General features: G+C 34.6%; 9 protein-coding genes across 10 annotated transcripts in view; 5 read left to right on the top strand and 4 right to left on the bottom strand.

The window, feature by feature from the left end:
• The window catches only part of LOC140772513 (uncharacterized), a 12,419-nt gene extending 9,572 nt beyond the window's left edge, over positions 1-2,847 (top strand). The window contains exons 12-15 of the mRNA XM_073114615.1: positions 1,078-1,170; positions 1,249-1,317; positions 2,348-2,390; positions 2,513-2,847. Of these exons, the coding sequence (XP_072970716.1) occupies positions 1,078-1,170; positions 1,249-1,317; positions 2,348-2,390; positions 2,513-2,613 (306 nt within the window). The 3' untranslated portion in view covers positions 2,614-2,847. The remainder of the gene's footprint in view (positions 1-1,077; positions 1,171-1,248; positions 1,318-2,347; positions 2,391-2,512) is intronic.
• A 2,009-nt stretch (positions 2,848-4,856) lies between these two features.
• On the top strand, positions 4,857-15,205 carry LOC140772129 (protein transport protein SEC23 E-like). Its single transcript, XM_073114039.1, has 12 exons — positions 4,857-5,683; positions 5,763-5,936; positions 6,221-6,382; positions 9,201-9,343; positions 11,197-11,272; positions 11,388-11,560; positions 11,672-11,750; positions 12,462-12,539; positions 12,772-12,933; positions 13,017-13,280; positions 14,313-14,417; positions 14,857-15,205. The coding sequence occupies exons 1-12, from the start codon at positions 4,922-4,924 to the stop codon at positions 15,001-15,003; spliced, it is 2,325 nt and encodes a 774-aa protein (XP_072970140.1). The 5' UTR covers positions 4,857-4,921; the 3' UTR covers positions 15,004-15,205.
• Positions 15,206-16,167: 962 nt separating this feature from the next.
• Positions 16,168-19,386, bottom strand: LOC140772729 (small ribosomal subunit protein uS7-like). The gene is made up of 4 exons (XM_073114938.1): positions 19,230-19,386; positions 18,328-18,599; positions 16,674-16,877; positions 16,168-16,420 (listed from the first exon to the last, which is right to left on the bottom strand). Exons 1-4 carry the CDS (start codon positions 19,284-19,286, stop codon positions 16,366-16,368), a joined length of 588 nt encoding a protein of 195 aa, XP_072971039.1. The 5' UTR covers positions 19,287-19,386; the 3' UTR covers positions 16,168-16,365.
• A 24,865-nt stretch (positions 19,387-44,251) lies between these two features.
• On the bottom strand, positions 44,252-52,899 carry LOC140772085 (protein PEP-RELATED DEVELOPMENT ARRESTED 1 homolog, chloroplastic). The gene is made up of 9 exons (XM_073113973.1): positions 52,506-52,899; positions 52,262-52,417; positions 50,314-50,382; positions 50,042-50,212; positions 48,511-48,654; positions 45,192-45,353; positions 45,023-45,088; positions 44,765-44,824; positions 44,252-44,665 (listed from the first exon to the last, which is right to left on the bottom strand). Exons 1-9 carry the CDS (start codon positions 52,821-52,823, stop codon positions 44,621-44,623), a joined length of 1,191 nt encoding a protein of 396 aa, XP_072970074.1. The 5' UTR covers positions 52,824-52,899; the 3' UTR covers positions 44,252-44,620.
• Positions 52,900-68,914: 16,015 nt separating this feature from the next.
• Positions 68,915-70,515, top strand: LOC140772745 (uncharacterized). The gene is made up of 3 exons (XM_073114960.1): positions 68,915-69,051; positions 69,164-69,262; positions 69,382-70,515. Exons 1-3 carry the CDS (start codon positions 69,028-69,030, stop codon positions 70,327-70,329), a joined length of 1,071 nt encoding a protein of 356 aa, XP_072971061.1. The 5' UTR covers positions 68,915-69,027; the 3' UTR covers positions 70,330-70,515.
• Positions 70,516-70,792: 277 nt separating this feature from the next.
• On the bottom strand, positions 70,793-86,528 carry LOC140772744 (sphingosine-1-phosphate lyase). Its single transcript, XM_073114959.1, has 15 exons — positions 86,259-86,528; positions 86,121-86,166; positions 85,088-85,239; positions 84,912-84,971; positions 83,787-84,011; positions 83,548-83,689; positions 82,545-82,595; positions 82,322-82,413; positions 77,159-77,285; positions 73,355-73,370; positions 72,086-72,193; positions 71,958-72,012; positions 71,735-71,881; positions 71,208-71,286; positions 70,793-71,120 (listed from the first exon to the last, which is right to left on the bottom strand). Exons 1-15 carry the CDS (start codon positions 86,450-86,452, stop codon positions 70,998-71,000), a joined length of 1,617 nt encoding a protein of 538 aa, XP_072971060.1. The 5' UTR covers positions 86,453-86,528; the 3' UTR covers positions 70,793-70,997.
• Positions 86,529-87,832: 1,304 nt separating this feature from the next.
• LOC140772746 (uncharacterized) lies at positions 87,833-91,510 on the bottom strand. 2 transcript variants are annotated; one of them, XM_073114962.1, is made up of 4 exons: positions 91,281-91,510; positions 91,153-91,201; positions 90,769-91,045; positions 87,833-87,987 (listed from the first exon to the last, which is right to left on the bottom strand). In XM_073114962.1, the coding sequence occupies exons 1-3, from the start codon at positions 91,436-91,438 to the stop codon at positions 90,785-90,787; spliced, it is 468 nt and encodes a 155-aa protein (XP_072971063.1). In that variant the 5' UTR covers positions 91,439-91,510; the 3' UTR covers positions 87,833-87,987; positions 90,769-90,784. The 2 variants fall into 2 exon arrangements, with proteins under 2 accessions (XP_072971063.1, XP_072971062.1); XM_073114961.1 differs by lacking the exon at positions 87,833-87,987 and having other exon boundaries at positions 90,542-91,045; positions 91,281-91,509.
• Positions 91,511-99,129: 7,619 nt separating this feature from the next.
• On the top strand, positions 99,130-112,223 carry LOC140771866 (uncharacterized). The gene is made up of 14 exons (XM_073113644.1): positions 99,130-99,323; positions 100,640-100,713; positions 100,841-100,921; positions 102,771-102,846; positions 104,003-104,073; positions 106,645-106,746; positions 109,409-109,498; positions 109,582-109,656; positions 109,758-109,790; positions 109,885-109,965; positions 110,457-110,513; positions 110,599-110,676; positions 110,748-110,789; positions 111,662-112,223. The coding sequence occupies exons 1-14, from the start codon at positions 99,287-99,289 to the stop codon at positions 111,863-111,865; spliced, it is 1,101 nt and encodes a 366-aa protein (XP_072969745.1). The 5' UTR covers positions 99,130-99,286; the 3' UTR covers positions 111,866-112,223.
• An 18,348-nt stretch (positions 112,224-130,571) lies between these two features.
• On the top strand, positions 130,572-134,911 carry LOC140772630 (squamosa promoter-binding-like protein 16). The gene is made up of 3 exons (XM_073114789.1): positions 130,572-131,734; positions 133,082-133,212; positions 134,257-134,911. The coding sequence occupies exons 1-3, from the start codon at positions 131,343-131,345 to the stop codon at positions 134,877-134,879; spliced, it is 1,146 nt and encodes a 381-aa protein (XP_072970890.1). The 5' UTR covers positions 130,572-131,342; the 3' UTR covers positions 134,880-134,911.
• The last annotated feature ends 9,268 nt before the right edge of the window (positions 134,912-144,179 follow it).

Here is a 144,179-nt window from a genome sequence, read left to right as displayed (position 1 = left end):
TTACATACGTATATACATGTTATGCATAGTACATATTATAAAGTATATATATGCATGCCATGTATGTATTACGTGTATAAATTTATAATTTCGTGTAAATTTCTAGGACATTGTCCGTAAAGCAGATATCAAAAATGTTCTTGTATTCAAGTGTGTAAGTATAAACTTAAATAAGGAATATGCTCAGCACTATAGAAATGTTATACTTTAAGAGATATTAAGTTTGAAAGTCATTTCTTTTGCATCACCTAATCCCTAATTACTTAATTAGTAGCCTTCCCTAATTAGTAGCCTTACACTCTTCTAGTTGCCTTGTAGAATTTTCAGTAGATAGATGAGAAGGTTCCAATTTTTCAATCTAGGATTTTAGACCTTAAAGATCAAATATCCATTATATAGGTTTCAATGCAAAATCTCAAAATTTTAAATTTTAAATTCATATGCTCAATTAAAAGGGTGAGGCAAGTATTCCAACTTGGCAGAATTGAACTCTACTAGTTATTGCCTTAGAATTTACTTCACTTTCCTTCTCTTTTTCTTATTCTTTTTTGTTAAATAACAAATACGACATATTTCATCTTCTCGAAAGGCTTCTTTCCTTGCATTGTTTTGAAAAATGATTGCATAAGCGGTGGTTGTGGGCCAACTGCCTGGACTGCGTATGCATATGCACTTTCATATTTACCACCAATGACTGTATTTTGACCTCGTATGTATATGCATATGCATCCTCATATCCATATGAAAGCGCTATGCCATAATATTGAGATAATTTATAGTGCTTCATAATAATTTTTTATTGATTTATTTTGTTTGGTGCAACTTATCATACTTAAAAATACTTATTAAGTAATTATATGATTAGATAGTAGCTTCCTTAGTGGATAGAATAATATAAAAATGATTGTGTATATATTACTTTGCAACTTGTACCTAGTTATTAGCTTGTTATGCTAAAATATTCAATACACTAGATATGTAAATTATATATAATTTATTATAAATATTTGCATTGATAGACCGTATATGCACCTGCATACTGTGGGCGCTTTTCACAACATTGTTTCCTTGGAACAGATCGGCCCCAATGTCTCAATATCAGCAAATGCTCGTATTGGAGCTGGTGCGAGGCTCATCAGCTGCATCATTCTAGATGATGTTGAAATTAAGGTGTTATATTTTTTTGACATGAATGTGAGAATGAAAATGTTTCTGGAGATATGGTATTAATGACTCCATTCATGACAGGAAAATGCAGTTGTTATACATTCTATTGTTGGGTGGAAGTCATCTATAGGAAAATGGTCACGTGCACAGGCAAGCCTCCCTCCACTCTTCCCCTTTTTCTTCCTTTTGCTCTGAGAATTCTGGAATGTTCTCTTTGATAGATACTTTATGCTCAATTTTTTTTTTTAAGAGAAGTGGGAACTTAATGGTGTTCCAATTAAATCGGTGTTGTTCGAATTTAAACCTAGGTGTACTTATCCAACATGAGCCACTTTAATCATTTTAAGCATCATCCATTGGCTACTTTATTCTCAATTGTTTTTCATGAAAAATAATTTATTATGTGAGAATGAAGGACCTTTAATGCAATTAAACGTGGAGCATGATCACTGAATTGACTGAGAATTTGCTTATAAAAAACCACACATGACGGTGAAGCTGCACTCTAGTAAGTAGTGTAAGGAAATGCCTTATACCAGGTTATTTACTGTTTAGTGTCCACGGGAGAAAGTTATTGCATTTTTGCAGTTTCTCCTATGAGGTTGTCAATGCTTAAATATGCTACTTGCAAGCAACCATGAAGTTTCCAAGCTTTAAAAAAGTAGATAATTGATTTCCCCAAATTGTCTTCTCCAAAAAAAAAGGAAAACTTATAAATAATAGTGCTACAGTCAGAAAGAATATAAGTTGGTATCAGATCTGCTTTATTGATCGGAATTTATATTTGATGCAACAATTTTACTTTTTTATTGTAATATAGAGTGGGCTAGGCCCAGTTCTGATGAAATACTGGTACCAAGTGACCTTAAGTGTTCCACACAACCTATTTGCCTCCATTTTGTCTCGGAATCTCTTTCATGACTAAGGTCTCAATTGCATTTCCTTTTGAAATTCTCCATTCCTAGCCGAATATAATTGAATCATCAACCTTTCTTTGCCTACAGAAATATGCTCCAAGAACAATAATCACATGAATAAATCTTCATTTATCGCTCTATATATCAAAAATTTTAATCCTTATTTATCCGTTAATGCCAAATCACATAATCAATTATAATGTAAGTTTTAGATGCATATTTTTGGTTCAATGTTGCTTTAAATGTTTGACGACACATTTCAGGGTGAGGGAGACTGCAATGCGAAACTTGGGATTACAATCCTCGGTACGCTCTTACTTTTCTATAACTTTTCCGACTCTTTTGCATCTATAAAAGAAAAGAAAAGAAAATATTCCATGAGATACATACATGTTTGTGTTAGTAAATTATATTTTTTAATCACTCAGGTGAAGCTGTGTCAGTTGAAGATGAAGTTGTGGTGATTAACTGCATAGTTCTCCCAAATAAAACCCTCGGTGTCAGCGTGCAAGAGGAGATCATCCTGTAATCTGTTTAGTTGATAATAGAATCGTTCTCCATGCCTTAAGACTGTTGGCCTTTATATCTTTTTGCTAGATCTGAGACATTGCTTTCATTTTGATATGTTGGTACCCAGAAATGAAAATTGTAATATTTGTTGTTTATTAACGTTTTTTTAGTATCATTTAGCAAACAATAAAGTTATGTTTGTCAGGTGGGTATCAAACCTTGGTGAAAGTTTTCTAGTTCTGTGAATTTATCCTATTACTTTTGCTTCTACCGTCTCAAAAGATTGTATTTTGTTCTTCCATCACCTGGATCTCATGGATTCAGATTGAAAAAGATTGAATTCCTTTTTCTTTAGATGAAGTTCACCGATATTGTTCGAAGGGAACAAGGATTCCCATTTTCTCCATTAACAAACCACTTCGTGGAATGAAACCTGTAGTCAGATATGATCATTGGGCGGGCTAAGCTGGTTTCGAGCCAATCTGGCTTAAATATTTATTCATGACCTGATCACCAATCACTTGAGTCGGGTTGGGTTCGGGCCAGGTTATAATAGTTTGCTTATTATCACTCGTCGGTCCGTGAGAAATCAGGCCAGCAGGATGGCCCAACTCACTTTTTAGCTATTTAAAAAAAATTTATTGTTAGCTTATTTTTTTAAAAAAATATTTTTGTTCCTCCATTTTAAAAAAATAATAAATTAAAAAATTTTAAAGGTGTGCTTAAAAAAAATATAAAAGCGAGTCTAGTTGTGGGTTGAATGGGTAGGCCAAACGGGCGAGCCAAACGAGCGAGCTTTCGGGTCGGGTCGGGTGAGCAAAGGGTTGGCCCATGTCGTCCATGTGTAGTTCAGACCGGGTCGGGTCTAAATCAGGTCTGAGTTGGGCTTAGCTCGGTCTAAACTGGGCCGGGTCGGGCTAGGAATGGGCAGGCTGGATCGTTTGATTAAGTCTACCTATAGTATTTTGTTACTGTATCATGTCGAGCAGCAAGAAATTGGGAGCTCCGGGAATCTCCAAGTTGTCCAGGATTCTTTCTATCCATGAATTAATGGGGAGATATGAGAAGTGAACAGGCTAATGGATTTCTTGGTATTGCATGAAGTGCAATATGAAGGTCCAACAATTTTGTTCTTAAGTCTAGTTTGTTTGTGGAATAAGACTAATACTACTAATATAGTTATTATAATTTTTTATATTGGCATATAACAGTTTATAATAGTATATGTTATTTGTTTAGTTGTATATTAGTATGTAATAATTATATTTGATATGATATAAAATTGAAATGATAGTTCGACAAATAAGAGAGATGTGGAGAAAATAGAGATGAGAAAAAGGAAAGAGAGAGAGAGAGAGAGAGAGGTAAGCTTTTAAGATAAGGGATGTTATCGTCTGTTGTCGCCGGCCAACCAATTTCTCTGACACAAAGCATGATGATGAGGAGCTCCAATGAAGATGGCAATGAAAATTGAGTGAGAGCTCATGAAGACAAGGAAAGAGGAAGTGTGGGTGCATGGCTAACCTATGCACTAGTAGGAGAAAAGGAAGGGTGACATATGTATGTGAGGAGAGAATGGCAGCTCACATTAAAATTTAATGGACTTAGATAATGAGAGTTAAAATATGCAGTTGTTGATCCTTAGGGTACTAATTCCTTTGCCAAATACCTCTGTTAGATGATTGTGCAATACTACTAAGAAGCTTAAGGATGACATCTTACATTTTCTTCATAAGATTTTTATTTTTCCCCTTCACCTCAAACCAATTCAATGAACCCTTTTGGGTTACAAAATTTAAGCTCATTTTCCTCCAATTTTAGCTTTTTAGGCTTTAGTTAAGCAACCGAATTAGTCTTATTTCTTAGTCTTAATTTTTAAAAAAATAAACTTGATTAGATATAAAAAATAATAAAAAGATGTTTGATTACTGAACCAATTCAGGAAGTTCCTATACTCAATCTAAATTCTAATATCTCTGGCCTTTCCTCTAAACTATTAAAAATGGTACAGATGAGATATGTCCTACTTACCTACTCTCAGAAAAGATATGAATCAAATCTTATGTATTACCCTCAAGTGTGAGTATATTTCATCTTTTATATTTTGATAACATCTTTTACATTTTAATGGATGCTGATAACTTTGGTTAACAGCTCTTCTCATTAAATAAATAAATTTTAAAAAAAATTAAAAATAAAGGTAGGGGGTTTTTTGTAAACTTGTTAAATAAATATAATAAGAATGCAACCAAACTCTTTGATTTCGATCCAATTCAATCCCCCTGAAAAATTAAAACTCTGTCCTCCTCGGCCAAACCGAACAACGCATGGCTGCTGAGCTCGCCGGCGCCGGAGCCGGCGTATCGCCGGATCCAGATGGCCCAGATGCGATCCGCATGACGTGGAATTCATGGCCGCGGTCCAAGGTGGAAGCCAGCAAATGCGTGATCCCCCTCGCCGCTTCCATCTCTCCTCTCCGTGCCTCAACTTCCCTCCTCGTCCTTCCTTACCCGCCTCTCCGGTGCAAGACCCCGTGCTCCGCCGCCCTTAACCCGTTCGCCCGCGTCGACTTCGCTGCCAAGATCTGGATCTGCCCCCTCTGCTTCACCCGCAACCCCTTTCCCCCTCACTACGCTGGCATCTCTGAGTCCAACGTCCCCGGTGAGCTCTACTCCCAGTGCTCCACTGTCGAATACTCTCCTCTCCCCTTGGATTCCTCCACTCCCCCGCCGCCGCCCGTGTTCTTCTTCGTGATCGATACTTGCGTAATCGAGGAGGAACTCGGGTACGTCAAATCGGAGATGCGGAGGGCGATCGGGCTCTTGCCGGATCACGCGCTTGTTGGGCTCGTCACGTTCGGGACACAGGTGCATTTGCATGAGTTGGGGTTTTCTGATCTGACCAAGATTTACGTTTTCCGGGGGACGAAGGAGATCTCGAAAGATCAAATCTTAGACCAGCTTGGGCTGTCGGCGACTGGGGGGATGCGACCCAAGGGGATCGGCCAGGCGAACGGGTTACATCACCCAGCAGCGTCAGTTAGGAGGTTCTTGCTTCCGGCGTCGGAGTGCGAGTATACGCTCAATTCGGTGAGGTTCTTGGAAATGGGTCTCTTTCTGGAAGATCGAATCGGGGGCTCAAAGTTATGATATTTGTTTTTATTCGCAGCTGTTGGATGAGTTGCAGTCTGACCAGTGGCCGGTGGAGGCAGGGAACCGAGCGCGACGGTGCACAGGGGTTGCTCTTAGTGTTGCGGCTGGCTTGTTGGGTGCATGTGTGCCGGGTACTGGTGCTCGAATCATAGCTTTGGTTGGTGGACCTTGTACCGAAGGCCCCGGGATGGTAAAGATGCCTGTTTTACACAATGCGTTTCTTTCTTGAATATGGATATATGAAGATTCAGTGTGTTCTTATATTTGATTGTTTGCTAAACATTGCTCATTTGGAAGTCTGGCTGAGTGCTGTCTAATTCAATTAAAATTATCTGGTTGCTTGTGTCCTCTATGCTTTCTTTCAGCTTTTATATGCATTTTCTTTTTTTATCTATTCACCTCCTTTAATACTTCTTGTTGATTATCTTTAAGTTTCCATTATGTAATATTGGGAATTCATGTTGGAGTCTGCAGATCGTATCAAAGGATTTGTCAGAGCCAGTGCGGTCACATAAAGATCTTGCCAAGGATGCAGCTCCACATTTCCACAAAGCAGTCAAGTTTTATGACAATCTTGCTAAACAGTTGGTTAACCAGGGCCATGTACTTGATCTCTTTGCATCCGCACTTGACCAGGTTTCTGCCATTTTTATTTTTTTCATCAAATTTTATAAGTATCTTTTATGAAACTTAACTATATTAGATTCATTTGTTTCGAGTTTGTATAATGGTGAGTCTTTTCTCATTGTAATAGACAAACTATTGCATATTGAAGGCCCGTTTATTTAGCATTGACACATGCTCATTAAAATTTACATATCTTCTTAAAGCGTGATAATTTCAATTGTTATGCGGAACCAACAAAATCTTTTTTTTTTTTAATGTGAAATGGAAATTTAGAAACTCCTTGATAAGATTCTTGAGATAACATACTACTAAGTAGGGGTGTAAACGAGCATGGCAACGGATGGTAGGTAAATGGGAAATAGTGAGAGAAGTAATAGGATGGGTGTTGGGAAGCATGATGCAAAGTTTCAGTTTTGACCCCTAGAAATTAATATTTTAGGCCAAAATGTAATGGTTTTAGTCTATTGTTGTTCAAAATAAATGTCAAAGCCATAAATTTTGATACTCTTAACATTAACCAATAAGTGTCAGCTATTATTGTTCCATCTCTGGTGGAACTTCAAACCATGGTTGGAAGCTTTTTTAAGCATTAGAATAGTATAGTAATTCACTCGTTACTATTATTGGCATATTGATAAAGCATAAGATAGTTTCATTGATCTGGAAAGAGTGGTCTAACAATATTGCAAATATTTGTAGAAGATACTTTTGTGATGTAAAGGATAATTTACTTTAAGCTAGGTTTAGATCATGGATCCTAGTTTCGGCCGATACCTAATCTGTTTTGGGTCGGGATCGGTTGTATCAGTCGATCCCGCCCAAGACAAGTACGGATAGGAGAAAAAGAGAGAGAGGATGAAAGAGAAAGAGAGGGAGGAAGAGAGGGAGAGAGTTGCGACAGTAAGAGGGAGTAGGAAGAAGAGAGAGACGTGGAGAAAAAAATAAGAGATAGAAAGAGGTGGTAGTCGGTGAGGGAGTTAATAAAAAAGAGTTGGTGGGAGAGAGAGAGGTAGTGGAAGAGAAAGTTAGTGGGGGAAAGAGTTTGATAAGAGTGAGAGGGAAAATTTGATAAGAGAGAGAGTTGGTGGTAGAGAGAGTGTGAGTGGTAGGAGGAAAGAGAGATAGAGATTAAAAAATATATATATTTTTTAGTTTTTAGACTTTATATATGAATAATTTATATTTGTATCTTATTTTTATTTTTTAATTTAGAATTTTCTATTTTTCAAAAATTATTTTAAAATACAGGCCGATATTATTGATACGGTCAATATGCATCATTTGTTCGGACGGCCAATCTCGATTTCGACACTTAAAACCAGCATCGAAGAAGCAAATTGTTTGGAAAATGATGAGCTGTTCTTTTGGATGGGAAATTCGTGTGTAACTGCTCAAGTTAGGAACTATGATGCTGGCACGAAGAACTAGGCATCATTTGAAAAAAAAAATGAGGATTTTGGAATGGGATGAAATAATAGGTAATGAAAGATTCACCTCCTTCCTACTTCAATGGGAAATATGGTTAAGAAATAAATGGTTGTATGGATTTTATTGGCCTGAAGTGTATATCAAGAATTAGCCATGGTGCCTTAAGGAAGAAGGACCAAGCAATAAGCCTGTTAAAACTTAATATCCATTTATCTCAGCAGATGAAGGGAACATCTTCTTTGCTTTTCACTTTTTAGTGAAAGATGTTTCAATCAAGTACAAATTAGAAGGATAGTTCAATATAAGGTAATTATCTGTCTAGCTAATTCCATTATTAACCAAATTCGTGTCTGCATAAATGTCCTTGTTAGCTGGTTAGTGGGGAGGTTGCATCTATCTTCTATTTCTCATTATTTCCACTGCATGCTTAGCCAGCATGATCAAGAAGATAACAACATGTGCTCTTCTTTCCCGTCTTACTCTAAGATATAATTTTTATTGTCTTGATTTACTCAGCTCTCTTCTGTATATTTGCCTATAACCTAATCTCCAGGAAGGAAAAGGTGCTTCATAACATCTTGGACAATTGATTAGGATCCTATTGTTTGACAACCTCAATGTTGATTCAACATCCATGCTCCATTGCTTAGCCTTCTCGATCACTTGAAAACAGAATAGTTTACTTGCGCACCCGCACCCTTCTACCTCAAATTTTTAATATCTATTTCCCGTGGTCTTCCAGTTGACCCCTAGTTGTAGGTACACACGAAGGAAATATACGTACAAAAGATACTGACAAGGATGTTGAAGGCTAGAAGTAAATATTTCTGATGGTACTCATAGGTACATTCTTATGGACTTAATATCTTAACAGAGAATAGTCGAAAGTCTAGTCTTTGAAAACCTAATTTCAAGCAAAATGCACTCATTTGAGGTCTCCGTGTTGTCAGTCTTCATTGATGTTGTACTTTTTAGTTCAATGGTTGCAAGATGATTCTGGGTTGGAGCTTAATGCTGATTTATAGTTCTGATTGATTCAGATGCCATCAAAAAATAAAGTTGGAAATGCTTCTTGATAGCTTTTTCATCTGTTTCACTCTTACTCTATGGAACACAAAATATAAGGTTAGAAATTTTTTTCTTTTTGTGAGCCTTTTAATCGCTCTGCTCTTGCTTTATGGAGAACAGGTGCATATCGAATCATGGACAAAATTCTATCATCAAAGTTTATGTCTTTCACCTTTTGAAAAAAGAAAATATTAGCGGTTCTCCTCATCTTTTTCTTCATTAATTTTTTGTTGGAACTCGAAACACATTTGTAATCTTGATGAGTAGTCAGGATTCCATGTGTCTTATGTGCTAAAAAGAATCTATGTTTACCCTTTTTATTTATATCCAGGTTGGAGTTGCAGAGATGAAAGTTGTGGTTGAAAGAACAGGTGGCCTTGTTGTTCTAGCTGAAAGTTTTGGACATTCCGTTTTTAAAGATTCTTTCAAACGAATTTTTGAAGACGGCGAACAGTCTCTAGGCCTTTCTTTTAAGTGAGTTTTCTTTTTTGTGTTTTATGATTTCTAAGGGTTAGACTCTCAATGTATCAGCAATTTACTTAGATATTCTACACTGGATCTGATGGTCAGTAACTTCATATATATTAAGTATGATCTTCAGCATAAGCCTTACTGCAACATTGTCTTTGTACCTTACTTTCTGTTGAAATCAGGATTAAATTCTGCAGAATTGAAATTTCTCATCTATCTGCTGGACTTCTAGCCTACTTTTGGTGTATGCCCTGAACATGTTTTGGCCTATGTTTTGTATGTCAAACTAAATAAACTGGTTATTATTAGTGCTTTTTTGAGCCTTATTATGGTACTTGGACTCTCTCTCTCTCTCTCTCTCTCTCTCTCTCTCTCTCATCTAGATATAGTCATTTTTGGGGATTGAATTGACTTAGATTTATAGCAACACATAGTTATCAACATAAAGGAACAACTTTTTTTTAAATATAATTCTTGAAGAATAAAGGTAGTGAATCTAAAATGGAATATCAGAAGAATTGATTCCAATAGACAACAAAAGAAGTAGAAGGAAAAATAAGTGAGTAGAAAGAATGCACCTACTGCTTATGTTTGATCATCTGAATAATCTTGAAGATCTTTTGTAATCTTAATCATAAGGAAAATGGACTTTTTAAAGTGCCCTAACTAGACCTAGAGAAGGTACAAAGGAGATTTATTGTGCGATAATTCTCTGCCTGTCAGCATCATGAATTGCTTTGGTGGTGATGTAGCTATAGACCTATAGTTGATGTACAGGTGGAAAACAGAGGGGAAATGGGGTATGTATGCTTACGTGGTGGCATCCATTGTTGGCCCTTGGCAAGTTAAGCTCTGATAGTTTGGAAGTATGCTTTGGGAGTTTATCACTTAATTGTTTTAGAAGAACATAGGTGCATGAGGGGATCACTAGTTCACTACTGCAGTGGAGGGAAAAGCTTTGAGCTACAGGTTAGTAGCAGTATGATCATGAGTGATGGTAGTGATGCTCTTGAACATGGAGAACTTGAATGGGTGGATAGCTCTTGATGTGGAGGATAAAGTGGGAAAAAAGGGTTCTGAAGATTGAGAACTCTGGTCTTTCTTCTGGGTTTGAGTTTACGTTGAACCTTGGAACAGAGTTATGTCTTTTCATGATGTTGGGTAAGATTGATGAGAACCTGGTTTTGATCAGCTATCCATGTTATTAAAAATGTGGTTTTTCTTGTTCTAATAAAATATTAAAGGAGGATCATTTTGCAAATAGTTACATAGTGCTTCCCAAAAAGTGGTCATATATGCTGTATGGTATTATATACAATGACAATTTTATATCACAAATTCACAACTCACAATAAACATTCCAACAAATGTTGATGTGGATTTAGTTTCACGAAAAACAGAACCTTATAATCCACATTAGCTTATCCTTATAATAACTTTTTACTGCAGGATGTTGTGGTTTCTTGATAAAGTTGCAACTTGCAAGGAATCTTGCTTCTTAGACCTTTGTAACTGATGGTATATCAAAACAAGCACAACTACTTCCCAATTTTTCTCATACATAACATAAAAATGCACCACTGCTGGGAAATTTTGTTTGTTATATCTTTTCTCTGCTTGACAGATTTTTTGTTTGATAAGATTCATTGCCATGTTTATTACTTTCTATGTACATGTTTAATGGTATATGAATATTTTAAGTTATCTTTGTAGATATCCTTTAATTATGTATGTAAATGTTTGCACTCAGCATTATTCTGTTAGAGGTTTCCTGTTCTTTACCATTTCTCCTACCCTCATATTTCTCAGGTAACTTAAGCAATGTACTAATGTTCATTGTTACTCTTGTGTTATAGCGGTACACTTGAAATCAACTGCTCAAAGGACATAAAAGTTCAGGGAATTATTGGTCCATGTACATCTTTGGAGAAGGTTGTCCTCTTTAAAATCTTACATGCAAATATTGATATTTTCTGTAAAAATAAGGTTATTAATTCCAGTATCGACAAGTTTAACTGCCCTAATGCTCATATTGCAACTCTTGCAGAAAGGAGCTCTTTGTTCTGATTCAGTTGTAGGTCAAGGAAACACAACTTCATGGAGAATGTGTGGTCTTGATCAGACTACTTCTTTGACCGTCTTTTTTGATATATCACCAAGTGAACGGTCAAACCAACCAGGCTACCAGAATCCCAATTTGTACATACAGTTCATAACAAAGTATATTCTGGTCACCTTGGTGTATTTTTTTCTAGATGACCATCTCTTGTACTTTCACTGTCATTGAGGATGTCACAGTTAAAGATACTATGATTGTCATTTTTCTTGCAGCTATCAGAACCCTGAAGGTCAAATGAGAATGAGAGTTACAACAATTGCTAGACAATGGGTGGATGGTGCCAACACAGAGGTTAGTTATGAAAATCTGGACATTTTATCCAGTGTTTGTCAAGTTATTTTATAATTTGCTATGGTTGGACATGAAGTGCTGCATGTGGTTTCAATTCTCTGTAATAAGCTCACAGAAAAGTTGAAGCTTGAAGAGATGATTATAATATTAAAGCATACTCTATAAGATAATATCTTTTTAATCTCGCAGCCTGCCCTTTTTTTTGTTTTTTATAATTCACTTATTGTTTTATCGATCCTTTGCTTTTGTTCCAATTGTTGAATTTTTTTTTCAATTTTCAACTCTTTACCTGCTGAAGTTTGTACTAACTCTGGAAATAGACTAGGTGTTCAGGTTATTTTTGTTGATTTTGAGCTGCCCTTTTTTTTCATCAATAATTTTTTTTTTGGTTTTTTCTTGCAATGTCTCATGTTACTGTGTAGGTTCAACTTGTATATGATTACTATGCTAAGGAGTAAAGTTATTTGATATATTATTGAAAATTATTGTTGAAAATAAACTAGATTGGCAGATATGGAAAAGAAATTTAAGTCAAGATAATAAGAAAATTGCTGTGGTATTTGTCAGTTGATGTTCTCTCTTCTTTTGTTCACCTTTATATGTATATGCATGGAAAAGGGGGATCTCAGATGCAACTTTTTGTGCTTATCACAATGCTTATATCTTTTATAATCACTTAGATGCTTATTTAAAACTACATCTTTTATGCAGGAATTGGTTGGAGGGTTTGACCAAGAAACTGCAGCTGTTGTTTTAGCAAGATATATCTCCTTAAAAATGGAGATGGAGGTAAGATGCTGATTTCATGAAACCTTAGCTTTTAGTGACCATGAGACTGAAAACAGTTTTGTGCATGAATTATGAAAGGAGCTCATCTTAGTCACTGGTGTTAGTTGTGGCAGATTTTTACATTATATGGACTCTTAATTTTGCATTATTTGCCAGTTTAGACACTACAAGTCTGAATTTCCCCTATTTCTGTTGAACTTTTCTGCCGATTATAGTGACTCCAAATTTGCAGGAAGAGTTTGATGCTACTCGATGGCTGGACCGGACCCTCATACGACTTTGTTCACGATTTGGTGATTATCGTAAAGATGATCCTGCTTCATTTACATTAAATCCTAACTTCTCAATATTCCCACAATTTATGTTCAATCTGCGGCGCTCCCAATTCGTGCAGGTGATTTAGTACATTTTTATGATAAATATATTTTGCAGCTGTATTTTCATATTCTGAGGTTTTGCATGATTTTTCTGATGCAGGTTTTCAATAATAGTCCAGATGAGACTGCTTATTTCAGAATTTTGTTGAACCGCGAAAGTATCACCAACTCTGTTGTCATGATCCAGCCTTCTCTTCTTTCATACTCTTTTAATTCACCACCAACTCCTGCATTGCTTGACGTAGCATCTATCGCAGCAGATCGCATTCTCTTGCTTGATGCATATTTCAGTGTTGTTATATTCCATGGTATGACTATTGCTCAGTGGCGGAATATGGGATACCAAAATCAACCAGAGCATCAGGTAGCTTTTCCAGAATGTATTTGTTGTCTATTGCGCTGCAATTTCAATCTGTATATTATATCCTATTGTTAGGATAGGATTGTCTTAGGCCATTAGCTGCTTCCTGATACTATTGTTAACTGTTAACGTCTTAGACCAATTTAAATTTGTTGGCTTGAAAAAAGTTGAATTTGCATTCAGTAGGTTCATATTAACATTTCTTATTATTTATCTATAGCTGATGAACCCTTGTCAAATTGTATTCCTATACATGTTTTCAGTTTAAAGCTCACTGTGTCGCGGAGGTGCATGAATAATCTAGTAAAGCCTACATGTCATAGTAACATGACATGTATTAATTCATTTAGTAAATCAGAGAAGATGAATGTAATTTTTATGATTGTAGAGCATAGCTTTATATGGCAGAAATGTCACGCCTAGATTTGGGAGCATGATGGCTATAAATATCTAGAATAAGGCCTGAAGAAACATGAAAGTTGAAACGAGAATTAGACCTAAGTGAAAAGTGACATAATGGAAATGTATTCAATCTTCAAAGTCCCCTTTGATAGGCTTCTTAATTTTTTGAAAGATAAATCATAATAAGTTAATTCCAGCAAGTAAACCCACTCTATAATATGTTTAATGACAAAAATCAACTTATGATATATATAATAGAAGAATATAAATCATAATAGCAAAAATAAGTCGTCTCAAAAAATAAATAAAATTTATATCTCTTCATTTCAAAATACAATATATGCTAAATTGATTTATAAATTATTCATAATATCTCATTATTGTGTTGGTGGGTGGACCCACTCTATATAGATAATAGCAAGTAAAAACTATAATTCATAAAGCATGTTTGAAAGTTCAATTGTAACAATTTAAATGCACAGATATAACACCACGCGTGCTCATATAGTAATTAGTACTTCTCCCATTTGAGGGCCTGTGGACATGCAACTATGAATCATTTGTTTGGTGCGTCAAAGTAATCAAAGTAAGAGCAAGATAGCATAATTCTTATTTAGTATTTAACAACTGCAGGCTTTCGCACAACTATTGGAAGCTCCTCATGATGATGCCAAGATGATTATAAAGGATCGCTTCCCAGTCCCAAGATTAGTTGTTTGTGATCAACATGGCTCACAGGTCTGTACTTCAACGTACTATCTATCTATCTATTGACATTGCTGATGATTAATTTTACCATGTAATGTTCACTTGGACTATCATGCTTTCTTTGACATCTCTAGTTCTTAAATTGATAGACTTCCATAAAAGTTTCAACTGCAAAATATTGATAACTTGAAACTATAGGTTTAGGCATTAAATGAAAGTGGTAAAACAATTTTCCTTTTTGAAGTAAACCTGTGTGGTCCTGAGCACAGTTAAAGTGGATATGAAATTAGATAGCAAGTCTGAGGAGATTATCATACCAAGGAACATAAGAATTTAAGGAAAAATAAATAGGAACATAAGAATTTCTAAACAGCTAGTCTGCAATACATCCATCTTGGCGGAAAAAGGAAATAGAACCTTAGGCATGGCCTCATCGGTTTCGTCTCACTTCTGATTGTTCTTTGTGCAGGCAAGATTTTTGTTGGCAAAATTGAACCCATCGGCCACATATAACTCGGCTCACGAAGTAGCGCCAGGCTCTGACATCATCTTCACGGATGATGTTAGCCTTCAAGTATTCTGTGAACACCTTCAAAGATTGGCTGTTCAGTCATGAGGACATAATTGAGGGCTTTTTTTTTCTTTCTATTTGTTCCGAGTTAATTTATTTGGGCTTAAGATGTTATTTCAAGGTGTGAGTTTTTCCTCTCTACTTTTTTTTTTCTTCCTTGTATCTTTCTGTTATGTTATAGTGCCACCTCATATTTTCTCGATAGACTGCTTCTCACATTTGGGAATAAGCTTGAATGTCCATCACTTATCTGTGATTCTAGATTAGCTCGTCCTGCTCTCTTGGGTATAAGAAATCTTTCTCACAATGCTTGATTTAATTCAATAGATATTCGATGATTTCTTCTCCCTTCTCTTCTTGTAACCTTTTCCATCCTTTCCCTGTACAGCCTTGTTATCATTTTGATCAATACCCACTTATCTCAAACAAGAAGATGAAAAGAAAAAGGAAAATGAAGTTCAGATTGGTATTCTGTTGTCTGATCATCTTCCAGTGCAGTTGTGCACTCTTCATAAAATATTGAGGATTTCATGCGACCTGTTGCCAAAGTTTCTCGAGTTTTACTTTATTAACACTTCCGAATCTAGATCTCCAACTCAGTGAGATCCTAAAGATTAATCACCTTATTAGATATTTTGGAATATTGCTGATAGGTCTTAACCGTGATAGGTATTATCAGCTCTGGTAGTTGCTTGTGCTTATTTTGTTGACGAATTTTTAAAAAAGTAAACAAAATTAACAGCACTAGTAGTTTGCTTGTGCTTAGTATACTCCCTACCCGCTTAAGCGAGAATGCTTGAACTTTGTGACAAACTCTTCTCACCGTCTAGTGCAGTGTCAAAGAGGTCTTTGAACTTTTTATAAAATTCTAACAATAATAATAATAGTGGACCTAGACCGACAGAGATTGAGCAGAGATTGTGGTCAGATGATTGATTATTAAGAAGAAATGTTCTGAGTGTTGTATCAACAGATTCGAATCCTGTTAAACCATTATTTTACTTGTCACGGGGTCACCGTGAAAAGGTCATAGTCCTGTTCTATCGGACAAGAAGATAAGGAGGTGTCATCCATGTTTCCTAGCAGCACATTGCAGTGAAAAGAGTTAAACTTTTGCTGGACGGACGGTGGATTAGCAATAAAAGGAGCTAATGTAAACATGATATAGAAAATGTAATTGAAAACAGAAAATAAAATTAAAAAAAATAGTGAAGGAAATTTTAGTTTATCTCTAGAAACCATGAGATGAGAACAAAAATCTCTTGGAGGGTCGACTACATAATTTGCTCAATTTGAAGAAAACAGAACATGACTGTGTCTGATCGAAACTAATTTTAACACAAACAGAAGAGAAAAATCTGCCAATATCCTCCACTCCACATCTCGATCTTGTGTATCAAACTCTGCTCAACGGTTGGCCTTGGCAACACGTTCAATCTCATCCTTCTTCTTAATTGCATAGCTATATACAGCATAAAATAGATTGTATTAATCATATGAACTATAGCAGCAAGTAGTGTGAATCTGTTTAATTTCTCAAAACATAATTTTAATTCCAATTACGTAGAATAGAAAATATATATATATATATATCATGCAGGCCTTGCATAATAACATGAAAATTACTACCACATATAAAAAGTAACTAGTAGAATTGTAATCACTAAAGAAGGAAACTAAAGATATAATGAATATTAAAGGATAAAAAGATATACCTATTGGAAGAACCCTTGGCTGCATTAATAAGTTCATCAGCAAGGCATTCAGCAATGGTCTTGATGTTTCTGAAAGCACTTTCCCTAGCTCCTGTGGTGAGGAGGTATATTGCCTGGTTGACACGCCTCAGAGGAGAAATATCAACTGCCTGTCTTCTAACGACACCAGCCGAACCAATCCTAGTAGCATCTTCTCTTGGCCCACTGAAATTAAATTAAATTCCCAGTACCGTCAGACAATAGAACAAGTGCCTATAAAAACATAACATAGCAAACAAACTAAACAAAAAGGATCTTCAGTTCCGCACATTAAAACCTCAAGAGAGATTCCCTGTGCTGGAAAAGCATGCAGCTCTAGTGGAATGAAGAATGATAGTTAGGAACACAGCATAAATATACAGATAGAAAACATACAATCTAATTACAAGATAGGGTATGAAAACAGTTATTTTTAATAGACATTATGAACTATTGACTCGGCAAATATTTTGAAATTGAGGGATAATAACTATTGATTGGCAAATAATTGGACTTGGCAGTACTCCTGTCCAAAAGAAGAAACAAGAAAGCTCAAAGCACATGAGGAAACTGGACACAAGGTGTGCCAGACTTGATGCCAACAGTCTTGACGAGGCATTTCTAGGCATCACCTTATTAAAATCCCTAGACTGAAATAGGTTGAGGAGCTTCCCTAGAGTGTCTCAGATAACCAGCGGATCTAGACCTTCCTTGTAATCAACCACAGACATCTTTTTTCTTTTTAAGACATTCAATGTCACGGATATCTATTTCAGCAATGCAAAAGATTGCTGCCATTAGGAACATTAACTTGACTGTCATAATAGGCACTTATAAATTATTTAAACTGTCAGTCTGTTCCTACATATTATTTTACCAAATTCTAATATCGAAAGTCAAAATTATGCAATGGTCTATCCTCAAGAGAAAAACAAATCCCGTGCTCTAGTAAGAGAAACATTTTCAGCAGTAGCACAACCTTGTAAAACTAAAATGCCATACACCAAGCCCTCTTAATCATCCTGTTTGCTTAAAAAAAACCAAATAAAAGGATTTCATATCTGTAACAGATCCTGTGTCTACAAAATCAGAAAAATATTTTTGGAAACCCATTCAATTCGTTATTAAAGGTAATTTCCATACAATCCTTTCCAATATAAATAGCTAAACTATCAATTCTATATACATTTTATCACTCCACTTCACTAACTCATTCTCACAATAAGTTGTTTAAGACCAGCCAAAGATGTTTTGGGTCCTCAAGGGAAGCCTAAACAAATGCAAAACATGCAGATCAATGCCATCTAAATGTTTGTTATGCCAATATTATAAAAAAAGTCTGCTAGAACATACTGATCCAATTCCTGACTAACTGAAACATAAGTAGAAGAATAAACTGTTCTGTTCCTATTACTGTGGTACAAGATATAATAGACATTCTACATACAGTCTCGTCACATGTGAGATTAACAATATAAATGCTGCTCTATTTAGAAGAATGATATACTTAATAACTACGGTAAAAAGTATTCTCCACATCAATTTCCCCTGGTGAGTAATAATAGAATTCATGAAACAATGACCTTGGACATGATCAATAAGCCTTGAATGAAACATATAGTTGGTCAAGTCTTACCTGTTAATGACTGCATCAACAATGACTTGAATTGGGTTCGCATCCGTCAGCAGATGAATGATCTCCATTGCGTGCTTAATAATGCGAACAGCCATCAGTTTCTTCCCATTGTTACGGCCATGCATCATGAGAGAATTGGTCAGTCTCTCAATAATTGGGCATTGAGCCTTGCGAAACCTCTTGACTGAGTATCGTCCAGCTGTATGGGGAAGGAAGGTAGCATGCTTCGCAGGAGTCACGGCAATGTAATCAGCCAGTGAAATGTCACTAACCTACAATAAGAGACTTGATATGAGTACAACTTTAAAGACTCCTAAATTCAACTATAAAACAGTTAAGCATAATAATACCAACAACGATAAAAATTGAAAAAAAAATTGAGGAAAAGACTACATAAGAAACTGAAAGGTCACTCTTGAGATGCAAATTTGCTTTTCATTTCGTTCAAATGCTCTTAAATTTCGTCGAGAAACCTCCAGACTCCAGAAAATACAATAGAAAGCTAAAAACTGCATGACCACTATTTACAGAGAACCAAACAGCAAAAAGGAAAATAACCTCTAAATAATCATCCATAAGAGGATGAAAATAAATAAGAATCGAGAATTTCTCGCCTCAAAATTTTAGAATAGCATTTAACTGTTCCTTACATTATCAAAACATCTTACTTTTACTGAATTAAATGAGATAAGACATAAATCTACTAAATCCTTCTCCAGAAAACTACCAAAAGCTAGGAAAAAGTTTAATTTTGCAATCTTATCACGATATAATCCACACCCGTTCTATCTTTTGAGCCCTAACAAGCCCTAGACAAAGGATCCAGCTAAAACCTAAGCATTTTATAAGAGAATAGATCGAAGCCTTATCGAATCGATCTAAGGGGAAGGAGATCGAGAGACCTGGACATCCTCAAAGGACCAGCGATTGAAGAGCTTGACATCTTCCACCGCCGCCATTGCCTTCGCCTTCGCCTTCGACGCCGGACGAGAGAGACACACAGAGAGAGGGGAAGAGAGAGCGAAGGGAAACGAGGCGGCTCAAAAACCCTAGCTAAAGCGTATATATAGGAGGGGATTAAAGCTTTGAGGAGCGTGGGGGCAGGCAAAGGATTTGATCGACGGCTGGTGATCAAATAAATCAACCTAGGAAAATATTAAAAAAAAGAAGGGAGGATTACATTTGACACCCTATATTTCACAAATGTAACATTCACACCCCTATCTTTTCAACTTTTTCATTCCGATCCAATATTTTTGGCTTCATTAGAAGCTTGAAGTCGAGTTTAGAGGTGGATTAGTCTTATTCTTTACAAATTTGATGTCAATATATACAAACTCCTATGGAGTGAAACAAAATTCTATCTTCTGAAAACATATGCTATCTTTGTATCATGTTTTAGTGATTAAAAATTAATTTAGTATATAGAATTGACTTAAGGTTTCATCAAATTAACTATAAAAAGATATAAATACATTTTTTTAGTTAAGGGTATCTATATCCTCTTGTTTGTTAAATTACTAAAATTTTAATTTATAGTAGCAAAAAGGAAAAAAAAACTTAATAGTATGCTTACAAAAACTTATGGCAAAATGCATGGAGTAATGATGCGGATGCAAAAAATTGATAAGCTTGTTGTTGATAGTAAGATTCGGTGTGTTCAGATCAGGAGTTGGTGTCTATTTTAACCTAAGTAGGGTGGCTCGCAAAGACACTCATGAAAGATAGGTCGTGTGGAGAAAAAACTAATTTTTTACGTCACACAACCAGAACATCTGCGCATTCGATTAGGAGAATGACACACCACCCTATCAAAAGTTTGCTCGAAATCCAAGTGCAGAAGATATCCAAGCCCTAAACTATATTTCTAACTAAGCTAAACTTGATGGACATCACGATAATTAGGTGAGACATAATCTTGCTATCATTGCTAGACTGATATTGCCCTAAACTATATTTCTTTTAATTTTTGAGTTCATATATTTTATTCATGTACTTTTCATTATCAAATATATGAAGTAGAATTGTAGTCAATGAAGTGAAACCTTATAACATCAAGTAGATATATAAGCCCTAGCGAAATACGAGAATGTAGTACAAATAAAATTTTCAAGCTAAAATGAAGGATATAAGTTTTTTTCTAATATTTATGCTAAATAAAAATAATTTAGTAAAAGAAAATATAACATAAACTAGAACTTTATTTATTTGGTAATTAAGTGAATAGAACAATTTTTTATTTGTGTTGATAGATTTTTATAAAGAGCATGATATAATAAAAAAGCTTAAAGTCTCTGATATAGTATTCTAGTGTTTAGGCATTTGAACGGCCTTTGGAGACGTTCAACACATGTATGAGTCTAATACTTTGTTCCAGCATTCTTGATTGCAAAATCCCGAGTGGAGAAACACTAAATTGGTGCTCAGATGGGTTTAGATGCGTTTGAACGCATTTTATCGAAAGTATTGGATTTTAACAAGAATTCGAACGGCCTCAGTTGTTTAGACTATTTTTGTAAGTGCGTTTGAATGGCTCTTCATGCATTCGAACACCCTAACAAAGTTAATCAATTCTTGGCCTACTTAAATTAGGTTTCTCATCTACCTTTAGAATCTGTGCAAGGTATCAGTCTTGTCATAAAGAATCTCACTTGACTGTGGTTAAATGTATCATCAAATATGTGAATTGAACAACATATTTTGGAATTTGGAACACTTTAGATACCAGCTCTTCTATTATTGGTTATTCAAATGCAGATTGAGTCGATTCTTTAGATGATAGAAAAAGCACTTCTAGTGAGTGTTTTAATGCCGAAAATAATTTAGTTACTTAGCACAATAAAAAAAATGTTATTTCATTATCCATTGTAGAGGCCAAGTGCATAGCCGCCGGTAATTGTTGTACATAGTTATAATGGATAAAATAAATATTCAAATATTATGTGATTGACCAAGGAACTATGACTTTGTTTTGTGATAACATGAATGCAATTAATTTCTCTAAGAATCTAATCCAGCACTCCATAACAAAACATCAGTATTAGGCATTTTTTTATTCGTGAATTGGTAGAGAAGAAAGTTATTACCTTAGAATAAATTCAAACAAAATTACAACTCAGTGATATTTTTACCAAACCTCTAGATGTCCAAAGATTTGAATATTTAGGAAATCTCTAGGAGTTTGCATATTTTAATGATTTCTAATTGCACATTTTATTTATTTATTTATTTTGATTTATTTAAAAAAATAAAAAATATGGTCGGCTTTTAGATTTTGACAAATCTTCTTTTTCGTTGATTGTATTTTTTTGTTAATTTGTGACCTTGAACAATTATTGAATTAATGTCGAACAAGATTTCATTTATACACTCTTTTTATCCATGATAGACTATACAAAATTTGTAGTTGTTTACTGGATACTTAGATCTACTCATATTTGTTCATTGATTTAAGCATAATAGACATGAGTTATCTTGGCAAGTCATATATTATGTACTCTCTTAAACCTCTAATTTAGTTTAATTAAAAAATATATATATATATATATATATATTGTCTAATTTGACAATGTAGATCAATAGAAATAGCTACTTAGTGAAGAGTGTGAAAGCCGTCTTGTTTATCATATGTCTAGTTTGATATTCTATTTCAAAATAATGACAAAATAATGATGCATTAGAGGGGATGAATTAACCTCTATTATTCTAACAAGAAGGGCTACCTCTCACGTAGAGCGAAAGCCGCTATTAGTTTTAAAAAAAATCTAATCTTAGAGCTTGAGGGGTATTTTTTTTTTTTTTTGACTTATCTTAATATGAATTATGTTTTAAGCACAAAATATTACTTTTGGATTAAATCTTACTCTTGCCTTACATTAACTTTTTAAATGTTCTTTGTGTCAAATTCTTGAAAATGTAAATTTACATTGATTTATATTAGAACAAAAAAAAATTGAAATTGAGTTGACAAACCATCTCAGGGTTAAAATGAAAATCTAGTGATTTCTTTTACTTTAGTTTTTCACTTCATCTTTTCCAAAGGTTTTCACTTTTCCTCTTTCTTTCCTGCATTTTCATTTCTTGTTGATTTAGAAAAAAAAATTTGCACTAGTCCTTGGCTATTTAACATTTTGAACTCTTGGGAAGGTAAGATCTCTTCTATTTCTTTTTCAATTGCATTATTTTTTTTAAGGGGGAAGGAGGATTATCATTTTAATTTACTACATATTAGGTTTGTGAGTCATTGTTTTGTTGTTCACATGTTTTTTGAGTTTTTTTTTGGTTCATCATTTTAAAAAAAATTGATTTGTATGATAATACTTAATTGTTTGTATTCTCTAGTATCTTATTCTCTACCATTTGATTCATTTATTTTTAGAATCTTGCATAAAACATAGATGTTAGCTTCAAAGCATTCTTGTAAGAGTGCTCGGACCGGGTCTTCATCCAAAAAACCCAGGTTTTCCTCTCATGAAAAGTAGAAAGATTTTAAAAATACTTTGCAAATCGCCCAATTCTTGCTAAACAACCTATCCAAATTTGTGTCGAGATTGTTTGGGAATTGGATGAATATTTTGAAAGGTTTTAAAACTACTTGTGTCAAGATTGTTCGGGAATTTTCTTCAAATGTAGTGGTGTTAGAAAGAATTCAGACAGTTGTTCATTGGGTAGAATTTATACTTCATTCATAAGAAATTGCAGATTTTTTTTCTCTCTCCCAATATATTGAATCCAAATCCAAAACATATTTGGATTCGGTCGAAAAAATCGCAACGTCTTTGTCGTGTGCTGACGAGAAAGAGAGAAAAGGGTGCACACGTGCAAAGCACGTGCACTCCAAGAGAGTTCTTTTTTGTTCTTACAATTATTCCTAACAAAAAAAGAAATTTCGTCCTTGATATTAAAAGTTAACGTAAGAAAAGAATATGATACTATTGCAATAATTACTAGGTAGATTGAGAAAATAGCTCTAGATACTTCTCTCTCATTTTATCTTCACGCTCCTAAGTTGTTTTTTTCGACTTTTGGTTTTGCCATAAAATCTTCACGAATGTGATCACCCTATTGCAAAGAATTCTTTGCTGAGTTTCTAGGATTTCTACATATTGCTCCTTATAAGATAGATTTTCTCAGATCTCCAAAGGCTCAAAGTTGATCAAATGATCAGCTCTAGGCACATACTTCTTTAACATAGACACATGGAAGACATTATGTACTAGCTAACCTAGGTGGCAATGCTATTCGGTATGCCACCTCTCTAATGCGTTCTAACACCTCAAAAGGACCAATAAAGTGAGTACTCAATTTGCCTTGCTTTACCAAACCTGATCAATCTTTTCTAAGGTGACACCTTTAGAAAAACCATGTCACCAACCCCAAACTCTAACTTTCTTCTCTGATGATCAACATAACCCTTCTGACAACTCTGAGTTGTTAGAAGTTTTTCTTTGATATTGAGAATTTTCTGAGTAGCATCTTGAACCATATCTGGTCCCAATAGCTATCTCTCACCAACCTTGTATCACAAAGTGGAGATCTGCATTTTCTGCCATACAATGCCTCGTAAGGTGCTAGTCCCAAACTTGAATGGTAGCTATTATTGTAAGATAACTCTATGAGTGGACGATGATCATCCCAATTTTGTTTCCACTCCAAGAAATAAGCCTGCAACATATCCTCAAGGGTTTGGATAGTCCTCTCAGATTATCTATCGGTCTGTGGGTAATAAGCTGAGCTGAATTTCAATCGTGTCCCTATAGCTGAATGAAGACTCCATCAAAATTTAGAAATAAAATGAGGATATTGATTAGACATGATAGACAAGGGTGCGCCATGGAGTCGGACAATCTCTCTAATATAAAGTTGTGCAAGACGATCTAGGGTAAGTCATACAATGACTAGAAAGTGAACAGACTTAGTCAATTTGTCCACTATCACCCAAATTGCATCATGGTTTAATCTAGTACAGGAAAGTCTCGAGACAAAGTCTATAGTTACGTCCTCCCACTTCCATTCTGATAAGGGTAAAGGTTGTAACATTCCTATAGGTTTTTGGTACTCAACCTTAATTTGTTAACAGATGAGACATCTGGCCACAAAGTTAGCTATGTCCTTTATACTATTCCACTAGAAATTTCCTCGCAAATATCTATACATTCTCATGCTGCTTGGGTGGATACTGAATCCTGAACTATGAGCCTCTGACATAATTTCATTCTTTAACTCTTCACTAGCTAGGATGCAGACTCGGTTATGGTACTTGACTAATCCTTCACCTGATCTCGAATAGCCAGGAGCTTCTCCTCTCCCTAGCCTTTCCAAGACCTTCTTGAGGTTGGCATCCTCTAATTGAGCAGTCTAGATGCGATCCAAAAGTGTAAGTTTGACCACTAGTTGACTGCAAATGGCTGCTCTCTTTGGATTTGATGCCACTTCGATCTTCAAGCGTCTGAATTCTTTAATAATACACGGCTGACAAGTTGTAACACCCAGAATTAAAAAAAATTCTCCTCCCCCCTCCCCCCGCACACGCCAAGCGCGTGCGTCATGTGTCCTAGGCCTGTCCCATCCTTTCCTTCTTTTCCTTCTTCTTTCGTGCACGCCACTACTACCACCCTCACCTATTTCCTCCTTCGCCCCACCATCTCTTTCTCCCTCTCCTTCTCTCGTGCTGCTGATGCTAGAGCCAACGAAGCCTCGGACCCAGAGCCGACTCGTGCGAACCCAAGTCCTATAACCCTATTGGTAAGCCCCTAAACCCCTCGATTAATTTCGGTAATCATCTTTCCCCACCTTACCTTCACCGGAATTTCCAGCAACCGGCAACTTTACGTCTAACTATTCGATTTGAGGGCTCCAGTAGGGGGTGGGGAGAAGTAGACACCTAGATGGGCTTCAAGCACTTAGTGAGGGAAAGGGGGGACCTCCATGGCTGCTGACCATAGAGTGTACCTTGCCGCCCCGTCGACCACCCCGGTAGTGGGGTGACCTGCTCTTTCTCCCCCATAGGCGAGGAGGATAGACAACGGCTCCACCGCGGGCTTGGGCTATGCCCCAACTGCCGTCAAGGTTGAGTACTCCTCTTCCTCTTTCCCTTCCTTTCCCTCAAGCAAACCACCCACTTTAGGTGACGTGCACAGGTCGCTGGTCTCGAGGGTGGGCTGTCAGCGACGCCGGTCACCGACAGCAACTTGGTCGTGCCTCCCTCCTCTGTCTCCTTCCTTGGGAAGGAGATGATGAGGGAGGGTGGGGGGTTAACCCCCCACCAACTTCATGGTGGGCTGTGATAAGACCGCAATGCACCAACCAAATCCTTAGTGGGCTGCGATCAGATCGTAGCCCACAAAATATATTCTTGAGTATTCAAGTTGTGATATACATCGATTTTTATCAATATCAAGCTTCAAGTTTGGATTATAAGGAACTCTTAAAATTTTATCAAATAAATGAGAAAATTTATTTAGACTTTTCTTAATATAATGACTTTATGACAATGCAAGAGAGTTTCCAACTCTGTGTATTTTCACACCAAGAATAGTATTTGCAATACCCAAATCTTTCATATCAAAGTAAGATGATAAGAAATTTTTAGTCATATTAATGCATAAGTCACTCTTGCTAAAAGTAAGCATATCCTCCACGTATCAGTATATGATCACAATGTCATTATCAATTATCTTATAATAGATGTATTTGTCCACATCATTTGACTGGAATCCATTAGAAAGCAAAACATTGTCAAATCTCTCATGCCATTGCTTAGGGGCTTGTTTTAGACCATATAATGAGCTAACCAATTTGCATACTTTATTTTCTTGGCCTTATAAAATGAAACCTTCTAGTTGATCCATATAAACTTCTTCATCCAAATAACCATTCAAAAATATTATTTTCACATCTATTTGATGGATTTTGAAGTTATATATTGACGCTAATGAAATCAATATTCCAATCGAAGATATCCTAGCCACGGAGTCATTGGTATCAAAATAATCAATGCCTTTAGATTATCTAAACTCTTTAGCTACCAATCTAGCCTTATACTTATCAATAGATCCATCAAATTTAAGCTTTCGCTTAAATATCCATTTACATCCAATAGGTTTAGATCCTGAAGGTAAGTCTACCAAAGTCCAAGTATTATTAGACAAAATGGACTCCATTTCATCATTGATGGCTTTCTTCCAAAAAATGGCATCTCTTGATTTCATTGCGTCATTAAAACTAGAAGGATCATTCTTCATATTAAGACAAAAATAAAATTCATTCAAAATAGAATTTGAAGTCCCTTCCATAAGGTAAGTCACAAAATCAGGACCAAAATTCGATTCTTTTCTAATTCTTTTGGATTTTCTAATTTCCACATCTTCAAAAGAATTTTCAGAAGAATCATGATCTAGAGATTTTTCTTAATTATTAAAATCAATTTCTAGAGATTTAGATTCTTTAAAGGTTTTATCCTCAAAGAATTCGGCATCCCTAGATTCAATCACAACATTTGTATTTATCTCTAGAAAATGATATGCTTTACTATTAGAAGCATAACCAATAAAAGCATATTTAGTGGTTCTTGGCCCCAACTTTGATTATTTTATATTGGATAATCGAACATAAGCTAGACACCCCCACAATTATAAATATCCTAAGTTAGGTTTTCGATTAAATCATAATTCATAAGGAGATACATTCCTTTTAGAAGGTATTCTATTAAGAATATGTGCAGCCGTTAGAATTGCTTCACCCCAAAGATTGTTTGGAAGACAAGAATGGTCAAGTATCGTATTAACCATATCCAATAGTGTTTTATTTTTTCCTTTCAGCCACACCATTTTGTTGTGGTATATATGGAGCAATTCTTTGATGCACTATACTATTATTTCACAAAATGCATCAAAATCATTGTTAAAATATTCACCTCCCCTATCATTTCTAAGCATTTTTATTTTACCACCAATGAGATTCTCAACTTCAGATTTATATAATTTAAACTTACTAAGTGTTTCATCTTTTGTCCTTAATAAATAAACATATGCAAACTTAGAAAGGTCATCAATGAAGGTATACCACCTCTCGTGAGTTTATGATTCAAGTTACAAACATCAGAATGTATCAATTCAAGTTGATTTGTAGAAACTCTATTTACACTATAAAATGGTTTTCTAGTTAACTTGATTTTAACACAAGTTTCACATTTATTTCTATCATTTTGTAAATTTGAAGGAAGTAAATCTAATTTAACCATTATTTTAACTAAATCAAAATTTACATGACTTAATCTAGCATGCCACAAAGAGTCAACAAAATAAACAGAAGCACCATTCTTTACTAAATTTAGTTTAAACATACAATCTTCGGCATATCCCTTACCAACAAATAAGCTTTTCTTAGTTAGTACAAATTTATCCAATTCAAACACAAGCTTATAACCATGCTTAGAAAGCAAACCATCTGAAATAAGATTCTTTCGAATCTCGGGAGTATGGTATACAACAAGTAGAGTAAAAGTTTTTCCCGATGTGAACTTTAGTTCCACTGAACCCTTTCCAATTACTTTAGTAAAGGAAGAGCTACCCATATAAAGCGAGACATCGTCATTTACAAGTTCATATTTTTTGAAAAGATTCTTTCTTCACAAATATGATGAGTCGCACCTATGTCCACCCACCAATTAGTTTTAAATACTACCAAATTTGCCTCAGATATAACATCAATAAGATTTTCTTCAACTTTGTTGGATTGCTGTTGCTTTTTCTTAAGAATGTGACACTCATTTTTGTAGTATCCCTTTTTCTTACAGTAATGACATATTATATTTTTTTGTTGCCGTTCTTTATCTTACTAGAAAGATTATATAATCGGGATTTTTTCCCTTTCTTATTGTCTATTTCAACAATATAGGCAACTTTTGTCATTTCTGCTATTTCCTCAGTATTATCTCAAAGTCTTGACTCTTCCTCAATTCTGAGTTGTCGTTGAAGAGCCTCAAGAATGAAATTATCACCCTTTCTCTTAAGAGACTTACAATAGTCTTTGCAACTTGGAGGTAATTTGGCGATGATAGCACCAACTTGAAGTTTCTCCTCTACAGAAATGCCTTCAAAAAGCATTTGTTGTACAATAAACTGTAAATCATGGACTTGAGAAAAAATAGGCTTATTGTCAACCATTTTAAAATCAAAGTAATTGGAGGTAAGATAGCTTTTGTTACTAGAATCTTCTATTTTGTACTTATTCTCCAAGGCTATCCAAATCTCCTTCGCGATCTTCATATGAGAGTACATATTAAATAGATAGTTGGTGAGGAACCCAAGAATAGTACCACGGCACAAAATATTATCATCATTCCATTTTTGCTTTGCAACTTTTTCTTCTACAGTAGACTTCTCAGTCAAGACTGGACACTCATTTTCCCATTATATAACGAGTCTTCATCACCATAAGGAGAAACTCAATTTTCTCCTTCCATCGCTTATAGTTATTTCCATCAAAGCGATCAAATTTGTCATGCAACAATATAGATGAAAGTGCAACATTTGAAGCAGCCATTTGAAATCACTTAGTCAGACAAATTTTGTTTAAGAATTGTTGGAGGAAATTAAAAGTGGAGATTAATGAAATCAAATGGCTAGGCACTTGTAACAGTCAGGCGAAGGTAAATCTATCTCTTGAACAAATTTGCCGTCCACTTGTTGCGATTGGAAATTACGAAGGCAATTTGTTCTCGGAATACAAGATCGTCACGAATCAAGGTGCAACTCGTAAAATTGAACCATGATTTGAACTAGAGTTAATTGTAACAAAGTAAGCGCTTAGGTCTATGGAATTGTCCAAAATAATAACACCATCTTCTATTTATAGAAAATGAAAGGACACCAACTAAAAGGTGCTAGTAGTTGGATAACTAAAAGCAGTTATATAACTAAAAAGTAGTTAGATAACTAAAAAATAGTTATGGTAGTTAAATAATTAGAAAGTACTTAGATCACTAAAAAAGTAGTTATGGTAGTTAAATAACTAACAAATAGTTATAATTATGAAAATGTGTCTAATCTAAATATTTATTCACAAAATTATTTATTTTAAAATAACACCATAGAAATATTAATATTTCTAACATTGGGTTGGGCTCAAGCCTAACCCAATAGGGCAAAGGAGGCCTTGGTGTGCTGCAACCCAACTACAACCCACAAGGTTGGCTGAGGTGGGCTAGGTGTCCAACCACAACCCACCATGGTTTGATTAGTGTCTTTGGGTTAGTGGGCTGCGGTCAGACCGCAGCCCACTAAAGGCTTGGGTTGGTGGGCTGCGGCCTGCAGCCCACTCAGAATCAGGGTTGGTGGGCTGTGGTCTACAGCCCACCAACGCTTATCTCCCCCCCATCTCCAAAGGAGGGAGACAGAGGGGAAGAGAAGAAAGGGCCCGACGCTATCGGTGGCCCACGCCGCTGGTAGCCTGCCCTCAAGGTCGGTGGCCTGTGACCCTCACCAGGGGGAGAGGATGGCTAGTTGGAGGGTAGGGAAGGGAAGGAGGAGGGCTCAGCTCAGCTCGACAGCGGTAGGAGTAACCCAAGCTGCGGTGGAGTCATCGCCCGTCCTCCCCACCTACAAAGGAGCGGGAGTAGCTCACCCCGCGGCCGAGGTGGCCGATGAGGAAGCGAGGCATACCCCATGGTCGGCGGCCATGGAGGTCCCTCCTCCCAACACTATGGCCCGAAGCCGATTAGAGAGCCCCCCTTCCATCGGAGCTCTCGGACCAGCGACTAGACGCGGAGTCGTCGGTCGCCGAGGACTTTGACGACGGTGAGAGGGAAAGGTATATTACCGGAATTAATAGCAAGGTAGAGGCTTATCGACGGGGAGGGGGGGATCGTGCGATTGGCTTCGTCGGCTCCAGCGTCGGCAATCCGAGAGAAGGTGAGGGAGGGAGAGATGGTGTGGTGGGGGGAGGGGGAGCAAATAGGGGAAGGTTGTGATCGTGGCATGCACGCCAAGAGAAGAAGAAGAAGAAGAAGAAAGGGAGGAGGATGGGCCGGACGGGGGATGGTAGGGGCACGTGCGTCGGGTTTTTTTTTAATTTTTAGGGTGTTACAAAAAGAGTATGAGGCTCTAGAGTATATAAGGAATTTAGCTGGTATAGAAGAAATATGTAATGTACCTTGCACCATAGATGGTGAGTGCTCAGCCTCTTCTTGAGTCAAAGTATAAACTCTTCCTTTATTCTCTAGCCTTGATCCTTGACCTCTGCTACTTAAGAGGCTGAATGCCATCCTTCATAAGGTGCTCTGCAATCTCTCGCCAAGTGGCCGAGTCTCCCACAGTTGTAGCAATTTCAAGGTACTCCATTGCACCCCACACTAGATAAATGGGAGAGTCCACACCTCGAACAATTTTTGAGCTAACCCAATTTGTGACCTCTCCTAGAAGTGTTTGGTCAGTTGTCGACCCTCAAAGGCTATCTAGATGACTGACCACTTCCTCTGTTATGTTCTTAGTATCTCCACTACTTCTTCTGTGGATGCTATTGTTCTCATTTTTGATGTACCTCTCCAATATTTATCTCAGCGAGGAGTGCCTTAGACACCATTTCTAGAAGTGTCTGGCACTAGAAAAGTGATATCCTATCTCTGATGTCTGGCCACAACTTACCCTCAAAGAAGCTAACTTTCTCATCCTCGCTTGCTACTATATGTGGAATAAATCGTAACAACTCAGTGAACCTCGTCTCAAAATCCACCATGGACATGCCTCCCTATCTCAACATGAAGAACTCATCATATTTCTTCTTCTTTACGGCCCGAGGATAGTACTTCTCGAAGAAGATCTTCTTAAAGTTTTCCCAAGTCAGCTCCTTCTCCTGTCTAATGTACTAGCGCTTGGTCATCTGCTACCAATGCTCTACCCGATCCTGAAACATGTAGGTTGTCAAAGCAACCCTCTGATCCTCTGAATAGTCCAATACTCAAAATATCTTCTCGATCCGAAGTAGCCATGCCTCTGCTTCGATTGGATCAGTAGTCCCCCTAAAGACGGGTGGAGATGCCTTCAAAAATTTCTCAAATACTGTACCCATATCTAGACTAAGGAGCCTTGACTCTGATCTAGCCAGAGTCTACGATGACTGTCCTCCAATGACCTAAAGAAGGGTCTGTAACACTAAAATCACTATATTAGTAGTAGGAACTAGGGCAAAAGTAAGAATTTGGGCAGAAGTAGGAATCTGGGTAGGAGTAGGATTCGGGGCAGAAGTAGAAAACGGGGCAAAAGTAGGAACTAGGGTAGAAGTAGGGATTTGGGCAGGAGTAGAAATCTGGGCAGGAGTAGTTCTTAGTCCCAGCTCAAGAATAATAGTTAGTGCAAGAGCTGGCGCTTAAGTAGGAGCCAACTCTCCCTACTCCTATCATGAGATGAACTCTAGGCCACAGCTTCTCATCAACAACGACGCGTATACATATTGCCCCTTTAAGATTTATAAAAGAGAAAAAAATAACTTCACTAAATATAACAAATAATTTCATAAAAAACCTAACCTTATGTAACCGGACCTCCACATAACTCTAAGGGTGACTTAGGATGACTAAAATTTAGGCTCTGATACCAACATTGTCACGACCCAAAATTAAAATCATGACTAACCATGTACCTTAATACGCCTGAGATACATAAAGCCTTATTAATACTTTATAAATATACAATGGCAAGAATAAATAAAAGAAGAAAATTTACTTTATTTGATTTAAACTAATTATAATGAAAATAAAGTAATATCATTATTACTAAGTCTCTAAATGAAATTAAATTAACAAATAATCTAAAATATAATACCAAAAGAACGAAAAGGTAGATGGGTAGGTCTGAAGTAGAGGTAGGGTCCCGATGCATTTCGCTCAGTCGCCACACTAACCATTACCTGAAATATTAGAAGAAAAAAAAAAGAATCCATAAGCCAACTACTATGGCTCAATGAGTGGAATCCACTCAAAAATTAATTAATTCTAAAATTTTATAGTGTTAAATAAAACTCAAATTCAGTGATATAAAATAACAATTTCAACTAATCATGCTCTTAAAATAATGACAATAACAATAATAATAATAATAATAAGTCATAACTCATAACGTTTCTCAATTTCAACATATTAAAATAATGTCATTTGTCTCAATAGGTCTATACCATGTGGATCTACATCAAGTAGAAGTTGTTTCTAGATAACGCTCGGGACTTTTTCTCATAGTTGATCCGGTTAGGGTTATCAGAGAGTGTTACTATATGATAAAGACACACTGTCTTTTCTACTAATTGGTGTGAGAGATTAGAGTTACCTCATAAAGTCTTTCTATCTATTCTGGGACTGTTCCCTAACCCCACGAAAGTTACCTAAGAAAGTCATCATAGTGATTTGAATTAGGACTTTCCCCCTAGACTTTTAGTTATACTTGAGTCATCACGGAAAGTCACAAGCAATCTATACCGGAACTGTTCTCTAAGTAATACTAATATTAGTTATATTTTTTCCCACTAAAATTTGCGATTTGCATGAAGTATAGTGATGCACTGAATTACAATAATTAAATTACATAGAATAAAATGTAATAAATATATTTGTATATAGAAAATAAAATAAATAAATTTGCACACAAAGAATTACATGGTTTGAAAAAAAAAGTATGAAATATAATATAAATAAATATGTGAGTAAACCAACTCACCTGAATCTAGGCAAGACAACTAAAATTTCTAATCTCTAGCTCATGTGCTAAAAATCACCACCTTTAATAATAAATAACAATAAATTTTTTAAATTAAATAATATGAAGATTTCTATAATTTAAAACCAAAAATTATCTATTTGGGCCAAAACAAGCATAATCGGTTGGGCTAGGCTGCAATTGGCTGGCAGACCACCCAACCATACACTTAAATGTATTGGGCTAAAGGTCCAATCCAATTAAGTTAACTGAATCGGGTCAGGTCCTTTGGATTCAAATCTAGCTTGACACGAATCCAAGGGATGAAGGCGAGACTCGGGTTGCTCGAGTCTACCTCCATCCCAAATGGACCGACAAGAGAGAAAGAGAGAGAGAGAGAAACACAAGGGTCTCTATCATCAGTAGTCTGCAGGCCGTGAGTGCGTCTTCCTTGCGCCCTCGATGACTCGAAAGAGGATAGGGAGATTGACAATGGTAACCAATGGTAGGAGGCCTTCCACCCACGGTCGATAGCGATCGGAGCCACGAGAGCTCTAAAGGTGAACATCTACGAAATGAGGCCAACGATGGAAAACTTTCAGTTGTGGAGTGACAGCGACCCGAAGCCGTCGGTCGGCGTGATCAGTCGACAAAGCCGCGATCCTCTAAATTAGGGTGTTTCTATTTTAACCTATTAAACTTAAATTAAATTTGAGGGGTGGGAGAGGGCTTAACAAGGAGTCACATGGTGGTCTTCTATTGCTCCAGCGGCACTCTAGTAGTTTGATTTGGCAACGACTTCGATGGTAAGGAAGAAAGAAGAATAAGATAGGGAAGAAAAAAGAGGGGGCGAAGGTAAATTCAACAAAGAGGGCTTTGGAGTCTAATTTATAGAGAAGAATCCAAATCCAAAATTGATTTGGACTCGGCCAAAAAAATCACGGCTCCGTTGCGTGCCAATGAGGGAGAGAGAGAAAAGGGCGTGCACGTGCGCTCTAAGAGAATAGGATGAATATTTTGAAAGATACTAGAACTACTTGTGTCGAGATTGTTCGAGAATTTTATTCAAATGTTGTGGTGTTAGGAAGAATTGAGACAGTTGTTCGTAGGGTAGAATTTATACTTAATTCATAAGACTTTGTAGATTTTTTTCTCTCCCAATACTTCGGGTTTGTTTTCTTATGAAAATAACTTAGAACTAGATATTCAGAACATTGTGAAGGAAGTTGTGGGGCCAAACATGAAATGGGATAAAAATATAATTAGCCAAGGCATACTGAATGAGAAGTACATAATTCTAAATTTGATCTTTGCTTTTAACATTACTCCTAAGGCACGAAAAACTCAACTTGACAAGCAACATGCATATCTCATACATGCTATTAGTATTGGCATTCCTATTGACTTGTCTCATGTGATGTACTACTATATTGTAGCTATGGCAAAGTCCTTGTCTCCTATGGAGGGTTTACCTTTTAGCATTTTCATTACAAAATTGTGTATCCAACACGGAGTTTCTTTTTATTCCTCTGAGGTTGTGGTTCGTCCCTTGGGTCATCGAGACATGCTACACTTATCAGGAGCATAGTCCACACTGTACACTTATTTCTCATGACTTTGTGAGTGCCGATGACCTCCCCACTAAGCATGAATTTTGGGAGATCGGAAAGTCTTCTGCCATTAGTACTTGGTTGGACATGACAACTCAAATACAATATATTCGAGCTGAGCAAGAACATCAGTTTGCGTATCTTCAGACCTTCTGAACCGACATGTGTTGATAATTTTCCTCCTCAGCGATGACCAGTTTTTGGCATTTTGTAACAAAAAAGGGAAGACATGTGCGTTTCTTACTTCTTTGTTTATGTACTTTTCACTTAAGTACTTTTGCTGATATGGATGTTATGTGCTTATAAAAAGTGATTGTTTGGATGTTGAGTACTGTTACTTCTGCTCCTTTAGACTTTGTTTTTAATTTGAGTGGATGTTATTTATTATTTTATCCACGCATTTGTTTCGAGTGGTATCTTGTGTTTTTGATCTAAAAAGTGCAGGTTCATTGAAAAATATTTATCTTGAATCTTTTGTATCATCCTCTATAGGCTATTGTGTTTTAGACATTTGTTTTTAGGTTATAGGTTTTTGATACTAAATTGCCAAAGGGGAAGATTGTAAATTTATTCTATTAGCAATTAAGTGAACAGAACCATATTTTATCTATGTTGATAGATTTTTGTAAAAAGCATAATATAATAGAAAAGTCACTAATACAATGTTCTAGTGTTCAAGCGTTTGAACAGCCTTTGGAGGTGTTTGAACGCATTTGCAAGTTTGTACTTTGTTCTAGCGTTTTAGCGCTCAAACAGCCTTTGGAGGCATTCGAACGCAAAATCCCGAGAGAACACTTAATTAGCATTCAAACGGGCCCATATGCGTTCGAAGGTATTTTTCCGAGAGCAGTGGGCTTTAACAGGCATTAAAATGGGGCCTCAAATATGGTCAAACTTATTTTTTCGAGAAAAGAAAATAATAGGTGTTCGAACGGCCTTGGCTGTTTAGACTATTTCTACTAGGTGCGTTCGAACGCCCCGACGAAGTTAATCAATTTAGGACTGAATTAAACTAAGTTTCTCATATCTTTGGAAACCTATATAAGTCTTTAAAGCCTAGAAGATAGGAGGTGATTGAAGAACGAGAATTGAAACTTTGTCAAAAATTTGAGTGGAAGTTCTTCATTGATAAAAAAAGATACAAGTTTTGAGTATTCAAAGACTGTTCTTGATTATTGCAACATTATACATCTTGTCTCGAGGGTTACTAAGACAAGATTCATTTGAGTTTGAGCATTTAAAGATTGTTCTTGATCATTGCAACATTGTACATCTTGTCTCGAGGGTTACTAAGACAAGATTCATTTGATCTCAAGAGTCAAAAAAATATGTGCAATCAACTATTAGAATGATGTGATTCAGACCACACTGAGTCATCTCGAGTATGGATATAACCTATGAAGATTTATTCTTATTTTGTTCTAGTTGTTTCCTTCAGAAAAAAATAAAGATTCTGTATGTCGCATTCAAACATGGGGGCGCGTTCGAATGCCTGCATACGTTCACATCGGTAGAGAAGAAGAAATCCGCATTCGAACATGATCGACGAGAATTCATTATTTCTAAAGTTATTATTTGTCATTTTAGCTTATTTGGTTAGCCTCTTAAGATGTGGATGGCAACCAAGCAAATGATGATGAATGAATACTAAGTTCTATCCCCTTTCCTTCCTCTCTATCCTAATCTTCCTCCCTTTCTTTTAAGCTCTAGCCATGCGCCATCTTGACGTCAGCGATCCTCTAATTTTCCTCATCTTTCAAGCTCTCTCTCCTCTTTGGGATCTCAACCCCTTCTCTCCCCTCATCCTTATCTCCTAAACACCACAATCCATCCACCCCATCACCATTATCATCCTTCACCTCATCATCACCACTACCCGTCACTTTCACCATCACCCCCACTTTTATGTATTTTTGTCCCAATTGCAATCAAAATCTGCAAGGGGCATAAATACCAAAAATGTAGATCAGGAAGTTTCAGATTGACCACCATTGGTTTCATAATTTTTTATCTATGATAAAATATTTGGTAAATATTTTCTCTCGACTGCGGGAGGTGTTTTCCTGCATTTAATCCAAATCGAGAAGTGGACGTACAGACCGTAACATAGAAATAACTCATTGCAGGTTCTAGCAAACAAGAGATCTCCAAATATAGCTATGGGTTTCAGCGAGTAACTTGTAACCGATTACTGTACTTGCTTTTGATTAATTGCTAATTTGATCCTAGCAAAAAATGATTTGTAGTTTTTACCCTAGTTAGGAGTTTTTCACATAAATTGTGCGTGTTTGTGTTGCTTGCTTGTTTAGCTTTCATTATTTATTGTCAAATTTACACGTTAAAGATAGTTGATATTAAAGTTTGCCTAGAATTTTTCATAAACCATTATGCAAAGACTGGTATGATATTCTATCTTCATTTTCTTTATTTAAGGGTAATTCTATGAGAGGAAAAGTCATTTAGAATATCATATCTAGCTTGCTATTGAACTTGATTTGGAATTGGTGAATGGTTTGTGCAAAATTTTGGTAACAAACATAATTATAGCTTTGCTAGATCAAAAGTAGTTTCCTTTTTAATGACTTGATCCTAAGATTATTGGTGTTCAAAATTTTGATATTGTTTCCTTAGAAGTAGCAAGATTTCACAAGCACCAAATTGTACAAGTGATTGAACATTGACATGGTCATTCAAAAAATGTTGGGTTTGTGACAAAGGACTATGAACATTATTATTGGACTACTTTCTTTTGTATGTGAGACAAATGAAATCATCGAGTCATTTAAATAGCTACTATTTACATTTTGGACAACAAAGTAATAAAAGATTTTTTAGACAAAACAATGCCAAAACTATAAAAGTCACATTATCCAATATTATTCATTAATTGTGTACATGCCATATTGAACAAAACATTACCCTTCACATACATTTATCACGTGTAAAAACAATTTTAAGTCATTATTATATGACCCAAGCAACCTAGTTTTTTTGAAGCAAAAATAAATAAAAAATTACCTTAAAACAAAAATTTTGAAGATCACAAATGATTGATGTATAAGATCAAGAAGTTACCGACAACAACTTATTTACAAAATAATCTTTTCTTTGTACAAAAATTAACCAACAAAATGGAAGTCTTAATTCTAAATTATATAAACACCTTGAACGTGTGAAATAATATGAATATTATTTACTATGCATGCGAATAAATGAGGTTGAATATGACTAAAGGGTATCTTAAATTAGGGTTATTTGCATCGAAAATCTATTTGATTTTTAATTTGGTAGCCTGGTGTCATTTTTTGTTTCCTTTGCACTTGAGGCTTTTGTCTTGCTTTTCTTCCAACTTTGCCATTTCTGTCATTTAGTGCCTCATTAAATATTGACGGGACACTATCAAAGAGAAAGAAATAACTCGTACTCATCTTCTGCTTAATATGCTACTGGTAATTCTTATTCTTCTTCTTCTTCTTCTTCTTCTTCTTCTTCTTCTTCTTCTTCTTCTCATTTTTTTTATCTCTTAATCATTTTTTTATACAAGTCTCCAATCGCTCTCTAATATCTAATCTTCTTATACAAATCTCTAATCGCTCTTTCTATTTCACTATTGAAGTTGTTAAAAGATAACGAAATGAGTATGGGAAAAAACATGAAAGTTGTTAAAAGACAACGAAATATAAATTCTCACTACTATCTCTAATTAATCTCTTATTTTATTAATTAAAGAACTATTATAAATATTTTTATATAAAAAAAAGAGATAATGATTAATAGAGACTTGTATAGAAAACATATAGAAAAAACAACGAGAGTTGTTATTATATTTGTGAAAGTTGTTATTACATTTACGAAAGTTGTTAATATGTTTCTTCTTATTATTATTTTCTCTTATTGCTCACTCTTCTTAGTCTACTTCACTAGTGAAGTTGTTAAAATACAACAAAATATGTATAGAAAAAAAAAATTAAAGTTGTTAAAAGATAATGAAATATAAATTATCACCACTATCTCTAATTAATATCTTACTTTATTAATTAAAGAGCGATTATAGAGACTTGTATAGAAAAAAAAGAATAACTAATAGAGACTTGTATAGAAAAAATAATGAAAGTTGTTATTATATTTGTGAATGTTATTATTATATTTATGAAAGTTGTTATTATATTTACGAAAGTTGTTAATATGTTTCTTCTTCTTCTTATTTTTTATTCTTACTCATTCTTCTCAATCTACTTCACCACTAAAGTTGTTTAAAGATGATGAAATATATATATAAGAAAAATAAAAAATAAAATTTATTAAAAGACAATAAAATATAAATTTTCATAACTATCTCTAATTAGTCTCTTACTTTATTAATTAAAGAGCGATTAGAAAAACTTGTATAGAAAAAAAAGAATAATTAAGAAATAGAAGATGAAGAAGAAGAATAATAAAAAGAAGAAGATTTGTATAGAAAGCGTATATAAAAAACAATGAAAGTTATTATTATATTTATAAAAATTGTGATTACATTTACGAAAATTATTAATATGTTTCTTTTTTTTATTTTCTGTTGTTGCTCATTTTTCTTAATCTACTTTACTACTGAAGTTGTTAAAATAAAATGAAATATGCATAGAAAAAGAAATGAAAATAAGAAGAAAAAGAAACATATTTAACAACTTTCGTAAACGTAATAACAACTTTTGCAAATATAATAACCATTTTCGTTGTTTTTTCTATACGCTTTCTATACAAGTCTCTATTAATTATTATCTTTTTTTTTTATACAAGTCTCTATAATCACTATTTAATTAATAAAATAAGAGATTAATTAGAGATAGTAGTGAGAATTTACATTTCGTTGTCTTTTAACAACTTGTATTTTTTTTTCCATACATATTTTGTTGTCTTTTAACAACTTCAATGGTGAAGTAAAAAGAGCAATTAGAGACTTGTATAAAAAGAAGATTAGATATTAGAAAGCGATTAGATGCTTGCATAAAAAAAAGAATTAAGAGATAAAAAAATAAGCGGTAGAAGAAGATGATGAATAATAATAATAAGTATTATTATTATTATTATTATTATTATTACTAGCAGCATATGAAGTAAAAGATGAAAAAGATAAAGAAGAAGATGAGTACGGATTAATTTTCTCTCTCTTATAGTGTCCCATTAATATTTAATGAGGCACTGAATGATAGAAAAGACAAACTTGAAAGAAAAGTAAGAAAAAAGCCTTAAGTGCAAGGAAAATTGAAATTGACCCTAGGCTGCCAAATCGAGAACTAAGTAGGTTTTCGGTGCAAATAACCCCTTAAATTATTCTAATCAATTAGGCTGATACGAATAAAATAGAAAAGTTATAGACTAAGATTATGTTGGTGGAGTGCTATAAAGTTATTGATATACTAGTTTCTAATAAGTCCTCAAAATCTAAAATTATAGTTGCTTGTAGAGCACTAAAATTTGCTAGATTCATCAACTAATACTTTTCAATACAAAAAAAAAAAAAAAAAAAAAACCTTGTGTAATTCATCATTTTATTTTATCATCAAAATTATACTAGAAAAATATCACTCATCTTTTTGGAAATGAAATTGGATTTAATATGGATATCTTAGTCATATTTAATTTAGTACTTGTTAAATATCTATATTTGATTTTGATGTAGTTGACCACTTTTTAATCTATATCCTATCCATTTTCACCCCTACAGATGTGGGTTCTAAAAGACTACATTCCATCAACTCTATTTGTCAAATAGAATATTAGGTTCAATTTCTTCAACCTATAGTAGCAATATTTGAATGTAAACATTAACATAAAAAAAAAGAATGACTTTTGCATGTGTAATAAATTTCAATCTCTATATGTGATTAAAAAGTGTCAAGTTATGATAATTTACATATAATTCAAAGTTTAAAACAGATTGAGTACCTTCACCATTGTGCTTGTCCTTGTCACCACAAAAAAGATAAAATTTAATAGAAAATGGTATATAGAAGTTTATACTTTTGATCTAAGCTAATCTAATGCAGGAATGTTATTATATGTAGAAATTTAAATTATCATTTACTAGTCATATTCAATAAGAGTAAAGATTAAAAAGGACAAAGATATGAATATAGTGATAAATGCATTTTGTTTTTCAAATATAGATACTAATATGGATAGTGAATGATAGTAAACTTGTTTAATGTATCTCACACTTGACTACTTAGATATCATGATGGATAAGAAAATAGATCTTGACCTATATCCAATAAAACTTATACATATAGATCATACTACATCATACATATGAGGCAACTCAAATATATAAAAATGATCAATTTTTTTAGAATTTTGGGACACACTATACCATACAACTCAATGGCAATTCTCTATTTACACAAGATGAGTGATATGCTATGTGTATCCAATTGTATGAGTGGATTGATTTTAGCAAGCATACTCAAATCAGAAACTGCTCATAATAAGGTCAAAAAAATCTTTTAAATAGCAAGGTTGAGCTCTTAAAATTGAGTGCGTAAAATTTTATATTAGATAGCATATTTTTCTTTAATTAAATACATATTATTTATGTAAGAGATACAATAATAAAAGCTTAAGATGTCAGTAAAACACTGCACTCATTAATATTGTATCTAGGAAGAGAAATACTAACAAGTTCAACGCTTTCATCTTATATATAATACGCTAGTCTAATCAGCATCTTATGTGTAACAACTATAAGAAACTAATATAGACTTAGTTGAATCTATTATTGTATATCTATATATATATCACTTATAAAATTGATGTTTTATTTCGTTAACTTATATATATAAAAGCTGAACTTACTGACGCTTCTATCTAAAAGTAAAATACTAAGCATTTTACTAATAGCTATAGTAAAATCGACCAATTTTTATATTAAATTTGGAGGGTTAGTCTAAAAATAACTTGAGATAGGACTAGTTTGGTCATGAACTGCATGATGTCTTTGTTAGAATATTAAGCTAGCTTATTTGACTAGTCAATTAGATTAATTGGCTAGTATAGAATTCAAGAAAAATGCTTTGATTTTGAGGTCTCTTAGTGTTTTCTATACCACTTTGTTACAAGAAGGTGATAGTAAACTCAAGAGAAGAAGATTGTTCTCTTAACACAAGAAGACGAAAAGTTTAAAGTTTTTTATCTACTTCATCTTGTGTTAAGAGAACAATCTTCTTCTCTTGAGTTTACAATCACCTTCTCCTAACAGCCTTCACCTCAGCTGTTATCTCTTTTTAGAATAACTTTTGCCTTCTTCTGTAATTCCCTCCCTGTGCAAAACTGCCCTGCAGATAAACACATTCATATTCTTCTGACAGAAAATAATCCTATTGCCACCAATTTTTAGTCTTTCTTCAAACCCAAAGTCCTCTTCACATCATACCTCACTTGTATTATTCCTATTGCCAAATGTAAGTATATCATAGCATTATTAATCCTCCTGGCATACCCACATCTCTCAATAAAACACTCATTTCTTCTTCCCAGTCCACTACCTCTTAATTAGATTATCATTTGTTAAAATTTTATTATCCCACACCAGCCACAAGGAAGCTTTAATCTTCAATGGAATATTGAACTTCCATAAAGGATCATCACTCCATTATTCAAAAGTCTATATAAATCAAACACCCCAAAATCTTGTCTGTGACCACTCTAGTACTTTGAAGGAGGAGGAAATATACCAGAGAGGAGAGGAAATAACACTTACAACCTAAATATCCATTGCCAGTATTCATGTCAACTGCAAAGCTTTTCTTGCTAATCATACAGAGAGAGCATATATTTTCATCGTTCGGCGGATTAAATGCATCCAGGACATCAAATTCAGGAGTTTGGAGAGCTGCAGTTCTGCAAACATACAGAAGAAACCCACACTGCTTTCTTTATTTTGGCAACTACAAGGATAATATTTCATTTCATGCTAGTAGATGATGTTTCATAGTTAACAATATCTACAATTTTTTTCATTATATCTCATGCAGGATACTGGTGCTATCACAAAGAATATAAGATTTAGCAGATGAAATCTTAGAACTCAAAGACTTCACATCCTTCATTGGTATCAGTTGGCTAAGCTTTGATTGTTAATAGTTTTGCTAGCTTAGTTAAGGCAAAGTTATCTCGATGATCCGAAAGTGATCGTCTTCTTTAAATTATGAATGATATTAAAGCTTTGAAGGCATAACCTATTAAATCAGCCCCCAAGTTTATAATTAACTTTTAACTTCGCTACAAAGATCAGATTAAAAGAGAGATTAATAAAAAATTTCAGTACACTTTTTTTTCCAAGAAGAAGAAGAAGACAAAAGAAGTTGAGTTTCAACTAATTATTCTGAAAGAACATATCATCTTGAATCCCAAACTAATGAAAAAATTGAGAGAGAAAATTTATCTAGTTTGTGAGTTCTTCTGTTTCCTTTTCTGCTTCATCTTTATCCAGAGTTTTCTCTTGTGGCCTCTGAGATCATCTCAATCTGTATGAAAAGGCAAAAGGCAGTTTCCGAAAAATGAATGCTTGGCATTGCAACATGCTTAGCAGGGAGTGAAAGAGTGAGTAAATAAGATTTATTAAGGCCGGTAGAGTATCAATTTGATGCTTATTGCAATGGTTATTTGAAATATTGTATTTTAGGAAGTGAAATGTGATGAAAATATGTTCTTCAACATTCATCCAGAAAGTAGTCAGGGACATGAACGATAGGTGTTATCTGTGAACATGTTCTAAATCTGTTACATCAACGCCTATGTGTATTCTAATAGTTTATTACATCAGTGTAGCATAGCTTTCGTAGTTTTTTATCCTTTTCAACTAAGCATTGACTCCTTTTTATATATTATTATTTAAGATCCCGAAGGCTAGCTATAGAGCAGATAAAACATGTACAATCTCTAGATACAAATGTACTTTAGCTTTACCAAGTTTTAGCCAACATATTATATTATGCCACATAATTTAGGCTTTAAGCTGTATACATTATTAAACTATTACTTTAAGCTAAATGATGTCCAAACATTATTTTAAATCACCGCACTATCGAGCTAGTTCTCTAAGCCACCGCACTGTTGACAATCAACCAAGTCGATCCGAGCCGTTGAGCTAAATCATCAAATTATTAAGTAATTTTCCCTTAGAGGAAAAAGAGTATTAGAAAGTTCCAGAGTTTAAGGAGAATGTTCTGATTTAGCCGAAGGAATATCAAGAGAGCCTTAAGGAGATTGTTCACATTTCTGTATAAACAGGTAAAATATTCTTTCCCCATTTTTAACATAACATTTTAGCTACTCGGTAACATTGATAGAATTTTAATTTTCAAAGACCTATGCTTCTAATTGCAAAAATAGATTGGCATTTTAACATCAGATGATAGAATTACTAAAATCACCTAGCTTGTTTTTCTAAGCCAGCCGGTTCAATTTTTCAGCTGAATTAGATCCATCTAAATGCATTTTTATGAATACTTGAGCAACATAAAGTGACCTAATTGTATCATATATACCTCATGATTTCTCTCAATCCCCAATTTATTTGTTTTTTCCTTAAGAATATTCTATCAAAATGATATGCATCTGAGAGTTACCAGATTATGTCCATAAGTGAAAAATAAATAAGGATATCAAACATCCTCTTCATTATTTATATGAAACAGAACATACAAACTTTAGAATTCATTCAATATCCCTATCAAAATTTGTACTTTGTGATGGAACAATGGATACAGATGGTTTCTGAAACCTCATCACCGGATATGTACATGGCAATCAATGAGTTTAGGCATGACGAGATGCTCGTAGCGACCTTCTATTAGTTGACTTCTGACAGCTTTTATATGTTACAAGCCTTATCCATCTAAGATATGTTTCAATTTTGATTCAACACCAGAACCTCTCTATGATGGATAAGCATCTGAAGTAGTTTCTGATTCCAGGAAAACATAAGATGTCATTGGTATACTGTGAGTCTTCACAAAGTCAAAAGGCCATTTCTTGAAGAATTTGAAGTGTCTTCTGGTGAACCTGTAAAAATATTTAAACAGAAAAATTAAAGATGAGTTAGATTCGCTACATATATTATTTGAACATGTCCCAAGAGTGGAGGAGAAGAAAAATAACTACCCATTCTAAATGTTGAGCAGTAATCCCAGATATATTTCCTGCATATATTCCACCCAAGACCTAAAAAGAAAAAATGGTGTTTAATGTATCGCCAAGGATAAGCTTGTCCACCAAACTTGGCGGCATGCCATCTATAAATTAAAAAAAAAAAACATTCCAATAAACGTTTCAAGATTCTAAAACTGTTTTAAGTTGACTGAACAATATACACGAGTAACCATTAGCTATGCAATTATGAAATTGGTATTGCCTTGGTACCTTGGAAACAGTCTCCAGGAACATGCCAGGACGAACTGGGCGCGGGTTACGACCAGTTAGACTTCCCTAAAATAACCAAGGTTCGTCAGAGCACATAACTGCGGAGACTCAACGCGATGCAAATATACCAGCCTATTTTATATCCGAAGCATTGAGCACACAAACTCACCCTTCCGGCTACTCCACTTAGACTCTTTTGCTTGCTAACAGAATCTTCATTAGCAGTGTCCAAGTTGTCTGCACCTTCATCTTTCCCATGCATCACATCACTTATCATTTTTTGAACAGTTGTCCCTGGTCTCAAAGCAACTAGCTTCGTCAAAAAGTTCACCTGCACATCATGAAAGGTGATCTTATGCCACAAAACATGCTATAACAAATCAAGTATACAAACAAAAGAGAAATGCAATAGCAAACAAGAACAATTTGAAGATGAACATATAAAAAGATAATAGGTTAGCTAAAAATATTCCAATAACACTCTTCCTAGGATAATCTGACTTGACAAAGAAGAAACAGAAAATACCGATCCACAAACAAGCTTGAGCCTGCCCCTTTTGTTCCACATCTAAATCTACACTATCAGCTCATACAGATCATGTTGATAGCATTTTAGATGAGCAAGTTGCACCAACTAGAGATGATGGGATCCAGCATTATCTCATTCATTGGGTAGGCTGATCAGAATCAGACTGCACATGGATCAAATGGGAGGAGCTTTAGCACATGGATCAAATGGGAGGAGCTTTAGCACATAAATTCAGATATTCCTGAGCAGTATGGGTCACATCGTGATAACCACTTGATAGGGTCGAGTTTCTCCCACCCAGATGGGGATGTCGGATTTGATCGTTCGCTAGGTTTTTGGGTTTATTTGCACAGTTAAAGGTGCACGACACAACCTATTTCACTTTGGATTGGCGACTTTTGTGTTATTGGGTGTTAGTTTGACTTGAGTCAGTTGTCTATCTCTTTTTCTAATTTTCTCATCCTTTGTAGAATATTCGGGCTATTTTCTTGCCTATTAGTCTTTTTTCTTTTTTGATTAGTTATTGGGTCCATTTTAACTTGTTTTAATCTAGTTAGATTATGGTTCCTTTAGGTGGAGTTTGGATGTAGTTTAACTCCAAAACCTGGTTAGTTACTCTGATTTCTTAGCTTAGAGTAAGGTATCTTGAACCAATTTAGGAAAATTGGGCGATTTATAAACCATTTTAGTGTTATTATTACACTTGATGTGATATAAAAAAAGTAGTGTTAGGAGATATGTATGTCCAATGATCAAAATACATTTATAGTGGATTAATAAGGAGAGGAGAGAAGAGGGAGGGAGGGAGGGAAAGATTAAAATGATTGTTGGCTGAAGTGATATCTTTTCAAGAGCAAAATGATAATTGAATGTTGTTGGTAAATATAAAATAACTGGATAAAGAGGACAGGAGAGAGAAGAATGGGTTTAAGTAACTTGACCTAAATCCATTTTACCTTAAATTTGTCTTTGGAAACAAAACTAGTTTAGTGTTCACTAAACTGGTTTAAAAATAAACCTTAATTCAAACCAAATGAAGTTCAAAGAGTTTTATGTTGGCACTATAAATAGTGTAAAGACATTATATTAAGATAGTTTTTGGATGAATGAAGATAACTTGAAGCTTTTTCCTAGGGTTTCGTAAAGATTCCCTTTCCAGTGTGAAATTAGAAGCCCCAAGAGTGAAGCCAATGGATTTTATATTCGACTCTTGGTACTATCTTTCTTCTCTCTTTCATAAATCGTGGTTTCCAAGTTTTTCCTGCACTTGTACAACTCTGTTCAGATCCCAAATTTTGAGATTCGAAATGCGGACTCCATCAGGTTTTAGATCTGAACTTATGAATCAAATCACATATCTGATTTAGATATTAGATTTCGGAATAGGCAACACATTTCGGATTGAAGTGTCCAGATTGAATCTTCTATGGCTTTTCAGGAAAAAGGTTTGACAGTGCTGCAGTGAAGGATTCATACACAAGTTTGATTAATACTTTATTTACAAGGATTATGATCGGTAATAACATCCTTTATATCTAATTTTCTATCATATTGCTCTCATGATTACTGAATTTACTCCCTTATATCTGTTACGGACTAGATCTGGAACGATCCGTCAATAGAATGATTATGAAAATTTAGGTGGAGATAGCCTCACGAGTTAGGATTCTAATGGCTCTGGTTTCACCTAAATCGGAAGTTGAAATGAAAAGATAAAAATAAAATAGTGAAGATAGGTCAGGGAAGGCAGAACGGTAATTTCCGACGTTGTGGTGGTTGTCGGAGGGTGGTGGACGACCAAGGGTGGTGGTGGACAATCATGTAGTAGGGTGGCTGCTGGAGATAGGAGGTGACTAGAGTTTGGATATTTGAAAGGGATCTACGGTTATGATCTACTCCTATAAAAATAAAGACAATCCAACGATTAATATAAAAAGATAAAGACGAGGATAATAACTAGCTAAACTCAGATTTCTCTCAATTCAATGCTCATTATCAACTCATATCCACCCCTATTTATAGGAGTAAAATTCCTAACAGATCGAATCCATATGCGGATTATTTAATTTATTTAAAATTCAAAACAGAAAGATAAAGCAAAGTAACTAATTTGGCTCGACTCAACTTGATTCGACTTAACCCATGTGGTCGGATCGTAACAATATCCCAAAATCATTCGTATTTTGAATAGTTTCTAGATTAGGATTTTGCTGGAATTTTATTTAATTAGCCTTTTTTTCAAAAGGCAGACACCGTTAAATTGACTCTTAGGTAGGTTTTGATTAAGTAATTGTTTTTACTAGCAGCATAATCCTTATTTTGAGTGAAGGAGCCTAGTCAGAGGAAGTCCCATGCTTCCAACAATCTATTTATTTTCTTGAAAGTGAGGCATCTTGTTGGTGAACACCTTTACCAACACATAATCTTTTATGTTTGTCCTAGGAATTTTAATTTGATTAGCTTGCCTCTATTTGACTTGTTTATTTTCTGTTTTTAGGTTGGTTTATGTTAATTTTTTGACATTCGCAAGTTTATCCCGCATCACTTATGCTCATCACTCCTCAATTCCTTCGTTTGCTCTTGCAGTTAGCAGGATAAGAGAATATGATTTAAGCATGGGAAAATAACAAATGAAAGTGCATATACCTTCATATGAGTTCATAATCGCAGTCCTAATTAATATTTAGCAAACCCACAAAATAAGGAACAGAAATTTGTGACAGAGACAACACCATCATAGATCATAAGGAGCTGAGAACGTAGTTTCTAAAAATCATCTAAATGATGGTAATCACATGTAGGAATTTAAAATTTTGAGATTATCTAACTAAGCTAATTTTTATGTACTAAAGAACAAGTTAGTGGTTGCATGCCAGAGAGGACTTATAAGTCATAGCTCCTAGATATCATTGTAAAAGGAAAAAAGGAAACCAAAAGAGAAAGGAGAGTTGGAACAGACCTCTGCTTCAGGGAGTGTACTAAGACCACGGTCATTTCTTTCATCCAACATGCCTCCCCCCATCATATTGCGAGCTTCCTCTCTGATTAAAACAAGCCTTGCTAGCAACTTCCTATCTGGAATAGTAGGCCTGGATTCCATTGTCTACAAAGATAATTTAAAAATAGTTAGAAGACTGTGGACAAACTAGGCTTATTTCCAGTGATAATCTCTTGATTTGCAAGAGACCGCTTGGGTGACAGAAAGTGATTACAAACACTACTAGAATGCCCACACAAAAGAAAATGCAGCAACCTGGAGTGACTAAGATGTCTTATGATTGCCACATGCTTGTGACCTTGATTACAAGTGCATAAGCATAGCACCATATGTAACTTCTTAATCTGACATAGTATATAGACAATATCTGCTCTAGTTTAAGGATTCATCTATGCCTGGTACTTGAACCCTGTATACAGGACTTAATCCAAGTTTGAACAGCACAAACTCAAAGTAGACAATATCATGCTTGGATCAGGAATTAATTCAAACTTCTTTTTGAGATCTGGGGCCTAGCATGGATATGGACATGACCAATTAACAGCACAAGGATATGCAATTTTTCAAAAACTCTAGCTGAAATTGTAGTAATCAATTGGGAAACTCCCATCTGCGAGGCACCATTAAAAGGGAGATATACACTATCTTCAATTGGTTATGAATTTTACAAATTCCAACAACTTTTCACACAAAATTTTCGTTTGGTTGGGATTTGAGAAAAAAAATCATTTTATCTAATTACTCAAAATGAAATTGTTTGATGAAATTCTGATAAAATCTCACTTCCCCAGATTCTAACCTTGCGTTGCTTGAAATCATCAAAGTTATGATCGTTTGGATTTTTATGTTTGTACGGAAGGAGAAACGTTAAATCGCTTGATTGAACCTACCCGAGTTAAAATGTTAATGAAAAGAAAAGGTAGGGTGTTCTTTTAAAAATTTCTCCAAGTATTTTAATCCATGGATGAATTTTTCCTTGCTTCGCATCATTTGTTTTTTTATGTTTCTACTTACGATTAGACATGTGCTACTGACATAATTTTTGTTTACATAGATATAGTAGTGATGCATGAATAGTGATTTAATTGTTTATTATCATTGTTGTAATTGAGATATTCTATCTTTTTGTTCCTCAAAGAAATGAAATATCTTATCATAATATTGCATCTAAATATGTTTCATTTGTTGAGGATCTTTGATTAAAAAAACTTCATACTTGGATAAAGTAGAGATCCTGTGGGATGATTTTCATTGTTTTCATAAGTTTGTTACAGAATCACAAGTCATACTCATCTTACACATAGCAAATTATACTCATATTTATGAAGTCAATGTCCATTCTTTTTCATCTATTATGCCTATTTGTGATAAGAAGAATAGTGCAAATAAAACTATGCAACTTCAATTGTTGAGCTGCATAGCTTTCAAGGGGAAAACATGGTTGCCAATCAAATTTAGAAGTCAAAACTTTAATTTCCTTTTGATCTGTTACCTCTAATAAGTCATCAGCCTGGTTAGCAATTTCGTTGAGATTTGCCCCTGGAAGTTGAACTTTAAGACCTTTCTCTCCTTTAAATACACCACCACCTGCAGCGACTCGACGTAGCAATTCATGTCTACTTTCTTTTTGTGGAGTTCGGCATAGAAGACCAATCACTTGAACCTGCTCCGGCATAAATCCATATTATTGTAAGTCAACATATTCTATATATTGGAGATCTATTCAGGGTTATTTATGCCTAACATCTGGATAAGGGGACTAACCTGTGGAGGACACTTCTTGGTGAGGTGGTCTAAAACTGTTTGCTTGATCACTTCCAGAATAGACTTGCGCTGTCATCATATTATAAGGCATATGTTAACAATAGAAAGAATAATTAGTGAAAAATATATATCATGATGGTAGGAATAATGATTTTTTTAATTCTCCAGTATGGTTATCGAATGTATGCAAATACATTGATCATGTGTATCCAATGACTAACCGCATCCAAAAGAGAATAAATTAGGCAAAGGATTTAAGCAGGCATGATCAAAGTCTTTGGATATGCATGACTGATGCATTTGTGTATCTGTTGGTGCACCTGAATCGACCATACAGAATTACCCAACACCGAATACCAATTTGGCCTAGTTAAAATGTAACTTACAATTATCCCTATAATCCCACTGTTAATTTACTTCAAATGCAAATATAGAAATATAGTGAACATTATTGTACGCTCCCTGAGAATATAAATGCAAAATATTACATATATGATTGTTTATGTTTTTTTTTTTTTTTGTCTCTGCCTTGTCTTATATTATTTTGGTAAGAAAGATACAGCACATCTGGTAGCACTACTATTTATTAATTTTTCTAAACAAAGATGAAAAAACATATCAGATAGTGGTGATGATCATCAATCAGTATTCAGTCTATTGACTCGTAGGTTCCCTCCCTAGCTCTCCTTAGTAGTTGGATAAATGGAAAGACAAGCAAAAGGGATGGTCAAAGCTCTTTTAGAAAAGGGGTTACTTAGCAGCTATCAAAAATGAAGAGAAAAGATTTCTCTATCTAAAATCCCTTTATATTGATTAATATAATTCTGGAATAAAAAGAATCTGTCCATAACATGCTATTATTTTTCATTTCTTGATGCCATTTTTGACAGTATTTAAAATTAAAAAAGAAAAGATAAAAATTGAATACATGATGAAATAATGGCAGGTGAATTAGTTGATTTTGAAGATCAAAGATAGCATTAATGCATTAGAGTTTTCCTTTATTTCAATTATAAACTTCCCCATTAATACATCTAATAATAAAGAGGTCAAATTTAAAATGCCCGTTATCAGATGTATGCACCGCAGCAAAAGAAATAGAAAAAGAGGAAGAACTACTTAAGCGTTGAGAATGCTAGATTATTAATATACTTAAAAGACAGGAGATCATGAAGGCAGACACCTGCTCAATTACAAAGAATTTTGGGAAGGAGGGCACATATTTTCTCCTATCCACAGAAGGATTAAAGAAATAGCTATTCTAGTTAGAGAATGGAACATAGTTGGATAGGGTTAGAGTGATCTGCGCAAGGTAGGATACATTTTAGAACAAACAAAAATCTCTAAAAAGAAATTCCTTTTCACAAAAATAGCAAAATACAAACTTCAGGACTCAGGAGTACTTTCAACTTTCAAGAACACATAGAATAACATCTTTAACCTTCCAAGCCATTCAATTGTTGCAGTCTTTCTAAGAAACATAATTTACTAATACATTAGTTTTATGGCATGCTAATGACAGAAGACCATAACCTATAAACTCCAATGAGCAAGTAATGGAATATAACAGTAACATGTAATTCAATAGACTGCATTGCAAAATGAGCTGCACAGGACATGGTGATGCAGCACGAAATAGGAAATGCGGTCTCCTTTATCTGACATATTAGAACAAGACAAAGCAAATTAAAGTGCACAAATGTTACATATGCAGAAGTTCCAAAGAGAATCGTATCAAAAAAACAGAAAACAATATGGGCTTTCAGATATATAGGTTTATCAGTGGCCAGTTCTGAGTTAGTAACATGGCACCGTCGCTCTTACAAAGTAGCAGACAAAGACTCAATCTTTCAGTAAGCAGCAAAAGTATCTAATAAGTTCTTTATAGGAAAACGGCTAACTTAGAGTGAATAATATGTGGGACTAAGTCAAGCATTCTATCGAGCACCTGGTCGTCGTTATCCTTGTTGGCCATCTGGATCATATAATCGAGAGCCATCATGAACCCAGACTCCATCTCATCAACCCTCTTCCCGATAACGCCCTGCGCCACTATCTCCACAGCCACCGGCTCCGACGCCTCGTCCATATCCATGTCCTCCAACTTCGGCCCACCAACCATCAAATTACCAACAAAAGACCAGATGGGCCCGCGGGCGCTTCAAATTTACGAAAAAGGAGTGAAAAGTTACCAGTTCGAGCATCTCCTGTAGCACAGAGGTGACTTGCTCCCCGCCCCTGAGGAGTGCCTCGTACTTGGAGGAGTCCCACTTGTCGTCGCCGTTTTCGTGGTCTACTGGGTTAGGGAAGGCATGGCTTGGTTGGTAACTGCAGCAGAGAAAGGAGCCACGTTGGTGGGGATTCTCGGAAGAGGAGAGATGGGTGTTGGAGAGAGGAGTTCGGAAATGGAATGGGAGGAGAGAAGAGAAGGAAATGGGTTTGGTTTTGGGTGAAGAGAATATAGAGAGAGTGGGAGAAGAGGAAGGAGAGAAGCAGAGAGCTCCCACCATCTCCGGAGATTGAGCAGTGATGAATCGAGTATGCTAAAAGCTTGAATTGAAGGTGACGACGAGATAGGAAATACTAAGTAAAATAATTTCCCTTCTCCAAAGATATTCTTTTAATTCTTTTAAAAACAAGCAAAAGATTTTACCCTAATTTTAGCAAAACTTTTAAATTAATATATGGCGTTAGTGATATTGTCTACCGTTTAAAAGACTAAGTAAGTTATGTTGATAATATTAACCAGGACAAGAGATTAGCTTTAATCTAGATACTAGAAATCTTTTTATCTTTTAGGCAGTGCGAAGTGTCACCGTAGCTTCAGCGGTCAGAGTGATGTTGAACATCCGACAATACACTCCTGAAAGAAAAGGCATGCCGTTAGCTTGTCAAACTACGAAGCCCACTTTCCTATCTCACTCTGATTAATAAATGAGTCATTCTTATTTACTTTAACTCACTCATTCTTATTTTCTGCTCGCCATTAAAATTTATATTGTTTCTATACTTCTACACTTGTCAAAGGATAATAACCAATAACACCTATAACTAGATTTTTGGCTTACTAGAGCCCAATTTCCCAGTTAGCCTAAAAATTGAGGTTAATTGAGAGATAGTTTCTCACATACTTCCACAAAGTGGAGGCCACTCTATAATGGAAAAATAAATAGGCAATGGTCTCAGCTTCAAAGGACCAAACAGTGAGACTAGTATAAGCATTTTTAAGATATGCTATACTGAGTTGATGGAGTTTCCAAATCCACAAAGCCTCCATATCTCAAAAGGTAATAGCAAAGTTAATGACCCCTTCACTGAGGTCAAGGCCAAAATAGTTAGTAACAATCATAATTATATTCATCATAGTGATAAGGTCTGAAACCTTAGATAGCAAGGATCTATAACCTTATATTAACAAAGGTCGTGCAGGGTAATGGAGACTATGCATTTACCATTGACAACAAACAAGTTTCATAAGACTTGTCTTAATCTCATTCGCCACAAAAAGAAATTAGAACCAAGACCATAGTAGTGTTTAAGTTTTTTGGTTAAACCAAGGATAAGGGAACCTATACTGAGTTCTAACGACTTTAATCCAAAACTCACTATCATCATTAAGACATGCAAAATAATTTTAGCCACTAAAGAGTAATACACAGTACAAAATCTATATAATACCACTCTCTCTCTCTCTTAGGTCGAGTGGCCTTATCTCAACTAACTCAATGAAGATCTAATTTTGTTAATGGTAAATGCATAAATATTTAAAAAGATACAAGCATTAATCTAACCCACAAAACTACTAGGAAATTATACTAAGCATAGCTTTAGAGATTGCCTTCCAATTCAAATAGTTATATACTTTTTCTAAATCTACTTTAATCATAGTGCATTTAACTCTATAAGAAGGAAAAGTAATATATTGGGTAATCTCATGAGCAAGAGCGATATTATCATGAATATGTCTACCAGTGACAATGTAGTCTACTCAAAACTATCGGTTCATGCAAAAAAAGCTTTATAATATCGGCTAAGAGCTTAGCCAAGATACTATAGTTCAAGTTGCAGAGGGATATAATCATAAAGTCCACGAACTTGACTAAATTCTTTCTATTAGGAATAAAAGAAAGATGGCATGTCACCAAAGTTCACAAAGGGAGGAAGAATATTGAAAATAAACAAGTGGATTTATAATATCAAAACCAACAATACCATAGTATTTTTTATATAAAAATTAGCTTAAAAGCCATTACAATCGAGAGCTTTATTAGTCGATATAGACTGTAAAACATTTTCCACCTCCTTAACATGAAATGCCTTAACAGTTCATTATTACAACACACATGAATAGTATGGAGCTTGCCATTATTCAAGGATGTGGTAATCATTTTTAAGAAGAGATAAATAGTATGGAGCCATCCATTCGTTGAATTATTATAAGCCATGAAATTGCAAAAAAAAGAAATAGTAGAATCATCATGCATAACAATGTCATTTTAAATTAATTTATTGATATTCTTATGCCTTCTAATTTTAGTAGAAAGACAAAATATAAAGTATTCTCATCACTATCTAAAAGCCAACTAACTCAAGATGAGCAATTCCATTTCAAATTAATTTGTCGAAAAATAAAAAGACATTTATAATTAAGCATAAATAGTCTAGAGCTATCGGCACGAGAAGAGGAATTTGATACTTTTGCCTTGTCAGAATAGAGATATCAAGTTTAACCTTATCCAACCGAACCTCAAGGCAACATAATATTCCACCTAGTAACAAATATTTAGACTACGCTAAGATTATCGGGAAAAAAAATTTGTAGATGTGAGAGTGGTCGGTATTAGCTAATTTAAAGATCAGAAATTAATTTTTGAATCTCAAGATACTTGATTGTCCTAAAGCAACCAAAATTGGAGCATGATCTAAACTAATATGCGAAAGATGTACTAAGAAAACTGCAAAAATAAATTCAAAAAAGCTAGACTAAGAAACACACAATCAAGTCTAACTAAATACCTAGCTAATAAGCTAGGTTAGAGAAATAAACCAGTATCGACAATCCCGTAAAAGAGATGTAAACCCTAAGCTCAATTTTCCAAACTTTTGCTTATTGAAAATAATAGTGCAAAATAATAACAACAAATAAGTAAAGATGAACATCAATACTTTTACATTGAAATATTCCAAACCAAATAAAAAAAAAATCATAAATCTAAATTCAAATCAAAACCAATCACTAATCAATATGATAATTTGCAAAACTAACTTACAAACACTCATCGATTCCCACGACTCTATCTAAAACATCTTACTCACTAGATTCAGTGATTGCTTTCCATAAAAGTTTTTTAATCTCAGTAATTTTTGAGATTGATCTTGTCTTAGTAACCTTCGAGACAAATTCCTTCAATCTATGTGAAAGTTGAAGAGCTACAAATCTTCATCTAAAATTGATGATGTTCTTCTCTGAAATCCTCAATAGTAATCTCAGATGGCTACTAGTGTTAAGTTATCTTCACCATTCAATACCTCATCAGAATAAGACCAAAAAATTTGTAGATAGATTTCATGAAATAATCTAGCTTGTAAAAAATTCACAACGTTGTGCTTAGCCTTGCATTCAAACGACTTATCCAATTTTCTCACAGCAAATCTATTTGAACTTTGGAGGATACAAAAATACTGGCTTTGAATTTTCGAATGACTTCCATGGGCATCCCAACGCCCTAACTTAAAAGTTCAACTTAAAACTCTTCAATTTAAACACTTATATATATATGCTCATATTATATATTTTTTAGACAACAAAAGTATAATATTTTGTACATATTTTTGAAACTAATAAACCTTACAAACCCAATTCTTCGAACCAACTCTCAAAAAGTCAAGATAAAATAGAAACAAAGAAGGGGTGACTCATAAACTTATCCTCAGGACTATGCAAAATACAAGGTTCATCATCCAAGTGTTGAAATCCATTTTTCTTGCTCAAAGTTTATTTCAATTAACTACTTGATGATTAGATTACCTATACATCTGCTTCGTAGTATGCCAATACAAATCACACCCTAAATTCTTTAGTGGTCAACGGTGGTACTCTATGTAGACTCAATTTAGCTCCTCTACTGATTTAGAACAATCCTCGATTGAAGCTTAGGATTTGAACATATGAAGAAGCTTTCCACACACTATGTATGAATTTATCTCTACAAGAGAATTAGAAAACTCCTCTAAATTGAGATTATAAATCCGTAGAGGTCACTTAAATAAATGTCTCAACCCTCTTGCTCTCAGTCCCTTACTAAAGGTGAGAAATACTTATCATTCGTGCTAGGATAAGCCACCAAAGAAATCTTCAAAACTATTTATGATTTTGAACTTTTCGTTGATTTCCTAGGCACGTTATTTGGATGACACTTATTATATTCGGGCGTCACTGAAGTTTCTTTAAGTAATTACATTCTGACCCTCCGAACCCTTAGTCCCACCTGGACAAGGTCATAAAACTTGCATATGAAAATTAATTTCTACTTTGATTCACTTGACTTCTTCACATGCATAGATCTTTTGTAAGCTATGTGACTTAACCATGCATGTTAATCTAATTTATACAACTCAATTAATATACTTTTATACATGATGTTAGTATAAAAATATTGTCCTTATAAGACAGAATAGATGAGGGAAAGCAAGTAATTAGAGAAGATAAAAACTGACCAAGATAGGTAGCACCTCCCCTCCTCCTAACCACTATTGTGCTTTGAGGGCAATGCAACACTTAGATCGAAAGAAATCATTCAAAGACAATAGAAAAATTGATAGGAAATTATACTTCATCTCCCGTGGCTTGTCTCAAATTTATAAATCCCCGTTTACTTTTGACTTGAACACTTAACCCACCCGTGGATTTGACTAAACTACAACTATTATTTTTTTATTATACTTTGCTAAACCAGACGTTAAATTTAAATATCTTTATTAGAGACAAAATTGTAGAAAATTAGATAACACATCTAAAATAATACGAAATAGATTTTAAATAAGAAAGATATGATAAATACATAAATAGATATATATTTTTTGTTAAATCTTTATCATTTAAAATTAAATTTTTATTTATTTTAGTTGTATTGAAAAGCACATCCAATCATCAAAAATATTGACTAAATATAATACAAAATAATTATTGTATTTTGGTCAAAATCACATTGGGTAGTCAACTTTTAATCATTTGTCCTTTCCTTTTTGGAAAGTTTGAAAACTTGGGTTTCATTTGCTTTGATCTAAGTCATGTACATGGCTGCCTAATTTCTTAGTCATAACTTAGAGGCTAAGAAAATATGATGATTGATTGTAAACTAAAATATAATTATTATATTTACTATAAATTGTAAAAGAAAAAAATAATTTAGAGGGAAATATATGAAACAGAAAATTAATGAACTAATATACCATTTGATTTTGATGATAAAATTTAAATATATTATTTTTCTAATTAATAAAAAGCTTTTAAATTACTGATTACCAGCTTACTTATTATTTTGTTAACTTCTATATTTTTTTAATATGTAAGGTTAATGTTATTTTTCAAAAATAATAACCTAATTTTACTATTTTTGGTTATAAGTCTATATTATATTTTAATATATTTTAAGATGTTTTTCATATTTCAAATTTATTTTAAAAGTAAATAAAGTGAGTTATTGCAGGCTCAAAACCTCGTAAGCCCTTAATCTCTTGATAATTAATTGTGAATTTAGTAAGTTTTAAGTTTATTTTGGATGAAAATTAGATATAGATGAGAGAAGTCTGAAATAGATGTGTAATTATTAATTGATGGGATATAGAAAAAGTAAATAAATATTTATTTTTTAGAAAAAATGAGTATACAAATAGTACCAAAATATTATTATTAATTTGAAAGTTTTAATTGCAAGCCAACCATCTTAAACCCATATTAAACCTATCAATAAATTATTTAAATAATAAATATTTTTATTTTTTACCTATGTGTACGAATATTTTTTTCCCAAAAAAATATATTTTTTAAAGAAAAATAAGAGAATATTCATATTATATAAAAATGATAGATATAAGTTATTTGAAAGTTAAATTTGAAATCTATTTGGATTAAAATTAATTTTTTTAATTTTATCTCTTTATTGTTGAGTGAACTTCCTTAGAGATAAAAAATATAGTTTCCTTCCTAAAAGAATCCTTCCAATATTATTATTATTATTATTATTATTATTATTATTATTATTATTATTATTTGCATAATTGTCATTGAAAACTTTTCATGCATCTTAATTCTATTTTATGTGCTTTGGTGGGTCAAATTATTTCTTATTTCTAGTATCTCTTTATCCCTTTATACCATCATATTTTCTCTTCAGGACATCACACTAGACAAGAAATTCTACACACATTAATTTTGCCATGTAGTTAGTTGTAAATGTGCCACCATTCTAATCTTGCAATAGCTGCTTGATTGTATGCACAATAATTGCTTAATTAATCTCATCAATACTCAGAAACATGAACACTGATGATTGATTAATTTCTTTTCATACTCATATCTCTGACCCAAATTTTGCTAATAACTATTGATTTCTCTCCATGTAAATTGAACGAATATGAGACATACAAATGAATGGAATTCTTTTGTTTACATTTTACCTATTGAATCCTGACTGCAGTCTGAGAGCAGAATCTATCAGAGCTGGATCTCCCTTTGATCCTAAAATGCCAAAACCTCCCCTTAGAAGACACCAAGTTTTCCCCACACAAGAACTCCCTTGAGTACCACTTTTCGATCGTTCGATCGACGTTATGTACAAATACATCAGTCGAACTAGTATTACCAGATCTTGCGATCAACGCAGCGGTGTAGATGGTTGCCATTCGGCCTAATTCCTCTGGTCGTCCACCGCTCGGTCCATCAACCACCAAAACATCCCATTTCATGCTGTAAACTGCCTCAGGCAATGCAGTCAGTGCTAGTTTGCAATTTGATTCATGAAGTAGACTTGCCATTGGCCTACAATAAGGCTGTGCTCTTGCATATTTGAGCAGCTCATATGCTTCACTTGCCCTCTGATGGTACTCAACCAAGTGAATTCTAACACCTTTGATCTCAACAACATGAAGCCTTTCGATGTCGTCTTCGAGGAATATAGTAGTGCCTCTGGTGTTCAATTTTGCTAGTTCAAGATACTGAGGATTGAGTCCAAAGATGAGGAGGTTGCAAGGGGCTCTCTTGGAAACAAGAGTTCTTAGTAGATGATGTTCTTTTGGTGTGAGGGTGTCCTCTATAGGATGAATCAAATTGGGAAAGACATGGCGAGAATTGGCTATCGACTTGCGGTTTGCGGAGACAGTGATGGTGGTAGTGAGAATTAACAGCCTGATGAAGGAGATGGTCGAGAAGATGATCAAGAGAAGGATGATGAGTTTCTTTGTAGGCATCTCTAGCTTTATCCTCATCTCCTCGAGTGCATGTTTGATGCCTCTTTGAATCCTTTCCTTTCCACAACATCCACCTACCTTACCTGTTAATCATGGAGTATGGTTGAGTTGTTAGGAAGATGCTATCAATTGTAGCTCTTCTTTTTCTTCCAATCACTATCTCTTTTTTCTGGTGGTTGATGTAGACATGCTTTGAGTTCTTGAGAGGAAATGAATATCTCCTCATATCTCTACACCCTATTTTTTTGTTCTTTTATTTTCACATTGACACCATGCCATATAATGTATTTACCATTATAAATTTAAAAGCAAAGCAAAGCAAATGGTTCTAATGATAAATTAGATATCTATTAGGTAGAGGCACTAAAAATAATAAAAGAAAAAAGTGGGATTTTATCTTACAATTTTATTTTATTTTTTCAATGGTGAAAGCAAACATTGGTAGTTTGATATCATCATAAAGTAAAAGCTTGTGTCCAGCCAATGTTTGAGCTTTCCTTGCAGCACAATTCTCAAGTTTGTTGGTGAGATAGTGATCCTTCAAATAAAATAAAGTTAAAAATTCCTCTCAGAATATAAGAAGTTGAAGAGTAGTTAGCAAGCATCAATCAAGGCATGGTTGCTTTTAGAATTCTCTTTTTGGAGAACTTGGAGAGTTTTCTTTTTTTTTACCAGACTAGCCATATTACTTTTTCTTATTTACTAAAATATATTACTCCTCGTAATTATTACTAAATGGGTCTAATTTATTATAGTCCTAGCAAAAATATTAAACTAATCAGTATTTTATCCCTAAGTAAAAATGCTAATCAGTTCAACGTTTTTGTCTGGTCCTAAAATATTAAACTAATCAGTGCGTTTTATGTATTTTAGCAGTTAAGAAAAAAAATTGCATGGCGATAAAAATATTGAACTGATTAGTGTTTTTAAAAATACTGATTATTTTAGCATTTTTATTAGGGTTACGGCAAATTAGATTTTATTTAGTAATAAGTTTGAGGAACAATCTATTTCGATAAAATAAAAAAAAAAGGGTGTCTAGTGACTCTAGTGAAAGTTGTCTACTTTAGTATTAATAACTGGGCTAATTAATTGGTGATTAGATTAAATCCAGTCTAATGTGCATGCAGTTAGTTCTCATTCATATATAATCTAATTCTTAATTTATCTTCTAGTATTTTTTTTTTCTTTAGGGTAGTTAATTGTCATTGAATTTTTGAAATATTAAAATTGCCACTATATTTTTCAAATTTTATGATTAGCATTGAAATTATTGAGCTTTTTTTGTTCAAAAATATATTTCGACAATTAAAATTTAACTAATCGAGACTGAAATAAAACTTAAATTATGAAAAGGAATAATTTCCCTCCAATATTTTGTTTGGAAAATGGTATTAAAACTGTTTGATGTTGTCTGATATTCTAGTCAAGAAATTCTATCTATCTTTTCTATTCCCAGGAAAATAAATCATCAATAAGTATTTAACAGTGCTATTCCAGAAAGAAGGATATTGTTGCTATGCATTCCTTTAAAAGTTCATCATAATGGAAATTATAAAAAATCCAATAATTTTAAAAATTATTATTATATTTAATATATATATATATATCATTATTTATTTTGAAAATTTTGCATATAATACCCTATCTTTTAATAAAATTATGATTTATGTACTGTATTTTTACTATTTATAAATCGAGCCCTATAATTTGGTGAATATGTGCAGAAAATATTCTGATATTAATTTTGTTAGCTAAACTTAACCAAACATTTGGGTTAAATTAACTAGATTAAGAAAATTATAAAAATATCCTAAACTAAGTCATACTAAGGATATTTTAGTTATTTTAGAAATAAAATATCTCTACTTAACGGAATATTCTCACGGTGTTAGTTCAAATCTAACCCAAGATGTTTTCTACACATATTTACTAAATCATAAGGCTCGATTTATAAATAGTAAAAATATAGGGTGTAAATTATAATTTTATTAAAAAAATCATCAATTTTAAGTCATTTAGCGATGTTTTAATCTTATTTTAGAGAAATAAATGAAAGATAAATATAAAATAATTTATAAATACCTAAATTATTCGTTGTCTTCTTCGTCCTCTTTTTTTCTTCTTTGAAGAGAATAGAAGGAGAGGAGGAGGAGAAGGGAGAGCGGGGAGATGAGGAAAGACGGTAGCGATAGTAACGACGACAACCATGGAGAAGATAGGTGTGGAAGATAGTGGAGTGATATAGAAAATAAGAAAGAATGGTAGGGGTATTTTAGTAATTTGGTCGATGTTAGTTAGTCAAAATAATATCAGGCTGTTAAATGAGAATTATAAGAGAAAATGAGATATCGAATTATTAAATCTTTAAAAACAAGGTGTGCATCATAAAATATATAAAATATAGGGTGTGATTTATAAAAAAAAAAATAATACGTGGGCCTAACATCCACCCAAAAGCATTAAATAGATTTATTGTCTAACGGACCCACCCATCTCATCATCTCGTGGCCTAGAATTTGTTTATTTAATTCTTCATAAAATATTATATTATCTTGTGATGGTTTTTTAGTCAATCCAAATATCGTAATTAGCCTCTCAATTAGGGGCGTTGACCAGACCACAGAGATGGAACTCTTCTCATACTAGCTGATGTCCGTCAATGGAGTGAGGACTTCAAACTAATTTTTAAAATTTTTCCAAAATTTTAGGATAATTATATTTTACTCCTCCTTTTGAGTTTATAATTGTTTGAACTCTAATAATAAATTTTCAGCATACTCTATTTGATCCTTTTCTTTATTAATTACTCCCCGAACATCCTGAATGGCATAAATGTAAGGATATTTCTTTTTCTTTTCTTCCTAAAAAATTAAATACTAGATGTAATTGATTATTATTATTATTATTATTATTATTATTTTTAGATTTTGATAATGCATGGGTATTTCATATTTGACGTCTTTGATTTAAGTTGTAGGAAAATTTGTATATAACACTATGTCTATTAACGAAATTATGGTTTATATCGTATATTTTTACTTTTTGCTCTGTAATTTAACAAATATGTACAGAAAATAGTCTACTATTAGATTTGTTAGTTAAACTTAACTAAATCTCTAGGTTAAGTTAACTATACTAAAAGAATTATAAAAATATTCTCAACTAAGTTATACTAAAGGTATTTTAGTTATTTTAGCAATAAAATATCTCTACTTAATGGAATATTAGATTTGTTAGTTAATCTAATCTAGGGTGTTTTCAGCACATATTTGTTAAATTTGTAAATAGTAAAAATATAAGGTGTAAATTATAATTTCATTAAAAGGTAGGGTGTTATATGTAAATTTTCCTAAGTTATAATATGTTAAGGTGTGGAGACAAATCAAACCCGTCTCAAATGGGTGTTCTAAATAGAGCCCAATACTCTGTCTTTGAATAAGTTTATTGTTTAAGTGTTCTAACCTGCCTTTGAGCGTCCAAATGGAATTTTGAGAGAGCAACATTCTATCAATGTTCAAATGGACTTAAATTTATGATTGTCAAAGAGCTACCGTTTTAGAAATGCTTGAACGAGATTAGAATGCTATAGAAAAATTCGACCGCATTAGCTAAAGGGTTGGATGAGCATGGAAACATTGACCTAGAAACATGATATAGAGAGAGAAAAGAGAGGAAGAACTCAAAATTCTCGACTTTGGATTAAGGGGGTTTTATCTCCTTGTAATATATTTTAGCTTTTATATAATAGAATCAGTGAGATCTCCGTAGACATAGCCCTAGTTGAGTGAACGACATAAAATCTATCTCTTTGCTTTGAGATTATTTTTTCTTTCTTCTTACTTTCCATTATTCGGCTTCCAACAACCTTATCAATGTCCAAGTTGTATTACAAGTTGTAGCAATGATAGAAAAAGAAAAGGAAAGTCTCCTAATGAGAAGTTCAGAGGAACTACCTTCACCCTATGAGAAATGTTGATAGAAGATTACCTCTACTAAAAAGTTTTTTATTTTCATTTTAATGGAAGTGCAAATAAACCTAAAAATATGAATGAAGCAAAATAGAATATATTAGAGCATCTCCAACCGGGCTCCAAAACTCCAAATTTGGAGCCCGATGGAGCTCCAACCAGGCTCTATATGGGGCTCCAAATTTAGAGCCATGAATAGTGGGGCTCCAAATTTAGAGCCCCACCATGAAAATGGAGCCGGGCTCCATTTGTCACATCAACTTTTTGAAAATGCCAAAATTGCTCAATAAGTATTATATTCAATAATTTTAATTCCATTTGTATCCTTTGTTAAATAATTTAGTTAGTTAAACTAAGTATATAATTAGTTTTACTAATCGGTTTTTAACAAAAATAATACCATTGGAAAGGTCTCACCGAGACCTTTAAAATAAGTCTAATATTAAATTACTTTTGAGTTAATTTTAATTTTAATTTTTCTATTATTTATAAAAATGAGTCTAATATTAAATTATTTTTGAGTTAATTTAAATTAATTTTTTTTATTATTTATAAAAATAAGTCTAATAAATTATGTATCCTAAAATATAATTACTCAAAATTATGCCCAATGTAAATATTAAAAATTAAAATACATTAGATATGAAATACATCAAACATGAAATACATTAAAAATGAAATACATCAAATAAAAATTACATTAAAATTTATATTCCTTCATTCCCGTGCCTCTTCTATAAGTGTTCAATTAATACATTTCAAATGCTTATTTCGATGTTTATTTCGTGTAATGTAATTTCGATACGTTTAATTAAAAAATTAGTAATTTAAAATTACTTCTAAAACTATTGAATATTAATCTTATTTTAAAGATCTCGATGAGAGTTTTCTAACCATATATTTTTTAATAAAAAATAATAACGCTAAGATGATCTATTAAGCAATTTAAAATAACTAATATAATAATATATATTATATTATTATAATAATATATATGGAGCCCGGTGCATTGGAGTGCACCGGGCTCTTGCTCCATTTTTGTCTGCTTGCAGTGTTGGGGGCTTTTAAGTTTAACATCTGCAAGGAAAATGATTACTGATCTAATAGCACTTTGACTAGGATATATGCTAAATCTTCTACTTCATATAAGATTCTTTCTGAAGAAATTGTTTAACATAAAGTTCCAAATAGACCCAAACTCACCTAAACCTAACATATACTAAGGGCATTTTAGTAATTTCAAAATAAAATATCCCTAGTTAATAAAATATTATCATAGTGTTAGTTCAAATCTACCTAAGATATTTTTTGTATATATCCGCTAAATTATAAGGCTCAATTTGTAAATAGTAAAAACGTAGAGGGTAAACCATAATTTCGTCAAAATACAGTATTATATGTAAATTTCTCTATTATAATATTTTTTTAAATGACATTATTTGTTCTATAATGCATGACTTTAAGTTACTAGTCGGTAGTAATTGAGCTACCTCTAAATTGTCATACAATTGGCCATTAAATAGTTCTAATATGTTAATTTTATTATCATTAACATCTTATCATAAAGACATTTATTATTCAATTTCCACTTCAATTTTATAACCTTAAGAATACTCTAGTCTGCTTAATAGACGATTACCAAATTCTCTATGACTATATTACCCTTGTGTAAGTAAATGTGCCCCACTTATCTCTGTGATAGTGCTGTTATCTCCGGTCGACAACTTTGTTAAGGGTAGATAATTTTTTAATTTTGATATTAAAAAAATATTTTTATTTTACCATTAGCCAGTAGGTTAAACTTACGAAACATCCGCCATCAAATACGTCTCTCACATGAGAAAACAAACCTACGTGATTTTCACGTGACATTGATTAATATTTCTACATAATATATAAGATAAAATCTAAAAAAATTTACAAACAACTCAAGCCAAAATAAGAAGCACAAATATCACAGGCCATGACAAGCTCTAAAACATATATTCATAATAATTAATTGGTAATACTATCCTTGTAGAGGTTATATTTCATCTAATTTAATTTACATGAATAAATAATTCCTAGCCAGCTTTTTCCTTTTAAAATTTAAAGTCATCTATTAATCTAAAAAATATTCCATCAAAATATGATGAGCATAAGGCTCATCAAATATGCATCTTTACAATCTAGAAATAATCAAATATTATTTATTTTTAGAATTATTTAGAACTATCAATAAATTATTTAAATATTTTCAAAAAATTAGCAATCCAACCAGGTGAACCACCGATTGAACCAATAACCCAATAGTCGACCTTTGATCGGGTTAATGTCTGGTTCGATTTTGATAATTATGGTCTAAAGGGGGTAGACTTGATCAAATGACCAGCTTGCTTGTGTCTGGCCTGACCTAACGCAGTTTGGACCAGGCTAAGCAGGGCCCGAACTACCCATGGGCGGCACAGGCCAGCCCTTTGCCAGCTTGGCTCGACCTGTAGGCCCGCCATTTCAGCCCGTCCGGCCCGGCCTGTAGGCCCGCCCTTTCAGCCTACCCGTTCGACCCATAACTAGGACTGCTCGTTCTTCTACAGTGAAAACCAACTAGAATTTTGGTACTGTACCGTTTTACAATTTTTTTAGCACACATATCCAATCAATGATTAGCCAGTTTGTACGGTACTCTTTGTATTTTTAAAAAAATATTTAATATATAATTTTTTTTTAAAATGGAGGAATAGAAATATTTTTTTAAAGAATAATCTAACGATAAAAAAAATTCTAAAAATAGCTAAAAGGTGGGTTGGGTCGGCCTGGCCAACTTGATCTCTCACGAGCCGACGGACGATAACGAGCTAGACTATTTAGCTCGGCCCGAGTGATTGGTGGCTCGAGCTATAAACAAATACTTAAACTCGATTGCCCTAAAAAGCCCGCCCCAACCTCAACTTGGCCTGCCTGATGATCACGCTTAATAGGCAGTCACAAGTCAGGGCAATTCTCTGATGAGGCTAAACTACAAGAAAAGTGGAGATGAAAGACTATCCGCAATTCAAACTAAAATTAACTTAAAAGAAGGGAAAAGAGGATAAACGCTGATGATAATAGAAAAAAAATGTAGGGTGTGAATAATACATTTTTATTTCTTATAAAAAGCAAACAAAATTAAAGAAAGTGGACAGACCTAGCACTTTCTCTTCAACTCCCCTAATTTTATAAAAAAAAGTGCAACTTGTATGGTCATTATCAAGTGGTTGATATAGAGGACCATTCATTAGGTAGTATCTTTCTATGAAGCTTCATGGCGATTATTTCTTTGTCACCTTGCTCTCCCTCACTCTATGGCATCTTCAGACAAGATTTTATTTATCAGATAAACTTATAAATAACACTCTATATTTTTGCTATATAACATTAATGTCCTCCCTTTTTTTTCATTATTATAAATAGTCATTTATTTACTATAGAAAAAAAAGAATATGTTATATAGTTCCGCACGTAACTTATACAGCAATCTAACGGAATAGATGTTTGAGATATTTTCAATAGTTCGGGTATCTATGTGTTAGAAAAAAGAATATATCTTCTTTCCCATATAAACCTCCATTTTTGCCTAACTCTTTCGGCCCATGTTTCCTGAGATTAGGTCAAACAAGATACCGAACAACTTCCTCTGAACCATACTTAGTCAAGAAGTAATATTTTTAGATGAAACAGTGTCTGCAAGTCAAGATGAATTCTGACAATTAGTTTGGAGATGGGGCTCACCTGGACATTATATCAAATTTATATCTTTTGTACAGTTTACCATGGATGATGGATATGGATGTTTAGTTTCAATACTTCAAAGACTTTGAAATTTCAAAAGAAAAGGACTTCCAAAGACTTGGTGAAATATTTGATCATCAAACATAGTGTTGATTGCCATGTAATTTCCATCCAATAGCCCATGCAGTACTGAGAGTCTTGCAAACAATTAATAACCTATCTAAAAGCATAATAAATGCATATTTTTAAATGAACTATGATCAGATTTATGCAATATATTATAATCTATTCTTCCAACATAAACAAGAGTAGTCCTTCTCAAATGCCCACCAGATTAGGATATCATAATACCACTTCCTTCCATTGAATAAGTCCATAACCTTCTTCCACTCTCAAAAGCCACCAAAACCATCACAATTCACCCAATACTTTTAAAATTTTCTCCAGGTGAACCTTTTGTTTTAAAATTTTAACATCTCTAAGTTGAATTCGAAACTTAAATACAAAACTATATGCGTTCGAAAATCGCTAATCCAATCACCGACTTTCAAATATAAGATGAAAATTTCTCTCTCATACTTAGCAATTTGTATTAGAGAATTTAAAATTTTCATATTAAAGTATATTAGACATGTAAAGTAAACATTTAAGAGGATTAATTTAGTCAAAAACTATGAACCTTTTCACCTACTCTTGAATCTCTCCACTTTGTTATTCTTTTCAGATTGGCAGAGAATCAAACTTGAAAGTTTGTCAAGATTACATTTGACTCCATAACCATTCTCTCTTTCTTTCTCTCATCACTTCACACTTGTTGTTTTGTTACTTCTTTTCTCTCTCTCTCTCTCTCTCTCTCTCTCTCTCTCTCTCTCTCTTAAAGAACCAAATAACTTAATCTTATGAATTGTTACCCAATTAAATGTATTTGCTTGTGACTCATTAAACTAATACCTCATTAGCTCAAGGTATTAATTTAATGCCTAAGAAGAGCAATCACTTGGGAATATCCAATTAAGATACTTACTTCATAAGCTCCATGGCCCTCATTAAATATAAAATTTGTGACATTAGGTGACTATACCATGGGCAGTAATGCCTTCAAGTTTTTTGGGGGGATTTTTGCATAGATGCCCCCTTCAAAACCCCATATTTCTATGTGTGCCCTTGTAAAGTTTGTTCATTTACATGAATAACCCTAAAACCCTTCTTCATTTTATTACTTGTAAACAACTAAGAATATTAAGTAATCATTTCCATTGAGAGATTGGGACTCCCAATTTGGGAGTAGTGATTAGATATAAAATTTGTAGGAGTATACATGTAAATATGAGATCTTAGAGGAGTTTATATGTAAAATTGATTGCCCCTTTCTATTTCCTTTATAGTATATTGTTTTTGTCACCGTCCGCGTAGCTGTTCTTCCTATCACCTTCTTCTAATGTCTTTAATTAGCACTGCTGAGGAGGACCCAAATTGAGATCAACATCCAAAGATAAAGAGAGTTTTGGGCTTGAGGAATTAATTCATCATGGGTGGAAATATTGATCAAGAGGTATGATTCTAATTATCTTTAGCACATCAAAATCTTCTTCTTCTTCTTCTTCTCCTTCTTCTTCTTTTAATTTCTTTTGATCAAATTGTTCAAAATCTATACTATTTTTCAGGCCTTTCTAAGAGGAGAGGATGAAGAATTTATCTTTAGTTCAATACCCAAATCATCATCTTCACTGCCAAGTACTAGACCAAACAGCATGGTTGTGAAGGTAATTGTAATCTAATCCTTCACCCTTCCTTCTTTTCTTTCCCTCTCTTTCTAAGTTTGAAATTAGTACAAGACTTCAATCATAATTGCATCAAAATTATGGGAATTCTTGATCATCAGAAAGTATGTCCGAGGGAATTCATCCCTGCCCACATTGTAGCTGAGGCAATATCGACGCTCCACGGTCTCGATCTGCGGTGGTCGGGACCGATAACCCCGAACGAGATGCGATATGTAGAGCAGTATGTCCTCGCAAAATACCCACAATACTCGCATGGACTAATTGAAGAAGGCAATAAGACTGAATTATACTCGCAATATTATAGCTCAACATCGCCCGATGACAAGAGGAAGAGGAGTAGCACTAGGTCTCCGACCGCCTACTCACCGTCTACCGGTAGCAGCCACCCTGAGCTTGATCAAACACAGCTCGAGCCGTCGAGGCTACTTGACATCCTCACAAAGAAGTCATCTTTTCCTGGAAGTTTCATATCGATACCGGAGATTCAAGCACGAAACCGAGTGCTAAGACACTGCGGCCTGACCGATGACGAATACCTTGTGCTCTTCGCCCCGAATTACAAAGATGCAATGATGTTAGTAGGGGAGAGCTACCCCTTCTTCAGGTATAACTACTACATGACAGTCCTGGAGGAGGAGATGGATTGCATACGCGAATTCGCAACGTATAAAGATTCAAAAGTGATCTGTGCTCCTGAGACATGGCTGGACCTCAGGATCAAAGGATCACAGCTGAGCCAGTACTTCAGGAGGAAGTGCAAGCATAGCCCCAAGGGCCTCTTCTCCTATCCGGCAGAGGTCCGGGGGACGCAGTATTCGATGCACTGGGTGTCGGAGGCTCACCGGAATTCATGGCATGTGCTGCTTGATGCTACCGGACTTGTAGCAGGGGAGGAGAGGCTGAGCCTTGCATTGCATAGGCCGGACTTTGTGCTATCTACTCTTAACAACACGCATGCACAGCCTTCTAAGATCACGTGCCTCCTTGTGAAGAAGAAATCGTTTGATACTTCTCAGAATCAATCCAGCTTATTACCTCCTACATGATGTTGAATTCGCTTGTAGTAGGAACAATATGGAAAGAAGAAAACTGAATTAATTTTTTTTTTCTTTTTTTCTTTCAGTTTGTGTGTGTATTTTTCTTAGTTAAGTCGAAATATTAGATAACTAGTTTTTTCTTTTTTTTTTTTGTTAACCCCTTGAAAATTATATATTAAAGATGAAACTTGGGCATTCGTGGAGTTTGGAGGAGACCCAATTAAATTTAACTCAAGTCTTATTTTGCAGCATTAAGCTTTGAAATTGAGCAGTATTACTTGAACATGTTGAAGGACAATCATATCTAGTTTCTAAAGGAGTCTTTCAAAGCAATCACAAAAGCATCTCCTTAATTGAGCCTAAATCGGATACAGATCTCGATTAGCTTTAATTCCATATTAATATCATACCACAACGCAAATCTAAACCGACTGCTGCACATAGAGAAGCCTTTGAAATAGAAATTGAGGAAATTTCTTAAAATTAATGGATAGTTTATTGGCACAAATAATAAGGTGCATCAAAGACCAAGCATCACGAGTTATACTCTCTTGACTTGGTTAACAATTTAACATTATTGAGGAAGTAGAAATCCTTGAACCAATCATGTAATGGTTACATTTGCTTGTGTAGAGCTCTGTATGGCTTTGTATGGACATAATTTATATGAGCAGGAGTTAACAAGAGTTGTCCATGAAGTCCACCAATAACTCTTGCACCATGCCCCTATCCGGCATCTTTCCGGCAGCACCATATATCGGAGCGAGTCCACCGCTAATTGGACCTGGATTTTCCTTCACCTAAAAAGGATAATAAAAGTGAGGAAAGAAATTTGAAGAAAAGCTAACAGATTTGAAGAGAATTATGGGGGAAAAGGAGCAACTTACAATTCTAGCAGACTCCCTCAGGTCTTTCAGGAAGTCTTCGAAAACAGGAACATGTTGGAGAGTCACACAGATATGAATGCTGAACAGAGAATTACATACCAATATTATGCACAATAATATCAAAATTATAGTAGAAGTAAGGAAATAAGGTTGTAGTATGCCAAAGAAGGAAGATTTAGGCATGTTTGGAACCAATTCTAGATAGATTTCATTTGCTTCCAGTTCACTATAATTCAATTGACATCATTTCAAAAAGAATTTCATTGTTTGGAAATTATGGAATTGAAATGAAATCCACCATTTTATTATATTTTATTTTCCTATTTTATCCTTGGCCATAAATAAGAACGTACACAGATAAGGGGTAGTTTTGAGATTTAGAAAAATTAACTTAAGTGGGAAATGAATTCATCAAAATCCGACCCCTAATCACTAGATTTCATTACACAATGCATACAAATCCACTGTAACCAATTTAAATCTCATAACTTAATGAGATTAATTGGGGTTTCCAAACAGAGTTTTACCTATTAGGTCTCTGCAAAGCATTCAAGTGCCAGCCTTTTGATGACATCATGTCATTGACCTCAAAGATGTCAACATCATTGGAGCCAAAAGCCACAACGGTCATGTCTGGCTTTCCAATCACAAACAATTCTGGAATCTCTTCTATCCTGTGGAAAATCAAATCTTTCAGAAAAGAAGTTGTGGACGGTGTGTGCATACAAGAATGAACTGAAAATAAGTTACCCTTTTTGTATCTTCTTAGATACTTCCATTATCTGTCTTGTGTTCTCCAAATATCCTGACAACAGAATTAAGGTGGTAAGGAGACTAACAAAATTAATACATTATCAACTTCATGAAGAACTTCTTACCATTCAATCCTAGAGACATCATAGCTGCCCAAGCCCCGGCAATTAATCCACCAGGCCTGCTTCCAGCAATAGTAGGAGAGACATAGAGGCCGCCAGACCACTCAGTGACTGTAACAATCAAGAAAAAAGAGTAGCATTAGGAACTTCTTCTCATGAAAACAACTGTTAAATGGACGAACTACCCTTTTAACCAAAGGTATGTGAAGATAACAATTTTACGTGCAAACCATTTTTTTTTAGTATCAGTAAAATGCATTTCAGTAATACACCAAGTAAATGCAACTTCTTGCACTCTTTCATATATAAAAGATGTCCAATGGGTCGTTTTATCATGAATAGTTTGGTGAGTAACTTTCAAATATTTATATGTGTGCTATCCAAAAAAATGGAAAATGAATGTCAAAGTGATGTGATAGGGACCAAGAAAACCTCTAAAAGACAGCTTAATTTTGTAATGCAGGTAGACTGCAAGTAAAATAAACTTGACTGTTGAATCAACAAGTTTGGTCAAATAAAAAATGGATTGTTTGACCTCTTAATCAATCAGGAAGGGGTTTATATGATTCAAAACGATGTGCTTTGGCAGATAGGAACAAGATAAGCCTTAAAAGGATACCTTATTTGCAAGCCAAAAGACCATTTAAAAGTGTATCAGCCAATCCTCCATGTTCAATCTAGAACCTTAGACATATAGAGATTGGCATAAACCTTGACTTTAGCTTCACTAACTTAGGATAGGAGGAGGATATTAGTCCAAGGGATATTTACATTTCACGCCCTACATTTTTACAAACTTACAATTCACACCGTACCTTTGCAGTATTTACATTTCGAGCCTCGCATTTTGGACTTTATTCTAAAAAAGACCCAACTTTACCATGGCTAACTGAAATTTATCGATGGAATAATACTCCATTAGATTTTCCAAAATGCCCTTTTTAATCTCACTATAAAGAACTTATGAAAGGATCTTTTCTGAGAACCAAGTTTTAATTCAAATAGAAATTATATTCTTGATACTTTTCTGTCAAACTTGTTAATGGAGGAGGGTCTTTTTAAGAATAGATAAATGATGTGATGTAGGTGAGTTGAAAATTCATGAAAGATGAGGGGACAAAATGTAATTTTCTCAAAAGATACAATAAGGAACTGTGTACGCAACATCATCTTAGAACATTAGATTGAACTTCAAATCCTTTATATGGAAACTCAGACACTAGAGTATTTCAAAGCAGAATTAAAAATAAATCTTCAAACAACATAACTTACCAGCAACAAATTGATACTGTCGAAGATTGATGCCAGTAGCCAAGATGCATATTGCAAAGACAGAAAAAGGGCAAATTAATAACAACGCTTAAAGGAAATGTAGATATAACAAAAAGGAAATGTTTACATTAGCAATTTGATATTTTCTCATCACATTCATCCTCAAAATAAAATAATTTTCTTATTTGCAGTAGCAGTTGTAATTTATAAATACATATGACTTCTGTAATAAACGCTTTCAGATTTAGTCTAATTTGGTTCTTAAGAATCTAAGGTATGTAGTAACATCTTATGCATGCAACGATATTCTACGACAGAGTTCAACTTAGCAAATATGCCACAACTTATGAGCTAACTGGAAACAATTTGCAGAATCCAAGGTAAGTTACTCCAAATCTACTCTCTATAATTTTTGGAAATCAATGTCAATGTAAAAGATTGCGTAAATAGTAATGAGAACAAAGCCTTTACTCCTAACTATTTGGGGCCAGCTATATGGATCTCTATTTAAGGGCTACTTGATCAAATCGGATAGAAGCAAAGACGAGTCAAATGGATGAATTGATTTATAAATGGCTGATGCATATAGCAATGAAGCAATTTGTTGTTTGGTTGGGCTAACTCAGAATTTGGTTGGAACGAATAGTGATTCTGAGTGAGTGATCTATATTAAATTATTAATGGATGAGAGTAAAAAAATCAAGATGTATAATAATATCTTATAAAGTAATATTACATATAAAAAACATATATTACATTATATCTTACGGAATATTAGTTTATCGGTAAATTCACAATATTTATACTTTTATATTTAATTAAAGTTTTTAAAATTGGGTTAATTACACTTAGACACCCTGTAACTATTGCCCATTTTCATATAGAACCCTCTCAATTCATTTTTTTAATACTTTGACCCCCTCAACTGTCTAATACCTCTCACCACCTTGAGGGAATATATAAAATGACCATTGTACCCTCAACGTATTTCTCTTTCTTTCCTCTAAATATGGTATAGCAGTCCTCCCAGCACTTAAAGTTGATCATGACAATCAAGTGATATTCTTTTTTAACGGAAAAATCAAATGAGCAACTAACAAGTAGGGCAGGCATTTGATAAGTATCATATAATTGATGGGGCCAATGTGGAAATTAAAAAATAAGGATTTCAATGTGAAAATAGAAAATAGTCCAGAGAATACAGGTGTAATTATCAATTTAAAATTTGCTATCTATTTTTCATTGTTAATAAATAGGTGCGACTAGTTACAATTATATAGTTAAAGATAATAAATTTTATTTATTATCTTAAATGTTAAATATTAATGAAATAATATATACTTACATAAAATAGTTCTTTTAAATGTTAATGTACTTCTGTTATATCTCTTAAAATATAAAGTATTAAGCAATGTTGTAGTATTTATACTTAGGTTGAGGGGTTTAGAGTTAAAATATATAATTTTTCCACATTATAGAATTTAAAATCCCACCGTGAAAGGGCCTTCCTCAAGTAAGCAAACTCTCCTGAGAGTGAAATCTCCTTCCCTTGTAGGCCTAAAGGAGGAATTTTATAAGATACAAATCAAATAAGATTCATACATAGGCAATTCTTAATTCTTCCATACTGAAGCCTTTCCAAAAGTACTGGAAGGTCTTCTCTTGCCTTCAAGTGGAACATTACCCCACAAATGACCAGAGGAGCTAATTCAGAGCCACTTTCTGACCATAGTAATCTTGTAAAGTTTAAATCATTTATCCACTTTCTCTATCGTCCAAACATTTATTTCAACAAATTTTACTAAATATTTTATTAGAAAAATGCGTCTTTTTAATTATATTAGTTTTATAATATTAGTGATTTATATTAAATTTCTATTGTTTAAAATATAATTTCTTATCTTTTAACTTTATAGTACTATGGATATATTTGAAAATAGCAAAAACTTCTATATATGTATACTTATACTTTATTTCAATTTATCAATTATTAGATTATTAATAACCTTACTTTATTTATGTTTATAGATTTATTTTATATTTTTAAAGTTTATGTGAGGCCTAGCTCTTATCTTCTAGAAGTAATACATATTGACTCCATGGTGTGAAACAAAAGGGATCGCTAAAGATAGTGGGTGGGACAGATCAAGAGTGGTAGGGTTTCAAACCTCACACCTAAAAGTCACAAAAGAAGCAAAATCTTCTTCATTAACCTAACTGGGTACAAAGTTAGTCTATATGTAGGCCTTACAATGATAATAATCAAATAACACCATAAACAACTACAAAAACAGATACAAGCCTAAACACTAGAGATAAGTAAATATAATCCTACAAAACCAAATCCTTATTGGAGAAATCATTAGTTGTTGATGCCTCCTGTGCCGATACACACGTCAATGTGTTATGTCAGTGACATACATATCACAATGCATCATGCAATATAATGCTTCGTCAAGCCAAACACAAGATCATTTGACCCGACCACGCTATCCTACGTGATACCATCTTCAACGCATTGCCAAACAGCCCCTTAGTGCATTGGTTTGAATCGAATCAAGCAGTATCATATCTTTTCTTACCAATTCCTCCAAGTTACCTTCGACCTTCCCCTCCTTTATAAACCCTTTCTTTTAGGGATGCATTACGTGGTCTTCATTGGACATATTCAAAGCTCAAACCATCTTAATCTATTCTCGTGTAATTTGTCTTCTACAAGTGCTACCCATAATCTGTCTTCTATTATTCTTTAATCTATCTTTTCTAGTAGTGTCACACATCCACCTTTAACATCCTCATTTTGGCTAAGAAGTTAAGAAGCCAATCCATCCAATTTTATAATTTTTTGGCATTGCACAAATATTAGGTGAATATTCTCTCCGGACTGCACAGATCAGTATTTCTGTAACTAACCTACACAATGGTTGGCCCTTTCCTGATTGTGTTGTTGCTTGTTGATGTATACATTTAATGAAATGGCTGAATTGGTGCAATTGTTGCTTCTTTCTTATCTTGTTCTAATTATCCTTTTTCAGGCAAAATTTGTCATGTTTCATAACAGTATCAGTTATTTGTACATACTACTCAAAGAGTGTTTATTGTAACATATACTGTATAAGCGCCCTTCCATGTAGCGTGCAAACGAAGTCTAATTATAGGTGCATATATCAAACATAGAAGTTCTAGAAGAATGTGCATATCATGTCTAGACTTCCAGACAGATTTATGTTACTTCTGTTGCCATCATGCATTGGTGTTTATGAATGTGTGCATTCCATTTCTTGATAGGTTCATAAACATATAAGCATTTCTGAGGGGTATACATGCAGAAATTTAAAATAATCGCCACTGGGTGCTCCCTGGAATTGATTATAATAAATAAACATATTAGAATGAAGACCACAGTTATCAAGCAACAGAAGTATGAAAAGAGGAGCAAGATGCAGTAACTTGGTCAAATTCAAAATCGACTAACTGTATATGCACACAACAATATAACTGGCTTCTTTTGGACTAAATTAACAGCTTTGATAATGGTCCCTCATTTTATTATTATTATTGCTATATCAAACCATCGGAGTATAATTTGACATACTGATCTGAAACATATTTGAGCAATATACTAACATTAAATATTATTGAAGCACTTGATTGGCCATATTAGATATTGTCCATCAAAATGGACACTATTAACATCAAACTATCTAATAACATAAAAATGCAGATTTTATTTTAGCAAAGGAATATATATCTGAACTTGGGATGAGAATATGCAGTTCAACATCTTGAAAATAGTTACTGTACCTTTCTAATTTCATGGTTTCTGTAAAGAACTATGCTTGTGCCTTTAGGACCTAATCCATACTTATGGACATCTGTTGAAATTGATGTAACTCCTCTAACAGAAAAATCAAAAGGTGGAATTGGATACCTGCATAAAATAAGATTTTTTTTTTTTGGGAACTAGTTAGGAAGGGCATGAGAACTGCATCAAATCATTCTTAACAGCAAAAGATCATGAGTAAGTATCTCCCCACCAATGTATGAGAAGACAGAAAAGACATGCCGAATATCCAGAATAATATACTACCCAAGGTCATCTTTCTTCAAAAAAGAATACCTAAGGTCACCTTTAAGCATGCAATACGACAAATAAATAGCATTCATTGTCAACAAGGTTTTTCCACAAATTGACCAAATAGATTATAACATCAAAATAAGATCACTTCTTGAATTAGGTCTTTCCAATATAGCAAGAGTGAAGAAGTTCAAATGAGGTTGCATTGCCAGTTCCTCGATCAAAAGTTCATATCTAACATTTCATGTCGCTCTAAAAAGTAAAATCAATATAATTTTGAAGGGTTTGTTTGTCATATTTCTAACTGTCACCCAAGCCTTCATCAAAATGCAGATAAATACATTAAGGAAAAAATAATCCAGTTTAGAAGGTCCAATGGAAAAATGATGGAGAACAAGATGGCATACACACTTATGTGTGCCATCCGAAGAAATATGCAAACCTTCAGATGTACAATGATGGAAATTTCATATTAACCCAGCCCACAAGCACAAATCTTCAGCGGAATATAATCCCAAACTACAGCAAAGACTCAAATATAGTCAATCAATTAGGTGGTAGGACCCTTGCAGAGTTCCCAAATAGCATAGATCTTGGGAAGCCCAGACCCGGTCAAGAACCAAAGAACAACGGAGCACTCAACTACACGTTTATTAAGTAGTTGTCAATCAAGTTGGATTTGTTTTGACTTAATTTGGGTCTATTTTGTGTCTACTAATCATATTTGGTTTTTTCTGGTTTATTTGTAATAAGAAGTATAAGTCAAGGGCAAAATAGTCATAAAAAGAATTGGAATCCCTCTTATCAGGCCTGTGTTGTGTATGGGAGATTAATTTTGGGATGAAAAAGTTCTCGGTGGAAGTTTTTCTCCACTTCTTTGCGTGAACTGTTGTGGGTGTGAATCCAAATATTTGTATGTTTTTAATCTTCTTTTTTCTCTACTCTGTTTTTCGTCCTCCTTTCTTTTTGCTATTTCTTTGATTCTCCACTGCTGAAACCAGAAGAAAATTTTTTGGTTTTGGTATGTAGCACCGTGCCACCGTCTCTGTAGCAATATGTCACTGGGTTCTATAATCAATTCATATGGAACGACTTTTCTTCACGTCTTTGTAACTGGGAAAACTTGTTTAGTGTTCTTTGCCTTTCTGCTAGTTCCAACTTGCAAGTTATCAAAGACGATAAAGGTTTTCATCCGTTGAGACCTAGAAGGCTAGAACCTATTGAGTGTTTGATGAGTGGACTCCGAATAAAATATTGGAATTAATCGGAAAAGGGCAACCGCTACGTCGAAGTAACTATTTTCAATTTTTGGAAATTATTAGTTACTTTACTGCCATATTAATTCTTTTATTGCTGAGTTTTATTTTCCCTCATCTCAATATTCTATGTTAACATATAATAGCATATTTAATTTGTGAGTGCATCATTTACTTCTATATATTACATCCAACTCCTAGGTTGTCCTACATCAAAAAATTAATTAAATTTGGCAGCCGGCTTAACATAGACCCTCCTAGATATTCCTGTGGAGCATGGATGGCCGTGCCGACGACATACCGGCACGTGGCACGAGGGTGCCGCACGGCACCCCTCATAATAGCATCGCCGTTCACCATCAACCTCGTCGCCGATCGCCACCCGTCGCTCACCGTGGCCGTCGCTTCGTGCCCTAGCCTCCGAGAGAGAAGAGAGATTGAGACAAAGAGATCGAGAGAGAGAGAGAGAGAGTCTATCTCGATCTCTCTTCTCTCTCGGGGGCTAGGGCACGAAGCGATGGCCATGGCGAGCGGCGGGCGACGGGCGGCGAGCGGCAATCGGCGAGCGATGGCGACGGCGACGGCGACTACAAAGGCAAAGGTGAGTATCCCTTACCTCTTTCTCTCATTCTCTTACGGCACGACCGGCAAGTGCCGTGTCGATCGGTGGTCGGCATAGTCCGTGCCTGTGGCACGACCATCGTTGTTATAGAGTTCCTTGCTAAGAAAAATCTTATAAAAAATAGACGTGTCATATTATGATCCGACCACATGGGTTAAGTCAAGTCTAGTTTAGTCATGTGAGTCATTAAGATAAGTCGAAATAAGTCATAATAGCCTTTAAGATGAGTCTAGTTAAGGTAAGTCCAAATAAGTCACAACAGCCCTTAAGAAAAGTCTAGTTAAGTTAAGTAAGCCTTTAAGGCAAGTCCAATTAAGTCATGTAAACCTTTAAGGCAAGTTCTAATTCGAATTATGTCAGCCTTTAGGGCTAGTCCTAGTGGGACTCGTTGTAACCGATCTCTATATATAGAAGAGTTGAGCTCCTTTATTAAATATTCAAGAATCTAAGTATCTAAACATTGAGAATTAATTGAGTTTAGTTATTTTCTTATTACCGTATTTACCGACCGTTAGATCGTCTTTATCTTTCTAGGAGTATATCATAGTCGTAGAACCTCCAACGCTTTCAAACCCTAACCACCTCCTACATCTAGCAGCCACCTTTCCCTACGGCCATCCGCCACTCTCCGACGACCGCCGCAACGTCGGATATTTATCGTTATGCCCTATTCTGACCTATCTCCACTATTTTATTTTTAACTTTTCATCCTAACCTTCGATTTAGGTGAAACCAAAGCCATTAAAATCCTAACGCTTTTAAACCCTAGCCGTAGAATCTCCAACGCTTTCAAACCTTAGTCACCTCCTACCTCCAGCAGCCACTCTACTCTACGGCCATCCACCACCACTCTTGGCCGTTCGCCACCTTCCAACGACTGCCACAGCATCGGATATTTACCGTTCTGCCCTATTCTGACTTATCTCTACTATTTTATTTTTAATTTTTTATCCTGACATCCGATTTAGGTGAAACTAGAGTCATTAGAACCCTAGCTCACGAGGCTACCATCACCTAAATTTTTATAATTTTCTTACGTCCGAATCATTCCAGATCTGATTTGTAACATGCCATCAAACTTAAATGGATAATTTAAGAGTATTATCTATAATCTACTTCATTGGCTAACTTCAGGCACATGTTCTTAAAGAGGAACCTTTCAGATATTCTGCAAGACAAGTCTTTATGTCAAAATCTATCATCTCTGCATTTACATGCTTTACAAATGGAGCTAAATATAGGGTAACTAGAGAGACATTTTTACTTATTCTCTCTTTTATTGTTCTCCCCTTCATTCTTCTATATTCTTCGCTATGGTTATTTCTTCTCTGATACAATTACAGCACAAAAATCCTCAATTTTGCGTACTAGTACGGACTCTATAGTAATACTCATTAGAAACCTGGTCAATTTCACCTCTCTTTCCTTCAGTTCAGCAGATGATTAAGCACCAAAAATGATTCAAAATGGCAAGCCCTGATCATAGGCTTTATCAGAGGCTTCATCTTCCTCATATTCCCTCCCTCCCTCCCTCTCTCTACATATACAAACACTGATGTCACCCAGGAGGCCAATATCAATTTTCAACACAAATATCTTGAGAACAAAAGGAGAAGAAAAAGGCGAAATAAAACAAGAAACTACACTGTGTTCACTAAATGAAGTGCCTCTTTTTACACCTAAAAAGGAGTGCATAAATGAAAATTTAAAAATATAGGTAGTTATCATCCCTATATCAATCTAAAGTTAGCTAACACTAGCAATTGTACTTTTTGTTTCCCTATAATTGCCATTCTCACATTCTGACTTTCAGAAATTATATGTTCTAATCCGAGTTGTAAAATATTCATATGATCATATAGACTTGGCAAGCATTGCAGTCTAAACTCATGAGCTAAATGACAGTGACAATAGGCTCTTCCATTATTTGACGATGCTAACTAAAACTGATACAAACCGACTTGGGGTCGATTCGAATCAGAAGCGATTTTGCACAGTCCAAGGAGAATATTAGCCAAATATTTTGCAGATACCGGAAAATTACAAAACTAGTTAGAATAAATCCGTAACTTCCTGATCTACATCTTTGGTATTCAGACCCTTATCAGATTCGGATTCGATCTGGATCTAATATGGATGGAAAGCCGACCATAGATTTGGTGGCGTGTGTGGTTGGCTTGTAGATGGTGATGGAGATGGCGTGAATGGTTGATGATAGTGGTAATGAATAGGTAGATTGATACTTCAGAGGTGAAGAGGGGGGAGATGTAAGCTGGCCCTATGGGACTAAAGAGAGCAACAGACGAGGAAGATTAGAAACAAGACGAGATTGTTCCGATAGAAGAGGCGATAGCGGTTGACGAAAAGAGAAGAGAGAGATTGAGGCCTACAGCCAAGTTAAGAGGGGAGATAGTAAGGGGCTAAGGGCAAAAGCCAATTAATTTTTCATGCATGTCTAAAATACAAGTCATAAAGCCCTATTTGTAGAGATTAAATCAAAAAAGTCCTAAACAAACTAATAAACTTAGCTAAAATAGTCTTCATTATCCTTTGTGGATTATTTTTTCGTTTCATCACAGATAAACTCTGAATCTAGAGAAACTCTGAATATAAAAGTTCTAGATCACGACATCGCCGATCTTATCCAATTGGTTTCATAATATTCAGACGTTTGATGAATATCCTACGAATATTTTGCGAAAACTACGCATAGCTGAATTTAGCTAACTAACAATTTCAAACCTACTAGAACTCTCACTAAACTATATAAGCAAATTAGGTAACTAGATTCGATCCATCAAGCCCAATATCCCTATGATGTGATCCGATCTAACCTGGTTCACATCAAAAGCCTATTTTAGACTTATCACTGCTTCATTGACCAGTTCTAATAAGTAATAACAACAGTTACAAAAGTATAAAGAAAACAAAGATGATAAAATACAAAACATAAGTTATAAATATAGTTGGATATTCGAAAGTAATAGATTTATCTTTTTGAAAAGGAATACCCAAGCTTACGAGCAAATGGCAATACGAAGCCACCAAGGCAAAGATCAACATGGAAACAAATACCATAAGAAGATGCCAATTCCCCGAGCTCCTGGATAGCATAAATTGACAAACAAATTAGAAATGAGATAGTACTAAGCAAAGATGAGTGTGACAAATGCTCAAAAGTGATCACAAACTCAACAAATTTTTGGCAACATTAATTAAAATTGTTCTACATACTTCTATAGGATCAACAACACCATGTGGAAATCCCGGTGCAGATCCAACAATCTGTAGAACATGGAAAATAAAAATTAGTATAAAAGTATAATTGTTAGCTCTGGCTCTAGAGAAGCTAATGTAACATGCTGCTTGATTTCCATTATCTCCATCACCAATATTAGGGAAATAGTATTACTGTACACTGCAAGCAGTCACTCTGTCTTTAGAATGATTAATTGACAGAACAGTTTCAGGCCCTAAAAGTCAGTGCCTGCCTTTTAAGTGATTTATTATGTAGAGTATTTTATTTCTTTCACTCTTCCAGGTCCAGTTAACAAGATTGTTTCATAACAGAGATTTAAGCAGAAGCCCGAGAAAAATGAATCATGTTACTTCTATTCAAAAAGATAAACTGAAAACTCTTGAAATAAAAGAAGAGGAGAGGAAACATTTTCCTTTCATATACTGCCCACATATTGCTACAATAATGTACTTAACAACTTGTAAGTTTATGGCTTCTATACTAAATTAGGATTTTTCCCATAGGCGTTGAATGATAAATATTCATACGGCAGGTGTGAACGATAATATAAAAAGATGTAGGGCATTTTTAATAAATTTCCTTATAATAATTTTCTCGAGATGACCAAAAGGAAATGGGTCTACCAGAAAGCAATATTTAAGCCCTGAAAACCACTCCTAATAAGTCTAGCATCTATCACAGAGCAAAGATTCCATCAAACTCAAGGATACTAAAATTACTACCTTTTGTGTAAGCTTAAAGGAAAGGTACTACACCTAATGTTGAAATAACACCACATCTATTACACTACAAACTAGCTCGTAATATTATTATCTTCATGAGCACATAATAAACACAAGCACTAGCAAGACAATGATAACTTAACAATTATAAAAGATACTAATAGTGACAATGTGAATAATAAAGATAATCTTGACAAAAGATTTGGTGATCTTACAATGATCAAGAGTTTGGTATAAAGAAAACATAAATACATACCAGTATGGTGTTTCTGTTGATGCACTGCTTAATCCCTTTGACATCTGCAACAAATTCTTTATCTACAGGTACTCGCCGAACCTTGATATTAAAGTATTGTGCAGCTTTGTCATAAGCAGAATGTGCAGATTCAGGGATTATCCTGTGGACTAGCTAATTGAGTTATGAATAAACAAATGAACTAAGATACAGTTGATCTTTGAAATAATACAAGTGAAACAGAGCCAATTCTAACTCACATTTCTGGCGTTGTAATTCCCTTTTTTGATTTCATATAATCACGTGATGTTTTAACAGCTAATAGTATGCTTTCAGTCCCTCCTGATGTCATGTTGCCACAGATTTGTCCTCCGGATATCTCCTCCTTGCTGCCAAGAAGTGCAGCTGTCATGGCAACTACTTCACCCTCAAATCGTGCCACACTCTGGAAGACATCCTGATGCAGCGGATTGGTGTGCGAAAACCTGAAACAAAATATTATCAGCCAGACCATCAACATAGCTGGCACTAATATGCAAAATATAAGGAGGCTTAAAAACATTGTCTGTGATTGATGAAAACTGGTATGTGTTAAAAGATAACTAGTTAATGATATTCAAACTCAATGTAAGCAAAACACTACATTTGAAACCTACAATTGACTTATTAAACATGGATAGGAATAAATTACCGATAATAATCCGGAATTATAAAATAATAATAAGAATAATAAGAATAATAATAATAATAAGTTTCAGCAACAGATCTGTTTCGACTGAACAAATTGATTTCAGCAGAGAACAATCAGGAACCAGACTGAAACTGGAAACAGGGAGCTTGGGTGAAGTTTCAGCGACTTCAACCAAATTCAGGTCATTTCCTCCAGTTACACCCAAATAACTGAGACAGAAAATTGTGGTTTTATTCAAAGCTATTAGTTAAATGTGTCAGATCAAATGCCTGTTTTAGTTGACATATGACGGTCTGACCAATACCTGACCAATTGAGAAATACCACTCCAACCCTATCCCTATCAGAATCACTTCCCCAGTTCTTCATGCCCTATACCTGATGGCAAGTAATAGTTGTCCAACTTGCTTAAAGAAGCAGCATGTATGTAGTCAGTGCTTGCCACGAGGGATGACTATGGGAGCACCATGCAATGGCAAATGAAAAATAGCAACTTGGAAGATGTGATTGGACGAGTATGGGAAGCAACTGTTATGAACCAGAAAAACTTATTTGAAACTTGAGATGATCAAAGAGGACAAGAGAAATATAAAAGTTACACACACACACACAAAAAAAAAAACAGAGCACAACCATTGTGTTAGTCAGGAATTGATTTAGAGATTGACAGTGATCAAGATTGTGTCTTTACTTACATTGAACATGCCTCGTTTATAATGGAAAAGTGGCCCTCAGACTCATTTCCACCAATATAACTGCAGAGAATTCATAAACAATGACAACATCAGTATAAATGTCAAACTATGATGTTTGTCTTAACAGAGGATGTTATAAGGTATCGGTGCTCTTCAACTGTTGATAGCAGACATACACTGTACCGGAGCATCTTCCTTGCCAGACTATATCTGTAGCTTTTGCACCTTGAAGCTCCTGTATTACTCCTCCACAAAGTCCAACATTTGGCACCTCCGTTCTCCAGCTCTCTCGTTTAGACTTGGTGCCAGATTGCATCTTATCAACAACCTATATAACATCAGTAAAAGCAGTTATAAAAGAGTAGTTTAGCTTGGAATTTACACGATAGCTACACAAAGGAAATGGGGCCCAACCACTAGCACAAGTGGTTGGGAACCTAGGTTGGAGGTTCAAATATTTGCGAGGATGAATTGCGCCAAATACACTAGAGTTGACTCGTTGTGGCCTGATTCTATATGAGGATTGGTTTAGTTGTCCAACCTAATTATCAGGAAGAGCTGGACAAATAATTATCACGGAGAGCTAAATTTATTGTCCAACCTATAGCTCACAGACTCTTAAATTATCAAATAAATAAATATATAAAGAAAATGAAACAACAATGAAAATCGATCATCTATGTGATGTGAATGCTATTGTCATAAAAACAACCACCTATCAAGTTCTCCAATATGCAAGCTATGGCCAATTAAAGTAATGAAGGATGTGTGCTCTATTAACCAAGATTACCGGATTAGTTACTCTGAAATGTGAATGCCCTTAAGCAAACCATCTAGAACTTATTAAAGGCAGCCAAAAAACAGATATATTCTGCAACCAACCTTCACCACCATTCCCAATTTTCTAACCATCAATCCTCAAGGTGGCACTAAATCACCATCTCTCAAGCCACCACTGATCATTGACAGAATTCAAGACACAAGTCAAAAACTTCAATCTCTGACAATTAGTGGGCCCGCAACATTTCCAATTTCCAATGAACAATCATGCAGAGCCCACTTCAACGCCCAAGATAAACCGCCAGAATGGAAACCTTCATGTAATCTAAGCATCGGAAGTCCTTTATATGCCGTTCAACTACAGCGTAACTCGACAGTTCAAGTGCACCTTATATCAAAATAAAATCTTTCATAGAAGGAACGACCGACCTTTCTCTTCTCGGCATCGATGTATCCACTCACGCCGGGAATCAACCTGCTCCAATCCAAGAAATCACCGAACCAACAAGCAGAGTAAGGAACAGAGAGGGAGCCATCGAGAGAGAGAGAGAGAGATTTAAAACTCACTTGACGGAGCTCATGAGGAACCCTATAACGGTGGCCTTAATCCCTCTCTCCTGGAGGAGTGACAGGACCGAGTGGAGGAAGCGGGCGAGGAGGAGCGCGAGGAGAGGGGAGAGGACGAGGGCGATCGGTTCGTACTCGGAGAGGAATTCGTTTGCGAGGGAGCGGAGGCGGGGCAAGGAGAGCTCTTTCGCCATTGGAGAGAGACGACGAGAGCAGAGAGAGAGAGAGAGAGAGAGAGAGAGAGAGAGAGAGAGAGAGAGGGTGACGAGTTGTTGTCTTTCTGCCGTTTGCGTTCCTTTGTAGTCTAGTCTATTGCGTGAGTGCTGGGAAAATTGATGGCTAAGCGGGTGCGGGTCGGAAATAGATATCATCCGACCCGACATTGCATTTGAATTTTGTTTCTCTATCGGAATTCGTATTTGAAATTGGAATACAGAAAACCCATATGGTTTAAAATATAATAAAACTAATGAAAACTAGATTACCATGAAACATGATTTTTGCGATTTCTAATACAAAAATGTTTAATATTAAATTATTTATCATTTTCTATTTTGATAGGAATAAAAATTATTTTGCTGGATTAAAGCTTTATTTTCTCCCGGTGTATTTTAATCCATGGGATTATGCTCTAACAGAGGGGTGTAAATGATTCGAGCTAATTTCGAACTAAAATCTTTGTTTAGACTCGATATGTATTATTGAGTACTCATTCCAATTTACTTATAATCGAATAAATTATCGTACAAAAAAAGAATAAGTTCTTCGCTAAGAGACGAAATATCTCAACACAAAGGATTGTATTGAACAGATAAGATTAGCAATTAACTTTCTACCTAATTTTTCTTCTCCTTTCTTTGTCATGAAGGCTGCGAGAAAGATGATAGGGATAATTTTGTTTCCTTCCCAAGAAAATAAAAGAAAATTATTTTCCTCTTATTTAGATGGATCCGGATCTTTAGGATCCATTAGCCTCAAAAGATCCATTTATTTATTGCAGTCTCGTCAAATTAAGGAACCAAGATGTGTTCCATTTGGTTACGACGTCTATCTATCTCATATATCTCTGATACGTGGCAGAGAAGTACCCTTTTTATCAATAATATTCTCGGATGCCTTTCACACGAGGTGGGCCCACTTAGTGGTCGTACCAATAATAAAGAAAGCTACAGTAGCAGCCTCAATTATTATTATTTTTTAAAGGTATAATAGACTTTTGAACTATTGAAAATATCTTATTCGATAATTAAAAATATTTTAATAAATTTCTGAAAAAATTATTTCCTTCGAGATATACTGATAAATATAGTATATAGTTGTTAATAATTTATGAATAAAAAGATAAAATGGAAGATAAGATAGTTTACCGAGTCTAAAGCGTAATTAACCATAAAAATCACCTAATTTGTGTTTTACTTTGTAGAATTAACTAACTTCAGTAACACGTCATGTGAGATAATTAATGGCAGAGTATTTTTTTTTTAGGTATTATATACAACATTCAATACTTATTTATTAAATATATTATTATAAAATATAATAAATTAAACATATGTTTAACAAATATAACCTTATAAGATATAATTAACCAAACAACGTATAACAAAATATGTATTTATTAATATATTTTTTTAAATATAAGAAACCAAGCAGCTCCTAAATGACTAAAATACCTCCAGAGAGTAAGGGCATTTTGGTAAGCAGCTCCAATATTCCTGAACATTAATGCCTACACAAATATATATGTTTTGAAATCATTCTCTATCAAGAAATATATATGTTTTAAAATCATTCTCTATTCAAAGATCTAATTAGTTAGAGAAATAATTAATTGGAGAACCACGTGTCTTGCATGTGCTGCTGGGTGATAGAAGCTGCTTAAAACTTAAAAGTTAGGATAATAAGGGTTTTTTTACATATATATATATATATACCCTTCACAAATCTTATATTTACTTGTGTGCCTCTCTAAATATACCCTTGGAAAAGACACGGTCTTCATATATACACTGTTAAAGCATGGATATCCCATAAATTTAATTTAGACATAAAAAGATAAAACTATTCTTATTCTAGATTTTATGCATTTTTCTTAGTTAAAAAAATAAATCGGGTAGGAATATATACAAATAACATACATTTTTAGGGTATATATGCACAAAAAAAATAATGAGTAGGTTTGGATTCTCTCCTGCAACTTATTTATTCAGGTGGTCCAACTAAACTCAGTGATTAGGTGATAAAGGAGCATGCATTAAGAACTAATTAAATTTGTTTAAATTATCTTGATAGGAAAGAAGAAGATGCAAGATGAAAGACACCATTAGTATTATTATTATTATTATTTCCCAGGTTCAGATTCCAGACATTATTAAATGTCGAATTATTAGCTTTTTAGTATGGCTATGTTTGCATAATCAAGTAGAAAATTATACAAAACTCCTGCCTCAATCCAAACAAATCTATTTCAATTCCACCATTTTCCAAATGATGTTAGGGATTTTTATATGATTGCCACTGAATTTTTCAAAATATCAGAATGGCCACTATATTTTTTAAAATATCAGAAGTGATACTAAATTTCTTTTACTTTTTCAAAATTGCCATTATGGTAAATTTTTCGCAGATTATTACATAAAAGTTAATAAATACATATAAATAACTAAAATACCGAGTAAAAAATATTTATCAATATTTTTTATCACATATAAAATAAGATATATTTCATTGTATTATTATATTGGGTATGATTTTATTTAATTGCTGCCGAAAACTTTCAAAATACTATAATTGTGACTAAAATTTTTGACTCTTTAGGAATTGTCATTGTAGTCAATTTTTAACATAATATTTCTAATATAATATTATTATAAACACATAGAAATAACTAAAATGTCCTATTTTTGTAAGTTTGGAGTATAAAATAGTTATCATTAATCTTTAGCTCACATAAAATAAAATAAATATCTTTATACTATGTTATTAAGTATAATATTAGATAGTTTTTGACTATTTTAAATAATTTCTGCAAAGGGAAAATATTATTTTTGTATCTAAGTTGTGTTTTATTCATAAGTAATTATATTTAATTAATGGAATGATATTTTCAAAATAGCAGAATAATTTTAGTGACAATTATGATATTTTGAAAGTTTTTCCTGGCAATTATTACAAAAATCCCTAAATTAAAATGGTTCCCATACTCTCAAGTCATTAAAGAAGATTCAACAGTAATCTAATGGCCTGGAAAGTTTTGTGAATATTAGTTTAGATCATTAAATGCTAATTCTAGCGACTCTCCAATTTCAAGTGCAACATTAGATTGAGAATCTTAATATCGATTGCATATTAGATGGATGGTTGTTGAAATGTAATAACATTCATTACTACATGCGAGAAAATAACATTGCATTTAATCTTTATGTGAAGGCTCAAACCATATCATATGTATATATGAGTATTCTATAATTAAAACTATTAAACAAATGGTATAATGAAGATATTTATATTATGCAACCATTAGTCTACTAGACATACCCTATGTTCTATGGGACCCAAAATGAAGGCTTAATCCGAGAATATCAGGAAGATAAGGAAGACTGGTTTAGTCGGTTTGTTAAGGTTTTAACTTAGTTGTTGATTTGTTAGGATTTATTAGAATTATTTAATTTAGTTGATGAGTCCCTAGGTTGAGTCCCTAAGTTGAGCCTCTATAAATATGTGGAGGAAACCTTAATTGGAGTTTTATGATGATGATGATATTAGAATTGGTTTGCCCTTCATCTCTTTCTCTACTTGTCTCTAACCATTGACGCTCTCTTCCTCCTCCTTTCTTCCACCGTCCAAGTCTTTGGTCAGCCTCTTCAAGCTACTAACATCCATCTTCTACAACAATTTCTTCCCCTTCACACCAAGAACTAAATCTAATATCTATCTAGGAGCTATCAAACTAGGATTTAATTGACCTTCGGTCACTATTAGTCGATATTTTAAGATCTAACCATTTGAATCTTGTGATCTTGGATTTGTTGGAAAGCTTTCTCCAATAGCAACAATATATCTAAAATTCAAGAGGATACATTTAGATCATTCGCAAGTCACCTTGAAAGTTACATGCTTCATCGAGTCCAGAACCGTTGTACATCGGATTAGGTCGGTTTATAACACTTGTTAACTTAAATTTAAATTAGGATGTGGATTGATATTTTTTAGCAAACATTTAAACACCTAAATATTAAATCAAAACTTTGATATTTCAATTTCCAATTATATTATCGAATAATTTGTACAAACATTTGGTTTTGACATACAAACATTGATATTTAGATGCTTTTACAGTTTGTCACATTTAAAATTTTAATTTAAGATATAAAAATTAAATGCTTTTTTTTTTGTAGCTAATGTACACAATATACCTATACAAGTTACCTATACAGTGAACAATAGAGTCTATTTACAAATTGAAACATAAAAAATCCAATATTTACAAAAGGAGGATGGAAGAGAGGACCTGTGAATGCGAACGCCTAGGGTTTCGATCGTCCATGGCGGCCGAGAAGCTCACCGTCATCGTCATCGGAGCAGGATCTTCCTCGATTTCTACCGAGCCTTCGTCCCTCCGGTGATCTACGGCTAATTCGAATCTCCTCACCGTTGATGGTATTCCATCGTTGCGTCTTCATCGGAGCAGGTCTCGATCGGCCGTGGCGCTCGGGGAATTCACTTCTCCGGCTACAAAAGCTACTTTCTCGTCTACACTTGTCGCGAAATTTCAACTCATCCATAGCCTAAATATAATTAATGTATCAGTAGAAGGAGTTACAAAAGAGTACTAATCCATCTAATTCGCAAGCTTCCACCAATCAGACAGAATTAAAGACATAAGATTACCGACCTTTTGCTCCTCGGCGCCGAAGTAGCCGGGGATCACGCCAAGAATCAACCTGCCAGGAAGCAGAGTAAGGAACAGAGAGGGATCTATCGATCGAGAGGGAGAGAAAGAGAGAGAGTTCGAGGACTCACTTAATTGCGCTCGCGAGGAGCGATAGGACCGAGGGAAGGAAGCGGTAGAGGAGGAAAGAGAGGAGAGAGGAGAAGAGGACGACGGCGATCGGCTCGTACTGGGAGAGGTAGTCGTTTGCGGAGGAGCGGAAGCAGAGAAAGGGGAGCTCTTTCGCCATTAGAGATGGGAGGAGAGGAGAGGGGAGGAGAGAGAACAGGAGAAATAACGTGGCAATTGCAATAAAAGAGGGGGAATTTACGCCGTTCTGTCGCTTATCCGCAAGTACGTTTTCTGATTTGTTCTGAGAGTTTTACGACTCACACCCTAAATTGTATTTATTTTATAATTCACACCTCATTTTAAGTATTTTATAATTCTACCCTCATTTTCTCCTATAATTATCATATAACACCCTACATTAATACTATAAAATAAATATTCTATTAGAATATATATAATTATTTATAAATATCTAAATTATCTATGTCTTTTTTATCCTCTTTTTTTCTTCTGAAAAATAAATTATTTTTATTATTTTTATATACTTATTAAACTTTTTTATTAGTTAATATACCCCGTGAACTAAGAAAAATACAGATATAAACTAAAAAAATGGCTGAGGGGGTATAAAAATATTTAGAAAATATATAAAAAATAATGATAGTTCAGAAAATCTAAATAAAATTATCCTATAAATAATTAATAAAAATTAAGAAAATTACAAAGTAATGATAATAAGGAGGATGACAAATTAGTAGCAAAATGGATGAGATAAAGTATTGAATGTGAGAGGGAGGGATTAGATTAGAGACTAAAGAAGTAAAGATTAAAGAAAGTCATTATAGTCACCTTAAATTAATTATAATTTGAGCTCCATTATTATACTGTGGCGTAGTGGAGAAGATATTTTTATCCTTAGGTTATATATTTATTGAAAAAATTAATATCAATATTCTTAAATGGGCAATTTATCATAAACTAATATAATTTAGTTTTTTCTATTTTTACTTTGCATTTCACCTAATTTTCTTTTTAAAATACCAATATTACCCTATTTGTAGAATTAAATAAATTCAATTATATATTTTGTAATTTTAATTATATTTTAGTTTTTTAATTTAATATATAAAACTAAGTGCATATATTTTCTACAGTATACATTTATTACCTCATATTCTCCTTTTATAAACAAAACATTGTAACTTGTAAGACAAGATGCATAGATTCAAGGTAAAGAAATAATTAAAATAAAATATATTAAAATCACTCTATATTTTGTTTTATTATCATGTATATTGATATTTATCGTTCGACTCTTATATTTTATTTTTAATATTTAAAAAAATACTAGGGAGCCACTCGATATTTTAATTAAATATGAAGCTTTATTAGTAGATAATAAAAATTAAAAAGAGAGAGACTTATTTATAGCATAGTCAAAGTGTAGTTGCTATCTATAATATAATATGCAGCTTTGTTTTAGATTCCCTGCTGCAAATTATTTATTCAGGTGGTCTAACCTAACTGAGGTATTAGGTTATAAAAAGCATGTATGAAGAACTAAATGTCTTTTATAACTTTATAATATCCCACAAGTAAACAAAAAGATGTATGAGAAAGAGAACCTTTTGTTTTTTAAAGGAGGTTGGTAAATTATCTAGAGACTCTTTGACAACCTCTTAGAAATGACAAGTATCTGATTTGGAATTCAAATCTTTTCAAATTTATTGCTTAAAATTATTAAGTTATAAAATTCAATTGATTTGGAAATTTAACTAAGTATAGAGTGATTTGATCATGTTCCCTTAACCACTAAAGTAAAGGATTTGGTCGAGGTTGAATGCTTATTGAAACATCTCTAACTCATCATATGCTTTCTAAGCGAAGTTCACACGGAGGCCAGGAAGGCTAGCAACATAAGATTAATACTAGATACTAACAAAATAACAAAAAATAAATGAGGCATATCTATGCCAGATAAGTCCATCCATACTACAAAATTAGAACGAGTCAAATATAAGAATATATGTTGAAAAGTGAGATACAAAAAGGAGAGAACAAAATAGCCTCTTAGAAAATAAATAATTTTCTCTCTTACTAAATTTCAAAATCTAATATATGGTAAATTAAATTATAAATCATTCATAATATCTTATACTGAATAAATTAATATAATAAGAGTTGATCTCTATTAAAAGTACACTATCATGAAAATCCGACAAAACTGATAAATATACCATAATATCTCTTTAATGGGTACTTTAACATGTGGCGGCGTCACACTACTAGTTATCATCAGGTTTCGAGACTTTTCTAGATAGCCAATCAGTCTAGTGTCATAGTAGGTACCTCTATAGTGCCTAATTGACTTTTCTATTAGCCATTGAGTAAGATTAGTCACCAGGATAAAAATTTAATAATATTTTTCTTAATCATGCTAGAGTCACTTAGTAGTACATTGCAACGTTATCTTCCAAGAATCATTTCCCGAGACTTATCTTTTTGAAAATTTGGGTTTTAATTCTCACTTTTATAAGTATTCAAGTATACTAATTTATTCTGAATTTCAGATATCAAATTTCTCTATATTCAAGATTCTCAATTCTTCTAAATATAATTTAAGGATAATTCATTTCACCCCATGAACTATCACCAATTTCTATACTGATTTCTCGAATTTTTTTTTGGTACACACTAACCGCCTAAACTATCAAAAATACTCCACCCCTTAACGTCGTTGACAGAATTGATGAATTGACCAAATTACTCCTCCACTTATAATGACAAGATAATTAAGTGACTTAACTAATATTAATATTTTTTATAAAATTCCCTCATTGCCCTCTACACTAATCCTCTTTCTAAACAAAATCCCTAATCCTCTTTCTAAACAAAATCATTCATTCCTCTCCTCTCCAACCACATCCCACCCCGATAAGGGATGACGCACGACACAAGGCGGTTGGCCACTGTCACCATTGTCAAGCTTAGTGCTATGGGCCCCATTGAGATTGATGGGGAAGCTACGGTCGACGAGCCTTGATGAGGCAAGTGAGCAGCATTGACATGGACGACGAGGAGTGGGTGGGCCTCTTTCTAAGGTCATGGAGTCGGGTGCAAATCAATCGGGTCTTCGTCTTCATCTCCTTCTTCTTCTTCTTCTTCTTCTTCTTCTTCTTCTTCTTCTTCTTCTTCTTCTTCTTCTTCTTCTTAGTGGTTTCATTAGGCAGTGGCTTGGAGACGAACATGGGAGGGTGCGAATTGGGTCAGAGGAGGAGAAGCCGAAGCTAGAGGCGTCAGAAGAGGTCGAGACGGTGCGAGGTGCTGGTAGTTGATAGTGAAAGTGGAAAAGAAGGTGATGAGGACATGCGTCAGATCCCTCCCTCCTCTAGGGGTGTAAACGAGCTAAGCCTAAGCAAGTCGGCTTTGGCTCAAGCTCAACTCGAAATTAATTTCAAGCCTTAGAATTAGGCTTAGGCTCGGCTCAGCTCAATTCAAGCTGAACTCGAGCTCAAGCTGAGCCCAAACCAAGCTAGATCGAGCTTGAGCCTAAAATGAGCCTATCATTAAGCCTCATTCAAGCTGAGCCGGATCGAGCCCAAGCTGAGCCAAAGAAGAAGGAGGAGGAGGTAGGGCATTGCGGCTGCTTGCTGTTGTAAAAGGAGGAGGAGGCGGCATTGCTGTAGCTTGTCGCTGCCAAAAGAGGAGGGACCGGCACTACGGCAGCTCGTCGCTTTCAAAAAAGGAGTAAGCGGCACCGCTGTTGTAAAAGAAGAAGAAGAAGAAGAAGGAAGAGGAGGAGGAGGAGGAAGCGAACCGAAGAAAAAGAAGGAGGAGGAGGAGAAGGAGGCGCACTGTGGCGGAGGACGAGGTGGCACCGGCAAAGGATGAGACGGCACCCTTTTATACCAAGCCTATTAAGCCAAGCCTGAGCGAGCTGGCTCTAGCTCAGGCTCGGCTCGATATTAATTTCAAGCTAGTTTTAGCGGCTCGGGCTTAGCTCAGCTCTGACTGAGGTGAAGCAAACTCAAGCTTCAGCCGAGCTCGAGCTAAGCCCAAGCTGCTCGTCGAGCTTGACTGCCCTACCCTCCTCATCTCCAACAGCTCTTGCAAGCTCTCCGATGACCCCACCTGCCTTGTAGCTAGAAATTGCCCCTATTTGTACCTTGCCATCTCCTCCATTCTTCCCGCAATCTTTGCAGCGGTTCACAACGCCACTTATCTATGCGATAACCCCTCCGACAACGCCACTGATTTCATTGGATTTGCTACCGCCTCCCTCGATTAGAGGGGTTAGATGATGAGGAGGAGGATTTAGCAACATTGATGACAGTGGTGGTGGAGTTGGAAGGTGGCAATGGGTGGTGGAGCTGGAAGGTGGTAGTGAACCGGGGTGGAGGTTTTGGTGCTAGTGGTAGCATAGGAGGTGTGGGCAATGGTGGTTTTGGTGGAGGGGAGGAAGAGAGGCTATAGAGGGGTATTTTCATCATCATAAAAAATATCTTAGTTGCTTATGACTTACACGTGTTCACAAGGGTATTTTTGTCATATTGTTGTTATGTGACTATCACATGATAATTTATTAATGGAAATATGTAACAGAACCCTAATAGAAGAGGTCAAGTGAAGTAATTTTGATAGTTTACGGGGTCAATGTGTACTAAAAAAGTTCACGGGGTCAGTGTATAAATAAGTGATAATTCAGAGGGTGAAAAGAAAATTATCCCTATAATTTGTAAATTATTCATAAATCAGGATACCAATATTTTCTCATATATATATATATATATCAATTATTCTTAATAAATCACGTACAAAAAATATGAATAAATAATAATTTAATATCCCATAAAATTTTACATCTCATAAATAATATTTTATTTATGATCATCTTCTAAAACATTTTTTTTGTAAAGATCTCTTATATTTTATTTATAGGAAATAAAATATATGAGTTCCTCTTATATCTTATTTTCTAAAAATAAATTAAAATATTAAATATTTCATAAATCTAAAATTCTTTTAAATTGAAATATTTTCTAATCTGTTAGAAATATAATATCATAATCTCTTTTTATTCTCAAAACATATCAAATCTAGATTTTCTATAAAATATAAATAATCTTAACATATCTAATTCTCCAATAATTTTTTAAATAATAAATTTCTTAATTTTCTATACATGTAGCATAATTGATATCATTGTATCAAAATTTCTTATCTTATTAAAATTAGATAAGATAAGAATAAATAATTAATTCTATATTATTTAGAATAATAAGTTTAAAAAAATATGAGTGCGAACTAGCCCAATTTATGTGAACTTTTATTTCTAATCATTCAGGGATATGCTCCCTTTTCTAAATCTCTCTTTTATAGTTAAAAAGATATAAGAGCAATAGGGATTCTAATCTCTTTTCTTATTTATACCCAATATAATATTAATTCGATTTAATCCAAATCCTAAAGTATAACGATTAAACTAAATATCTCATTATCTAAATAATTATATCTAATTTCTTATTTATTTATTTTTAAAATTCTGGGTTGTTACATAGCTAGCCCGGCCCACCTGATTGGGCTTGGGCCAACCTAAGGGTTGCCTACATGCGACAAGGCTTGCTCAACATAGCGCTTAAGCTCGTCATGCGTGGGGCAACACGTGGCTACACCTTGTTGGCCTATGGGCCCGGCGGTTGTGCACTCTTACCCGGGTGGACTGGCCCAACCTGAGATGTTAGCTACTGGCCAAAGGCCCAACTTGTAAGGTTGGGTCTCACACCCGAGCCAAGCCTTTCTCCTACTTCTCACACATTTCTCTTGTTATCGAGAGGCGACGTCACTAGTGAATATTACTCACAACTCGACAATGTGCGAGTGTAGGGGGCATTAAACTTTGACTTTGGTAACAACGACATAGTAGAGGGGAAAGCTAAGGAGGCTCAACAAAAAGAAAACTATTCGATAAGAGAGAGGGGATGGAAGGGGAGTGTTTAAGAGGAAATAGAGGGTACATAGCTCAAGGTCGAACCCTTCATGCACTTGCTTACGGGTGGCGTGAGTAAAGTGAACGAGCCAAATGGGAGAGGAAAGAAGAAAAGAAAAGAAAAATAAGGACAAATCCATCCTCTCTCAATATTACACATTTGAAATATTAGGATGTTTAGAGTCAATGGGAAGATTATATAATGAACGCATGACTAATAGTCCTAGATGGCGCTTGCCTTTGAATCTAGAATTTGGGAAAAAATTATAAAAGTTTGAGTCTTTTCTATTTATTTGTTAATGAAAGATGATAATTTTTCCGTAAAAGAATACTTTATTTATAAATCTATCAATTTAATTATCAATCCCAATAGTATTTTGTTTAGGTCATATCATCCCAACAATTAGTTAAGCTTAGACATGCAATTTGATCTTCAAATTCAAAAAAGTAAAATAAATGGCCATAATCTTCTTATCACACTCATGCCAAGTGTTAAAAGTGAGTCTTAGATGTAAAATACCATTTGATGTTGTATTTCAGCTTAGCATATAATACTTACAATAAATAGGTTTTCATTATAAACGACTTAATATTCTTTGTTTAACAAATCCCAAAGCTCAATAACCAAACAAATACTTTTAGAATAAAATAAATTTAATTTTAATATTGATTATGTAAATTCCTTAACACATATGATACCTAAATATATGATTTGAGTCGTCACTTAAACATTCAATGCAGTGTTTTTTATTATTATTAAAAAATGATTTTTATTTATCAATAATTAAACAATATAATATTCTACACCTACAGAGTAGAATTAACATCCAATAATCTAGATTAATATTAATAAGTCAACTTTTTCAGGCCATTAGATTACTACTAAATTAATTTTGAGAATGAAATTGTTCAACTCCTTAGATTAGAAATCTCCTAAGCTATTGGATTTAAGATGAACAGCATGATCAAATAAAGCACAATGATGTAATACTTTAATCATGATGAAGGTATCATTAATTGTATTCTTGCTCCCCAAGAAATGAAGTCATTTATATACTCATAGAAAAATTATATGCGCATACCAGTATCCCATATTTACACAACAAGGAAATAACCAAGGAGGTCATAATATCAACTTCAATTCTAAGTAATTATTATGGAGAAAATTATTTTATGGTTCGATGACTCGACTCAGTTGACAGGTTAGTAGTGTTGTTGGTTTGGAGGAGCAGTTCAACAGCATGACTATTTAGAGCATCATCTCGGCGGCATTTAGTTTGAATCAGTTTAGCGACACGCACGGTTTGAAGTCTAAACTAGACGATTTAGTATATTAGCTAAACATTGGTAGCGTCTAAATATCTCTATATCTAGGGATGGTTAGTCCTTTATTTAGCCCATATCTGGCCTTTGGACTCTTAAATGATAAAAATAATTGAAGGTTCCTGTACAACTAATGGACAACGAAGATTTACAGATCCGCAGAATTAACAGTAGATTTACATACCGCAGCGAATCGCGATAATTAATCATGTCTTGGTACATTAATTTGATCTGAATTGTAGTATCATGATACATTGATATCATTCCATGGAGAGACAGGATAACATAGTCGCATTGGTTTTTTCGTCAATTACGACGGCAATGACAATATTTATGAACTATACCTAATTTCAATATCCTCCCTAAACTTTAGAGAAATTTTAATCTCACCCTTCCATTAGTCTATCGTCAGAAAAAATTAGCCACAAAATGACATAGATGCCCTCGTAATCGTTAAAAGACCTTTAATTATAGGATAAAAGGATATGTATTAACATAATTCAATTTTTCTTATTACGTCCTTACCCTATTTATTAAACATCGGAGAGAGGATGACGTCGGAGCATTTTACACCAGAGCCCAGAGGGGTAACGCGAGAAGAAGGCCATCTCGAGGATAGAAAAACCCTAAAAAAAAACTCGAGAAGAAGAGCTAGCTCAATGTAATGGTGGAAGGACAACCTGTGATCGTGATCGCTTATTAGGGTTTCGATCGTCCATGGCGCTTGGGAAACTCACTATCGTCATCGGAGCAGGTGCTTCCTTCCTCTTCCGTCGAGTCTTCAGTTGTCGTATAATCTAGGGCTAGTTCGAGTTTTCCTCTTCGTTTGTGGGATGAATTCATCGGATTGTACGAAAGTTTTAGTCGTAGTGTTTGATCGGACTTCAATCTGTTTGCAACAAGTTTTCTTCTTTGTGATTTGGGGCGTCAGTTGTGTTTGAAGTGGATTGCACTAAAATAGAAGCATAAGAGAGTTAATATTAAGATTTACGAGGCATGGATGCGAGATTAGCGATTGATAGGTGTTCTGATGACTATGTCGCTGCTTAAGTAGCAGTTCTCTTTTGACTTGACGTGTAAAGTTGTTTGAGGTTTGTGAAACTTTTAGTGCGTAAAGCTGGAAAGGTCGGAATTTGAGGTAGTGGATTTGGAGTGAACGGGAGTTATGGAAGGAGTTTAAGGAATGAAACGAAGGGAAGTCATCGGCAGGTCTCTTTGCACTCATCCTGGTTGCGTAAAGTGAGTGCTTCTTATGAATGCTGTGTGCCATGGTTTGTGGTGATCCTTTATTACTACCTTACTAGGATATGATAATTGGGGTGGACGGCAGGGTTCACATTGTAATGAAAATCTTTAGAGCAGTGTTAAGTGAGGCTGGCCTATAATTGATGAGATGAAGATGCAATACTCTCAAATTTTTTTTGCCAATCATTAGCATAAGGGGCTTGTGTGCAAAGCAAACTGAACTATTTGGAAATAGTATCGTGCAACAAATGTGTCAACTTTCAATTGCCTGAAGTTTTGAAAGCGGAATTAGGAGCAATGAGTGATGAATCTAAAGTTTCAAGTATTAGTATGGAGGTCGCAATTGGCCGCCCGAGAAAACGATATGTGTATTAGTATATGCATGTGTGTGCTTGTAGATACACACACACACACACACACACACACTATGCCACATCATTGCACATTATGCTTGGTGACACGAAGTGTGCTACCTAACACGTCTCTTGCCACTGGCACATGCTTTTTCGGCAGCTCATAAATCCAGGTAGCTGTCCAGATATATTAGAAGTCGATACTTGGGAAATATTTTTGAGTTGGCTTACATGGTTTTGGCAGCAGGACTTAGTTTCTCAGTATTCCATATGGTGATAATTGAGAATGATAAAGTATGTGTCTTGCTATTAACTTCTATGTGATCAATCAATTGAGGAATTCTGAACAAGTTCTCATTGTGTTCATAAAGATATCTGTTAGACTTTGATTAGATTATGTCAATAAAACTGTTAATAATTTGTCTTCTGATCTTTTGCATGTTTAAATTAATACATAGTTGTTTTCTTGCAGGAATTGTTGGAACCATCCTTACAAAGGAAGGGAACTTTCCTAATATTGGAGGCATATTTTTTAATACGTTGAAGGTACTTCACCTAAAGTTGAATTAATAAAGTAAAAATAATTGTCGATTCTTGAAAATACTTCTTATTTTACTACATGAAATGATGGATGATTGAAACTTTGAAAGTATGTTTGACATTGATGCTACAGATTGTCACGAAGCACCTACAACAGGACAAAGAAGTTCCTCAATCTACTGGAGGACCGCGTGCTGATTCTCTATTAGCTCAGGTTTAAAACTCAGATTCTATTTTGAGTCTCTTCCTTTTATCCTTTCCTGCCCCTTAATTCCTTGTCAATTATCACATCCTTGTTTTTTAATTATTAGACTTATTCAATTGATTGGCATATGGAAATTCTCTTTCTGGATTCATGTGCTAATTCTTGCATTTTGTTAGATGTACATGTTGACAAATTTTAGGTATAGATTGACAAGGATGATGTTAATTATGTGTACCCATATTCGTTTAAGATGTTACACTTATTGTGACAAGGGTTAATTGGCATACCCACACTATCAAGAATGTAGCATGTTGTATTCGCGCTGTTTTAGTAAAGAAAACTTTGTATGTAGGTTTGAAAAATATGTAGTTTCTATTACTGTTGTTGAACCAGTAAAAATGGTTGATAACACCGAAGATTGCTCAAATTGTATTCGAAGAGATTGTGTTGGTGTAGGCACTCAACCCAAGTTTTGCACATTGAAAAGAAAGTTTGACAGCTCTAACCGATCTTAAATAATTTAACTTTGGTGTTGGTATTTGTCGCATTCCCAATCATGGTTGTAATTGTTACTATGGCAATAGTCAAGTTTGGATCCAGTTTTAATTCGACAGCCCTAGTGGCAGCGATGCCTCCAAACATCATTAACCATATCTCTTCTCAAGCATTACCAGCACGTTGGCAGCACCAGATGTACCATCCAACGTGCACTGTGTCATGTGTCACACAGATCCTTGTCTTGTACTATTGCCACAAATTCATGTAGGTTTTGTTTGGTTGTTGGTGCTATCAGAAAAGTTAGGTGCTGCATGACATTGTGTGCCAGTTGGTCCATCTCATACTAACAAGTTGTCAGCACGAGAATAACTCCTTTCACGGTATAAAATGAGAGAAGAAAAGAGACAAGTAAGAGGAAAAGTTGATAGAAGAGAGTTCAGGTTTTTGCTGCCATCTGTTAGTAGTTGGACCCATCTCCACGTCCTTTGCTACTGTTGGGTGATCATCTAGGTTAGGGTTTGTTTCAAAATTTCACATGGGAGAAGATCTGCTGCAGACCCAAATTGGTGATCATCTAGGCTAGGGTTTAGGTTTCAACATATCATTTGAGAGAAGATGAAGATCTGTTGCAGATCCAAATGATGATTTGCTAGTGGATCATCCTCAGTCTCGACAATTCGTTCTGATCGATTTCTTCTTTTCTCTTATTTCTCTTGAGAAGTCTCAAATCTAACTTCCTTTCTCTCTCTACGCCTTTCCTTGCTTTATATACTTCTGGTAGCATTTCACTCAAAGCAGAATAGCCTTTTGCATCAAGTAGAACTTTTCTCTTATCACCATTTGCAGAGGTTAAAGCTTCTCCTCTATTACATTCAAGAGCAATTCACCGAGCAAGTGACATATTATATTCTCTTTTTCAATCACATTTGCTTACAGATACTTGCTAGCATGTTTATTCCTTTGTAGCCTTTAAACACATGCCCTTGGGGTTACTCGGAGAACTCTCTAAATCTAAGACAAATAAAAGTTGCCACAAGATCTTATGTACAGGTTAGAACTTAGAACCTAGATGTCAGATTTGATATAAGGCTGATGTTGTCATTCTTTTTATGTGTTGCGATCTAAGTAAGATGCTCAAGAGTTAGTAAGAGTACAGATCTAGACTTCTACCATGCACTTCTGGTGAAGAAATACACCTAGATAGTTGTATCTTGCATCTTCCAAAGATATACTGCTCCATATACTCTGCAAGTTGTGATAATTTTGATTTACCTCCAATATGATTATTCTCCTGGTACATCTATTTTGCCATGTTCCAGCTTTTACGAAAATTTGAGTGTTGCATTGTAAAATTCTGCAGGTCAATAACCTAAGGCAGGAGTTGCAGTTTTTGGCCTCATCCAGATCAGTTACTATTGTAACTGGTAGCAGATCAGGTTGTTAACAACAGACATTTCTTGCTGTTGTTTCTTTTGAAGTCTCTTAGTTTCTAAACTTTCTATGTTTGGTTCTTTTTAATTTTCATTAGTATGTGGGTAAGATGTCGAGATGTTTAAGAACTTTGCACTTCTTTTCACTAGATTTTTGAAGAGCATTTACAAGAGAACTTGTTTTTTTTTTCCCCAGGTGGTTTAAATGAATGGGTCTGGTTCACGAATTTGCTTAAGTAGGTTCATGTAAATATTGCTTGGATTAGTCATCAACTTTAGAGGGTACAATCATGGATGACAATTTTGGTTGATCTTGATGCTGCGTCAATACGGTTTGTTTAAAGATTCAAGTCGAATCCATTTTACGAGGGACATCAATAATTGAAGTGCTCAATTGCATTTTTTTTTAAAGTTTTTATTTTTTACTTTTTTTTCCCCAACTCTCATACTTCATCGAGCTTATCTGGTAGACAATTCGGCAACCTCGCACTCTGGTGAACTTAGGCGATTATTTTTCAATCTCTCTCTTTTTTTTTACAGTTTTTTTTCCTTTTCTCCTCTCTCTTTCTCTCCTACTTTCTGACTCCCCCTCCACCCTTTCTTGGAATGGTATAGGCTGCCCAAATCTTCATTTTTATCATATTGCAAAGCTATGCGACCCCCATTTCTTCAGCATTTATGGCGCAGTGGGTTGGACTACGCAAGTCTTTCCACTGGGAGCTCACGAGCGATCCCATTCCGGGTCAACAACTTACCTACTTGTTGAATGAAACCCTCTCCCACTCATACTACTGCAGAACAATAGGGAAGAAGAGATTTCTATCTTTTTGTTCCATTTTTGCAATAGTAGCTTATGAGCACAGAAATTTACTAGATTCAACTAAAAATTTATTGTGATTTTGAGTACCTTTTTTATTTTTTAGATTTCATATGTGAGTATTTTCTTATTATCTTTTCTCTAAAATTTTAAATTTTCCTTCATTTATAAATAATTTTAGAATTTTATGTAATAAGAAAATAATCCAATACTGTATCAGCCACAGGTGGCTGATTTGACCAATATATAGCATTTCTTTTATGAGCTATTGTGCTTTTTGAATTGTTTCAACATTGTGATCTGTGGGTGGCCTTGAATTATCAGTAATGTACGTTTTCCTTGCAGGTTCTGGTGCATATAGTGTAACAGCTGTTATTGTTGTTGGAGCTGTTGGATATGGTTACATAAGATGGAAGGTAATGCATTATCTGTTGTCCTTAAAGTATGAAATATGGAGAAGCAAAACATGAAAAGACAATAAAATTTCATCAACCTATTGTAGGATCACTTTTTCTTTTTGTCATTAATATAATCACCATTCAATTGCAAGATTGCCTACAAACCACTTGCAGGGAAGTATTTGATGTCCTCTTGAAGTCAAGAAATAAACATCATTTTTGTCGAACACTTTTTCTAGGACATCAAATCTCTTAATTTTTAGGACTTCATTGGTTTCATTATCAAGATATATAGAAATTCGTCCATAATGACAAGCAAAGTGTTTCAAATCACATTGCTAATGTTTGTATATATGATATGTTTTCTTCCAGAGATAAAGCTAGGTAAGAGCAAGTTTTTAAAACATTGTAGGTAGGAAGGTTCCCAGTATTGGGATCGGTATCGGTCGTATCGGCTGCTTGGGTCGGATCAAATTATTTTTTAATTATGTAAAATTCTAAATATTATTTAAAAATATAGAATTTTTTTAAAAAATTTGGAAAAAAATGAGAGAAAAGAAAATAAAATTATTCACATATGAAGCCTAAAAAATTTTTAAAAAAATGTATTAACTTAACATTCAAAACTTTGATGAATACCGAGCTCTCTCTTTTTTCGCCCCTTTGAAAATTCAAAACTTACTAAAAATTACTCACATAGACGAGGTTTCTATTTTTTCTTTACTTCTTTCCCCTTCTCTCTCTCAAGCTCTAAGTATTTGGTGCCGTTGCTGTAGGTACGCCGCAGCACCTGTTGTTGCTTCATTGCAGCAGCAACAGTAGAGGTCGTCGGATCTACTCGATGCAGGAAGAGAAAGATAAAGGAAATGAGAGAAGAATTAAAAACCAAAAAAAATAATAAAAAAAACTTACTTGAGGTCTAGGTCATTGGATATTTGTCGGAGAACGTCACTGAGGGTCGAGGTTGCCGAAGATCTCCTTGGTTGTCGGTGGAAGAGGTGAGAAAGAAGAGAAAAAGGGAAAGAGAGAAAGAGAGAAAAAAGAGAGAGAGAGAAAAAGAAAGAAAAGAGAGAGAGGTAGATGGGGGGTGGGGTCCGGGTTGGATCCGACCCGTTCCCGCCCATTTTAGATGGTGGCCGATCCCGTTCGAAACCTCAGCCGAAACCAGCCAATCAGCCGAAATGTTGTGTTCAAGACTTCAAGAGTCACTAATTGATGTCCCGAGTTGTATTCACTATTCAGGTTTGATGCAACTTATGATGTGTTCTATATATAGTCCACATAAAAGAAAAGAAAAGAAAAAAAAGAATCAAAATTGTGTTTATGGACGATTCTATATATAGTCCATATATAAGAATAGAAAAAAGTCAAAATTTTGTGTTTATGGATGATATGGCTGGTACTTGTCCAATATTGTATTGATACAGTTGATATTAGGTCGGATCTAAGGAAAAACTGATTTCGGCATTGGCGTCGGCGTCGGATTAGTAAAATTTGATATGGGTATGTATTGATATCGTCCGATACTTCGAACCATCAATGTAAAGGACCAATGTTTTGAAAGACATTTTTGGCAGCTGGTGGAGGCCTATAGACTGCCCTGCATAGGGCATATACAGCAGATATGTAGCTTTTGGTGGGCCTAAGGTGGCTGGGCTGCATATGCTGCTTTTGGCAACTATTTGGTGGTTTAGTGGATAGGGTTAGCATGGACGGGTGCTGAGTAGGCAGATCTATGAACAGTAAGAGAAACATGATGCTAGTTTTGTTTTTTACTTCCTTATTAATTGCCATTTGTAGGTTGTAGTTTTATATATTTGATAAAAGCATGATGCTGCCAAATGTAATTTGTATGTATATAATATGGTTCTATATATTCATTTAGAGTTTATTAGTAACCAAAATTTACCTATAGTATATGGTATATACTTATATAGTGTATCATATATAACATTTTTAATATTCAAATGTTAGAACACAAAGGGCGCCTGCATACTGCTATGTGTCATGTGGTTGGGGTTGCTGCCTGCATATCTTGGGTGCTTGTCAGTTATCACAACATTGTAGAATGACTTTATTCAGAAAACTTTACTAGTTAAGGGTAAGATCTATGAACAAAGTCAAACTTGCAGCTGATAGCAAGAAAAAGAAACCAGAGTTCTTTGGGGAAAATGAGGAACTGATTGGCTGGATAATCTGTCTGGCTTGTGCATTGTTGTCAGATAAACTAGAGACTCTTTTAGCTTATGGCCCAAGTTGTAGAAATCCTGTGAGGTATGAACAAGGCTGAAATAGGTCTGTTTCACAAATTGATAAAATTTAGTAGACGTTCCTTGTGAAGAAACAAAAGTAAAAGATACTTTATAAGTGCTGTTTTGAAAACCTTTCTTATGTAAGTTCTGGCAAACAGAGATTGATATTACTTCACTGTTTACACTTTACATAAGCTAGTTTTCTCACAGCCAGCCTCACCACATGGACATGGACATTTTCTCAAAACCTGTGAAGCTTTTTGCTGACCATGTTAATACTTGAACTTTGTGATTTCAAATTAATGTTTCAATTGAGTCATATATGTTCATTGGACAGGGTTGGAAACTTTCTGATATGATGTTTGTGACTAGACGTAGCTTGTCTAATGCTTGTACAGCAGTGGGCAAACAACTTGAGCAAGTTTCATCATCAATTACTGTAAGATTTAGTTCTTAATGCTCTTTTCACATTTTTAGTGTCTTTATGTTACTATGAGTTCATCCTAGATAGAAGTTTAATATTGAAACTATATTGCATAGCCATTCGTAGATATATGAAAATTACATTTTGAGGTCATATTTCCTTTAATTTTTGTATGAATCACGTTAAAATAACAATTGAATTGTCCTCTGTTTTGTGTTATTAGCTCTCACATTCTAGTACTCACCTTGTTCACCCTATGGAACTAAAAGTCATGCATAATTTGCATTAATGTTATTGAACTCCTTTGTATGCCAGGCTATACAAAAAGTGACTTTATAAGATTACTCAAGCGATCATTTTACCCCCCTAAATATTGCATTACTCTTGGGTTGATCAATCATTTAGGCTGCATTTCATAATTTGATTATATAATTTCTTTTCCGTTGGTTGCTTGTATTATAATCTCTCTCTGATCAGGTCATCGTTACTAGATTGTGTTAGAAGTTCAATCAATGTTTGGGTTAATCAATCATTTAGGCTGCGTTCATAATTTGATTATAATATTTCTTTTCTGCTGGTTGCTTGTATTATCTCTGATCAGGTCATCATTACTAGATTGTGTTAGAAGTTCAATCAATGTTCTTCTCTATGAGGGTAACTGCTCTAGACTACTCAGTGGAGAGGGGAATTTAATGGTTGTTTCTCTTAGATATTGTTGTGGATGCCTTTTAGACAGGGATTCAATTGTCATACTTGGGGTTCTTTTGATAGGGTTTAGGTTTAGACATTGTGTAGGACTTCCCTATTTAGAATCTTAAGAAGTAAAGATTGTGACTCAAGTCTATCTTTCAAAACTAATCGCTGGCCCTAATTAGGCTATGGGACAATTTGGCTGGCCAAATCTGATCAAAGAAATGGAAATTGTGGAGAAACCTGTGCTTAACTTAGGTTAGTATGATGTCCTAATCTATCACTGATATGGGTGAAAATGGATCGAATAGTGCTCAACATACATCCGGATCTATATTTTTAGTCCGTATACGAGTATTGGACGGATAACAAAATTTAAAACCATATCCTAACTAAATGGATACAGATAATTTTCGAATAGAGGATCGAATTTTAAATGGATGTTGACCGGATTTTAAACGAATTATGATATTTTATTTAGACATAAGTAATATAAAAATATTAAGAGTTTCGTAAAAAATAAATTTTTTGTATGTCAAATACATATAAAATTAGAAAAATTAATCTCTACAAATAATATATAATACATCATTAGTAATAATATCAATATTCACTATTTAAATAAGCAAATTAAAAACTATAAATCATTCAAAAAAATATGCGGGTAAACGGATATCTAATATCCGTATCCGAATCCGAGAATTATATTCGACCAGTATCTGAATCCGTATATGAATCGGATAGAAATTTTTTATCTGAATCCAATCCAAAACGGGTCGGATAACGGGTTGGGTCGGAGTTCATCAGACTCATTTTCACCCCTAATCACTGATCAAGTGATTCAATCTAATAGATGAATACAATTCCGACATGACTAACCCTTTGCTAGCCCAACTAATTAAAAACAAAAGTTGAACATAATGGAACTAAAACAAACTCAAAATGAATTAATTGACCTGTTCTATCCATTTCAGCCCTGAAGAACTGAAACCCACATAGGATCCTAATTCCTAACAGGACACTAACCTCTTATGCTGGTAGTAGAATTTGTTAGATGAAATGATTCTAACTTCTAAGCATCTTCAAAGCCTGTGACTTATTATTGAACTAAAAGATCAATTCTCAAAGCTCGCTGATTTGTCCCTTATTTGCTGTTCTACTATCTGGGTGTTGAAAATGTATTAGGCTTCTGGAATGTTAGAGTGAAAAGATGTACTTCAATATATTTTCTAATGCTCAAGTTAATAGTTTTGAGTATCTTCTTAATTTAAATGTTTTGTGGTTCTCTTCAGATGCCTGAGCCTATCGATGCAGGATCAATTTGTTGACTTTTGTTAATTAAAGATGGATGGGCAGTCAGGCCTCCTTTGTTACATTCTTATTGCTGATTCTTTGGTATTATTTATTTAATGCTAGCTATGTGAAGAGTAAGATCTTGCTGGACACCATCTCTCATCTTCATGTACAATATCTCAGACATATATATTCTTGTATCCTAATCAAGTATCTAGGGCCATGCTAAGGTGGGTGCACTTCAACATGCAACCTGCACAAGTATGTAACTGGGGAACTACATGAATGTCATGAAGATGATGGTAGAGATGAAATAGACTGACGAGGTTACTACAATTTTAACTACTCTAAGTATATTGAATATTTTAAATGGAATGCATCAAGCATAGCTACATCATCATCTAAGATGGAAGGAGTTCTGAATCAATTGTTATGGTTAGATAGAAAACTGTGAAATTATTCTTTGTCCCAAAAAGAACCTGTGGCTATACTGGGATGCCATAAGACTAGGCAGCAAGTGGGCTGGTGGATCCTATCCTGAAAGATGTACTCTTTGTATATGATGTTCTTTCTCAAATGATTAATATCTTTCACTTGTATTCTGTTGGTTCATCTTAATGTAATTGATATGCTTCAATCTTTTTCTTCATATTTGTTCTCTCATGAAATTTATGTTGAGATTATCACTTGGCAGGCTACTAAGCGTCATCTATCTTCAAGGATAGAACGTGTCGATTGCCGCTTGGATGAATGCAAGGAACTAACTGCTGCCACCAAGGAGGAGGTAAGGGAAAATGCTTTTCTAGATTCTTATTTTTCTCCTTTCTGAGCTTATGGGTATCTCAACAACTATTAGTTCATTCTTAGGTCACAATTATGCATGGAGATCTAAGTACTTTCCAGGAGGAAATGCAATCTGTTCATCTTGTCGTCCAGAATCTGGTGAATTTTCTTGCACCGATCCTACTTGAACTCTCACATCCAACTTAAAAGTACATTCAATTCTGTGAAAAGCAATATTGATTCTTATATTTGTAATTCAGGAGACAAAGCTTGGCCGACTTGAGTTGAGTCAGGTATTGCACTACAAGTTCTAATAAGGGTCTTTTCCGTCTTATTGATATTCCATGAATCTAATTAATTGGTCTGATTTATATTAACCCCTGTTAGGATCTTACAACGCGAGGAATATATGACCTTTGCAAGTTTGCTAATAAATTGGAACAAAGGCATAATGTTGAAGTTAGTCAGGCAAGCATTCTCCACTATTTTGTTGTGGTTTGGGATATTTGATTTGACTATGAGTCTGTAGTTTGAATAATTTGTATACTTAATTTAGTATTATTTCAGTTCAAACTTCTGGGGTTGTTAATTCTTAGCTTTAGTTAGGACATAGAAAATGCTTGGAGTTCCTAAGAACACAGACGATCTAATTTTGGGAAGTGTACAATACTCCTTGCATTTATTGTTGACTTATAATCACCTAGTTTGGGTTCATATGTCCAACTTCCAAAGCTGGCATGGAGTACTAGTATTCAAAATAATGATTGCTAAATGATTGAACAATTCCATGGTGATATGTTTTTAGAAGTTCATTTTCTTGATTGATCATTGAAGATAACTTGTGATGCATAGCTTGTCATGTATTGCAGTGGCAGTTCATATGCTAGGACAATAGTCTGTTTACGCTGTTATTATTATTACAATATTGGTCTATCTGAATCAACTACATAAATTTACAGGACTCCAGTCCTTCCTGCCAAACTATCAAGTCTTCACAGAGTTTGCCGGTTGCATGGGTAAGCCAGGAACCTATTTCAATTTTGCCATCCTCTATGATCTCTTCTTCCTGACTACATGATGTTAAATTATCCACCATAACAGACAGGTTCTCTACCTCCTCTACCATTAGAACCACAGTCACCATCTGCATCTCCATCTACTGCCGTTGCGACCCCAAAGGTTAGGAATTTGAGCATGAAAAATGTCTAAATAAATGCTTCTATTTCAGCTAACCTACTTCATCTTTGTAGGTGTTGCATTCATCGACAACTATATCAGCCTCAGGCCTTAAGGTCGGTTTGCTCCGTACTTTCATTTGTTGTTTTCTTGCTTCAAGGAAAATGTAGATGGGAAAAAATAATATGAATCTGACTTTAGACACTTGTCAAAGTAGCTGTTGTTCTAGATGTGAGATAAGTTCTAAACACTTTATCCTTCAAAAGCCATTGGATGAGCCTATAAATTCTGACACGAAAAAAGTGAAAGGACTTAACCTCTCTCCACTTGGGATTAGCTTTCGTGGATCCCAAGGTGCATTCATAGCTACATAGAAAGTTTAAAATTTTCTTATGTATGTATATATGTATATATATATATAATCTTGTCAGTTTCTAATGATTATGTAGTGACCACACTGGTGGAGCTTTATGTGCTGGAATGCCCAGCTGTTTCTAAGTTCAATTTGGATTAAGTATTGATTGCAATTTGTGTTGCCTGAGCACTGTCTTTCATGCGTTCCTACCATATGATAATCTGCACATCAATAGATAAAGCCTTCTGTTTGCAACTAAGCAGGTTCCAAGAGGCTGCTGTGAAGCTGTCTCACAGTTTTGCCTTGCAGCCTGATTACAGCAGGAACCTTTTACGTGCAATGTGATATTCATTGTTTTTATCTAGTTGGAGACTTGAAATCCAAAATAAGTATGGTCTTCACAAATACACTCTCCAGCTTTCGTTCATGTCTTTTCTCATATGATATAGCTGGTTATTTATATAAGGGCGTTCTATAGAGATCTATTATTGCTTTCAACTATTCAAATACTGCCACTTATGTCCAGAAAATATTCTCCATAGATATCTGTTGTTTAAGGCCTGTCAACTATTTGAGACAAGTATTTTGGTTCGTTTGCTAACTATCAATTTTTATTTGGACCATTCCTTTCAGGAGCTGCAGGGGATCTCTAATGCAGTGACAGCAGGGTTCTCCAGATCAAATTCAATGAAGGCAGATGTTTCTCAATTTTCAAATGGTGCCTCATCCTCGACCATATCAAGCAGTGAATCAAGCAGTGACACATCAAGTTCCAACCGTTTTGGATGGAAGTTTCCTAGTATCAGTGTCCTTACGAGAACGCGCGCTGCTAGCTGATGAACTGTCCATCTCTGTGGTTCCCCAAGTTCCATATCTTACAAAATTAAATCATCATTGAGGAAGTATTTTTTTCTCTTTAAATCTTACATCCATGAAGTTCATAGTTGTACAGTGCTCTGCATATGATAATCATTCTGAGTGCTGAATTTTTGTCGGCAGTCTATATTGAAACTTCAAAATAGCCTTTTTTGCTTTGGATTATTACCGAAACCTGTATATCCTACTGTAAGACAAGAGCAGAGTTAGGAAAAACAAGTTCTTATACATGTATAGGCTATAATTTTAGTATTTGATGCAATAATATGGCCAACTCTTCTAAAGAAAGATTTTAACTAGTTCGTGATTATTTCAAAAATGTTTTTTTTAATGTAGTAGTGATTAATACTTTTGGATTCTTTTTTCACTTGTCAGATTCTCTTATTATAGTTTCCTCTGTGAACTTGTCAATTGTGATTCGTATGGCGACTTTGTCTATTACCCAGATATGTTTCTGCCTTGTATGTTGTTGCATGACAAATAATGGGTGACAATAGAAATTGTTTGTTTGCTAGCAACTAATGAGCCAGAAATGCACAGTGTACTTCTGGTAATGTAGCTACATTGGCATAGAAATGGTTTAAGTTTTAATGGTCTACAGCAGCTGCCTTGTACTATTGACTATGAGTTAATGATCATGCAAATTGTAGTAATTAGTGTTTTCTGAAATCTAAACTTTGGAACTTACTGTTGGACTGCCTCTAACAACGACATAATTTGGGAGGGAACAAAAAAAACTAAAGATAATTATTTTTCTTTTAAATTTTCTATTCTTCTATATCTGTATTTTTATATTATTAATTTAATTTTTTAATAGAGGAGACGCTACTGTTGATGCTGTTCGTTACTATTTCTTCATAGATTCTCTGAGTTGGTATCTTCTCAGAGTGAACTTTTGGAGCGGAGCTACCAAGTGGCATTGCGAATGGTAAAACATTGGCGTTTCAAAGGAGCTTTTGCAATATAATTGGATTTTTTTATTTTTTTTATTTAGTCTATAAAATTGAGTGCATATAGTTTTGATAGGTGATATATATTTTATTATAATAGAGTGAGTCAATGGAAATCCTAGTGCAAAATTTGACAAGGATGCTCACTCACTCTCTCCTTTCCTATTTATTATTGGATCTAATGTTCTCTCCATACTTCTCAATGAGGCTTATGCTTATGACAAAAAACTTTATCGTTTTAGTCTGTAAACTTTGTGATTGAATATGTCCAGACAAAGATGGCAGGTTGGAAATCCAAGCTCCTCTCACAAGCTGGCAGAACAGTCTTGGGAAATCATTTTTAAGCTCCATCCCCATCTTCTTTATGGCAGCAACTTGTTATCCAAAAGGCATACTAAAAAAACTTACTATGTGATAAAGAGCTTCTGGTGGTCTCATGGCAAAGAGATGGGAACTTTTATGCTGTCCAACCTTGCTAAGTGGATTAGGTTTCACAAGTATGGAGCTGGTTAACAAAGTCTCATCCATGAACTTCTCTTGAGGCTTCTCACTGAACCAAATAGTCTCTGGGCACAAACTCTAAAAGCCAAATACTTCTCCCATTGCTCTTGGTCCTGGTCAGCCATCACCCCAGATAGACCCTTGGATCCCTCTGCCCTACTGTTAGCTCCATCTTTCCTTTCCTCTAGAGCTAACTGTCAAAGACCTTCTCGTTGGTAGAGTGTGGAATCGTGCTCTCATACATGACCACTTCACCCCCGAGGAGTTAGTTCTTATCTTCAGAATAAATCCTGACAACAGTTCCAGGGACAAGGATGACGTTCTCATCTGGAAGCTGGCTGTGTTCGTCGTCGACGGCCCAAGACAATTCTTTGGAAACTAATTTGGCACAACAAAGCCTCCCTTCCTCGTGTCAAGCTCCTAATCTAGAAAATGATGGTCGACACTTCACCGGTGAGATTAGTTCTTCACTAAGAAGAAAGGAAATTGACCTATCTTGTCTGTTTTCCTCTACAATGCCAGAATCCATAGACTATGCATTCCTTCAGTGCAACTTAGAGCTGGTATCAGGTTAGAAGAATGGATCTTAAGCACTTCTGAATATTTGGAGAGCTAGAAACAAACTTATCTTCGGTGGGGAAAAACTATGTCCGCTTAGAGTGATAGCCTACTCGGAATTCTTACTGTCTGGGACGACATCTCCATAGCTTACTGCTGCCCCACCGGAACCGGTTGTCGCTCCCTCTCTTTCGGACCAAACCACGGTAGACATTCACTATGGCGGCCTGGTGGGCTGGTCGGATGCTGGTCGGAAGGGTTCAAGTGAAGGTGGAGCCGCTTTCCTAAGGCTTAACGGCATAATGTTTGGTTCTTCTGTGATTGCCAAGACCTGGTTAATATTCTCAATGAGAGAGGAGACCATCAAATACTCTGGGAATTAGCTCTGCTAGTTGAGGAATGCCTCAGGCAGATGAAGGAAGGAAGCCTCCTCTATCCGAATCTGCTACACTAGAGTAGGTATACTCTAGCAAAATTTGTTAGCAAGGTGTGGATTGACCTGCCCTCTGACTTTCTATTGTATTCTTCCTTTGATTTAATGAGCAAATGCACGAATCTTTTTTCAAAAAAAAATAAAATAAAATAAAATTCACATCAGAGTCAATTATTATGAATTGAAAAATTACACGTTATTAAATTGTAAAATTGAAGCATTGGTTTTAATTTTAGATTTTCTTTTTTGCATTAATATGGACTGATTTTAATTCCAATTGGATATTCATTTGAGTTGGGTATTTGAGAAGGATTGGCCTTAAATCTGATCATTGGGCTCGACCCGACCAGGCCCAATTCGAACATGCCAGACTTTAAGCTGGCTAAGCCCAGCTCAAGCCAAATTTGTGTTCGGCTTGACCCAAGTCCTGAAATAGTAATAAGCAGTACAAGCTAGGCCTTTACATCATGATCCGTTTCCATAGTCTTTTAGCCTCACATCGGATATTTAGTTTATTAGATATGACTAGATAAGTATGTTCTTATAAAATCTAAGTAAAATGCTTTATCGGGAGGCCTATTGCACTCACTTGTTACAATATATGATATATATATTTTTATCTTGGCCCAGGTCTGATATCCCACGGGCTAATAGACGGTAACGAACTATAATATTTTAGCTTGATTTGAACCCCAGCCTAGCCCGAATGATTGGTGGGCCAAGCTATGGACAAATAGTTATGACTGGTCGGCTTGAAAAGCCCGGCCCAAATCCTACTCGACCTGCCGGATGATAACCTCTAGCTTTTTTCTCCTCCAACTCACTTAACTAGAATAAATTAAAGAAAAAGGGACAACAAAAGGGAAATAAGAAAAGAAGAAGAAGAAAGGAACATCACATCTATAGTGAATCCATGGGGACCTCATCCTAGATCACATCTCTCATAAAAGGCTCCTACTGGTGACCTACTTCCTACTTCCATTCATGTCCAAATCCTTCTGTCTTGAGCTGGGTCCCTTCTATCTTCTGCTGCTTTTAAAGCCTTCTATCTTCTACTGCTTTAAATCCTTCTATCTTATACTGGGTCCCTTCTATCTTCTGCTGCTTTAAATCCTTCCATCTTATACTTGGTCACTTTACACAACCACAAGATGATAAAGTCCCTAGATTTGGTCTGATAGTTATAGATTTTGATACTCCCATAATTGGAGTGCAAAGGCTTAAGAGGCCCACCATTCTTTAACATCCTCTTCTACAATAAGAGAATGGCATCAGAATTTAGAAAGGGAAAAAAGCAGAGAGGGGAAAAGAAAAATTCTCAAGGAAGTAGCAAGGGAGGAGGCCACATGAGTGGCTGTTGAAAGGGGAACACCAAATCTGGCTATCTTCCTCTCTGTTCACAAGAAAGATTTGCTCTGTTAAAGAGAGTTTTCAGTCTTTGAGCAGGAAAGAATCAACCCCAAATCTTCCTCTCTGTCCATGGAGTCCCTGTCTAAGATTAGCTGACTCCAATCCATATGAGATGCTCATTGGATGAGATATAGGAATCTTAATTTGCCTTAAGTTAAAACCAATTAGGACTAGGAAAACCCAAACAACTCAGTACTATGAAGATCGAAATCAAGTAGGAGAAAATAGAAATTGAGTATAGGTAGGAAAAATAGATATTATATTTTAATGTGGAAAAATTTGATCAATCTGTTTCATATCAAGATATACTTACAACTACTCATATAGTACATCGTTAAAGTATTTAAATTTCTATCTCCTGCTTGTAATACATTATAGTTAACTACTCGATCAATAGATTGCCTCCTCATCGGATATATTATACATAGCTATAAATCGCTCTTCAAACTTTTTTTAGTCCGTGACTTTTAAATACATAAAACCTTCGTATTTGAGTTTTGAAATGTATTAGACATGTAAAATAAATATTTAGAAGTACTAATTTAAGTCAAAAACACTCAAAAAAATAACTATTGCAAAGTACTAAATATCCACCATATGTCATTCCATGACTTTTGGAGAAAAAGTGAGAGTATATTTATGTAACACTAAAGTGGGAGTTAATTAATCTTTTACTTTGTTCAAAAGGATCACCAAGAGTTGTGGAATTTGCTTTTGCTAGACAGAGCTACTAAGGAAATGGTGGGTTCCTACACTTCACTTTAGAGCTTACTTAGATCTGTTATCCTAAGAAGATGCTATTTTGAGTATCTATTCATAAATTTCAGCCTTAAAACAACTGAAGAATAATAACTTAATCTTTTCAGCAACAATGAATTGAAGTTCCATGTTTCTTTATTGAGAGAAGTGAAAATTTAATTTCGTTCAAGTTAACGCGGCTAAGATTTGAGCCATGAATACTCATATAACATTGTTGGATTAGGCCTCATTATGAGAAGTCTTAGTTTGACTGATAATACTAGTTCAACTGTGTTTTAGTCTTTTGATGGAATATAAGATGGTGGAAGTCTTTTAGTCAAATTAGGAGATTGTAAAAGATCTGCTGATGAGATTAGGAGTGTACGCTAGAAAAAAGATGTACTTTTGATACCTATATATACACATAGAGGGCTAGTCTTTCATATAGTGAATAAAGGCTTGTGGTGGGCGCACTGAGAGTCTGTGGTGAATGTGCGATAGAATATAGAGTCATGCAGAGGTATGAAGTACGCGAGAACTAGTGAGTTGTTCTGTGAAAGACCCATAGGAAGCTAATACATTGATAATAGTAAAATACGATAGTTTTATGTAAAATAATGGGTTGCCTTATAAAAGGCCCTATAAAGATGTTTTAGAGTCTACCCATAATTTTTTTTTTATTTTTCTATTGAGAGAGTTTTTATATATATATATATATATATATATATATATCTTTGTGTCTGAATTTATTAAGATATTTTATTCACTTTTTTTATTTGATGAGATCGAATCATACACGGAGCACAAGAAAGCTTTTGATGGTTGATGTTAGGTTGTGCATAACAAATGGTATTAAAGCAACCATGCGGTGGATCCTGACAAGTGGTATCAGAAATGATTTGACGATCCTAGAATAATACTCTTTGAAGCACTGTATTGCAACCAATTTGGGGGCTTTGATAGATATATAGGCTCTATAAAGGAGTCTTAGTAATGCGGTTGAGTTTGAGCACACGAAAAATTAATGTCCAAACTAGGTAACACTCGATGGAGTAAGAGTTTTGGTTTAGAATAAGGGTGTGCAGATTTGATGCATGAGATTGGATGAGTAAATTTGTGGTGATTCATGAAAAGCAGTTGAAAGTATGAACGAGCCAAATTCTAGAGATCGATAATATGATCGAAGGAGAAATTGGAGTACAAGGCTTAGTAGAGATTACTATGTGGTGATTGTAAATAAGCCAAGTGGAAAGAGATCATGCTAGAGAAAAGATGATTTGTCAGACGGGATAAATATTTCCTATTGAAGGATATCATAGGCCAGAGTAATTTGAGCAACAATATTACAATATTGATTGAGCAATTACTATGCAAAAGAGGAGTCATCCTCATGAGTTGGAAGAGAGATTGTTGGATTGACCTCTTCTTGAGGAGTCCTGATTTAACTTGTAATACCCACTCAACTATGTCTCTGATTTTCTTGATATAGTAGGAGACGGTGAGATCTCTTTTGGTTAAATTTAAAGATCGGGAGAGATCTGATAATATAATTAGGAGTGTACACTAATATAATTAGGAGAATGATATAGACATTTGATACCTATATAAAGACATAGGAGGCTACTCTTTTAGATGGTAAATTAAAGATCATGTAGGCTTATTGGGTTTGCGGTGGATGTGTGATGAGGTATAGAGAGCCATATAGAAGTGGAGAGTGCATGGGACACATGTGTGTGCAAGATGAGCACGAGAGCATTAGTGGGTTGCCTTATAAATGGCCTGTGAGGAGCTAATACTTCAGTTGCAATAAAATTCAGTAAAAATGAGTCACTTATAATTTGTCGAGTTTTATATTAGTAAGTTATACATTTGGGTGTGTCTTCTTAGATTAGTTTTATTTGAGATGCTTTAAATTTTCTGTGATTTATTACTTTCTTTGATAAATTACTAACCTTGGTGACCATTATTTATCCTTTTATCTAAGTGACTATCGAGGTTGATCCTTTCATTTAAGTGACCATCGAGGTTGATCATTTCATCTAAGTGGCAATTGAGACGTAATTATTTGAGATCTAATATTGATATGATGTGTCGAATATCAATTCGATATGTTTTGTATAAAGCTAGTTGATGATCTCCAATAGCCTCAAAAAGATAATAGTTGATCTCAAAAATTCAATTCGATCTATATAATATATCATATTATGTAAATCACAATATAATATAGTGGGATACAAATATACAATAATAATATAACTCAATTCACATATAATCTATCTCTTGTAATACCTCACTTCTAGTTCACATCATTTTTTCTCTAAAATATTACTTCATGATATCTTAATTTGCTATCAGGTACCATATAGATGAGAGTTAGAAAAAAATAGTGATGAGCTAAGGAGCTAAGTGAATAAATTTACCCCCAATTAATAATGTCAAATAGATATTAAATCATATACTAGATAATATAAATTAGAAAGTAGCATTATATTATGAATTAACATATAAATAAAATTTAAAAATATATAAATATATAATTAGGTATTAAGTCATGAATAAATATGATAATATATCCTCAATAATATTTATATCCTATAGTACAATCATACTTTTAACACCTTTAAATATAATAACATATGATGCATTGACAATAATAACCATGCTATAATAATTTTAAATGAACTACATATGATACAAGACAACCATTTAAAAATCATGTATATCAGAATATGATTGAATCAATATATTTCAGAATATCTTAATTATTGACATCAACTCTAAATGACACAATTATACTAGACCACCATGCCCACACCTGGCATCTGATCTTATAATCTTGACCGGAGGTTCAAAATATTCCCTACCACAGGCTAAAGATATATCAATCATGATTATAACATGCCATATGCTAAATGTACATTAACATTTATCCAGTTTGGATACCATTCTAGTTAATAAAAATCACATAAGGATAACTCATTATATATGCCTTGATGAACTATATGTGTTCAATTGTTTGTGTGCATTAGACTCAACTAATCTTAAGCATGGGATACAAAATATCACATATTAATGACTATAATCATCTCAATAGACACAAATAACTATGGTGCATGCTCAAGTATCCTCATGTTTTGACTACTAATATGATTTTATGAATTCCTTCTAAATGATATATTGTATATATTTATTTAATTCTATAATAAATCATGCATGCTAAGAATTTAGATGGTAAAGAAATCAAAGAAACTATCATACCATGTATTATCTAATCATATATCTATTACATATATATTCATGCTAGAGATCATCTCAACAAATAAAGTATAAAAAATATACTTATCCCCGGTCATCTCTATATAAGATCATATAATAATATTGAAAACCAAAACAAGATGCACATATAAATATATAATATATTCTGATTTGAAAAAAAAATTATCTAGAGATAAGACTACTCACCAAATAAGCATAGAATATGCAAAATGCATATTCTTCATGATTATCAATCAAATTATTTATCACTAGTAGACTCTACAAAGTCTCAAATAAAAGAATTGAGATATGAAGATATTTAAATAGCATGAAGATAGACTTTTATGCAATTAGAAATCATTTATATAATATAGGATGATTAATTAGGTTTCTAATTACTCCTTAGTTTTACTAAGTAATTAGATTTACATTATACATTTAATTCTAATAATATAAAATATACTACTATTACAAACTATATTTACTCATTAGTAACTCTAACTTTCCTAATTATAAAGTAAGCATATAATGGTTATTCTCTTTTTAATTTCTCAAAAAAGACTATTATCTTTTTATATAAAAATATAAAAGGGTTAAAGATACATATTTTTTTTTACAAATATGAGTACATACAACATCTAATTATAATTTAATTATTTGATAATTATTACTCTTCATTAACTAACTGTGAATCACATATAAACTAATCTTTACTTAATTATGTAAAATAATAAACATGAGAGCCTACTATTCCATTCGATACATAATAGTATCTAATAAAATACTAAGCATGCATATGAGTGTATATATGAATCTAACTATAATTAATAAAAATATATGTATTAATCTAATAATAGTATATAAGCTATAGATGTATTTATATTCAATAATAATTATACTAATTATGTTTATTTATAATCAAGTTAGTGGGGACATATTCTTAAAATAACAATTGCTCAGTTAATGGCTGATTTCTCACTAGCGGCTCGATTCCAACAAACTTGAGAGAGAGAGAGAGAGAGAGAGAAGAGAAGAGGAGAGAGATTCGACGACTTTGTGGGCGACTTTTCCTAACGGGGCGAGCTCACCAATAATTGAGGAGAGAGAGAGTGTGGCAGTGTAGGAGGTAAATCGAGAGAGAAAGAGAAAAGTTTATAGAGAAGGTAGCTTAGGGCTAATAGGGCACCCACTCGCATCACCCTTTGATACATGACATGAGGTTGACCACAGTGTGGTTGGCCACGCCGTGCCATAAAACAAAATTTTATTTTTAATTTATTACAATGAAAATATTATATTATTGTTATATCAATCATTTGGTTAGGAAACTATCTAATGTTTGATATCACAGTAAAAGAAGATTTAAAGAAGAATCCAAGTATCTGATATTATTTATAAGATAAGTTATACATATTGAACACTCTATACTTTATGAAATAAAACATCAACAAAGATTAGTATGTTTATCACTGAGACGCATTTGTTAATTTAACATGAACGTTCATTTAAAATCAACCGTATGATCTCTATGTGAGAGGTTTTATTGTCAATGTATTTGCCGTATTTATTTTTCCAAATTATTTTCAGCTTAATTATATATAATTACTTAGTTTTTGCATTATGACTTGAGTTTAATTTTTCATAGTTTGAGCAATATTCGATTTTTCTACTCTTAGTAGAATTCAACTTTCTTAATCCAAATATAATTTAAAATTTTACCATTTGACTTTAACTTAGAACTTTGATTTTCATATCTTTTTACTCTTTGTCAAATTCTATCTCCCCCAATATTTCATATTCTAAAAAAATTTGTTTGTTAGTGGGTAATTAGTGGTGTTAAGCAACAACTTTACTCTTTTATTAGAAAATTAAATGAAAAATAAAAAAGCTGTACCCGAATGGCGTCGGCACAGGGTGCTAGTGAAACACTCGTAATTCACCACATGTCTCTCATGAAAGATCCATATACAGGATATTATGGCTAACATCAGTAGGGTCCGTAGGTCGCAATGTGTCCATCAATAGTACATAACATAAGTAAAAGTTTCTAAACACAATAGTATATCTCGAAAGTATATAACAAGTGGGAAGTGCACATTTTCACAAAACTATTACAAACAAGTAAACTAAGAGGCCTAATTCCTCACTAATGCACTTAGCGCTTCCTCTACAATATCAATCAATCTGTGTTGTATATCAAACATGAAATTTAACACACAGCAAGTGACAATTTTCATGAGCATGATACTATTTTAAAAAATATGTAATATAAGTAATGCATATGTCTACACATAATATGATAAAGTGCATAATATCTTAAAATAATAGGTACGACATATGACATACTTATTAGCTAGCATGGCACAATTACGGCGCCATTTGACACTTGATATCCACATGCCTATCCATCACATTTGACACTAGGCCTGCTAGCCATCACATGCTTTCATCTGGAATGGATGCCCCCAAGAGGGAGGGTAGACTTTTTTAGCAATAAAATTGTCTACTTAAGCCCCATGAATAGTTAAGTGATTGCCTGTTGATACAAACTAAGGACCCTAGTTTTAGGTCCATCACCACAAGTACCGCACATACTATGCATTAACGTAAGAATTCATTGCACTAAGACTATATAAAGACATCGTTATCTTGAGCCAAGTAGGTACCACTAAGTTTATGTCAGTCTACCCTCATATTTTTAACTTTATTACCACTACCAGCATTATAATTGTTCATCTAAGCTTAGTGAACAACGTGCTTGATTATTTAGAATCCACAGACTGGGACATCATATGCTGGCCCTACTATATTATACTATAATATAATTTTCTTAATCCTTTTGCCTAGCTAAGGAGGTGCCAGGTACTATTGAGAAACAGATGATGATGATTATAGCATGCTATCATGTGAACATGATATCAGTCAAGCATCAACATGCATAATAGAAGTATTATCATAAAATAATTTATGTATCACCATAAAACAACATGCTGCTAGAGATACACAGTCTATCATGGCAATCACAGATAATATCAAGTGTCATTATGTGCAATCCTCTAGTTAATGTGCCATGTCATGTGAGGTCCTTTTATTTGTTTAACCTATCCACTGCATATAAGTATTATTTATCAATTGTTTAACCTAACACTGCATATAAATAAGAAAATAAATCCACTTGCCAGGAATCCTTAAATTTTTAATAAAGTTTTAGTGTTCCTCACTAGTCACTAGTAGGTAGGAAATCTGCATCAATATTAAGAAAGAAGGTTTCAATGACAATTATGTTTTTAAAAAAACACACTCTAAAATATTAATTTTATTGTAAGTTATTCTTGATTATTATTATTTTTTTCTCTCAGATACTGTTGAGTACTATTGACTGCTCCTACTCTTCTGTAGCTTTGCATCTCCTTAATTTCACTAAACAACCAAATTGTAGGCTACTTGTGTGCTTGAAGACAAGAACAAATTAACTAATAATCATCTCAAAACCATTGACCAAAATTAGAGAAAGTCTCCATCTATTGTTTTCTGCCAGCTATCAATTCTAGTGAAACCACCACCAGAAAGAAATAATAAGAAGAAAAGCTATCTAATTGTATGAATAAGTAGTCTCCTCTGTTAGAAGTTCTATTAAAAAATATATAAAAAGTTAATTAATTGAAGATAGATAAAAATATTTTTACTTTCTCTTTCCCTTTTATCCGTCGGAAATAAATTTTAAAAGTAATTAGAGAAAATCGGTTTAGGGTTTAATATTTAGAGAAATTGCTGTATGAGCCGCTAAAATAGAAGATAGAAGGATATAAATATGGGTGTATTTTTTTTCATATATTAAATTGGTCAAATTTTTTAAGATCATTTTTATCTAAATTTCTAATGAAATTTTATTGCCCACTCTTTTTCTTGAGAAGGTGAAAGTGATATTAAGTAATAGTTGAGAGGGACATTGTTATTTTAAAATTATTTAAATAATTTTAATATTTGAAGACAAAACAAAGTAACTAACCTAAGTTATTTGGCAGAAAGATCTTCCCACATTTCTTCTACTCTAAAAGCATAGTTTCTCGTTTAATTTTTAAGTAGATTGGTTATCTATCATGCTCCATATTTTATCAATAAAAAAATAATTTTTTTTATGTATACCCCTCTCATTTATTTTCTATTGTACTTTTGATCACTCATCTACTTATTAAAGAAAATGATCAAATAATTAATCTTACTTTTAACATCTTTTTTTTTCCTTTCTTAGGCGAAGTTGGAACAAAAAATAAATTTGAAAAATTTGTATATAATGCATTGACTTTTAGCTAAATTTGTATTTATATCATATATTTTTATTATTTATAAATCGAGCCCTATGATTTAAGGAATATATGTAGAAAACACCTTTAACTAACAAAGTGAGAATTTCTATTGATTAAAGATATTTTATTTCTAAAATATCTTAAATGCCTAAAATTCCATTAGGTTGACCCCCAAGTTGACCCGCAGAACGAGAATGTAGCCACGACCCTTGCCTGTGCCCTCGAAGGGGGATTTGGAGTCTTTGAGAGTTGACCCCAAGGGCTTGATCGCGGTAATCACCCTCAGGTGGCGGGGAGAAGAGCGACGTCCACCTGCCACCCTAGCCTTTTGGCCTACTATAGTGGTGGGGAAGAGGTGGGTGTTGGTAACAAGCTCTTTCCTATTTGTTGTAGTGTTCACAAGCACCATCCTTGGAAAGTCGCAGTCAAGCGTGCAGTCTCCAACGGTGGGGACCCACGGCGTCATCTTGGAGAGTATGGAGGCGCCCCTCATCATTGAGGAAATATTCAATGGAGCTACCACTGGGGGAGAGTAGTTGGCAGAGCCCCCCTCGATCTCGACGGCGTAGCCAAGGAGATCTTGCACTCGGGCCAGACCTTGATGTCCAACACCTCGACCACCACGTCGCTCTCGCCATCATGTCGTGAATGCTAAATCCTCAATGAGGGAGGTGGGGATGATGAGGAGGGAATGAGAAGGGAGGAGGGAGGAGAGAATGAGGCGGGAGGAGGGAGGAGGGTTAGGTGGGGATGATGAGAAGGGTGGAGGGAGGAGGGAGGAGGAAGGAGGGTTAGGTGGGGATAATTAGAAGGGAGGAGGATTGGGTTTAGTTGGTTTGGGTGGGTTTAGATCTGATGGTGGATAAGGGTGGATTAGGTTTAGTTGGTTTGGGTGAGTTTAGATCTGACAGTGGACAAGGGTTGAGCTGGGTTTAGTTAGTTAGTGGGTTGGATTGGGTTTAGTTGGTTAGTTGGTTTGAGTTAGGTTCAGTTGGTTAGATGGTTTGGGTTGGGTGTAGTTGGTTAGGTTTAGTTCTTTAGTTGGTTTGGGTTATGTTTAGTTGGATTGGGTTGACGGTATTATTATAATCTTCTTAGTATAGTTAATTTAACCTAGGGGTTTGAGGGAGAAGGTGGTCGACCCTATAGAAGAAGGGATGAGCTAACCAACAATTAGGATTTGAGGGAGTAAGAAGATGACCGCTCTACTAGTCTAAGGGATCGACAGTTAAAAAGGAAGGGAATAAAGTTGGCTTGATATGTCAATATTCTTCCATAATCCTAATTGGCTGCTTTCTATATATTTAGAGATTGACCAAAGTTTAAAAATATTCAAATTTACCCTAGTACAAAATGATCTCAGCATTGGGCATTCGGATGTCGTTGGACAAGCTTTTGAATGGTTCCTCAAACTCCAAATCTACACTCTTGAATTCGGGCGTTCGAAAGTTATTGGAAGGCATTTGAACGATGTTAGACGAAGATTGCTCTCTGGTTCCAACGTTCGAATGCCGTTGGATATGCACTCAAACGCTTCGAACATCATTGGTTGGGGCGTTTGAACATCATTGGTTGGGCCTTCATACACCTTGATGTTATTCTACTCCCGAATTTTGATGTTCGAACACAATTATTTTAGGTGTTCAAATGCCTCAATAAAGGTTGTGGTGCGATCGCCGTTGGCTGGGCATTCGACCACGCGAGCCCGATACCAGAAATTCATTACAAATAGTAAACAACTAAAACTACAATATATAAATTCAACCTAGTGAACCCAATCTCCATCGTGCGGCGACCCGATTAGACTTGAATCACATCAATTTATATCTCTAACCGTGAAGCTCTAGAAGAACTTATATATATATATATATATATATATATATATATATATATATATATATATATATATATTCTTACAATCACTTGTCCACCTAACTTCAATTCATCTTTCATGCAAATTTAGGGTTATGAAGTCCTAAAGAGACCATATTCTAAGCATTGAAAATATGATAACTTTGCAGGAGAACTAATGGGCTCATTCTTCTTCTTCTTCTTTTAACCAAAGTGTTCTTGCTTTGTTAAACTGCAAAGCAATGTTATTTTGATTGCAATGCAAAATTACCTACTGTCTATAAAATCTAGGATTAATTATAGTTTATTGCTATACAGTTTTAGCATAAAAATCACTTTATATCATTATGCTCCCTTAAACTTCTAGGAGAAAGATAGCCACAAATATCATTAAAAAAACTTATTTATTAATTGGTAATGGTATAATTTCTTAGTGGGTTAAAGAGTCTCGTCATTAATATTATATTAATGGACCCGAGACTTGCGTAATACTCCGTGATTGATGATTGATGACAGATTAAGAAGTGATAATTTTGGCAAGTGGGGGTGATTAAATTAATTTTTCATTAAGATTAGGATTCCTCGGAATAATTAATTTCAACTAATGGTCAATTTTACTCGTGTTCTCTTACAATAAATTAATCCATTGGAATGCCTCCACTTGTCTATTCTTCGATTTAATGCTTCGTGATTTGGACGTAATACCAAAACAGGGGACCCCTAACGCATGCCATGACTCACATAGGAGTTTCTCTTGTCATTTTTCACTTTACTCCCTAAATTTTTTTATTTTTTATTCTGAAACCCAGAAGAATTTAGAGCCATCCTATGTTGCTATACAGAAAATTACAAATAACACCCCTACCATTTTTTTTATTATTAAGTTAAGTTTAATTTAACAAGCACTTGATAGAATAGACTAAAAGGTAAAAATATATTTTTATACACACTTATTTAGTATGCCCTTTTGAGACTAAATAACAGTAGTTTAGAATTTGGGTCTCATGGTTTAATATTTTAGAGGCTTAATTTAATTTAATCTAATCTTATTTTATTATTTTATCTGGTGGTTTTAGTTTATTTTTAATGTATTCCATTAACTTTCCTATGTATCACTTTACTCCCTGGGATTTAAACTATATAATAAAAAAATTAATAAAAAATTTCCACCATATATACTCTAATAACACATGACAATTTCCATGGAAAATGAGAATTTTATTTTCTTTACCACATGCACTTTGATTTCATTGCAAAAAAAATAAAATAAAATAAAATAAAATAAAAAATTTAAATGTGTTACATGATCAATTCGTTGACCTAAAAGTTTAAGTTGTTAGGTAATGACCGTCTTATTTATTACACGCTTTGATTTTAGATACTTTCGAGAATCAAAATATAATAATAATATATATTTATTTATTTCTCTCTTTACCATCTTTTAAATATTTAAAATCTCCTAAATGTAAAAGACTATTTTGCCCTTATTTTACGAGGTAAAAGGATTTATTATAATAAGAAAGATTTAGAAGGTTAAAGAGATCAGAGTACAGTAAGAAATAAATTAAGAGATTCATGTACAAAATGGTATGTTTGATAACTAGCAAACCTAAAAGCTTAAGTTGTTAAATAACAGACTGATACTATATACTATCTTTAACACGCCTTATTACATACGGCCCCTAATACTAGATTCGATGATTATTAATCTAAAAACTTAATTTATTAGGTAATATGCTAATAATATTATATTATATTTTTAACCAATAGATAATAGTTTGGGGAGTGTGGAGTTTGGACAGCTAGGAGGTTAGGTATGGGCAGTGACCACATTTTAAACATTCTGAACACTCAATTAATTACTCAAAATAATTAACCACTGGGAAATTAAATATAAATTTAAATTTAAACCAGACAAAGAGAAAGATATACACACAAATAGTGGCAAGCAAAGGAAAGGGAACTAAGAAGCAGACATGTCTGCATCTATTGAAGCAAGTCTTTTTACTAGTTTAAGTAAGCCAAATTCCTTCTATCACATGTTTATTTCACCTTAAAACTTAAAATATATACCTAAGAAGGTTAAAAGATTATTTATTGTGACCGTGATTAAAAAATAAAAAAAGAAGTCGATGACTAAATTAGCGACTTATAAATAAATTAAAAAAATTGCTTCAAAAATTGATAACTATGAGAAAATTTTCTATTTAGAAGTTGTCGAAACGAACTAAAACTAAAATTATTTTCTCTTACATTTAGCAATTTTTTTTAGCAATTTTAAAAATTTTGTATATAAGTTGTCGTCTAAGTATGTGACTTATAGTTGAAAATTATTGTCCCAGTTAGCGATTTTATAACATCTAGTCTTGTATTTAAATTTTGAAATGTACTTAATTAATGTGTAAAGGCAAAGATTGAAAGGGCTAGTTTGGTCAAAAACTCTCTTAAGAAACATCCTTTAAGATTTGCCCTTTCTATAGTAGTACTTTTCCCTTTCTTTGAAGGAAAATGTTGCTAGATTCATAGAACTCTCTCTCTCTCTCTCTCTCTCTCTCTTGATAGAATAATCACAGCAAAGCTAGAGAGGAAAGAAGCAAAGCAAAGGTATTGTAGTTTATAGTATCCAATTTTATTGTTTGCTATTCTTCCAATAATTTTAATAGTCCATTCATTAGATTGTATGCATGCCTATGTGTGTCTAATCTATGCCTGTTTCTCTATATATATTTAGACCCCCCCCCCCCCCCCCTCTTCTTCCTATTAAATTTAGAAATCTACATGTGACCAATTATAAGGCAATGTAAATAGTTCTTTCTACCAACTTGGCCTCCTTAAAACATTAATTATCAAAAAAATGGACCACACCTTAAATTTAATATTAAAAGAGTTTTACTTTGACTAGGTCTGTTGTTATGTCATAAATTAATATAAAAAAAATACTAAATTATTCAGCATTTATGTTAAGAGAAAAATGTTGAGCAATTTAGCACTTTAACTATTAGAAAAAATAATAAACAATTTACTATTTTATTAAAGAAAAACAGTAGTCTATTTTTTTTCCTACGTAGTATGCTGATTACTTTATCCGAGAAGCATTTAATTTTAAATAAATACTTTATATGTGAACCACTTAATTGTTTAACATTTTCCCTGTTCATAAAAGCGCTGAACTATTTAGTGGTTCTTTGAGCAACTTATTACTGGCCACAAACATGCTCTCTTTGATAATAACTTTGTTTCGATAAACTAGATTAGTATATAATTTTTTAAGGAGACCTATTTTGGCCAATAACTCCCATGTAAAGATCATTTTACTCATATTTTATAGGAAAAGAAAGACGAAAGTTGTAGTTAAGATGACGATATGATATCTTTTAAACTAAGATATATATGTGAAATACTGATATGTTAGATCATCTATTAATTCAAAAACTTTAGTCTTGGGTAATTCAAAAGATAAATTATTAGGTAGCAAACCAACAACGTATATCATACTTTTAACATACCCTTTTATATGTGGACTCTAATATAGCACATGGATAGATAATAGATAATATGATATGCGACTCACTATACATTTACATATCGATGTACCTCTAGATAAAATAGCTCTGATACTATGTTAGATAATCAGTTAACCCAAAAGCTTAAATTATTAGTCAATAAACCTATATAAATTATACCTTAAATATGAGGATACTTTTGGATCTAGGATTAATTAATTAGAAAGGGAGAAATTTTTTTACACAAAAATAGAAATACATTAGTTATATATAAAAAAAGAGAAAAAAAAAGATAAATTTCAAATTACCCAGGTAGTTAAGCTTAAAATTCAACTACCATTTCGAACTTTTATTTGTATCACTTTGCCCTTCATTAGTTTAGACTATGTTAAACCATTAATTTTTACATCCAAACTAATTGAAAAAAATGTAAGTTATCATAATACTCCATAGAATTAAAAATCGTATTATTTGATTAAATATGAATCTTCTACTCATGTTTTTAAGATGACTGAATTATTTTCTCCTGTAATCATATATTCAAAGTGAAGTATATTGTGGGAGTTAGATATTAACTAAGATTTGATGCTTACAATTGTAGATTAGAGAAGCTAGAAGGATTGGAAGTACACTTCAGTTTAAAATTAAAGAATAACACATAAGAAGTAACCTAAATAAAAGGAGAAGGAAAATTTTAATAATCTAACAATGACCACTAATATCTTTTTATATTTATAGTCAGCTTACAGGGTGAGGCACAAGCGTGCAGAGATAGGACGAGCAAAGCGCGAAAGGATGGATGTCTAAGCGATTGAAAGAGTCGATCTAAAAGCTAATATCTTTCTAAAACTTTTTTATGCTTACTTGTTTTATTAGCTTAAACACGGAGTAAAGTGACACAAATAAAAGTTCATAGAGCAGGCCTAACTAAGAGGGTAATTTATAGTTTACCATGAAAGAAATCAGCACAGGGGTGGTTTGAGCCGCCAAAGCTAGGCATGGAGGGGAAAGCACTTATCAAGCACATTTTAAATACTCGCAAAAACTAAATTAAATATTCAAAACTATTGACCAATGACCACTGGGAAATTAAATATAAAACTAAACCTGACAAAGAGAAAGATCACATATATATAGAGAGAGAGAGAGAGAGAAGAAGACATGTTACTATGTTAGCATCTATGAAGCATATTAGAGTTGCCCTTCCTGCACTTGTACTTTACCCCTCTTTTGAAAAGAAATGGTTGATAGAATTATAGAACTACTCAGTCCCTTTCTTTGCCATCCATCTCTCTCTCACTCTCTATATTTCTTGATAGAAGAATCGTAGCAAAGCTAGAGAAAGAGAAAGAAGCAAATCAAGGCTGTAACTGACTCATTTTACTCATTTTTATAGTTTATATTATCCAATTTTACTGTTTGTATCCTATGAATAATTTTAGTATGCCTATATGTGTCTAATCTATGCCTGTCTCTCTACCTTGTTAGTATATTTCTAGAGCCCCAGAGGTGCTCTCTTCTTCCTATTAAATTTGGTTGTGTCCTACTGGAAGAAGAACCCAAGTGAGTCCTCTATCTCCAATTTCTTGTTGCTTTTAAGGTCTTCCTGCAGTTTGACTGCCAAGATAAGATTTCTGTTTCTTTTTCTTTCTGAGTTGGGTTTTGAATCTTTTGATTGATTTTAGTCTAAATGGTATCTTGACTGCTAATGCCCTCAGTTCCCTTTCTTTCATTTTTCTTGACTGGTCTTTGCTCCTCTTGTTTTAATTCTTGTATAGTTTTCTAGCTGGTTGGTATGTTGGTGGTGGTTGTTCTTATGTGATGGTCAATTAAGAGGAAGTAGTTATTAGGATTGGTGGAATGAGTTCTAGTTGGGTATTTTAGGAGAGAAAGGAGGAGCTAAACAGGAATATTGAAGAGATTTTCTTTCTCATGGAGTGGGATCCTAAGTTGTCTTCATGGGATTTGGAAGAACTGGGCCAAAACTCTGATGCCAAAATAGGCTCCATAATTGGGTTTGGGAGCCAGATTGGTGGCCAAGCTTGCTCAGTTGATCTAAACCTTGGTGGGTTGGAAAATTCTGCACCTCCAGATAGGTGGAAGAATCAGACCAGGGTTTCGGCAAGGGTGGCCCGTTCATCGAAGAGGGCTCGACTGGCGAGCAGCTCGAGCCAGACGGTGTTGTGCCTGGTTGAGGGATGCAAGTCTGATCTTAGTAATTGCAGGGAATACCACAGGCGCCATAAGGTTTGTGAGATCCATTCTAAGACTCCAGTAGTGGTTGTGGATGGCCAAGAACAACGTTTCTGCCAGCAGTGTAGCAGGTAGTCAAATAAATATTCTTTGACTTCTTTTTGTTCCTTCAGATATAACAATCATCACGCTTTGATCTTCTTGTATGATCTTAAGATAATTCTTTCGTAGAAATGGAAATAGAGTTGTCTTTAGATATATTACAATTAAATCCTTGTCTTAACTTGATGGAAATTGCGACACTTAGTGTTCTTCTCTGTGTTTATTACTTGAAAGTTGTATATTCTTTTGATTTTATAGTCCGTGGTCCTTATAATACTGACGGTTGACACATATGGGTTTTACAAAACTTGATTAGGATATGTGAGATTTGCCATGAACATTCAGAGTTCAGATACTGTTCTTGAATTCCACCTACTAGAAAATTTCCCCAAAATCAAGGAAATGTTTGGGATTCATTTTTCTCAGTGATTTTTTTATTTTTTTTTACTTTGTCATGATTGTTTCAATTCCATGTAAACAAGAGGGCTTCATATCCTTCCCAGTTTAGGTTAGAGATTGTAAAATGTATCAAGGCATATATTGTCTGTCTGTCTGTTGCACTGTGCACTGCTGCTTTGTGATCAGTCTTTTTATTTTGTTTGATTACATTTGGTTCACCTACAAATCAAAGTCACTGCCCTGTATGTCGCTCTTTGATTACATATGGAACTAGAGAAGTTAGCGCCCTTGTGGGATGTGGATTTGCCACATTTGTGACCCATTTTGTGGGCCCACAATGTCTCGTGTTGGGAAAGGCTGGCTCCTTGTCTAACTATGATTAGCCTACGGCCTTGATAAGAAAAGAAGTTTCAAACTCCAATAAAAACTGCTAAAGACTATTCCTCACAAGTCTTGCTCCGGTTTCTCAATATGTTAGCTATTTCTGATTTTTCATCTTAGTGGACTTTCGAGTGATATGGGGTTAGCCGGAGAAGATCCTGTAGTTGAGATAACTCTACTGAATATTTGACAAGCTGTCTCAAGAAAAAGGACAAAGTTCTGCTTTCATCTTCCCAATTACACAAATGATTCAAAGACCAAGCAATGCTACACTCCTACTTGATAGCTGCTTTTCTTAAGATTGTGTTTTCCAACTATACCTCTTACATGGTTATGATGCGTTCATGCTTGCAATTTAGTTTACACAAAGCTGCAAGGAATTCAGGGTTCTATGTTAGTTTTCAGAACATATGCTTTATTTGACATATTAGTTAGTATTTGTGCTTCATCCACTAATTTCAGAAGCCAAAGACTACTTGCCTCCTAGAGTTGCCTGTTTTTAACTTTTATCTCCATCGAATTCATTTTACTACAAGTTTTTTTCTTTTCAAATAAAGTGTTTTCCTTATGTAAGTTTTTTGAATTTTGATCCATAGATTCCACCTGCTGTCGGAGTTTGATGAGGTGAAACGAAGCTGTAGGAAACGTCTTGATGGACACAATCGGCGGAGAAGGAAACCTCAGCCTGAATCGATGACTTATAGCAGCATTTTTGCAAATCGTCAAGGTTTGTACTCTTACATATACTGCAGCCCTATAAACATCCGTGGTTATACTGTTGATCTAAATGGAAATCTATTGCTTTGGTAGTCAAATTTACACTAATAGCACTAACGACTGTAATCCTATTGGTTAAAGGAGCTCATATTATATGAGTGTACCTAGTCAAACTCCAGTGGGACACCAGTTTAACTGAAACACTATTAAATTCTCACTTCTCTCACAAAAGAAAAGGTGATCATATTGATAGCAAGATTGTTGAATCCTCATATGTCTAATCCTAGCGTGCTGATATACCCTTTCCTCATTATTTCATTTTATCTGCTGCTAAAATAAAATTCTAGTAACCATTGTACCACAATCAAGGTTTTAGAGGCTGTAGGCGGTAGACAAGCAGACAAAAGGGTCATGAAGTGCCTAAACGTTAGGCAAGTGCCTAAGCACCCAGAATTCTAGAGAGTTTAAAAGTAAACAAATATAAGAAATAATAGTTAGATACAAAGTTAAAACTTATGCATATAAACTAAAAATATATTAATGCATTCTTATTAAGAACCATACCAACCAATTAGGGTCCAATAATTTATCATGATGCTATAATTTTGAATTTCAAAGTCTAATCTACATAGTAAAATATGGTTCAAGGGTGGTCATTTAGGCGGGATCTAAGTGGAGCCTAGTAATATTTTATCTAAGGTGAGAACTTAGGAATTAAGGTGGAATTTTTTAAAACAATGACTGCAGTATTTCATATTCCACAAGAATCAATATTTGATAAACAAAGCATGCATTCACTCTTTGCTTTCTTCATGATCTTTACATGAAGACTGAAGCATCTATATCATGATAGATTTTTATGTGCATGTGGCATTGCATGTATTTGAAGCAGTTCATGCTAGGTTCACTAATATCAGCATCCAAGCAACAAATTACTTAGTAAACAACAGTCTGATCATAATGGAGGCATTTCTCCATAACAAAAGCGCACTCAGTTATATCATAATGCCATAATGCCATACTAGCTTTGTGAAATAAATATTCATTCATGCAGTGAACCACTTATTCAACTATCCAGCAATATTTCCAACTGCTACACCGGAGTCCAACTGGTCATCGATCATCAAAATTGAGGAAGACGCACAAAACAATGACCCCTCCCTGCATTTCGCTGAGCGGCAACAGCCCTTCAGTATCTCCTTCTCTGACAACACCAAAGAAAGAAGGCCGTTCTCTTTCTCGCATAACAATGGCAATGTCCTCAGCGGCAGAACAACTCTGCAAGCCTCCGCAGGAAGCAGTAGCAGTAGAATTTTCCAAGATAGACTAATGGGAGCTCTCAACTCAGATTGTGCTCTCTCTCTTCTGTCATCACCTACACTGAATTCATTCACCAGTGCGGACCAGATGCTACTACCAGCAGATAGGGTTCCAGTGGGACAATCTCTTGTTTCAGGTCTGCAGTACAGTGTGCTTGGTCGATACTCCGGCTCTCGAGCATCAAACACCTGTTCATCAACCAGGTTTTCTTGTTCTGACATTATAGATAAGCATCTAGGTGCTGTTTTAGAATCTGATGCTTGTAACGGTAATCTCCATCACCATGATCTGTTCCATGTTGGGGGTGAAGGGTCCTCAGATGGAATCCCCCAGTCTCTTCCCTTCTGTTGGCATTAATGTGCAATTAGATTTTCTTTTTAGCTTTCTTATATCTCAATTCTCTTGATCTTAAGGATTCTTTAATATTGTTTACCTTTTATGATCATATTAACAGTATAGATAGACCTGAATTATATGGCTTTGCCAACTCCTCAGAATTAGGTCATTTGATTGGTTATAGTTCTACGAAAAGTGCGTTAAGGTGTGGTTTAAAAATGTACTCAAATCTAGGGGGCAAAGATTCCAGTTAATTATAAAGATGTCTAATTTCCAATCCATAGTAATTAGAAACCACCGGCTAGAATCTGCAAGAATCCTTTTCTGGCTTGTTTATATCTTTTAGTTAGTTATCTAACTAATTAAGGGGAATGGAGAGTCATAATTCAAGTGAATTAGGGTTTGACACGAACCTTAAAATCCAGTTCAATTCAAAAGCTTTAAGCTATTAGGTAGAGGTCCAAGAGTTTATATCAATCCTCTTAACTTTTTGTTGTTCTTTTTTTTTAATACGAGACTAAACCCTAACTAGTGATACTCAATAATCTTGCCCTTCACGATGAGGTCAACATCAAATACTCGAGTCTAATCTACTACTCCCAATCAAGTTTCATATGCAATTTCTTTTTTAGGGGGTCTAGGGCATTGTAGCCCTACTAAAGACGTTATAAATTTCACCGTTTAAGATTTTAAGGAAAACACTCATCAGATAAGCATTTTAGCTAAAAAAGAAAACGTTGAACTCTTTAGCATTACACTTAACTCCTCTTAACTGATCAGTACGGAAAAACACTTAAATTAGTATGAAAAAACTTCCTTTAATAATAATAATGCCAAATTTTTCGGTGTTTTACCATAACAATAAAATGGCAAAAGTTTCAGCATTTCATCTAAATTTGAAACATGACTAGTTTGGTCAAAAACTCAGCATAGACAGCTCGAATCATTTTCTAATAAGCTCACTTTTTATCATGATTTCTTCATAAGAGCATGCAGGATTGTTAAATTATCAACTCCGTACCAATCATTAGAGAGACGAGGAACCCTAATTCAAATGAAATAGGGTTAAAAGTAGACTTTGAAACTCAACCAAACCTAAAAGCTTAAAGCTACAAGGTGATGTCCCAGTTGATTGAGTCAAAAGCCTTTTCAAAACTAAGTTTGATTAGCAATCCCTCCATTTTGCAATGATGAACCCAAATGATGGTCTCCTGTGCTATAAAAGAAGAGTGATTAGGTGAAATGAAACTATCAAGACAAGATATGAAACTTCAGTGATAATCTTCTGTACACAATTTATTTAGACTTTATATATATATCAAGACAACCACTCCTCTATTAGGGAAGAAAGATATGAAAGATTTATTAATCCCTCACCAAATCATCCTTAATAACATCCCACAATTCTTGTAAAAAGAAATCATGGAAACAATTAGGTGGTAGAGCCTTCCTTATTCCCACCCAACCCCATAACTGCATCCCTTGACTTCTTGTTCTGAGAAGGGGCTAATAAGAGAAGAAAGATCCCAAGAGAACAGAAACCGAGAAGTTAATAAGGTGAGAAGAAATCAAGGAAAGCCGAGAGGAGAACCGGACTAAAGAATGAGCATGAGATGGAATTTTTCTCAGAAAAATTCTTGTCTGTTATAAACTAACCAGAGCAAATCTAGAGTGAAAAAAATAATATTTTTAACATGGCTGCACTTAAACATATTGCTTGTTCTGTTGTGTGGAAAAGTGAATTTTTAATCAAACACTATTAGCCTCAATGGAATAGTAAATGATAAATCTAATTCAATTATGAAACATTGTAACTAAGATGCTAATAGTAAAAAAAATTCTAGAGATTAATCTAACCACAAATAAGTAGCTCCAAATGTATTTTCTTACAAAGAAAAAAAAGAAAGATAAAATTTTATGTGGTTCGATAATGTGCTTATGTCTACGGGCGGTGTAAATCTTCAATGCACTATTTAAATCCTGGTACAAAGAGTTCTCCAAAACTCCAAACACTCTGAGTACAATGGTAATTATCTCTCTCTAATATTTCTAATAGTTATCCAGCCCTAAAACCCCAATTAAGTATTTATAGGGATGGCTTGGAGGAGAAGAAATTTGCTGGCCGTTTGAACAGGTTGATGGTGTTTGAGTGCTCGTGCACCAGTTGCTAACTCTTTCTACAGAACTGCTCGAATGGGTGGATGACATTCAAATATCCGTGCACCGTTGGAAACCTGTTACCATCCGACCATATGGGTTAAGTCGAGTCAAGTCGAGTTGAGTTAAATTAGTTACTTAGCTTTATCATTCTGTTTTGAATTTTAAATAACTCGGATAATCCGCATGCGGATCCAATCTGTTAGGGATTTTACTCCTATAAATAGGGTTAGACATGAGTTGATAATAATCATTGAATGGAGAGAAATCTGAGTTTAGCCAGTTATTATTTTCGTCCTTATCTTTTTATATTAATCGTTGGATTGTCTTTATCTTCATAGGAGTAGATCATAACTGTAGATCCCTTTTAAGCTTCCAAACCCTAGCCACCTCCTACCTCCAGCAGCCACCCTACTACACGGCTATCCACCACCACCCTTGGTCGTCCACCACTCTCCGACGACCGCCACAACGTCAAAAATTACCGTTCTACCCTCCCTAACCTATCTCCACTATTTTCTTTTTATATTTTTATCCGGACTTTCGATTTATGTGAAATTAGAGCCATTAGAACCCTAACTCACGAGGCTACCTCCACCTAAATTTTCATAATCATCCTATGGACGGATCGTTCAAGATCTGGTTCATAACATTGGTATCAAAGCCAAGTTCCTTGGAAAATGGTTAACACGCGTTCCAAAGCCAATGAGGAGGCATCGACCATGGAGGACCATGATCTCATCTTCATTCCTATGGGAGTTGATCTGGCACCCCCTCCAATCCCAGCAATGGTCGACGACGAGCCACCAGCGTGGGCAAAAGTTTATTTTAAAGCATTTTCGGTTGAGTTGAAGGAGATCCAAACCGCCCTCAAAGACTCAATCCAGACCTTGACAGAGGCCTTACTAGCTGCCTTCCACCGACCTACACTGCCAGTGCCGCCGGCCATAACGGGACAAAGCCAAACGCAGCCACCATTATCAACCCATGAGGAAGGGGATGAGCTGGCCCAAATCGTGGTCTCAACCCCTCATCCGGCCGCGGTGGGGACCCCTCCGGCCCTACAGACCTTCCCAGATGCCGCTGCCACGCCGGAACCGCCTACAACAGCGTCCGCGAGATCATCTTCCCCACCCGCGGTGGGAGCTAGAACCGAAAACCCTAGCTTCCCACTGGCGGCTGTCTAGACGCTCACGACCCTACTACCACAACCGGTCTCTTCCACGAGGCCCCGCACCCCAGCCCAGGCTGCCTTTCGTGCCGGCACCGACTAGAAGACCGCCAACCGCGGCGGTTCATGTTGTAGCAAATCCGTAGCTAGTGGCCGCAGGTCCAACTCTCCCACGGCCACTGACGGACACGACTGGCTTTCTAGGGCCGACTGCCAGCCAGTGGTGGCCGCTGGTCACTGTCGGGTGGCCAAACCCGACAGTCACAGCCGTGGGAAGCTACCCCTACGTTGGGGTAGCTCCATCGTAGTTTTTCGTCGCCACTGCTCCATTGCAGTGGGGCCACTGGTCCCTTCCATAGCCGTCGGGGGTCGGTGGACCGACCGGCGACACACCAGGACCGCCACTGCAATAGCTCGAGCTCAAGCTCGAGTTTGGCCCTTCACTGCCACTCACCGTCGTTCCACCACTGCGAGGACCAGCCAGGGGTTGACTGTCGGTGATCCCTGACCGAGCCCAGCCACCGCCGCCCCCATGCACCCTGTGGCGGCACCCGTAGGTCGAATTCCAAATTCAGCCCTATGGTTAGGTTATTGGAATGAAGGAGATGAAGCGCATGATTTTCAAGACAGGCCAAATTTTCGTGAACCGGTTCGACCACCTCGTGCGAACCAGTTTGGAACCCATGAACAAAACCTCGAGCACGAGTAGGAGCCCGAGGATGAATGGTGGAATGAACCGGTGGGCCCGCATCGTCAGACTGAGCCGAACCTGCGTGCAGGCCGGGGGCGACATGAGCCAAACCCGTGGGCCTATGACCCACGAGACCAGCCTCAACCCCGAGGTCACTTCGCCCATGATGACAAACCATATTTTGGGATCTAAGCTCGGACCGTCAAGCTTGATTTTCCAAAATTTTTTGGAGGAGACCTGCTAGATTAGACATATCTAGTGGAGCGGTTTTTCACGTACCATAGCACGCCCGACCACTAGAAGGTCCAACTAGCCTCATTTCACTTAGAGGGCGTGGCGATTAGGTGGTACTAGTCGGCTGTGCGGACTCGACCATTTAAGTCTTGGCATGACTTTACGGATGCGATTTGTGCTCGATTCTGTCCGACCCAGTACGAGGACTTTTAAGCCATGTTGACTAAGTTGACTCAATCAACAACAATGCGAGCTCACCGGGAGGAGTTCGAGCGGATATGCAACCAAGTCACTAACTGGTCTGACTCGGCCCTAAAGAGTACCTTCATTAGTGGGCTTAGGCCTGACATTCAGGCTGAGGCCAATGCTTTGAGGCCCACTACTTCTAAAAATGCCTTCTTCTTAGTTGTTCTGATAGAGTCAAAGTTGGATCAACTAAACCAAATCCGCAAGGAGGAGAGAAGAAAGGCGGCCCAAGCCCACAGCCCACTAGAGACGACATCTGCCCCGACTCAAACTGCACCAACGGCTCAACCTAACCGACAGATGATCACGCGCCGCTTTGTACCCAACGACTTGGAAGAGCGCCAAAGAAAAGGCTTGTATTTTTACTGTGATGACCGATTTACCCCCGATCATAAATGCAAGCGCTAGCCAGCCCACGTTATGTTCCTAGGCGGACTCGAAGAAGACGAACCTGAATCCACTGATTGGCACGATAAAGTATATGAGTACAAGGCGTGAGAGACTAGTCACCTTGAGGACAAGGTGTCGGAAGCATGGTGGATTGTTACGATCCAACCACATGGGTTAAGTCGAGTCAAGTCGAGTCGAGTTAAATTAGTTACTTAGCTTTATCTTTCTATTTTGAATTTTAAATAAATCAGATAATCCGTATGTGGATCCGATCTGTTAGGAATTTTACTCCTATAAATAGGGGTGGACATGAGTTGATAATGATCATTAAATGGAAAGAAATATGAGTTTAGCCAGTTATTATTCTCGTCATTATCTTTTTACATTAACCGTTGGATTATCTTTATCTTCATAGGAGTAGATCATAACCGTAGATCCCCTTCAAGTTTCCAAACCCTAGCCACCTCCTGCCTCTAGCAGCCACCCTACTACACGGCCGTCCACCACCCTCCGACGACCGCCACAACGTCAGAAATTACCGTTCTACCCTCCCTAACCTATCTTCACTATTTTATTTTTATCTTTTTATCCTGATATCTAATTTAGGTGAAACTAGAGCCATTAGAACCCTAACTCATGAGGCTATCTCCACCTAAATTTTCATAATCATCCTACGGACGGATCGTTCCAGATCTAGTCCGTAATAAAACTCGTTCAAATGCTTTTCGAATACTGGCCCTTCCAAACTCTTAGGTTATCAAATGTCGCTCGAACACCTCTATCTAGAACAATAACAATCTGCAATCAACCCATTTGAATGTTGTTTGATTCATTTTTTTTTATTTGAGTCAATTTTCAACCATTCTCCACCTTGGCGAGAACATCAAGACTTCAAACAAGATCCTCTCTACCACTGCAAAATGGCTAATAGCCTCCAAAATGCATTGCTTGCAAAAATTTTCTCCTAATACACCAAATTCGAAACAATCAAACATATGTGATATTGATCAAGTCCAAACAATATTGGAACTTAACCTTTGTCACCACCTTAATTAGCATGTATGTAGGATTATTTGCAGTCCCAACCTTACAAAGGAAAATGTCTCATTCTTCCAAGATTTCTCTTACAAAATGAAATCGAATAACAATGTCTTTTGTCCTAGTATGATGAACTTGGTTTCTCGCCAAACAAAATTACACTTTGGATATCATAATATACCTTCACCTACTCTTGGTATCTACCTAAGTCATCTGTCAAACCAATCAACCAAATAGCTTTCCTTATGGCCTCCGTCACTGTCATATACTCAACCTTTGTAGTAGATAGAGCAACCATTGATTACAAAGTAGATGTCCAACACACCGGTCCTTTACCAAGTGTAAAAACATATCCTGTAGTAGATATACATTTGTCTAAATCATCTATCTAGTCTGAATCCACATATCTCACAAGATGTAGACCGAGTCTATCATCTTTTACAAATTTTAATCCAACTCTCACAGTACCCTAAATATATCTCAAATTTCATTTCACAACCTGTTAATGCATCTTTTTGAGAGCATACATATATCTGCTAATAATGCTAATGACATATGAGATGTCTGGCTTAGTGCACACCATCGGGTACACCAAGCTTCCCATTGCACTTGCATATAGTACTTTAGACATAAAATCTCCTTTACATTTGTGCTTGATGACATAGCTGCACTCGGTTGAAAATGAGGTGCCAATAGTACTGACTAGTTTCATCTTGCTATTAATTCCAAACTGATGAAGTACCTTCTTCAAATACTACTTTTGTGTCAAGCTCAATATCCCCTTTCCTCAATCTCTTCTTATTTTCATACTAATAATTTTTTTTAGCATCTCCTAGATCCTACATTTTGAATTCTCTATTCAATTAGAGCATCAATTTATCAATCTCCACATTGCTCTTAGATGCTATCAACATGTTATCAACATATAAACGCAAATAGATAAAGATCCATCTTGAAGCTTTCTGAAATACATACAATGATCATAGTGGCTTCGCTTGTAATTCTACTTCTATATAAACAGATCAAACTATTTATACTACTACCTTGGAGACTACTTTAGGCCATAAATAGACTTCTTAAATTTGCAGACCATGCCTTCCTTTCCACTTACTTTGAATCCTTCTTGATGGGATATGTAAATATCCTCTTCTAAATCACTATGCAAAAATGCGATCTTCACATCCATCTGGAGTAAATCAAGGTCAAATTGTGCAACTAAAGCTAATAGAATCCAAATTGAAGAGTGCTTTACTACTAGAGAATACTTCATTGTAATCAATTCCTTCCTTTTGTGCATATTTCTTTGCTAGCAATCTAGCTTTGAATCTGACACCACCTTTCGGTTGAAGATCTTTCTTCTTAGTAAATACTCATTTGAATCCAATCACTTTCTTTCCTTTAGGAAAGTGCACTAAGTCCCAAGTTATGTTCATGTCGAGAGATTTTATTTTTTCATTTATAAACACTTTCTAATCTTTACTTTCGGTCTTTCTCATGGCTTTCTTGAAAACAGTGAAAGTATCTTCATCAACCATTGGAAGTGCATAGGCCAGCATATCTAAGTAGAGTGCCAGCCTTTGAATCTCTCTCATTGGCCTTCTAACTGCTATAGAATTATGCTCATCTGTCTCTAGCTCTGAAGTATCACCCTCTTGCGAACTTGATTATTCATCTTCTTCACTAACCTCCTTCGAAGAGGTGTTCCTTGGACCATTTTTTGCCTCAAACTCCACCTATTGTGGAATTTCTCTAGTACTGCCGTTAACTGTGTTATCTACTTTTTGACTTTACTCTAGTATGGATGACTAATCAAATGTGATATCTCTGCTGATGATTACCTTCTTTAATTTTGGTCTCCAAATCTAAAATCCCTTCACTTTTATGCTAAAGTCCAAGAAGATTTCCTTCTTGGCTCTAGAATCCAATTTGTTTTCCCTAACAAGGTAATATGTAGAGCAACCGAAAATATGTGAAGAATTATATAATACGAAATAAGTTTGTCAGACCAGACCTCCAATGGGCTCTTCCCAATATTTACAGATGAAGGTAACTAGTTGATAGACTAAGCCTAGAACTTCTTGCTCAACCCAACAATGGTCAACATGCACCACACTTCTCTCAAAGTGATCGTGAAGCCTTTCGATTTGAAAACATCGAGTGAAATGAGATTCTTCTTCAATTTTGATATGTACCCGAATTTCAATCAATTCTTTCACAGATCTATCATGCAGCTGTGAGCGAATAATGTCGATACCTTCAGCTCTACATAGGCTATTATTTTCCATGGTTACCACTCCACTAGATATCTTTTTGAAAGTGTAAACCAATTTTAATTAGGACACATGTGATATGTGCAACCGGAATCCAAGATCCATTGGTCTGTGTCACAACTAAGAACTGACCCCACTAGTGCATCCTCTGAATCCTCATCATCTGAGAGTGTCATGTTTGTCTTTTGAGGTTTCTTCTCCTTACTCTTCAATATGAAACAATATACTTACTTCCAACACTCTTTCTTACGGCAAGAAGAACATTAGTATTTGGCATGTATTTTCTGTCTAAAGATACACATTTTGTCTTTGAACGAGATTTGCCTATTTTTCACAAATTTCTTTTTTTTTTTGATCGACTCGTCATCATCAAAGCATCTAATGATGAATCATGAGTGGCTTACTTGTCTAGATTTTGGTACTCATTATTAAATAGTGTATTTACAACATCATCATAATGTACATAGTCCTTTCCATATAATAGAGTAGTGGTCAGATGATCGTAGGTGTTCGACAATGAATTCAAGAGTACCAAAGCATTATCTTCAGCCAAGATCTCCACGTCTAAATTTTACAAATCAGCAAGTAATTTATTGAAGGAGTTCAAATGCTCTGCCATGGATGTTCCAATCTTGTATTAAAATCCGAAGAACTTATTTATCAACTAAAGCCAATTTTTAATGCTCTTTGTCATAATCTTTCACAAGTTCTTAACTGAATTCTCCTTCATCACAGAGTATTTCTAATTTTTTTCTAAACAGAGTTAAATGGTACTACACGCTTACTGATTTATCTTTTCCTATTCCTTATCCATGATTTCTTCGGGCTTCTCCTCCAATGTGATATCCAATTCTTGCTGGAATAAAATATCTATTACCTCACATTACCACATTCCAAAGTCATTTGTTCCATCAAATTTCTTTACCTTAAACTTTGCATTAAACGCAAGTTTCCCTAATTTTGATGATTCCGACATCTTTCCAAAAAAATTCTTCTCCAAATCCAATAGCTAGATTTGAACCTTTGGCTCTGATACCAATTTGTTGTGTAAAATAGGATAGCGGAAGTGAATCCCCAATCAAACACTAACAATCTCAATGGAATAGTAAAGGATAAATCCAATT

The sequence above is a fragment of the Typha angustifolia genome, chromosome 12, assembly GCF_048772165.1.
Source record: "Typha angustifolia cultivar Huaian chromosome 12, ASM4877216v1, whole genome shotgun sequence".
Classification (NCBI taxonomy): Eukaryota; Viridiplantae; Streptophyta; class Magnoliopsida; order Poales; family Typhaceae; genus Typha; species Typha angustifolia.
Note: the sequence above shows the minus strand (reverse complement) of the source record. Positions and strands in the feature narration are given on the sequence as shown.

Bases quoted from the DNA above. Each gene is read 5' to 3' on its own strand.
- LOC140772129 (XM_073114039.1), top strand. From the start codon at position 4,922: ATGGCTGCTGAGCTCGCCGGCGCCGGAGCCGGCGTATCGCCGGATCCA. The intron at 11,751-12,461 runs GTTAGTTATGAA...TCTTTTATGCAG, and splicing joins TGGATGGTGCCAACACAGAG to GAATTGGTTGGAGGGTTTGA. The intron at 14,418-14,856 runs GTCTGTACTTCA...TTCTTTGTGCAG, and splicing joins GTGATCAACATGGCTCACAG to GCAAGATTTTTGTTGGCAAA.
- LOC140772729 (XM_073114938.1), bottom strand. From the start codon at position 19,286: ATGGCGGCGGTGGAAGATGTCAAGCTCTTCAATCGCTGGTCCTTTGAG. The intron at 16,878-18,327 runs GTAAGACTTGAC...ATTTAATTTCAG, and splicing joins GTTGATGCAGTCATTAACAG to TGGGCCAAGAGAAGATGCTA. The intron at 16,421-16,673 runs GTATATCTTTTT...TGCTGTATATAG, and splicing joins GCCAAGGGTTCTTCCAATAG to CTATGCAATTAAGAAGAAGG.
- LOC140772085 (XM_073113973.1), bottom strand. From the start codon at position 52,823: ATGGTGGGAGCTCTCTGCTTCTCTCCTTCCTCTTCTCCCACTCTCTCT. The intron at 45,354-48,510 runs GTCTGTTCCAAC...CATGATGTGCAG, and splicing joins GTACACTCCCTGAAGCAGAG to GTGAACTTTTTGACGAAGCT. The intron at 45,089-45,191 runs GTGAGTTTGTGT...TGGTTATTTTAG, and splicing joins TAAGTGGAGTAGCCGGAAGG to GGAAGTCTAACTGGTCGTAA.
- LOC140772745 (XM_073114960.1), top strand. From the start codon at position 69,028: ATGGGTGGAAATATTGATCAAGAG. The intron at 69,052-69,163 runs GTATGATTCTAA...ACTATTTTTCAG, and splicing joins GTGGAAATATTGATCAAGAG to GCCTTTCTAAGAGGAGAGGA. The intron at 69,263-69,381 runs GTAATTGTAATC...CTTGATCATCAG, and splicing joins CAAACAGCATGGTTGTGAAG to AAAGTATGTCCGAGGGAATT.
- LOC140772744 (XM_073114959.1), bottom strand. From the start codon at position 86,452: ATGGCGAAAGAGCTCTCCTTGCCCCGCCTCCGCTCCCTCGCAAACGAA. The intron at 83,690-83,786 runs GTGAGTTAGAAT...GCTAGTCCACAG, and splicing joins GGAATTACAACGCCAGAAAT to GATAATCCCTGAATCTGCAC. The intron at 82,596-83,547 runs GTATGTATTTAT...CATGTTCTACAG, and splicing joins TCAACAGAAACACCATACTG to ATTGTTGGATCTGCACCGGG.
- LOC140772746 (XM_073114962.1), bottom strand. From the start codon at position 91,438: ATGGCGAAAGAGCTCCCCTTTCTCTGCTTCCGCTCCTCCGCAAACGAC. The intron at 91,202-91,280 runs GTGAGTCCTCGA...GCTTCCTGGCAG, and splicing joins CTCCTCGCGAGCGCAATTAA to GTTGATTCTTGGCGTGATCC. The intron at 91,046-91,152 runs GTCGGTAATCTT...AATTATATTTAG, and splicing joins TCGGCGCCGAGGAGCAAAAG to GCTATGGATGAGTTGAAATT.
- LOC140771866 (XM_073113644.1), top strand. From the start codon at position 99,287: ATGGCGCTTGGGAAACTCACTATCGTCATCGGAGCAG. The intron at 109,499-109,581 runs GTAAGGGAAAAT...GTTCATTCTTAG, and splicing joins CTGCTGCCACCAAGGAGGAG to GTCACAATTATGCATGGAGA. The intron at 110,677-110,747 runs GTTAGGAATTTG...TCATCTTTGTAG, and splicing joins CTGCCGTTGCGACCCCAAAG to GTGTTGCATTCATCGACAAC.
- LOC140772630 (XM_073114789.1), top strand. From the start codon at position 131,343: ATGGAGTGGGATCCTAAGTTGTCTTCATGGGATTTGGAAGAACTGGGC. The intron at 131,735-133,081 runs GTAGTCAAATAA...TTTGATCCATAG, and splicing joins TTCTGCCAGCAGTGTAGCAG to ATTCCACCTGCTGTCGGAGT. The intron at 133,213-134,256 runs GTTTGTACTCTT...TCATTCATGCAG, and splicing joins CATTTTTGCAAATCGTCAAG to TGAACCACTTATTCAACTAT.